Raw genomic sequence first — 143,250 nt, forward strand, 5'->3', positions numbered from 1 at the left:
ATACAGCGCAACTAGGGAACTGAGAACTAACCACTGTCTGGAAAGGATCTACCCCTTGAACACCCATTATAAATACCCTTAGATAATAGTTTGCTAAAAATTCATCATACACACCAGAATCAATCACAAACTAGTTGCATGCATAAAGTAAGTGTATCCAGACTCTGTGAACTTCACAGTGGAAGCCAAACTCATGCTTGATCACACTGAACGCTTCCTCTTTTACAAGGCTTCTATTTCGCTCCTTGCACAGTGACATCCATGGCTCAAACGTTTGTCTCTCCAGTGTGAGCAATGAAATAGGGAGCCCTTCAGCAGCATTAAACTGTCTGCCCTCCAGTCATTGCTGCAAATTACCTCCTTCACAGAATTAAACACAGGCAGACCCAGATGAGTTTTTCCCCCTTTCCCTGGAGAAATTCCTCCAACTAGATTGGTGCCATAGTCCAATGCCTGCTGGCTGTGAAAGGTGCCCTATGAGAGAAAAAATAAGTTAAAAGGCATGTAATAGCCAATTGAATGAACCAAAAAAAAATTATCTATAATTCTGAAGGCAATTTATGTCACGTAAATTTACAATGAGAAGGGAAATTTTCACTACATATATACAATCAGTTACTTTGAAGAGCACATCAACATATTTTAAGTGGATTCATCATATGCTATGCTTTTTATTTTAAATCAGAGCACTGTGGTTGCACACTAAAGTATATTTTGTTGTGTGTTGCTAATACACCTGCAGACATGGCAGCCACATTTTATTTTCCACATCAAATCTGGCAGATGACAAACACTATAATGAAATAGAAGACATTAGCATTCTCATCCATGACTAGCTGATAGTTTTAGCAAAAGCAGTCTTCTCTCCTTCCAAATGTGTAAAAGAGTGAATGTGAGAAAATTATTAAGTATCCTGAAATAAAAACAGAAATTTAATTCATAGGCATTGACATTCAAAGGCATTTGTGAAAGACGTACTTTAAAACGGTACGGTTTTTGTATTTTTTTGCAATTTTCCCTTTACAAAGAAACCCTTTCAGTTGTATACAATAACAAGGCTTAAGACCAAAATCAACAAAAGAAATCAAGAGTAATATAATAGAGATGACTCAAACCCAAGTTTTAAGCTTATGTACAAATAGGAAAAAAAAAAAATCTAGTCTACTGAATTTAAGGAAAAAAAAAAGTCTATTTGGACCAAAGAAAGTAAACTACAGTGCTGAAGGGACATTCCTGATCATGAAGTCCAGCAAAGCCAGTATATAATCCCTTTTTATAGGTTATTATGGTTTTTTTGGCCAACTAACTCTCTGAACTGAAAGGGTGATAGAAGGAACAGTTCATATACATACCTGTTTGCCTGTAAAACCCTGACAGATAACCTTTGTATTTTTGTTAACATACAGATTTTTCCTTGATGCTGAGTAGGAACAGTGTCGTACTCCATTCTGTTGCACTAGATAAAGAAAGAAGAGAGAGCAATCCATTAATCCACTGCTTTGTTACACTCTAAGTCACAAAACGTTCTATCAAATAAGCATATACATAGAATCATAGGGTTGGAAGGGACCTCTGGAGATCATCTAGTCCAACCCCCCTGCCAGAGCAGGGTCACCTACAGCAGGTTACACAGGAACGCATCCAGGTGGGTTTTGAATGTCTCCAGAGATGGAGACTCCACCACCTCTCTGGGCAGCCTGTTCCAGTGCTCTGCCACCCTCAAAGTAAAGAGGTTCCTCCTCATGTTTAGGTGGAACTTCCTATGCTCAAGTTTGTGCCCATTACCTCTTGTCCTGTTGCTGGGCACCACTGAAAAGAGCCTGGCCCCATCCTCCTGACACCCACCCTTTAAGTATTTATAAGCGTTGATAAGGTCCCCCCTCAGCAGTCTTTTTTTCCAGACTGAAGAGAACCAAATCCCTCAGCCTTTCTTCAAGGGAGAGATGTTCCAGTCCCCTAATCATCTTGGTAGCCCTTTGCTGCACCCTCTCCAGCAGTTCCCTGTCCCTCTTGAACCGGGGAGCCCAGGACTGGACACAGTAATATTAACACATATTAATGCTTACATCAAAACATTAATTGATCCAGTAGTTAATGTTTCAAAAGTAGCTCTGAAGGTTTTAAGTATTTAAGATTGTTTAATCTAAGCTATTAAACACCCGTAGTTCACTCTACCTATCACTGCAATTACTGGGGTTTGCTAGGAATCAAGTTATGCATTTCTCATAGCGAGTACTTTAATGTCAGAACTCCAGTCACAACAAACAGCAAATCTTAACCACTATTTTCATTTGCAAATGAATACGTCTCTGTCCTCTAAGAACTTTTGCAAAGCGACAAAGCCAAACAAAAATCCCAATATCCCAGAGGCTGTTACAACATAGGTACATCACACCTTCTGCGAACATTGCACATACTAGACACAGTAGCCATATTGTCCACATTAGACAATGAGAGATACTGAAGAGGTCAAGGGTCCCTCAGCCCAGGTGAAACCTAATGCCAAGACATACAGCAAGGGACCTTTTTCCAACAGATGCCCAGCTACGGGAGCTTAGACATCACTGCTTGAAATGCACTTGGGCTTGTAGGGAAATGTAACTCTCCAGAAACTCCACTAGAACCATTTTCAATTTAGTTCTCACCACTCTGGTTCTTAAAAAGACAAAACAACACAGCTACAGAAAAACAGCACAGTGAATGTTGGCATAAAAAGAGACAAGGAGAATGACTGCATCTCTGCTGAAGGGAAAGGTACGTTGACATAAAATGATTAAAAAAAATAAAAAATGCACAGAACGTTACCATGCAAGAAAGCTTGAGATGAGGAGGAAAAAGAGGTCTTTAGTAAAAGAAGGATGCAAGCATTGCCTATATTATTCATTGCTATACGCTTTTTCAAACACCATAGTTTTGAGGAGATCAGAACCAATTTAATCCCTGCAAGTGCTTTAGATAAAAAGCTTACTTTGTGCCTAGAATGAACATTGGAGGGTGCAATCCTAATACAGAAAATTACACCAGTATGTTACTATATATACCTCCTTAGCTCTTTTAAAGCTTTACCACATAAGATATGAGGAAGTAAAAAGTGAAATTAAAATAAAATTAAAAGATTCTGTATCATTGTCCCTGGACTGTTCATGCCTGAACAAGGGAGGGATTTTTTTTTTTCCTATTTCTAGGAAGGAAGCAAAAGCTATTAAGTTGGAAAAAAGAAAAAGATATTCTTCAATATAAACTGCTAACGTACAGAATTTACTAAGATGCATTATTAACATCTTGTAATAACACAATTTCTATGTGGTAGAAAAAAAGCCCAGAAAATTTAAGATCCATGTATATATACATTTCTATCCCAGAGCTACACAAGACTCTTCCACAAGTATTTTTGCCAACTAAATTTTAATGATACACTGCTTTTATGCTTTATTTCTATTCAATAAAAGTGAGAAGAAAAATAAAACCATGCCAGAAGCAGCCTACAGACATCAGTGATACTGGTAAATCTAAAGTCCTTACTATGTTCTTAAAAAGTGCTGACAGGAACACAGGACTTTAAGCACCTCCTGCCATTCTCTAAGGAGCAGTGGCAGCACCACCACAAAGTAAAATTCAGCTAGATTTTGAAGAGAAACGTAGACTAGCATGAAGCAAACTTGTAAGAAAAGTTGTAAAAGTGCATGTCAGCTTACTGACCTGCAGGGTTTTAACCTAAATCACATCTTTATCAACACGCACCATTACAGAACTTGTTACACTAAGGAGAAATACAAGGCAGTAATGGACAAAATACATCTGAAGCTAAGATTTAATGAACAGGGTTACAAGGCTGTCTGTGGAAGGATAGAGAAAGAGTCTTGCTGTTCAGTGCCACAGCTACAGAAGACAGCACAATATGGCCTTTGCACCTGGCCAACAGCTTGGCCTTCCGAGGCAAGGCTGCAACGCCCTGCAGGCTGCACCTGCGCTGCTGCAACACCACATCACTCACACGCACAACTGGCAAACAGCAGCCTGTCTCCAGCAAAGGAGAGACAAAATAAGCAAAGAAAGAGCTGGCCTGCTGGTTAGGAGAGTGAGGCATCGGCCTACCTGATCTCAGACATTTGGGCAATCCCTCACGGGCATGGGATACGACTGGGTGAAACCCAACCCTGAGAAAAGCAGAGGATGACCCTCCCTGTGAAGAAGCTGTTACAGGCAGGACCTACCACTAGCGATGCCTTGCGGAGAATGCTCAGGGCTGTGATAAGTACAGGAGCGCAAGTTTTGAAAGCCCTCTGATGGGCCTGCAAGGGTAAAGAATAAACAGGCAACACTAAACTAATTCAAATCTAAGTTTTACACCTATTGTTTGTGCTACAACACTGACAAATCCACCTGCAAAATAAGAGAGGGCTGCTTGGCAGGCACACAGTGCGCACTCAGTAATTTCAGTATTTTGGAAAAAAAAAAAAAAAGAGATAAATAGTCACTCCTTTCTCTATATCATGAAAGCAATTCTACAGTCCCAGTTCAGCTGTCTGTTCGATACCTATTTTCACATATTTATCACCTTGCACAAAAACGTTTTTGAAAGCTTAAGTTTGTCAATTCTCTGTTTTGAGAAGACTATATAGATATATTTTTCAAGGATAAGAAGCTTTTGAGCATTTTCCAACCTATCAAAGTACCAAAAAAACAAGTTTTGGGCACTGGTAACTTAAGAGACAGCTTCAACTCCAAGCTTTGTATGGATTTACGCTTGAAAACTGCATGTGCTTCTTACATTACTGAAGAGCCCTGGTTCAGAGAAAATACGTCTGGTTCAAAAAAGCCTGGCTATAGGCTTGAGCCATTTGCTGTCTTCAGAGAGGCAGCTTAGCATGGGCACATGTCTAGGGAATGATAAGTTTTGGATGAAATAAATAAATAAATGATCACCTTGCACTTTCTGGGCTGGATGTTTATGGGTTTTGGGGGGTTTTAAAACTGACACGATAGAGCTTCGTATTTCTCCCCATGGCTTTGTCTAAAGCAGAAAATTTTGCCCCCGCTTTCCAGCACAATAGAAGCAGCAGGACATCGATCAAGATGAGGTTCTGCTATACGTGGCACAAACAGCAAGTCCCGGGTGCAAACAGCTGGCAATTTAAATAGATATTGATATAGATAGATTGAAATAGCTGATATAAGATGAGAAGGAAACAGGTGGAAAATCGAAATGGCACGCCTAAGTTCACAGCAGGTAAGAGTCAGAAATAGAATCGAAGTCTCAGTTTCCACCCAGGACCTTCACTCACTAGCTCACACTGCTTCACAACTTACAATGCCTGTTCAGCCAATTGCTTTTACTAGCACAAATCAGGGTGCCAGAGTGTAAATGCATGTTCCTTCAAGACGACAGGGAGGGGGGCGAGGGTAAGAAAAAAAAATTTGCTCTTCCCATTACCGGGATACAGCTGCGAACCAGTAAAAGCTGGACTCATTGGTGATGCTATTTTAATGCACATGGCTAAATTACAGGCCAAGTTACAAAGGTGCAGGCTTCAGATGAAGACCTAGAGCATAAGAACAAGCCTTACCAAATCCAAATCTTGCAAAAGCACAGCAGAAATGCTGTATTTTGCCAAATCAGAGTTCTAGCATAACATTACTGTTTCCAACAAAGGCCTGTAATAGACCCTTAGAAAAGAGTATTAAAAATAATAACAAACCGGATAGTCTTTCCCAGGCAATCCCTTTCACTTCTGCCCCATCTCTGTTCTGTTTCGCATAGTTTGTGGTTTAAAAAAAGGTTATGCAAATAACAACATGCATTTATTTTGGCTTTCCAGTAGTTTAGCTTCTACATAGCTGAAAAGAGACGTACTGTGGCAAAAAGCTATTTTAGTCCATTGTACAAGACAATCAAGTAGCTATGAAAAGTAATCAAATACCAAAACCCTGCTGTCCCAGGATAGATTTGAAAAGGAAGATCTAAATTTTAGCAGAGGGGTATAAGCCTGTATGTAAAACAGCAGTAAAGAAATATTCATAGAAACTAAGGGACAGAATTACCTCCAACATAGATACTGCTGGTAGTTCCCGTAGGAAGAAGACCCCAGCCAAGCCCAGAACTCACTGCAGTCCAAGTTAACAGGAAAATCCATCTACACTTACTTCTTAAAAGAAAACTTACAATTTGTAGCCTTGATCAGGGCTTTAAGCTCACTTGTGTATTACAACTAAAAAGCCTTTCTAGAAGAATACACTATTATTTATCATTAAGTCACATAGTAAAAAGAAAACGGAATCCTTTGCATGGTATTTTAAAGCCCACATCAAATATAAGTATCATTTACACTGAGCTTTCAGGCAGTCAAAGAGAACACTCCCAGCACACTGGGACACACCAGGACACTCCCAAGCACAAATCTCATTTAAAATGATAAAACCCAAGCTACATTTGTCCAGCTTAATCGTGTTGTGTGAACCAGCCCAGCTGAGAGTACAGATACTATGGGCTAAATCTCTTCCTCACTCAAACTTTAGAAAGCTGAATACTTGTTATTTTCAGGACTTCTTGCAAGACTCCCTTGCTACGGACAAGAATCTAAGTCAGTATGCCACTGTCTTGCCCACATTTATCCTAGATAAAAGAAAAGAAAGCTTGGAAGCTGAGGCAGCACTCAGGCTGCTCACAAAATGAGTACAGTACAAGAACATGGTAAAACAGCAGAGATTCCTTTCTAGAAGAACGCAAGCAGATATCTATATTGCCAGAAGACTGGTAAGTAATAAATTAAGTTCTCCCTCTGAACAGCCAGAGAACATGGAAATGAAGGAAGATATTTCTTTTCCTTTCTATCATCTAAATAAGGAAAGAGGAAAGCCTTAGAAATCACACGGGCTCCAATACGAATGAGCAAATTGGAGGTCAGTACAAGGGGAAGAAGTGAGGTGCAAGAAAACATCAGGGAAGGACTGAGGTACAAAGAGGACTAGTCAAAATACTAAAAAGTTGGGTTTTTTCTTTCTCTCTCACACACACACTCTTACTTTCAATCAGTTACAGTATTTCATTTTGTTACTGAGAAATCCTTCCAATATTCTGTACATGTTGTTTAATTTGTATTTTTATGACCATCTCCCTTCTCTCTTCTCTGCCTACAAATGCATGGCCTGAAGAGAACAGGTCAGAAACAGTTCTGGACAGCTTCTTACATTACCGAAGAGTATAGACACTAAAAAAAGTGGCAAAGACTAGTATTGCAGCAAATTTCAGAGTTTACTGACTAGAAGCTTGATATTAACAAGAATATTCCACATGCAGTTTCCCATCACAGTCCTTTGTTAGGTTTTAGTCTTCATTATCAGGCCATATGTATATATTCACACTATTACATTTGGACAATTCTCTCCTCTTCCCAAACCCATCTACAAAATTCACCCTTAAAGGTATCAGTTGCATTAGAAGATAATCCTTATTGACAGAGAAGTTTTCATGCTATTGAAGGACTGCTCAAAATATCTTACCCCCAGTTTTAAAGAGGATTATGTGCTCAGAGACAGATTTGTAGGTATCGCTTCCCAGCCTCTTTTGTCTCACTCTTCCTTTGCTAAATTCCTGTTAATTATGGAAACCCCAATCTATGAACATGGCACAGGACTTGAGGAATTAAATAAACTAATCAGCCTGTAAAGGACAGATGCAATGACTATGCTATACTTACCACATTAAAACAAAACTAGGACTAATGAGGAAGTGACATTCAGAAAATTTCAATCCTTTCAACACACCTCTTTCCTAATCAAAAATCCCCACTCATTGCAACAGACATTACTGGCTACAGGGGGTCACGGGAGATGTGATGGCATTTGAAAGAAAAGGTTTCTCCTGAATTTATGAATCTGAAACAGAGTGAAGCATCTCAGTGAATCTGCAAGCCTGCGGGGAAACAAGCATGATGTTCTCAGCACAAATCAACTTTCTTGGAAGGCACAAACTGTTTTACCCCATGTATACTCCATTAAGAACATTGTTTGTGAGGTTTCCTCCCCCCACAGTGCTTACACAAAAACAACTAGCAAATTCTTCAGTTTGGATTGTTATTTCTGCAACAGTTCTTTGCCAGGGTTATTCACATTATTTACTGTAATCCTCTAATCTAAGAGCTCGACAAAGCCTTATAACATGCCCCGCACATAAAATCCCTTACCCTGATTCGCAGTTAAGGTGCCTACAAAGACTTTCTTCAAAGTGTGGTAAAGGCCAGCACAGGTGGTTCTCAGTGTTCTCAGCCAACCTTTGAGCAAGCACTTACCATTCATTGACATATTTCATACTATGTTTTCACAGCTTCCTAACCGCACCTCACAGATACACACCTTGCATGTTACTTCAGCAATACACCAACAAATATAGATATTGCATCTCTTTTGCAACAGAACACACTAGCAACTTATGATTTTAAATCACCAAGAGAAGCAGATGTTAATTATTTCTTAGTGAAAATGTACGTACAAAGTCCAAATTTAAAGTTTCACCAGTCTCTTAACATTCTGTAAAGAGTATCTAACCAAACAAAGAAAGGTTGCCGATGAAGGACCACTTCATCTTGCAGGAGGTTTTTTTTTTTGTTTTTTTTTTTTTGTTTTTTTTTTTTTTTTACAAAGCCTTCATGGATTGTTGCAAACAGAACACTTCTTAAGCTTCTTAGACCACTTCTTCCCATCTACCCCCCAAAAAAATCATTCTAGGCATTCTTCCCCAAATCTCTTACTGCTATTTGTAAAGAGAAGAACGCAAGGTTTTAACACATAAAACTGCACTCAAGAGTAGCTTTTCTGGGAGTATAAATTAAGCTAAATTCGAGGTGCTACATTCCCATCTGTTCCACTCCATCAGAACCAATTCTCATCAGACTCAGGGGAGCCAAATCAAAGAGCTGAACTGACAAAAATTAACAGTACAGTAAGAAAATACAGTTTTCTGCTTCTGCTCATGGAGGACAAGGAGTAGGAATGGATAATTGAGAGGGTGGTAGGTGTGCCACAGGAACAACTCAGACCAGCTTAAAATGTTGTGGCATCATGTCATGAGACCCTAACCTGCAAGTTACCACCTCACCAAGACAAAATACTTTGCGTGCAGTGAAAGAAGGTCGGTTTAAGTCTGTCCATTTATTTTTCAGCTGCAAGAGCTAAGATTAACGCACCGATTCCTTAGTCTAGATTCCAAGAAACAGGTCTTATGCCTAGGCATACCCATACTGATTTCAGTAGAGGATGTAGCATTAACCACACAAAAAAAACATACTGAAAAGAAAAAAAAGGCACTTTATTTTTTATTGTGATCTTCAGAACAACACATATAAAAACTTTCAAGCTGAAGCATTAGTCTCAGACTGCTCATGTTCTCCATAATTAAAGGCTAATGTTCTTACTCTTGACAATAAAGAACAACTTTGCTAACTCGTGTTGAAATCACAGGACAATCTGGGGACCTCAAGAGGTCTCTAGTCCAAACCACCAGTAGAAGTGACTAAATCCAACTCCACCAGCTTCCTCAAGGCCTTGTCGAGTTTTTAGTATGTCTGGAAAGAACAGAGAGAACAACCTTTTTGGGTCCCCATACCTGCGGCTGACATCCCTCAATGCAAAAACTTTTCCTAACTTTTAAAAATAGCTTTCCTTGGAGCCACGTGTGCCCGCTGCCCTATACTACTGAGCACCCCCGAGAAGAGCCAGCCTCTGCCTTCCCTCCACCTAATGCTCTGGAAGAGCGACAGACGGCTCTGGAGAACAGCCCTCAGACCCCACCTCGGGCCTCCCTCCCTGAGGATGAGGAGGCCCAACTCCGCCAACAGACCGATGCCCGGGAAAGAGGGTTGTTGGCCGCCCCCCGGCGCCCACAGGCCTAGCGACGCCCCGGTGGACAGACAGGACGCTACCCTTCCGCCGGGTGACCTTGCCCCGCCGCAGGCCCGGCCCCTTCTTCCCCTCCCGCGGCGGGCGGAGGCTGCCGGGCCGCGCCGGGGGCTGCCCCACGCTCGCCCCCGCCTCAGGCCCCGCGGCCTAGCGCGGAGGGGCGCCGCGGGGGGAGCAGGCCGCGGCAGAGAGCGGTTGCCAGGCAGCGAGGAGGGCCCCGCGGCCCGGTGCGGCGGTGCAGGGGGCGGTTGTGCCGGCGGCTCGGTACTCACGGCGGAGGAAGCGGCCCAGGAGGCGGGCGGCGGCGCGGCTGCAGTGAGACATCGTCCCCTTCGGCAATGACACCGGCCCGGCGGATCGCGGCGGGCGGGCGGCCCTGCGCGGCGCCTGAGCACTGCTTTCCCCGGCGCGGCAGCGGGCAGCCCCGCGCGCGGATTGGCTCAGCACAGATGGCCCCCCCAGCGGCAGCAGCCAATCAAGGACTAGCTAGCGGGGCGGGGCCGGAAGCGGCCCCGCGGAGCATTGTGGGTGTGGTAGTCCGCGGAGGACTCGGGGGAAAGGCGGGGTGACAGGGCCGCGCTGACAGACCTGGTGCCACCGCCGCAGGGCGGTGATAGCCAGCCCTCATCGCTCCTAACTTGAGCGAGATTCAGGCCAAAACCAGTTTTTGATGGGTGCGCGCTGGGAGTGCTCCTTAAAAGCCACCCTGGTAGGTGAATAGGTGGTCAGTGAAGGTGAGGAGAAGCATTTGCAAACAAGCCAAAGGGGGTTTGCAAATGGGGAGGCCTCAGCGCGTGCTGTGGCTGTGGCTGTGGGGGCATGCAGATGCCAAAAACAGTCACCTTTTTTCAGGGAAAGGTGGTATCTTCTAATTGAGCAACTGATCTATAAACCCACAAACAAGTTAATTGGTCGATCAAATATTACTTCTCTCTAAATACCTGCCCTTGTTTGTTAGTAATTTGCTTGAAGCACTGCAGAAGGAGAGCAAAACCCCTGTCCTGTGTGTGTGCCCGGCACACATTAAATAAACACTGCGAGACACAAGGACGAGACAAGGAGGACACAGGCGATGGTCCTGGGAAGAGCGACTCAGCTGTAAGGGTCAGTCCGATAAGCGGCAGTCCTGAGCGCCCACCTCTTTCTTGGGGCTACATGGTTTGAGAGCAAATAATTTTTAAAAACAGAGGAGAACTGACGATCCCCTTTCTTATTCACCAGAGACAGTTTACTCATCTGGCTGATCCTGGGGCAGGAAAAAGAGCATATTTGAATAAATCGAACAACACAGTTCTGAAACAATAGTGTTTTATTTCCTCCCTACAGTGATTCTTAACAACAGCATTTTCCTTCTGCTAAACTTCAGGGGGCATTTGTTCCGGAAGAGAAAATGGTTAATGAAGCACAAGAAAGGCTCAGCTTCTATTTTTTGATGAGCGAGTTTAGGCAAACATTCACAAGAAAAGCATGTGTCAGGCACAGTGTTTATGGGAGAGGCATTTCCAGGGCAAACACAGGATATGTCTGTACTTGGGACTTGTTGGAAAGTTAGAAAAATCAGGGAAAGCTGTGAAGTCATCTCGTTTATTTAAAAAACGTGCAGTTCTTGCAGCCACAAGTGATCGATGTCAGAAGAAACCACTGAACTCTACCACGAGGCTTCCCACAAAGGGGTTTGAAAGTGCTTTAACTTATACACAGCGGAGTGAGACAAAGTATTCCTTTAGGACAAAAGTAAACATACAAAGTCATACTATGATTTCATCCTGATAATTTAATTCACTTCATGACCATAAAAGTGAGGCCACAATAAATAAATGAAGCATCCAAATGTTCAGCATCCTATGAGATACATGTGGTCCCCTTAGGAGGACATACACACTGATTTTATAAGGAACACACTCACTGCTAAAAGATTTATACCAGGATCTATTTCCAAATCAATTTTTCCTTGACTTGAGGCTTTCACTAGGACTCTTCTGGGGTTAATAGAATTTGAGTTAGATGCCACTGTATTATCATTCTGTATACATTAAGATTTTGGGTTTAGCAGTTTCTCTACAAAACCCTATTTTCAGGAGGGGGAGAGGGAGAAGCTGATCTAGAAAATAACACACAAAAGAAATGAGTGAGACTGGATAGCAGAAAACCAAAGGGAACAATAAGAACCCCAGCTGTTTCTAAGTGATCCCCCTCGGCTTGGTTCATAGGTGGCAGCCACAGGCAGGATTATGCCTCTGCCAAGGGTCAGAGAAGAGTCCCAGTCCTGTCAACGGGGGGATCTGGAACTTTTGACCCCAGCTAAATCGTACAGTGCGTTATTCTTTCTCTCCTTTTTATGTTGAGCTATGCAGTATCAGAAGTCCCTCTGTTGGAGTTCAAATGCACTGAAAATAACTCAGGCATGAAGTCAACCAACATGACAAAATAAGGACAACTGTAATTTTTTAGTGTTTTTAATAGCATTGTGTAAGATGGGGGTTTGGTTTGTTGATGGGGTTTTTTTTCAAATCTCAGTAACAGAAATATCTCTTTAGTCATTTGCATTCAAAACCTGAATGCATATGGAGTCTTTTGAATCTTAATTAATGATGCAAGTCATTAACACCCTAACGGTAAAAGTTTCAGGGTATAGAAACCAGCTGTACAATACATAATTGGCCAGGCATACATGGAATTGATCAGCAATAAGCCTATTTTCATTTGTTTTAGCACAGTGGTTTGGTTCTTGTCAGAGAACACTCTGTCCCACCAACATTAATTTAGTTGATTTAATCAACTGCCTAGAAAGAAACCATTCAGCCCAGGGAGGGACAATACAGCAATTAGCAATGTTCAGGTACTCATGACAGAGTCTGCCTTACAAAGTTCAAGGCAGAGCCAGTTCTAATGAGATAGCCAAAGGATTAAGAAAGATTTGGGGATTTAATCTAAGAACAATACTTTTCAACCACTGCAGAAAGCCCAAAGGTCAGATAAGGGGTGGAGTCTCTCCCTAATGCATTTTTAAATAAGCGCCTTCGTTTTAAGAGCAACACAGGTCCAGGAGCTGAACCTTATGAAAATCACACAGCTAGGGACAAACTGAATTCTAGTGAAAACATTTTTCTTGCTTGCTTACTTGCAGTTGGGCTTTAATCCTGTTGGAAAGCGGATCTTCCTGATATTAAACATAGGACTTTCTGCTTAGTATCCCTCTGCGGAGGACTCGACCTTCAGCTAGTAAAAAGCCCGAAGGAACATGATGTTAATGTTTACCTACCCGGGAGTTCCAGCCACAGAAGAAGACAAAAACACCCTGTCTGCTAATATTTTCCCTTTTCTAGACCTTTAGATGAAGCAGAGGTGTGCTGCATGCACAAAATTCAACTTCTTTTGGTACTTCCTTAAAACTTTCTTGTCTTCTTTTAGATACTGGTGGGGCACTTGATGGACCCGGGTGTGGTGCTTGGCCAGCTCCACGCTTTCTCTGGGTCATCACTGAAATCACTCAATCTCTCCCAGCCTTGTTTTCTTCTCCGTAAGAGAAGTCATTGCTAACGTTTTGTTTACTTGCATCATCAGCCAAAAATGCGCAGTGCAGATAAATCACCAGCCCCTTAACTGTCTGGATTTACTACCACTAAGAGCAGCAAAAACACTTTAGACATCCAGGTTTTTTGGAGTGTCCTGTTTAAACCCCGGACCCCAGGTTTGATATTATACCGCAGAACAAAAACTGATTGTGCTCCAGGCACTGGCAAATAGAAACACCAAGGCATAGTTGTCACCTGCACGAACCCCCTGTGCCTCTCTTCTGCATGAGGCCTTGATGGATACAGCAGGTACCTGCCAGTCTCGGTCTTCTTCATCCACACAAGGAACTCACCCCGTAACTCACACAGCATCCTCTTTTCCATATGCACATTTCCAAGTATGAATCCATGTATCTCCACTTCTGGGTTTCATAGTGACCTTGGTCTTGCTGCAGATAACATAGGAGACACGTTTGAACTGCAGCTCAATTCACTTCACTTGCATGTCAACTGGCATCTAGTGCAGCATGAGCCGCCTGACTCAAGCTTTGAGCAGCACTTTGTCCTTCTGCCTTTCCAGGAAAGCCTGGGTTTCCTGTAAGTCCTGTATCCCATTAGCCAGCCCTCCGCAGAGGTCTCAGATGCCCTAGGGCATGCCACATGGCACTAGACACCTGTATTTAGACACCCAATATTTGCTGTCTGAACAGTATGCAGCTAAGGCTGAAATTCAAGTCCAGATTCAACCACCTGAAGGTGCCTCATGGCAGGTGTATACGTGCCATCCCTGTTGTGCCAATGCAAACCGACTCAGAGCAGTCGGCGAAGATGAGAAAGCAGTTCACGTGATGTCTACAGGTGTCTGCTGCAAGGAGAAGGCTGAATTACTCTCTTGGTGCAATGATGTTGGATGTCCCCACTGGTTACAACAAGGGCTTAGAAACTCACCCCCGTGGAGGCAGCCCACAGTGGGTATGTCTGCAGGAGGTGTTGGAAGCTGGACCTGACTCCCACCCAAAAGTGTTTGGAACCCAGTGAAATGTGTTGCTAAAAAAGGGAGGCAGGGTCAGGCAGGTTAATTCGGTGGCTGGGGAAAGGTTCAGTTCCAAGCTTGTGAAATAATGGTACCTGCAGCCCACGCGGAGCGGTCTGTTATAGCATGAGACTGAAAATATGGTTGCCTTGCTTGAAAAAAGGCCTTTAATGCTTTTTTCTACTCAGAGTCATGACAAATGACTTGGAGCCCTGTTACTGCTTTGCCAGAGAGTGACAATGTGAAATGATTGCAAGGGGGATCCCACTGCCAGCATGTATCAAAGGGTATTTGCTGTTCGCTATTGTATTTGCACAGCCACGGGTTAAATGCTGCCACCAGTCTCTTAGGGATTTGAGCCTTGCGTTTGACTGACAGCTTCAGTAGACGCTGTTTCCGTACCTGGCCCATCCATACATTCACGTCTCCATTAAACGTTATCATAAGAGAGCATTAGAAAGCAGGATGCCTTCTTTGGAGCGGTCCAGTAGTTCCTCCTGCCATCTTTTCCTGTAACATAGATTTGTGTGGGTGCTTGTGGGACTCCGTCGACTTCTTGACACTTCCCGAAAAGGAAGCTCAAAACTGAAACAAGCTTCTTGCACCCCAAGGTCTTCAGCATTCACTACAGCACATCTTCCCGGGAGTATGAAGTGCCTGGACTGGCAGCACTTACCTCTGAGGTGAAGAAAGTGCAGGTTGGGAACACCATGCTCCCGCAGACCTCTCCGTAACAGGACACCCACCCTGATCATGGCATAAAGACAGCAAACCTCAAAGTTTTCCAAATAGTGATTGGATATTAAATGGGAAATAAGAAGTGGCATTTGCTTTCTGTGTAGCCAGGATCAAAGGTCTGTTTGGGGCTCTGTTTAAGAGCATTTTGGTGCGAGCAAGAGACCTGCTCCATCGTTTCCCTCACAGCTGCTCACTGCCCTAGGACTGCAGCCCCTTACACCACAAGCTTTGTGGTGAACTTAACACCAGGCAGAAATCCTTTGGGGTGATGGCAGGAGTCATGCACTTGATCCATATAGTAAACTCAGACACATTAAAGAATGTACGGTTGTATTCATCCTAGCAGCTGTACAAACAACACAGTTGCTAGGGCCACAAAATGGACTTTGTGGGCAGATATTTAATGGCATAAAATACGCCCCAGACTTCCTACTCAGAATCAGAAACAAGTTTGTCTCCTGGTGCTGGCCAGAGCTAGAAGACATCCCTTTGACAAACACAGGTTCCAGCAGGAAGGGTTTAGCAGGAAGGCCACCCTTTGAGGGAAAGCCCGTATTTAGGGGATTGCTAAACCAGGGTTCAAGCTCTTCAGACAGTTTAGCCCTTGCTCACATCAGCGATGACTCCAGCGATGACTACACTTCTTGCAGCAGCTGATGTTTGGTCACTGTCTCCCATCCCCTTGACAAAACAGCCCCGCAGTCTGAAATCCTTATGCATCTCATTAGCTGTGGCAGCAGCATCACGTCCTATGACTGGAAGTTAAGAATGTGCAAACAAATTGGTCCGTCCTCCCATCGATCGAGGGCAGGGCCCCAAGCATGAAGCCTGTATCCAGCCTCCATCAACTAAGGGTGCTGACCCTTCTAAAAACAGAGTCACCTGTGGTTTTCTGTATTTCAATTTACAGGTTGCAAGCAAAAAATAGTCCCAGCATCTCAGCCCTGGGAGAGTCACCAAGAAGAGCTGGACCACTGCTCTCCTTTTCTTTGCAAAGAGCACAGAGAAAATTAGAGGTGAGGATTCCATCTGAAGGGATTAGCCACACTTGTGCTTTAACCCGCTTTATTTTTTCCCTGCAGCTTGTGATTTTGCAGTAACAGAGCTATGGCTGAGAGCATCTGCTAAGGAATTAGTTACAAATGGGCTTATTGGGACTTCTGGTGTAACTACAGATAGCAAAGATAAAGACCAGTTGAGGGTTTACAGCAGGGAGGGAAAGGCGAGTGTTGGTGGTGTTGCCTCACTTGCTCCTTTTCCGTGCAATCCCGACACTGCTTTCAGCAAATAAATTTTATATTCTGTTCTCTGCTTCTGAAACATCATGCAAACTTTTGTGGTATTGCTATTAGTATAGTTATTTTAAATATTTTTCTTCACTATTAGTAGTACCAAATGAAAATAAATAAGCACACAAACACTACCCTCTTCTTCCCTAAGCAGTGCCATGGCTTGATATTTCTAAAGAGCCTGACATTTCTATGGTGCTTCACAAACAGGGGGTCACATTTCAGCTTGGCACCAATCAGGGTCACAACATCAACATCAGAAGCACTTTAGGGGGAAGTCCCCAAGGATGGACACCAAACCCATACCCGCAGCCCGCCAGCCCCAGACTGACCCTTTCAGGTCCATCAGGGCTTGGATTTCTCCAGGAAGGAAGATGCTGCTGGAAACCTGTGGTCATCTTCATCTAAATACCTTTTTCCCCCCTTTGCTGTGTGATCGGAAGCAAGTCTGGCTCTGTCATGTATCAGAGGCTTATCAGAGCGTACGCATTTTATTCAGTAAATTTTGCCAGAAATGCTTCTGCAATTTTGGGTCTTAAAGAAAAGCTTGACATTTGATGGGCTTTGGTAGCAGTTCACTGGGCTGCAGCCAGAGCAGCCGTACACGTCCCACTGCCTTTCTCCCTCCTGGAGACAGGGCAGCCGAGCACAACGTTCCGGTTTATTAGAAGCACAGGTGTCAGACCCGGGGCTGCCCCGTGGTTCTGGGAAATGTTCACGTCTTGGAGACCTGCCTTTCCAGATGATCAGGCTGCCCTGCTGGTCACGAGGAATGGAGCAGATCTGAAGATGGGAGGGGTTCACAAAAGGAAAACGGCAGTTTGGGGCAAATTCTGCTTTCAGCAACTCTGCGTGGGGTTGTCCTGGTGTTGGAGCAGGATAACTCTCCTTCCCTGGAGGCCAAGCTGGTATTTAAGACTTCAGGATCATGGGGACGCAACCCTGATGTCTAAGAGCCAGAGCTGCAGAGGTTGAAACCGGCACCTCCCCTTTGACCTCAGCAGCCCTGAAACACTTTGGTTCTTCTGTCTCAGCATAATTAGGCATGGAGCAATTTGATGTGAGGTTTTAGAAAGCCGGACTTCTGAAAATCAGCATCAGAAAACAAGAGAGTGGTAAGGAGTGGGAACAACCTCCCTCTGCACACCCAAAAGCCACATCAAAGAAGCAGGTCTCAACCTAGTTAAATCTATCACAGCCTGTAACAGAACGGGTCTGGTCCTGTGTCCCCAGAGGCTGCAAGACACATGGAACAAGCTTCTTCACCATGCAAAGCAGCAGATCCAGCTACTTCCGTCTTCTCTTGTTGCTCCGTCATTTTCATCATCTGGTATTTCATGGGGAAATTGCTGGGACACCTTCAGTGTGACCACTTGGTGGGGCTGGGCTGTGTGGTCCTGGAGCAGGAACTGGTGGCTTTTATTACCCCAGCTGATAAACCTCTCCTGCTGCCAGTCTCATGGGGATATTCCCTACCTACCTTCCCTAGGGACGCACATATGAAAGCACAAAGCAAAGCTCAGTTGCAACTCTTATTTAATTCTGAATATAAGTTGAAGCCTTAAGAAATGCTGAGCTGACAAATTACATCTTTTTACTATCTTTTATTGGATGCCATCTGTTGAACTTTTTTGTACTAATGGAAAAAATTAATATAACTATGAATTGCGGTGGGAGTCTTTTTAAATACTAAAAGGAAACAATTTTGTACTAAAATTGCTTTTGTTTTCAGGCATTGTGGAATAGATGAAGAATAGAAGTTCTGTCCACCATTTTTCTGGAGGCTTAAGAACCCCGGAATAAAATACAAATACAGATTTATCCCATAGCAGGATTTGTTTTGCACCTAAAGAAAAACGTATTTTGCTCAAACTGGAAGTTTTTTGTGTGTCACCTTTGTCCTTGCAAAAAAATAACTGACAACATAAAAAGTACCCAGCTTCTTTGTAAAGTAGAGATTTTTCTTTGAGTTTTTTTTCCTTTGCTGAAATCTTGCTGACTTGGTAATGTCGCTGTGCAGGACCAAGTTAATGTTCCACTGAAATTCTTTGCTTCAGGATTAGTTCTTAAAATTGAGTATCTAAAAAACGTAGACCAATGTCTAAACTAAATACACAGGGGCTAATCCCCGTTTCACATACTTGCAGTTAAATTTAGGGCACCAGCAGTGAAGTTACTCCAGTTGCAGCATTTGAGACCCTGTGGTCTCTGTGGGATCCCCCCGGCTCTGTATCCTTAAAAGCTGCTGTCACATCTTCATCTATTATATCACACACACAAACACACACGCTCAGCTTTTGCTAAATATACCAATTCTTACATTTTTAACACTGTTTATTATGTGTTTTTCTGTTCATCCCTAAAGTTGCCTTGGCACTGGTGAAAACCCACAGAATTAATGACATTCAAATCTCTCTTTTAAAACAATTCCTTCTATTCTTAGATTCTGGGAAACCTTTCAAACTCTGTTGCAGCAGAGAAAAGCCATAGATGGCTGACCATGCCTACTTCTCCGTGGGAAGTATGGTCACCACATGACTAAAATGATGAAAATTTTTTTTCCTGCAGCCCCATCATACAGGAAAAGTGCAGGTCATGAAGGCTTCTCCTTTTGGTGATAGGGTGGTCATGTATACGTGGTTGTAGTGTATCTTTTTCTCTGTTCTGAAATAACCGCAAGTACCACTAGATGTCACGACTGCTTCGCTGTTTGACTTTTCTCCCAGCACTGTTGGACTGAAAGCCTTGGCTGGAAGGATCTTTACAGCTTTAGCTTAAGAGCAAAAGCAAGGACCATGCCACTAAGCAAAACCAGGTTTTTGTCCTCAGGAAGAGAAAGATGCTTCAGGATAAACCTTTCCTGAGCAAAGAATTCATACACCTCTGCAATCCTCCAGCCGGACCAGGCAGGCACAAAAAGACTCTGCAGCTGTTCAGCCTGAAGGAAACTATCAAACCTGCAGGGCCTCCCCGGCTCTGAAGCTACAGCAGAAAGTCAGGGAGGAGAAGAGGTTTGAAGAGGGACACAAAAAACTTGTGGCAGGAAAGAAAAGCAACTACAAGGATATTATTTTCTCCTCTGTTGTGATAATTTTGGTGTTGGAAGTAACTTTTCTATCTCTTTCTCTGGAGTAAACATGGCATTTCTGTTGTTGTGGTTATTGATGCTTGCTGGTCGCGGAACTCATGAACGCCCGCCTCCTCCTACTGAAATAGTTAAGAAATAGCAAAAACATCAAGCAAACATAATTAGGCCAAACTCAGGCATTTTCTGTCAAGAGGAGCTAATTATAGTGCCAAACTGCTACAGAGTTTGGCTGTATCTCCGCCCTATTTTAGCAACTTGTGGCAGAGAAGCAAATAATTGCAATGCAAAGTAGCGAGCACGTGAAGGTCGGGAGAAGAATATTTTTCTCAGGATATCCTGATTTCTGTCTTCTCTGGTGTCATCCGTAGGAACCTGTTCATCCTCAGGACTTAGCACTAAGGTTACCACATTAGAAAAATACGCCTTTTTCAGACGGAGATTCAAACTAATTGTCTCCCACAGGCCTTCAGAGAATTTTTCCTCCTCCTCTAAAGATACTGTAGTCAGTGCACCAGCTTGTGTCATCATTATGCACATGAAAATAATAACAAAGCTGGAGATAATTAATTCATTTATTCACTCTGTCGTGACCAGTAATTGCTCCTGCAGATTCCTTTTTCACTCCGATGACAACATTTATCACAAACAAAACCAAAACTGAATTCCTGTGAAATTGCTATTAAAGCATTCCCTGAAGGGGAAAAAAAAAAGACTAAAAACAATTTAAAAAGTTAAAAGAAAAAAAAAAGAAGACAAAAGGGATCATCAGAACAGATCTCAAGCCCTCCAACATAAGAAGGACATGGACCTGTTGGAGCGGGTCCAGAGGAGGGCCACCAAGATGATCAGAGGGCTGGAGCACCTCTCCTATGAAGACAAGCTGAGAGAGTTGGGGTTGTTCAGCCTGGAGAAGAGAAGGCTCCAGGGAGACTTTATAGCAGCTTTCCAGTATCTGAAAGGTGCCTACAAGAAAGCTGGAGAGGGACTTTTTACAAGGGCATGTAGGGATAGGACAAGGGATAATGGCTTCAAACTGGAAGAGGGTCGATTTAGATTAGATATCAGGAAGACATTTTTCTCTATGAGGGTGGTGAGACACTGGAACAGGTTGCCCAGAGAAGTTGTGGCTGGCCATCCCTGGAAGTGTTCAAGGCCAGGCTGGATGGGGCTTTGAGCAGCCTGGTCTAGTGGGAGGTGTCCCTGCCCATGGCAGGGGGGTTGGAACCGGATGATCTTTAAGGTCCCTTCCAACCCGAACCGTTCTATGAACAAACTGCACCTTACAAAAAGCAGTGGACATGTTTGGTGGGGGTGTTCTCGCTGTGCTGAATTTGTACAACATACACCAGCCCTGTACAGCTTCAACTTCCCGTCATTCCCACAGCATCACATCTGCATTCTTGACAAATGCCAACCGGAGCCTCGCATCCCTGCCCAGCACTGGTGCACATGTTCCTTCCAGCACCAACCAGCTGCTTTTTCTTGAGTTCATTTTAGACAACCTGTGGCTGAGGAGTGTTAATTCCCCTTGCTGTTTCCACACAGAGCAGGGAGACTATCCACTGGGATAACTTGCAGGCATCTTCTCGCAGCCCGGTGCTGGTGAATTTTCGTGCAAACCAGACGTGCAGAGCTGGCACCTGCACAGTGCCACACTGCCACCCATATAGACCTGCTATGAGCTTTCCATGTTGCTTCTCACACATCATCTGTCAGCATCCAGCCTAGTTTACACACCAGAATGGTCTTTCAGGCTTGACTCGTCTGGCTGCTCCTACTCTGCATCCAAGACAAGGATTAAACCAAGGAAAAAAACGGTTTAACTTCATCCCTAAAATGGACATGAAAGGGAAAAGTCCAGGAACTTTGTGTCCCACTACTTAAATTCTTCAGCTAAATTCATTCATTTCCTAAGCATCCTTTCCTAAAAGCTGAGTGCATTTAACAAGAAAAAGATTTAAAAGCCCCAAAAAATAAATGGCACTTTTACCTTCAATGAGCTTTGGATCAGACCTCCAGTGGGTAACAGAGGAAACCCGGTGGAGACTCTCCCACCCACGGCTCTCCCACCTCCCTGGGAGATGACCCACCATTGGAAGCACGCAGGCACAGAGTGTTTTTCCTGGGCAAGGATCATTTTTCGGTTCAGTGGAGTTTCTGCTTGGTTCCACCACTTCAGTGCAAACCGCAGAGGATTATTAGCTGTCTGCTCTCACACTCCACTGAAACACCCAGGGACATTTACCGTCAAACAGAAATATTTGCAATATTGAAAACCACTGGGATTATTCACAGGTTTAGAATTAGACAAGCCCAAATCCTGAAGAATGCCACAGCAAAACACTGCTCGTCATACATCTGCAGGTGACAAAATATGATTTTGATTGGATATACTTGTGCAGTAATAAGAAAATCATACCTTCTGCGGTAATACACACAAAGACATTCAGAAGATAAGTTTTAAAGTGGCCAATTTCTTAGTTATTTACATCAACCTTATGACCAAACAAATTAGGGAAATATTGTATAAAGGTGAGCTAGGGTTCTAATCTGATCTCACTCATCATCTTAGAAGTCTTAATGAGTCAAAGAAAGATGACAAGTAAATTATAACATGTGAAAAGGCATGTGTAGCCATGGAAGAAACCTTGAATGCATCATCTGAGAGTGCAGGAGGGCAAAGACACCAAGGGTCCTAGCTGCAGGGACCAAGTCGTCTGCTCACTAGATATCCATCCAACACCTTTATTCCCTGGATATTATTGCTGGACCAATGCCCTTATATCCCCTTTGTCTCTAGTTCCCCATGTCCATCTCCTGTGCACTTGCCTGTTGCCTTTGAGGTCACCCTGGTGTCCCCTTCTTATCCACACTGGTCTTCCACACTGGCCTTCTGCCATGCTGGCTCTGCTTCCTCCATGTTGGGGTGGATTGCAGAGGAGAAGGTGGACCACAGAGGAGGAGGTGGACCACGGGTTAGGAGATGGATCATGGGGGAGGAGGTGGGCCATGTCTCTCCACTGATGGATGGTAACATGAACCCGGAGTGGCATGAAAGTGTCTGAACTGCCTCACCCATCTCAAAGCTTGGCCAGGTGGTTCCCATCCTGTTTGTCTACATCCACCTGATTTGCACAATTTGCCTGTCACGAGATTATTTGTTACAGCGGTTTTAGTCAAATTCCTCTTCTGCACTTTAAAGCAACACTTTTTTTGTCTGTCTGACTTCAGATGCACACTAAAACCAACTGAGGCCAATAGATCTACTCATGCTTACACACTTTGCTAAATGAGCATTTTTGTTAGGCTCAGTGACACTTTCCTTTGAGGTAATACCAAATCGCAGCTCACCCACGCCTGGTGCCAGCTGCCCTTCGTGTCCAGAGGGAAAAGAAACTCAGCCCATAATTTATCCCAGCTGGGATATATAAAAAACAGCCAACCTTTTTTTTTCCTTCGTGTCCTCAATATATAACCCAGCTCTTCCTAAGTCAATCTAACAATTCCTAGAGGAAAACACTAATACTCATAGCTATAGATACCTCCTGCCTCATGTCAACCTGGAGACGCATTGTGTGAGACCCAGGCAAGCTTCTCCCCTTCCTTGTACACCCCAAGCCGTGCCACTTGGACCAGCTCCTCCTCAGGACATGAAGGGATGGAGCTGTATCAGAGATGCCCTAGGTGACCATCTTCAAGACACGCAAGGTGTATTGTGTATTTTTCCTCCACTGTGTGGACTGACCTCTCCAAGCATTGCATATATTTGTCTGGAGAGTCCTTGCCCATTTCTAGAAAACCAGGATGGTTTCAAACCATCTGTTTATCAACAGGGGTGACAACTAGTATTGCCAGGTGAAAATTGAGAGCTCTTGACTCTTTCATCTTCTTGGAACTATATCGCAAAAAACAAACCCTATGTCCGGCCAGGTTTGGTCGCAACCCAGAAATGCTCTTTAGCAACCTGGCTGCTGGCATCTGAGTGCATTAAATCAGACCTTCACGGCTGGTGAAGGCAATGGCAGAACTGATACAGTGGCTAGTGCTGGATGCAGGGAGTGACCGGCTGCCTGGCAAGCACCGCCTCCCCAGCGCAGCCACGTTCACCATCCGACAGGGAAGTAAACAACGTAAATTTGAGTGCATTGCTCTCCGTCTTACTCTGCAAAAATCAGCTGTTGCATTTCTGCCATGCCGGCTGATTCCCAGAAAGCATCGCCCACTCCCACCCAGGTTTTGTGGGACCTTTTCAGCTCATGAAATTCCACCTCCTCCCCTTGAGCACACCTCACTGTAGAATAAGCCCAGTAAATGTGTCGTGTCAGGGGTTTTTCTGTGAATCACCTAGGTTTTTAAAAACCACATCTCACTCAAAATTTTGAAGCATCTTCCTTCTCCATCTTTGTATCCATCTGCAGCTAACACTGATTTCTTGTTCGTTAGCTTCACCCGTCTAACTGGAGTTGTTCCTGCTGTGTGTGGAGGTGAGGAACTGTGGGTCATCACCCTCTGATCAGTATAAGCTTTTTACTAGATCACATTTTCCTAGCAAGTAAGCAACATCTTGGACTGACATGAAGTACTCTGTATATTCTCTGGAGTAGATCTGAAAAAAATCTTTCTGCAACCTCCATTGAATATTCTGAATTTGGGAAAAAGTTTGTATCCATCCTTTTCCCTTTGACCCATCTCTACTAAAATTGCATTTTCTGTGTTAAGTAATGCAATACTCTGCTACAGCGTTATCAGGGTTCTCTGACGTTGAGAGATTGGGAGGCAGGAGGGGATGCGGATTGCGTTTATCTCCCAGGAGGTAACGGGTCCTGCCTAAAATGGATGGGTTGAATCCATTTAGCTCTTTCCGTAGGGCTCCGCATTTGCTCAAGCTAACTGCTCACGCAGCTTTTGAGCGGGAAGTTATGTGAGACAAATCCTATTACTGGTGCAGTAAAACTAGGAATAAGATGCTCCTGGTCCTGCTATAGCTGTCTGTTTGATCAGCAAAATGGCTGCAGAGATCGATCGATAGGTGGATAAATGTATTATAGCAGACAATATTTGTCCGTGCTTGGCCAGCCGTCTGGCTAAATAGCAATATTGATCCTGTAAATAATGACATCCCTAAAATATCTAACTTACTCCTCAAGCAGTAAATACAGGCCTTGGGGCATGAATTTCTCCACTGAATGTTTCTTGGGAAACGCAGCCATCCACCGCAGAGTAACTGCATAATGTGCACTCTCTCTCTCTCACACTGGTTCTATCTTATGTATTTCTCTTAAATTAGTGAAATGAAAACTAGAAACGTATCAGGTTTCTTTTCCCTCTCATTTGCTGAATATTCAGTTTGGAGCTTCGAGTGTTATTTAATCCAGAAGTGTTCAAGTTTTCTAAGTGGTCATTGACCCAATGAAGCTTACTTGTTGCTTTATAACCAAAATGTTCCCAGTCTGGAACAAGAGCTCACATTATGCACTTAGTGACTGCACCACTTCTATGAAGCCGAGTGTAAGAGCTGTGTTAAAACACAGAATGCATATAGAAATGGCATTTGATCCCTCACGTGAACTGCTGCCTGCCTGGGAGCTTAAAAACTTGTCCATCTGACTTCCAGAAAAGAAAAGTCATATCAGCAAAGACACGCAGTGCAGACCTCAAAACCCTGGCAGGCGTCAAAACGGGTCGCTTGAGCTCTCAAACAAGGATGGAATAAACTTCCTCATAAATGATAAACCACAACCACGGTCATACAGTGGATCGTATCCTGAAGCCACCTGACTATCTCAGTAGAGAGAAATGATAAATAGCCGTTTGCCCTCCAATTATACAAGATTTTTGTACGTTAGTTGCGAGCTGTTGGATTTGACTCCTCGCTGGTCTGGTCCAGCCCTCACTAAACTATATATAAAAGTAAGGAAGAGAATGATAATCTCCTCTTCAAAAAACAACTCACGTAAGGATTAAAGGAAGGCAAGACTGTCTTTTTTTCAGCAAGGGGCTAAGGTAGTGAGAAAAGCATGACAGTGTACCGTCTAGATTTACAGCGGAGTTTTTCAATATGATTTGTCATTGCCAAATCCATTACATTGGGATTAAATTGTACAGGTTATTAAATACTGATTACAAGAAGACAGTTCACCGTGGCAGGCAAATAACTTACAAGTTACTGAAATTAAGGCTTTGAAAACGTTTTAAGGGAATTAACGTTTAATTAATGATTTTGATCTATAAGGCATTCCAGTAATAGCTTCAGTAAGAGATTACACAAACCTGTGAGACATTCGTAAGTATAAAGGATATTTGATGTTAGCAGTTTTTTAAATTAACCCTGCATTGGAAGGCCACCACGAGGGATTTGGTGTACAATTAAAGGACCATTCCAGTTAGCAGGCCCTTCACCTTCTGTGATTTTTTTTGCATCATCAAATTTATGTGCACATATTTTTAACAATACAGCATGAGATGAACGTGATTTAGAATATTCCTAATTCAACACCCCAGGTTAACTTGGATATTAAACTGCAGGGAGATTTATGGATATGAGGTGGTTGGCTTAATAGTCACTTTTTTTCTTCCACTGAATTTCATCTTTCTGATATTGACTTCCAGAAACAGCATAAATCACCAGCAGCATTTAACTTTCCAACATGATTGATGATCTATGTTAGAAAACTTATCTTACACTAAGACATTCTTGTAAAATGTCTTCTCTTTTTTCATTAAAAAAAGTTTATGTGATTTCTTATAGTCAAAGCCAAGTCGCTGATCCGTCTCTGTTTTGCTCACTAAATTTACCTCAATGATCTGACATTATTTTCAGAAGGCTGTAAGTGTAATTAAGGGGGTTTAAAAGATGTTTGTGTCAGTAGCTGTAAAAATACAAACAGGGAAGTCTACTGAACTGGAAACAATAAATAGCTGGTATCAGTTTTCCTACAGATATGATGTTACAAAGACTCTTCTACAGGAAAATTTTCATTAGGGAATTTCATGGTAATTTATAGTGCCCTGTCAGGAGATAAATCCCACACGAGATTCAAGACATCTAAATAGCTGATCTGTCGAGTTCTGTAATTATATAGGTGCTTTTTAACAGTTCAAATCCTGATGAGATACAGGGATGACACAACTCTCATTAAAGTTGAAATTAATAAACTTTAGAAGTTCTAGTACAAAAAAAAATGGCAGTTTAGTCATCTTTAACTTCATCTTCAAGCTGAAATGCGTAATCTTTTTGATAACGTACTGAGGAAAATAAAATTGCGAAGAAGTTTTGGAGGCTTCACAAGGCTTGATAAATTTGAAAGACCACTTTGAAAATGAGGACTTCTTTCCTTTTCCTCCTGTTTTCCTGGTGCAGCTGGACCAAAGCCAATGTCACTACGCGATTTTTTGGTTAAAACCACCTGAATTAAAAGTTTGTCCAGACTTAACTAACTTTATCTGGAAAAGTAATGGGAAGGTTTTTCCCTGGTTACAAGATAGATCTGGCTTTATATCTAAAAGATATTAATACTTGTTACAGCTTACTAATATTCATTACAGCTAATTTTTCTCACTGGTTATAATGTGCTCATTTTCTCCCTATCACTGGTTATAATTGTTTAGTTTGGTCTATGCTGCCCGCTTAATTATTTTCTTTTTTTTTATGTCACATTTCTCAGAATAATAATTATGTCAGATCATAAATCCCATCCTACAGTGACAATAACAAAAACCTGATAGACAGTAATACTTGCTTTATAAGGTGGAACAAGGTGATTCAGTTTAACTAAACACTTAATTTCTTTCTACTTAGTTTAATTAATTCAGCTTAATTATTTAACCTATTAACCAAAGATTAATTAAATTGAATCTGAAGCACTCTCGTTATATTTATATTGCTTATTTTTTTCGGAATGGGACTAGCGTTTCATTACCTCACTTGATCATTAATTTTAGTGCTGCTGTTGCTCTTTCTTGAAACGTTCCGTTTTCTCCAGGGCCGAGTTAATCCATAATTCAGCACTAATGGTAAATCAGTTGTGCGTTACCCGCGGCACGCAGTCCACCAGGCGACGCCAGGGTTTGGGTGCAGGGGCTGGCCTGCATCGTTTCACGGTGGTTCACAGCGGGGAACAGGACCACTGCGGGAACACACCCTGAATAGCCACAACCATCCTGCCTTGGGCTTTAAAAGGACACCTCCTTCCACTCGCTGTTGGTATTTTATCTTTTTTCTGTAATGCCATCTTCTAAAAATATCTCCCTGCTGTTCTTCAGTGCTGCAAGGGAGCAGGGTGGGATGGAGGTGGCAGCCCCGTTTCTAAAGGCTTCTTAAGGCTCTTTTGAAGAGCACCTTGAAAAATGGAACTCCAAAGCAAATGCCACAGTGCAAACCAGACAAGGTGTTAAAATCAAAGTCAACAAACTCAAGCCCAAGAGCTGTTGGGAGCCATCCACCAGTGTGGGCACAGCTGAACTGCCCCTATCCAGGAAAGTCGTGGGTGCCTGTAGTGCCTGCCCTTATCTGAAGGTCTACCATGGTGTATTGGGTTTGCGTAGCAAAGTTCTGGTAGCAGGGGCGATGGGAGGAGGGGATTACAGGGGTGGCTTCTGTGAGAAGCTGCTAGAAGCTTCCCGCATGTCCAATGCAGCCAATGCCAGCCAGCTCTAAGAGGGACTCGCTGCTGGCCAAGACTGAGCCCATCAGTGACAGTGGTGGCATCTCTTTAACAACATATTTAAGAAGGGGAAAAAAACCCTGTGCAACAGCATATTGCAGCGGGAGAGGGGAGTGAGAATATGAGAGCAACAACTCTGCAGACACTGAGGTCAGTGAAGAAGGAGGGGGAGGAGGTGCTCCAGGAGCTGGAGCAGATTCCCCATGGTGAAGACCATGGTGAGGCAGACCATCTCCGTGCAGACCATGGAGGTCCACGGTGGAGCAGACATCCACCTGCAGCCTGCGGACAACCCCACACCAGAGCAGAAGACTGTGATCCCATGGGAAGCCCACACTGGAGCAGGCTCCTGGCAAGATCTGTGGAGCCATGGAGAGAGGAGCCCACGCTGGAGCAGGTTTTCTGGCAGGACTTGTGAGCCCACAGGGGACACACGCTGGAGCAGTCTGTTTCCGAAAGACTGCACACTGTGGAAGGGACCCACGCTGGAGCAGTTTGTGAAGAACTGCAGCCTGTGGGAAGGGACACACATTGGAGAAGTTCATGGAGAACTGTTTCCCATGGCAGAGACCCCACTCTGGAGCAGGGGAAGAGTGTGAGGAGTCCTCCACCTGAGGATAAGGAGCGGCAGAGACAACATGTGATGAACTGACGGGAACCCCCATTCCCCATCCCCCTGTGACAGAGGAGGTAGAGAAATTGGGAGTGAAGTTGAGCCTGGGAGGAAGGGGCCGGGGGGGAGAAGGCATTTTAAGATTTGGGTTTATTTCTCGTTATCCTACTCTGATTTGATTGGTAATAAATTAAAGTTGTTTTTTTTCCCCCCAAGTCGAGCCTGTTTTGCCCATGACGGTAATTGGTGAGTAATCTCAACGCATGAGCCTTCCATTATATTTTCTCTTCCCCTGTCCTGCTGAGGAAGGGGAGTGATAGAGCAGCTTTGGTGGGCACCTGGCGTCCACCCAGGGTCAACCCACCACATATGACATGCTCACCTATAAATCATTATCTCTCCAAAAAACCATACATAATGATAATGGTGATAGTCTGGAAAAACAAGGACCAGGGACTAGAAATACCTCTGGTGCCTGCACGCTTCATTTTCATCAAACATGCTCATGGCCAGGCAGCTACACAGCAGTGTAGGCAGGCTGTGTTGTCGGTGACAGAGCAGAACCATGGTCCACCAAAGCCACGCCAGGAGGGGACAGACTCCTTGTACTAAATGTGCCCCACACATGCTGGCAGATGAAGATGTGGATGGTCACGACAGGTCAGGGAGCATGGCAACCTCTGAGGGAAAGGACCAGACCTTTCTTAAGAGACCCTTAACTCAAAAATCCATCTACTCACTCTGAAAATAGGAGCTGGGGGAGTATGCACAAAGGAAATCTGCACAAAGCCTCCAGAACTGGTCAGATGCCAATTTTTTTCCAGAACTTCAGAGATTTTAATTCCATTTCTGTAGTAAACTCTGCACCCACAGCCCAAGACCCACTCAAAGTCCCACCCCAAGCAGGAACATCTATTGCAAAAGCACCCGCCAGTGCTACCTGCACCCCAAGCACCCGGAGATACTTAAAGAGTCAGACCCGCCACCTTCACGCTTAGATTTAACAAGCCCCTGCTAAGCACAAAGCTGAATGAGATCACGTCTGGTCCAGGGCCAGAAAGTAATGGTGCGGTAATGGTTTTATTGGCTTTTTGAGAAGGAGCTGTTTGATTTCAGAGAGAGAGGAGAGTCAACAGCAACACTCGCTCCTGCTAATCTCATTTCCAGAAGCATGCTGAGTGAGAAGGCGCTTGGGCACAAAGCTTTGCTCGATTGCTCTCTGTTTATCTAGGATTACATTAGGAGCCCAAGACGCATCTGAAAACAGCCCGTGGCAAGAGCGAGGGTTTTTGCAAAGGGCTTCTGCAGCATCAGGTTTGGGGGAAGGGATATTCCAGTGTTTCCAACAAGTTGTTGGCTGGATGGCAGCCAGTACAAAATGTTTCAAAACTAACAGAATAGATGTGCAGGAAGGGGAAGATTTAGAGACATAAAAATAGCTCCTTTTTGTTGAAAATTAAAAAAAAAAAAAAAAAGCTGTATTTAGATGCACAGGTTTTAGACATGCAAATTTAAGACAGTCTCAAGGCAAGTACTGTAGCTAACAAGTGTTGATTAGATAGTCTGGTTAATTTAAAATAATATAATGCATTTACCTTAAGCAAAAACAAATCAAATGCAGAAGAGGGAATTAGGGCCCTTGTAAGGGGAGAACTACAGCACAAGTTAGTCTGACAGTGATCTGCCCCATTGTCCATGAAATAGTTACTTTAAAAACCAAATTACCACCAAATCTGGTATAACAACTCTTTATTTCAGTGTCTACAACACAGAGAGGGCTTGCATTTTGAAACCAGAACCATGCAAAGCACCTATACACCAAGAACAAGAAACTGAACAAGTGTCTCTCTCCTGCTACATGTGGAAAATTTAGGCAGGAAGACTCAGTTTTCCTGTGCGTTCTGCTCTATCCTTCCACAAATCAACCAGCTGCGAGGGGTGATAATTAACCTTCATTCCAAATCAAATAATTTGCCACTGAACAGTATTCCACGCTGCCCGAAGCTGCTCAAATATGCTTCTGTAAACTTCAGCAAGGACCCAGTTCTGCTCTCGGTTTACAAGGACAAAGTCCCAAACATCTCCAGCTACAGGAACAGACTTTAATCAGAGGTACTGAATTAACGGAGAGCAGAATTTGGCTCAAAGGATGAGAATCTCCTCCATACAGAGTCCCAGAAAAGGCCCTTATTAACGTCCCAGACAGAGGGATGTAGAGACCACTCTAGGCTCAGAGAATTGCCATGTGCACAGAGGACAACTAGACATCCTGAACTATTAAAAACAGTGGTATAGAAAAATAAAAGGCATAAAATACTGAACCAAAAAGGTTCCAAATAAGGCATCAGCAGGTCCCGACTGGACGTGCTCCCGTTATGTGCTTCACCCTCCCAGCCAGGGTGGTTAGGAACAATGCATTAGGATTGTATTTCTGGCCTCAATCAGTAAGCACTATCAGCAACCAGAAGGGTTCAAGTTCTCTTCAAAAAAAAAAACAAACAAACAAACAAACAAAAAAAGCCCACCCACAAATTAAAGAGTATTCTTTTTGGTAAGTATTTCTTATAAAATAAAATAAAAATGTTAAAGCAATTTGTTTAAATGGTTCTTTAAAAAAAGACAACATTCCTGTAAAGTAAAAATATATATATATAGAAATAGAATATAATTTTTTTGTTTGTTTTTAAAAAAAGACATTCAGTATCACATCAGCGGATTCTGATCAACTTCCCATCCGTCTTCTTTGATAACCGCTGCTCGTTAAGGCAAAACATCAGGTTGGCACCGTTATAACAGCTGAATCAAACCGGCCGAAGGTGAAACAGAGCAGGCAGCATGCTGGCATCAGCGAGGCTGCTTCTCCCGCACGCTGACCGAGCCGTCCTCCATGCCAAAGTACACCACCTCTGCCATGTCGATGAAGAGCCCTGTCTCCACCACACCTGGGGAACAAGAGTTCATGTGGCAGTTAATGCCAGAGTCACCCCATTGCTCAAACCCTCCGCTCTGACCATGTTTTTGTTCGTTAAGAGGCACTAGTGCCTCCATCAGAGGTTTGGAGAGAGGCATCCAACCTGGATGATGTTGCATCAGCTGCACAGGGAGCCTCCGGGAAGCCTTCTTCACGTGGCCACCCAAAGAGAAAGCTCTCTCCAGAGTGAGAAACAACTCTGAAAGCTCCCCCGATGCTCACACCGCCCCAGCCACACCATTACGCTAACACAATCACAAGCATGGCATTTTCAGCCATGACCCACAGGAGCAAGAGGAAGCCACATGCAGCCACAGGCTTAGTCACTTTGCCTTCAAGCACACCTAAAAAGCCTGTCCTGTTAGAGAACACCTCTATAACACTTGTTCAAACGTTAAGACACAGCAGATCTGATCCTACCTCTGCAATTTGTAGCCCGTTTGCAAATGTACTTTTGGTTGCATTTAATTATGGGGTGCTCCTAACTTCACAGCGATCACTGAGCCGGAGGCCAGAAAGGTAGAAAGAAATGAAGGACGAGGGCTACCACAAGCCAGAGCCCTACTGTCCCACTGTATTTAGGCTTTAACAGTGCTGCTTTTCCACTTCTGGGTAGGGAAGATGCTTTTCTACCCATAGCAGGTCCATTTCTGAGCAGCAAACAGCGCTGAGACCATCTCCACACCAACACGATGGAACAGGTCCCATCATTTACCATTCATCTCTCAACCAAAAGAGATGCAAGGAAGAAGTCCTTGCAGAGAGGCTGTTTTGTTTGCAAACAGTGTGACCAGACGCTGTTTCTCTCTTGCACAGAAACAGCTCTAATGATACAGGGATTCGTACGGCCATAGGCAGCAACCACATTAGGATACAGAGCGCTGCACCAGGGACAGCCCAGAACAGCTGTGGTCACCGGTTCTTTTAGAAGTGCTCCTGCTGAAGATCCAAACCTGCCACCTACTGCTGACTGTGAGCAAGTGACAGGTAATTATTCAGACAGCAAAGACACCAAGATAAGCCAAGGCAGAGGTAGCACCCTAGCAGTTTGCTCCTAGAGCAGGAAGGGAAACCTCAGAAGCAGCACTGAAGGAAGCAAAGCCACTGAAAAGAGGCAACTAGAAGTTACTGGCAGCTCTTCACCCAGCCTACACCCATGGCCTCTGCCTGCTCTTGTGTTTTAACTGTGATGCCAGGACAATAGATTGCTGCTTTGTGGGGACACTGAGGTTTGCGCAACAGGATCCCATCCTGTTCCTGCATGCTCTGACAATGCACGAACAGTCAGCGAAGGCAGTTGTGTTACAGACTTCGGGGGCAGGCAGGTATCTGGGACAAACTCAAAGATAAAAGATACAAAATATGTATTCAAAAGCCAACCAGATTCAAGAGCAGACTTTGACAAGGTAACCAGACAAGATATCTAGATGTGGCCAGCCGATCTGCTGCTTTCCTCAAGTCCAGCGAGTGCCACTGCCCCTGGGCAGACCTGGGTTGTCCAGAAGCAGCTCTGGCCTGGGCAGCAGGTCTCATGCAAAGCAGAAGCCCTTGCAGAGAGGCTGCTGCATTTGCAAACAGTGAGACCAGCCACTGCTTCTCTCTTGCACAACAACAGCTGCAGCAACAGCGAGGATACGCTGTGCCCTCACAGCAAGGTGAGCCTGTAGGACCACACAACGGTAAAGGGATGCAGAGCTGTAAGGAGCTTCTGGAAAATACCGTAACTCAGTGCAAACCCTTGCTCCAGAGTCCACCAGTGTTTCCACTAAAAGCCTCTTTCTAACTGGGCACGAGGAGAGTAAGGAAGAGCACAGGACTGGCATGCCTAGTAGAAAACAGTGTCAGAAGTCAACCTGGTATCACCCCACGTTTTCACCACCATACAGGAACGCCACTTGGGTACAGTTGTACTAATTCAGATGATAACTGCCCCTACATTTGTTTCTACTTCAGAGACCTAAGAGAGGCACTAAGCACACACACACTTCCTCTTATCCACAGGAGACCTCCCACAGTCAGGGTTATCTAGCAGGGGCCAAGCCTCAGACAGCTTTTGGATTTTTTTAAATCGCAGACATTACCTGGTATCATTTTTATAGCTGTGTTCACTTCACTCCATTCATGAACCTTGTCAAATTTCCAGTCCAGGATGAAGTTCCCGTTGTCTGTCACCACGGGGCCCTGGGAAGCAAACACATTTGTCAGCACTGTGAGATCCTTGTCTACCAAGCACAGCCAGGGACTGTCACAGCCCTCACCCAGACCAGCCATCCCCACTGCAACGGTTTACAGAGTCATCATTCAAGCAAATCAGGGCAGTCTACAATAAGCCTGTAAGTAAAACCATCGCCCAAGGCAACTGCTTGTTCCTCGTTCTCCTGCGTACTGATAATCATGCAGAAGCTGGAAACAACAGTGTGACTTCATCACTGGAACAGGGGATCTGTTGTCTTAAAATGGCCATTACAGGCAATTCAAGCCAAAAGAAGCACCCCGTCCGCCCAAATAAGAGTGTGCTCCTGGATGCCATGGGGAGGTTTTGGAGTTGAAGAATATCTGGCCTTCAGCGTCCCAGATGTGCTCAGCACTCTCTCAAGCCCAACAAAAGGAGCAATTGGGTCCTTTCACAGCACAGAGACAGCTGGGGCTGAGGACTAGGTGTTTCAGTGGCACTAAGCAAGATGCGCAACCACATGTGCCAGCAGGGACCAGCATCTTTTGGGAAAACGGCTCATGCTGGAGCAGCACCAATGTGCATTCCCTGAGTGAGGCTGGTCTCAACTTCACAGAGAATGACTGGTTTGCTCCTCTCAGGCACCCAAACGCAGTACCTAAAGCCTCTTGGGATTAGACACATTAAAAACAAGTATTCAGCCTTCAGGCATTAACTCCCACCATTACCGCAGAAGGCTCTCCTTCTCCCCTGTCAGACAACACAGGCTGGCAAAGCCCCGCTCTCCAAGTCAGGATATGACAGTGGCAGTGGAGACAAAGTGTCTCCAGTTTTAATTCAGTCCAGCTCTGGCTCCCTGTGGCACAGAGAAGCCTGGAATGGAGCATGAGCTGCCCACCCGACTCGAGACCTCCTTTGAGAGCCCAGACTGCCCTCCGGCCCCCAAACGTCCCCACAGAGCAGCAGGTCAGACCCGGGCTGGCAATCCCTCCTTCTCCCTGCCCAGGGATGCTTGCTTTAGGAGACATAAACCAGAGAGGCTTTCCACGAGCAGCACCGACCCTGAAACACACAGTTCATTAACCAAAGTATAATTAGTGGGAATTACACAAGATATCACTCGTGGGAGTGAAAGCCCAGATTTAATTAGATGAAAGGCCAGACCTCAGGTCCTCTGTTTGCCCACATTGAAGTGGCTCCTCTGGGGGAGCAGGGCCGATCAGCGACACGTACCGCTTTGCTAACAGCCATCCGCAGCTCTGCAGCACCTCCGAAGTTTTTGGTCAGGGCTCTGGTGACAGGGACGTAAGCCATGGGGATGACTTCAATAGGAATTCCCTTCTTCCACTGCTCACCGAGGCTCTCCGATTTTTTCCTGAGGGCACAGTTTGAGGTGGGATTAGCATCAGATGTTGCATTGCTAACACCATTAACATAACACACCTATCACATTACCTCTTGCTAACCCCTCAGGCATAAGGCCCTGGAGGGCACAGCGGTCAGTTCACATGTGCACGCATGTAGGAAGAACCAGTTTAATGCATGATGCTCCATTCACTCATAAGCCTTGTTTTGACACGTTTTGGACAAGCAGGACACGAGTTGTTTTTTTCCATAGCCCTGAGGCTGTATGTACAGAAGGGGAAATTTATTCTGTGCTGACAATCACTGAGCTCAAAGAGCAGGGCAGCCATTTCCCCAAAAGCTCTGCTGACTCCTAAGCAGGCCTGCTGAGTTGAAAATTAAGAAAAAAGCTAAACTGAATTGCTGAAGCACTGGGAGTCAGGCTCATTTCCACCTATTCCTGCTCACTTCCCTGACCCACTGGAAGGGCAATATGGGCCTAACACAGGACCATCCAAATCCTCCCACTGGACACAGAGGTATCATGAATAGTACTATTTTTACCTGTAATCAGCAATAACGATGAAGCATTTTGCATATCCTGCAACTATCTTTTCCTGCGTCAAGCAACCACTGCAAGGGGGAAAAAAATAACATAAATATCAGAAAACAGACTGCTCCTCAGGCCTGATGGTCTTAAAGTCCAGTCCCCTCCATCATATTCTTGCTGGTTTTGGTGCTGCCTTTGTCCTACATCAGGGCTCTTTCCCCTGTCCCATCAGTTGATCCTCCTTGTCCCTTGCACACACTCTCAGTCAGGAGCTATGTCCCACTGCAGGTATACGCACAGCCCTGCACAGGATCCCATCAGCCTCTCCAGCCCACCCCAGAGACATCCACAGCCAGAAAAGGATGCTCAGAGGCCACTGCCACCAGCGTCGCACACAGAGAGATGGACAGCAAGGCTCACCCGCCACCTTTGATAAGGTTGAGATGAGAGTCCACTTCATCTGCTCCATCGATGGCAACGTCAAGCTGTAGGAAGAGGAGAAACTTGGTGTGGTAACTTCTCCCATGCAGCATCCAGGAGCTGCTCTTGGTGCAGCTTGGGAGGGTGTCAGGTCCCAAGCGGCCAGATGCCAGCCTGACCAGAGACGAGCATCTGATCAGCCACCCAAGGATACCAGCCCCTGCCAAACCACAGGCATGTGAGAGCAGGAGAAAGAAAAACCAAAACCAGCTGCTGGTCTGCAAGACACATCACTTTAGCACACAAGCAGGGAGCTCCCAGGGAAAATTTCAGTGACACTTCAGCAACACAACATCCCTGCCTCAGGCCAGCAAGTCTCAGCCTGGAAGAGGTGCCAAACACCTGGAGGAAACACAACTCTGCAGGCTACTTGCCATCTAAAGGGACAAGCACCAAGACAAGAATAAGGCTTGGGGGAAAAAGAATAAACTAAGCTAATTCCCGCTCATGTTGTACAGCATGGCTGCCTAAACTCATCCTCAGGGGAGGATAAAGGAGCCTGATGCTTTATGAAGAACCAGGTTAAAGGAAGGTCAGGTGAGGTCTTACCTCTGCAGTCCCACTTACCTCTGGATGTCGGTCCAAGTCACTTAGTGTTAAGCCGTTCTGCAGGATCAGCTGACGGGCCTGTGCACCAAGAACACAGCAAACACCATTTACTGGTGGCAGGAAAGGAAGACAGACTCGTGGTGGCATTCCACTGGCTGCAGCAAGGATGGAATCTCCCTGGGAGAGCTCCACTGCCCCACTCTGAGCTGGCAGAGAGGCTGCAGCCAGCAGCAAGAGCACATGGCAAGGAGAAAATGGTGCCTCCAGACCAGATTGTTTTAACCAAAAGAAAACCCTGCTGCTGATTTGAGCTAAAATGCTCAGATGGTGCAACAGGACTCCTGGGTTCAGGTCTCTCCATACTAAATAGCCAAAAGCCCCATCAGCTTGGTGGGAATCACTTGTATCTAAGCGTTAGAGGAGATATGGGATTTTTGAGTCCTGTGTTGTTTCAGCTTGGACATCATTCTCCCTCGCACCCTTCCAGCCCCTCTGATTTCCTTCAGCTGAAAAACAGGAGCAAGAAAATGAAATATTTACACCATAGCAATGCGGGACTAACAATGAAGATATTTTTCATATTGGAAAGAAACAAACTAACAAAAAAAGAAAAGGCAAAAAAAGAAAAGCACAACTCATGGAGAAAGTGTGGGAAGCCTCCTGAAACAGCTGTTTGGTGGCTCCGATCTACTTTTACTGAAGTGGCTGTGTATTTCCCTCTAGTGGCAATACAACACAGAACACCCAGAGTTACCCTCCACTCGGTCTGTCAGTTTAAACAGGAGTTCAAACTTAGAGAACCATGAACTGGTTGAATTTTCTGGGTTACAAATCATTGTCTGAGTGAGACTCCCTCCTTGCACACACTCTGCTCGAGTCTGAAACCTCCTACCATGCTGTAGCTAGACCAACAAGCCCCAGTGCTATAGCCCAGATCAACTGATTCCCCTGAATTTTACCCACTAATGCTAACACAGTGCATAAGTCGCATGTATTGGCAACCCAGAAACATTAAAAAGAGTTAGCAAGTGGTACTCCTGGCAATGAGATATGATTTGAATCATTTATCGTGGCATTTCATAGCATGCAGTTTTAACACCCATGGGCTGTGGGCTCTTGATCTGTGCACTAAGATTGCCCTAAGGACTCACAAAATAAAAAGAATAAAAATCAGTGGGTTTACATTCATTACATGGTGTCCACATAAAGAGATTTCAGGGATCTGGGAACTGAAAGCATTGAAAAACACTGTGCTGCACATGCAGGCCAGATCCTGGACAGGCTTAGAGGCAGCAGCGTGGAAACGAGGTGTCTCTCTCGAGGCTCTCCGCTTGCAAGGCGATGGGAGCAGACCAACAGGAATCAAAAGCAGAGCTCCCACAACCGGGGGAAAAGTGGCAGTAACTGCGCGGCACTTGCCAAGAACGGTCTCACTCTGTGCTGTCAGTACACGTCCAGGTGAAAAGAAGGAACAACGCAAAAGCCAAGGGACAGATACTTACCCTGGCTCTAGCTTTACTGATGGTGATGGAATAACCCAACCTGACAAAAGGGAAGGGAGGAGAATAAAAGCCCACTGAAACCAACTCTTCCTTGCCAGTAATCTCAGGCGGCCATTTACACCTGTACGTAGTGAAAATAAGATGCTGGTTTGCTGACCTGGGAATGCTTCACTCGGAACTGGTTGAATTCTAAGAGACTGCAAAAGATACAAGGCAGCCTCATGTCTGGGGGATTTGGGCTCCTGCAGGTGTACGATCTATCTCTTCCCTTTAACAGCAACCTTTTTGTTTTACTGGTAAGAAACTGTGTAGCGTTACACAAACTATCCCAATATTTCAAGGCAGGACAGGCTCCAGCTCACCTTCACCATAACAGCTTTATCAATGTTTTCCGTAAGACCTAACAAGTCAACCCAGAGCACCTCTCCTAGGTTGAAATGGGACACGGTATCTCAGGATGGGGATCATTTTAGACAGATCCAAGACAGACTCTCACCACAGAAGTACTGATAGAGGTTTAAAAAAAAAAAAAAAAAAAAAAAAAGACAAAAAAGAAGAAGAAAAATCTAGTTTTTCCTTTTTGCCCTTTGCAGTAGTTTGTATTATATCCCAGATGGCCACTGGTTGTTTGCAACAGCTGGGAAAAGAGAGCTGTTGCATCACCCCATCACCCCACACTCACACTTTAAGAACATCTGCAGGGTAAGAGGATAAGTTTTCATAAGATTTCAGGATAATTCAGGTTGGTCTCTATCAACCTCCAGGTCAAAGCAGGGTAAGCTACCAGGTTGCTCAGGGTTTTACCCCATTCCGGTCTTAAAAACCCCAACGGACAATTGCTGCACAGCCTGCCTCACTGCTTGGCTGTCCTCACGGTGAAAAAGTTGTGACAAAAGTACAATCCCGAGGTCTACAACAGGACTTTGAGGACACATGCCCAATTCCTAGACTGGAGCATTGCCACACAGCCTCAAAAACCCCATGGGTGATCCCCATCATGTCACCTCTCCCTGCCCAAAGGGGACAAGGTGTCAGCTGCTCCTCTGCAGGGCATTCCCACCTCAAGGAACAGAGGCAGAGAGAACAAAGCCAGTTGCCTGAAGGCATGGAAGCTGAGAAGCTTCCCCAGCAGCTCTGTGTTTCACCACCAAGCCACTTCTCCCTCTCCCTGCAAACCTCTCAGTGCTAGCTTGGTGTGAACCGATCCCTGCAAAAGCTGCACAGCAAAGGAAAGATTAAGCCAATTTCTATTCTGCAATTTCTTATAAAAGCCAGTTGGTGCATTTCAAGTTCCTCCTAAGCTTGCTATTATTGCTTGCAGCGTGATTTTTACAGCTTAAGAGCTTGATACAGAATCAAAGGAGACTAAAGTGTCTCCCAAGAGTTTTGCATTATGAGTCTGGTTCACCACTCTCAACAGCATTTTCTGTAAGTGGGATCCAGAGCAAGCCACACACCAACAGACATAACCAGCGTTACCACACTGGTTCAAAACACACCTCCTAGCACTACGGCATCCCTGCAGTTCATGTCAGGGTAACACAGCACCATCACCGCCAGCTTCATGAGGTCCATCTGCAGGCTGCATCTCGGCTGCTCTCACCAGTGCTTTCAGCTAACTCACACGGCAAGGAGACAGTCCAGAGAGCAGGGTGGTTGCCTCCCACAGCCAAAGGGAAGATGCCCTTCGTGAGTGTTTGGACTAGCAGAAAGCAAAGGAGTAAAGTGCTTACCTGAAAAGATGTAGGGATGCAGACAATTGTTAGGTTCTCCTCTTTAACCCGCTCAGCTGTAGGATAAAAAGCAGAAGCCTCGGTTTGTTCGTTGCAGTAGGGAAAAAACACATTAACTTTCACTTTAAGAAATCTCAGTTCAGAGCAGTCCCTTTGAATCACTGCAATTACTTGCTTGGCTTGCAAATAACTCAGTCACGCTCAAACGCAAACAGGTGCCACCCTGCATAGGCTACGGCTCAGTTTCTACAGTCAGAGAGGTTTGAACACCCACCCTGGCTCAGACCGAGACACCATGAGCCATTAACCTTTGTGTCTCCAGCAGCAGAAGAGCCTCGTCAGCAAATAGTCACCTGGGAAATTAGCCCCACTTCCCTCTCTCACTCCATTAGACAGGTTTTGCTTGTAAACAGAAAGCCTCGGCAGCTGTCTGAAAGGTTTTCTGGCTTGTTGCCTCGGGGACGTCACATTCATTTATTATAGAACATTTAAATATATGGCAGGGAAAGGACTAATAAAATTCAGTATTCCATTAAATGGAAGGAAGTATTTCCTCCCACAGGTTAACCTCAAATGACTAAAATCTATTACTAAGATGTCGTTATGGACAAAATGTTATTTTAGTAATTACAATACTTAAGCGTAAGCCAACAGCCTGAGAGTCAGTAACAGCTCTTGCACCAGAGCAAGCACACGGGCTACATGCTTCAAGGAAACCCACATCCCAGTGCAAATGTATTCAGTAGACATGAAAACTTGGACTTTGCAGCCTGGAACAGGCAATGCACTTTAAGTAGTATACCTATTTATTTAGAGACTGATTCTGTCTTAGAGTCAGGAGTAGCTGCAATACTGAGCCAAGCCCAGAAAGCTGACCCGCAGGTCCCAGACCATCTCCCAGACAATTAAGTGTATTGCACACAGCATGGGGTGAGGTGGGTGCCAAGAGGCAGGCACAGCACCATCTCTGATGTTCCTCTGGGAAGCAAAGCACTGCGCCGTGCTCAGACTTCAGACCCGCTTGCCCATGGTGGGCTGGGGGACAGCTAGTCACAAGGGGACTTCCCAGCCACGCAGAGCCACCCAGGTGGGACACACCGAACTCTGCTTCCGAACAAGAGTCCCCCTCTGGGTCGAGCAAGACCCCCATGAACGACAGGGCTGATGCTGCACTCCTGACCCGTCACACATGGCTGCTCTGTTTTGCATCCCAGGACAGCAAAGCAGGACGAGGCACAGCACCTCCACAAGCAGATCTGCCCTAGGGCTTACTGCAAGCCAATCTCTGCACCCTCTGTAAGGAGGCACGATGATAATTACCCTCACATTCACTTTGCAAAAATGCCTTTGCCTCACTTGAATGCTTGGCTGAAATTTTCTGAATCACACCTTGAGTAAACTTGCACCTGGGGCAAGCAGATAAACCTAGCTGTAGGGTATATGAAAAAGGGCAGCAGGATTTCACATTCCTCATTTTCATTACGCCTCAGCAGGACCCTCAATGTGAATAAAGTGGATGTGAGCGAGCAGCATCAGCCGCATACAAATGGGTTAACGGAAGCAAAGCAGCTGCATGGCCCAAAGCCACAAAGCAAGTCAGGACTGGGCAGAGCTGGAACGCAACGGAGGGGTTTAGATCCGGTTTGTGGTGGGTGCCACTAAAGCACTTTTTCTGGCTGTACGGGGAGAACAGGTGGCAAAATCATTACTTCCTCAGGACTCTATGCAATAACTTCGGAGCACAAGACCCAGTTTTAACCTTCAGCTTCAAGGAGGACACAGCAGTCGGTGATCAGACCCAACGCATTAGCTCTAAGTCAGCATCCAGAAGATTTAGCATGTTTTTCAAGTAGTTGGGGCGGCCGGACAAGGGTACTTTCTGCAGCGGGAGGAACACGAAGGGGAGCGTCCTACCTAATCGATGCACCGCATGGACAATTGTAGAACCGCTGCCAATCCCAAGAACTTGATTGTTCTGCAAATTAAGAGAGACAGAGGAGATCTGTTACTGGGGCCTTGACACAAGGGCTGTCTGCTTTTCCTGGTAGATTCAACATTATAAACACATGCAAGAGGAACCTTGCCCAGAGATGCACTGCCAATACACAACGTCTCAGCTCGCTGCAGGCAAGGAAGGAAACACACTGTGCCAGCGAGGGCACGAGCACTGTCTGTGGCTAAGGGATTTTAAGCAACTGGCCTTCTCATTAAAGGACATGGGCTTGCTAAATACCACCACGGTCTGAATCTCAGGGTGTTCAATGCACACTCACTGCTAGTTGCTGGCACACCGTGCACCCTCTCCTGCCGGAAAGCTGGGAGTTTCAGACAATACCACAGAGGAAGAAGCTGAAACAACCTCAAGATAACATCTCCCAAGGAAGCCGCACAGTAAAAGCATGGGTTTGCTGCCAACGGTATTGTTAGTAAACAGTACGGATGCACCAGCGGCCAAAGCAAAGAGCACAGCAGCAGTTCCTAGAGTATAATAAAAACCACCCTCCAAAACAGAGCATACAACTGCCTATTACAGAGTCCAGCAACACACCTGAAAGACAGATGAGCCTGGCAGCGTATGCTGAAGAGGATCACACTTTAACCACAGCTCAGCCCTGGACTTCCTCTGATTATGGTCTGGTTTAAGAAGGATCTCTACCATCTCATCCATAACACAGATATGCCTCTAACAGGTGCTGCAGGCTGAGGGTGGATGGGTGCAATTGTGTTACCTCCGCAAGAGAATGCTCTGTGATGTAAGTCTCTGTTTATTATCAGAACAATCTCCCTCCCACCCACTGAGAGCTACCTGTGGCCTCTTGCACACTTCCAATTTTCAATGTACTTCCCCTTCTTTGGATGGGATCCAAAGTCTAAATTGACTTGAGGAGGCCCAATATCACCACAGAGACTCCAGATGAGAAAGACTTCAAGCCAGCCAGAGATGCAGGCACAGAGCTGTTGTGCATTATCTCTTGGACATTATACAGGTCTGGAGCTCTTTCTCCATGTGCAACAAATCCAGAGTTCAGCAGGTGTGGAAAAGCCACACCTGCAGCATTTCAACCAGCTAAAGTCTTACTGGCATGCAAGCTTGCGTTGGAGAGGTGGAGGTCAAGGCAGGTCACATTCCCCTAGGATTAATGATTTCCCTTGCTTAAAAAGCTTAAGAAAACCAAAAGTTTTCCAAAACCCAGCACAAAACCAGAGACTCGGCTTATATCCCAGCCCTCACTAATCACCGTGACTCTGCAAAACACACAGAAAGCAACAGATCGCAGCTGCACGCCTGCAACGTTGCCAGCAGAAACCCAATAGCTCCCGAGGTTTCCCAGTTTCTCCTGCCCAGCAGGCAGAGCCAAGCGTGGCCAGCCAAGGAAGGGGCAAGCAAAGCTGCACGGAGGCCGGCAGGACACAGGCAGTACCAGTGCTCCCAAGAGACTTGTTTTGACCTGGGAAGAGGCAGTTTCTTCTCTTTGCCCTCATTTCTATAGGGTGGGACAGCTTCTTGGAGCAGCTGGATGCCCTAAAGGGGTGGGGAAAGCCTCAGCATCAGCCACTCCACTGTAATGCGGTGGGAAGGGCTCGCAAGGATCCCAGCCCATCGCTGGCAACAAACCTGAAGGAATTTATCAGTGAGGAGGGGAGAAGCATCCTCCCTTAGGTGGTGGCAAGACCTTGGGCTAAGTGGTTTTCCCAGAAAGACAGTTTAAGCCAGCCTAAACTGGTGCTGTCACAACCCCCGCCTTACCGCAGCTCCCACCTCTCCCTCCTCAGCTCCCACCCCAGCCAGACCAGGGGCAAACCAGCCAAAAAACAGGGGCAGGGTGAATGTCAGCAAGAAGCAGAGCACAAGGTCGGTGTGCAAGGTCCTGCTCACAGCACCAAAGAGCAGCACCTCATGCAAAAAAATGACATTTCAGGTTGTTTACTAAAACCCCAGCAAACGAAACCAAAGCACTGAGCCACAGCACAGTTGAGGATCCACGTAGGGACTCCATGAGTGGAGTTAGCAGGGATCACAGCATTTTCTCAGGTAACCCAAGGGCCTAGAGATGCTGCCCTAGAATACAGATGCTGATAAGGCAACGCACATCGAGTGGGTATCAGCAGCACCACACTGGCTGGCCGGTCCAACATAATTTTCTAAGACTAGGATTTATACAGCCAAAGATCAGGAGATAAATACATTGCAAAGCCCAAAGTTTCCCCTTAATAATGCTCAGCTCTCTGGGGCAGCAGGACCTACGGCTCTCGCCTGTCTTTTCATTTCTAATGGAGACTCCATCAGGGCCAACAGAGAGGTGTTGTATAAACGCAAAGCCAGCCCTCCCCAAGCAGCTTACAGCTCTAAAGCCCCAAGCCCCGTGCCAGCCCCATTCCTCCGAGCGGTCACAACACCACAGCCTGCAGCTTCTGAGGCTGGTCATCTCTGTGTCTACTCCGGTACTGGGGGGGTCTGCTCCTATAGCTGCCTGAGGACAAGCACTGTGGGTAAACACACCAATCTGTCTTTAATTAAAAAAAAGAAAAAAAAAGAGAGAGAGAGAAGAAAGTTCTTCTCTCCTAATCCCCCCACCCACAGGTTTTATATCTGCTACAGGCAGCACGAGGAGCTGCTGTGCTGGCACAGATAGGGATGGGTGTGAAGCAGGATGCCAAGCGAGGGCCCTGATCTAGTACCGGTACCAAACCCCCCGGTGCCACGGATTTATGGCACAGTTAAATGGGAGAGATTTGTCCAGCATAACTGAACCGTGAAGTCAGTGGTGTCTCCCACGCGTCCCTGCCATGCAAGGAAGGAAGTCTGCAGCTTTGCTTTCAGAGATTACTTTGCTCCCTCCGTTAACAGCAATAGCTCTAACAGTCAAACACAAAGTTATCAGTTACAAACAGCAGCTGCACCCTGACAGTGCAAACTGAAGGGGAGACAGGTTTTATTTGACAGCTAAGATCATCTAACTCCATGGTGGTGACTCTACCCTGCTTCTCCATCATCGCTTCAAACCAGCTTGCACAGCAAGCATTGCAATATTACTCCGGACGCTGCCTATTTTACTTCTTCAGTATCGCTAGCTGGGCGCTGAACTTTAATCAGCTGGGACACAGCCAGAAACATCGTCCTAAGTTCGCTTGACCATAAAACAACACAAAGGCCAGCTATTTCACTAGGAAAAGTCCAAAATTAAGAGTCACGTTTTAGCCCAAACCAAAGGCAGACCCAGCTCGCGATCACCCACAGCAGCCATCATGCCTTGGCTCCACACTTTGCTACACAAAGTCCTTCCTCCAGCAACCCCTCAGTGTGCAACTTTAAGGCTTGCTTTGGGTAAGAAAGGCGGGTTTTATGCAACTGCCAGTCCATCCCCCACCCCACAGACAGCTTTTGAACACATTGGCCTGGCAGGGCGTAGGTCTCAGATGGCATGCAGGTGTGCTCTCTGCAGGCAGGTACAGACTGCTCAGAGCAAGGAGAGGCTGTAAAACAAGTGAAACATTTACAGGACACCAGGGAAGCCACTGGCAAGTGAACCTCAAAATGCCAACCCAGTGGCGAGGAGCAGGAAGGAAAAGGGAAATTCCCCCCCCACCAAGTTCTAACATCTACCTCTTTGGCAGTGACTCTATGCCCGTTTCATCACTGCTGTTGCAAAAGGACTTGTACAGCAAACATTGCGATAAACCACTGCGTGACTTTAACCGTTGATCTCCAAGTGTTCACAATCAGCCCGTGCCAAACCTCAAGCAGCTCCAGTCCTATTTAACCTTCAAGGGGTCGATGAAAGCCCCTTGCTGCAGTTCCCTCCCTGCAGCGGACAGGACATGACCCCCTGGCTAGGGGCTGTTGCTCCTTTCTCGGGTGCTCGGGCACAGGGCACAACAGCAGAGCACCCTGGACTCGGAGAAAGAAGCAGGACTCGGCGTGAGCCTGAACTCCCACCACAGCCCACCTTGCAGGCAGGTGCACGGTGAAAGTTTGGAGGTGCAAGACGTTACCCCAAACTCGGGGTGTACCCTGCTGCGCCAAGCAAGGCACTGAGCTGCTGCCGGGAGGCGTGCGTTGAGCGCAGAGACAGGAGGGGAAGAGTAGCTTTCTCCCTTCTCCAGGCTAAAGCAGCACAGCCCAAAGCAAAGGAGGAAGAGGATCAGCAGGGCCCACCCGTGCAGCCCAAGGTCCCTCATTGCACCCCAGGACCATCCATGCTTTGTGGGGAGCGAGGGGTCCCTGCACCCCAGGCTTCCCCGTGCACTGGAGGGGCGCGGGCAACCCAGAGACCCTCCGTCCACTGCGAGGCTCCGTGCCCCCCACGGCCACTCCGTGCATTGGGGGTCCCTGACCCGCGGGGACACTCCCGTCCCTGCACCCCGGGGCCGCTCCGTGCACTGGAGGGGTCCGTGCACCCCGGAGAGCCTCCATGCCCTGGGAAGCTCCGTGCACTTCATTGCCACTTTGTGCACTGGGGGCTCCCTGCACCCCGCGGCCACGCCGTGTACTGGGGGGGTCCCTGCACCCCGGAGCACCTCCGTGCACCGGGAGGCTCCGTGCAACCCACGGCCGCCCCGTGCACTGGGAGGTTCCCCGCCTCTCGCGGCCGCTCCGCGCACCGGGGGTCTCCGTGCCGCCGGTACCCCGAACAAGGCAGGGCTCCGGGACGTCTCACCTGGACGTGCTTGTCCACCGCCGCGCAGGCGGCCAGCCTCTTGGCCTCCTCTGCCATGGTGCCGCCGAGCCGCCCGCGGGCGAAGGCGCGCCTCCCCGCCGCCGGCCCCGCTCTGACCCTCCCCGGCGGCCGGGCAGCCAGGGGCGTGCTGCGGAACGGGCCGGGCCGGCCGAGGAGCCGCATGCCGCCGCGGCCCGCCCCCGGGGGGCTCTCCCGCACGGGCTGGAGGCCTGGGCCGAGCCGGTTCCCTTCCTCCTCCTCCTCCTCCTTCTCCTCCTCCTGCTCCGGGAGGCTGGGACTTGTAGTGCTGCCAGCCGCGAACTACAGCTCCCACAATGCACGACAAGGCTCGGGGTGGCCGCTCCGCCCGCCCGAGCCGCAATCCCGGAGGAACTTGTTTCATCGATGTACATACATGTATATATCGGGTTTTCCAGGGACAGAGGGGTTGAGGCTTTCCCGTACAGTGCAGAGGAATGGGCAGTGCTGGGGGAGGAGAGCGGGTGGCGGGGGGAGCCCCGCACGGCGCCAGGCAATGCAACGAGCTCAGGGCGTTACTTTACCCGGGCTTCCAGAGGTGCTAAGGCAGAGCCTCTCTTGGGCTTTTACTCAAAGTTTGTAGCATGATCTCGCTGGGAAGTTCTTCTGTATGGCAGGGGGTGAAGGACTGGCGAGCCATGGCCTGCCCCAGCTGGGAGCGTGTCGCAGGACTCACAAGGAGGAACACGGATGTGACAGAAAACACTGGTCCTCTGACCACGCCGGCACTTAGTCGTCCTCATCCCACCCTGCATGAAGGTCAGGATAAAACTCGATGGAGGTGTTTCTGTCAGGGAGCACACAGAGCCTCTTTTTTTTGACATATTTTTTTCCCCTCTATTCTGGGTTGGCATCTGCTGAAACCCTTTGTGAAGAATACCAAGAGAGGCAGACGAACCTCCAAGTACCTGTGCACCTGGGGGACACGTTAGGACCACGCAGAGGCATCTCAGTTTCTCTCCAGGTTGCAGTCCCACCAAGATGAATAAGCATTACAAGTATTTATCACTCACTATTCACTCCAAGGCCAGACCACAATGTGTAGAGAATAATACATATTTCATTATTATTATTTGCACAACAGAAGAGCTGCTGTTGGCTTTTTTCTTTTTTTAAATTCTGTGCATGACCGACTTGTTCTGTTGCCAACCTCTGCGATTCTGATGTGATTTTTAAGGGCTAGAAACGTTTCCTTTTGTTTTCCCTGGGCCGGCACAGCAGTCTTTGAACAATGGGGTGGTATTTCAACAAAGACTCCATTATTGCTGCCCAGGCTTATCTCAGCGCGGTATGGCCTCACCTTTCTGTGCAGAGCAGGTGACTTGCTATTAAGAGCAGCGCGTGATTGCTGTACAGTCGTTCGGTGTTTTCTGATAGCTGGCAACGATCTTTCCTGCAAGTTACACATCTTAGAGTGTAAATACGGCCATCCAGTGGGATATATACTTCAGAAAGAATCAGACCTAAGTACTGTGTTCTTCCACAATGCATTAATGGTAAAACTGAAGGAGCAGCTGACTGGGTTTGGGGTTTCTCCTTTCAGTATCCTGAATGTTTGACTGCTGCCTGAAATGAAAAACAGTCACGAGGGTTTTACACCGATTCAGGAAGCCCATCCTTACATGCGGGCATCTCTCAAATCCCACCAGAATGGGGAGTGTTAGCCCAGAAGTTAAGTGTGGGGCGATAAACCTGTTTGTACTCTAACAGCAACGGCTGATGGCTTTGGCTTGAAACACATTGTGCAGTGCACATGCCTGGAGGAAAGCAAACATTTCCACTTACAGATAATGGGTCTTTCTGTGGGCAATTTATCTGAATCTGCTGGTGAGTTACAGTTCCAGCAAATGCAGGAAAATCTCTCATTTACGGTGTGCTGAGCCTTGCCTATGCACAAAAAGAAGGCGTTGGACATTTTAGAAATGGATTTTCTTTCAAGATTCAGCAACAACCAGCACCGTTTGCAAACAGCTCAAAGTCCTTTTGTACAAGCCTGGTTTTGCCCCGTGTCAAAGCCTCTCTAGGAGCCAACTCTCATTCTCTCTGCTTCAGTACGGAGGGAGTTGTTTGAATCTGCTTTGTTTGAATGGACATTTTGCTTGTCGAACAGAGTGGTAACTGCGAGGTGTTAACCCTAGCGAAATGCCTCGCTGATGAAGGGAGTAGCTTGGACCATCAGGGTGGCAAAGGGTGGCTGCATGATTCTGGGTGCTGAATTCTGTGTCTGAGCCTGGAATTACATGTTAGGAAATTACACAGTAGCTGAGATAACAGCTTGCTGTTGACAAAATGGGAAGATCCCGCTCTTTACTCCCTTCACCCACCATCCACTCTCAACGTGGGTGCAGAGTTTATGTTGGCTCTGGCATTCCTCTGACCCTGTGCTGACTCACCTTGCCACACAGGCAGAAAGAACAGTTTCTTCTTGCCAGGTAAGTGAGGATGAACTGGGTCTGCCCAACTTAACATGTATCTCTGAAGGGGAGTTTTGTAACTGGCTTAAGCTGCTCTGGTCTAAGACAGCTGTGTCCCCAAAAAGGAGCATTCCCACCCTCCAGTCCATCACTTGCCAAGTTTTCCTGCTGCTTCCATGTGTTGGCAGAGAGCTGTTTTTTCTGAAAGGTAATGCAACCTACAAAATCAGTTTTCCTTGACCTTTCCGGAGGAAGGCAGCGAGATCAACCAGTTGGGACCATCTTCTGCAGCAGACATAGCCCAGCTTAAACCTGTTGCAAAAGTGCATGATAACCTGGGTGAAATCCTAGCAAAGGCACAGCAGTCTCTGGGTGTCAGACGTGTTTATTCGATTAACAGTATATCTCACTTCATAAGACATGAAAGAGATAAAAAACAACCAAATCTACGAAGGTAAAACTTCACAAACTCACTGGAGAAACCAAGTGGAAGATCGAGCATTTCTAACTCATCTTTCCAGATAAGCTCCCTTTCTGGTTGGCAGTGGGTCTCCAAGCCTGTCATGTCCCAGCAATTGCATTCTTGCTACTTTATTTTTTATCCTGCAAACTGCAGTTCAGTGACATTTCCTCTGAATAACACCAACTTCACCGCTTGTCTCCGGTTTGATCTGTTGGATGAAGAATTGCTTGGTTTTATTCTGCTTGTGAAAAGACATCAGCAGGGGCGCTGCTACACTAATTAAAACATATGCAGCTTTTTGACAGTCTGAATTTTCCTGAGGGAAAAGGCAGGCTATAAATTGTAATTTTGCAGGGGACTACGAATGGCCCTTGGTACAGGGCAGCCACGAGGTGGCATGCTGGGCTTTCGCTGCTGCACCTCGCTAGTCTGAGAGCAAGTTATTCAAGAAAATCGGGCAGATCTTTAGTGGAGTTACGTAAAACACCATTCCTATTAACATCCATCCCTCCTGCAAGAACAAGCTTTGATTTCCACATAAATGGCTGGTCAGATTTAAAGTTATTGTCATATGATTGAAATAGATCTCTTATGTCAGTCAGTCAAAACAGAATGGAGAATGTGAGTCATGCTTTGCAAAAAAGCAGGAAGTTTGTTTTTGTTGGCACAAATTTTTAATACAGAGAGAAAATTATATGGCTGTATTGCAGTGTTTTTCTAAGGAATTTGTGAATAACACTGCCCATGCCTTAGAGAAATGTTTCCAAAAGAGAAAAGCAAGGACTTGTAGATTACAATTGTTAATTCCTTACGCCTCAGTGGTAAGGAATCTAGGAGGAGTCTAGAAGAAAACACGGACTCCCTTGAAAACTGTTAGAGCCCTCGTAAGATCAAAGGCTGCAATGGGAAGACTGCTGATCTGGGACAGGGAGGTGGGAGGAAGTACAAGAGAATGAGGTAATACTCATGGGTGTGATAGGGACACTTGCACAAGGCTGTTATTGTTTTGCCTTAAGCATAATAAACCTTCATGAACCAGCACAAAGGTAGAAGTGCAAGTCTATTTGTAAAGTACTCTGATATTCTGAAACTCGCTGGGGTCTGTGGTTACTGCGTATCTGTCTCTAAGCCCCTTGAATAACTAGTAGGAAAATAGATAAGTTACTGTAGAGGGCACGGCACAGAACTAGTTTTTCTGCACAATCTATAAATATAATGGAGTTTAAAATTTAAATATATTAGTTACCCTTCAATGTGACTGTTCAAAACACCACTATGCAAGAAAGATTAATTTAAATGGGAGCAGGTGCAGGGGAGGGCTAGTGAGATGAAGGGGGGAGCAGAGAGCCAAAAGTGTAAGGGAAGAATAAAAGCCCTTTGGCTTGGTTTGCATAGCAAAACAGAAGGAATTTAATTACTCTTTATAAACATACGAACGGGTAGACAGTCGAGAGAGGAGTTATCTAGATAAAGAAAATAATAGCACAAGACCATATGGGTACAATAATAAAATGTCATTTAAGTTACTAAAAATGGCATGAGCAGTTTGGCATGCGGCACAAGGTAAACTCTTTTGGACTTCGTTATAATGAAGTAAGTAAAAAAAAAAAAAATCTCTGGATTGCAGTTCAGTGGTTGTCTGGGGAGCAGTGTTCATGAGCTGACTTTGCATACATCTGGTGTTTTAAAAGAGCTGTATTTCCAACTCATCAGAAAGTACGAGTGCAAGCAGAAAGAAAAATTTAGGTAGAAGGACAATTTAGGACAATTACAAGCTCTTCAAAAAGAGTTCACTGAGCATTCAAAGAGACACAATTTCAAAATCAAGAGAGAAAGTACATTGACAATTTGTGTTTTATTAGTGGACTGGAGAGAGTGATTAAAAATGAAAAATAAATAGCCAAAAATGGGGAAAGCAGGAAATAAACACATGTTGGTATAAATGACCACATAAGTTATGAGAAGCAGATTAGTTATTGAAAGTGAAGCACATAAAAGGAAATCCATAGCTGGTAAGGCTAAATCCCAGAAAACCTTAGTACAGGCCCATTACTACATGGACATGATTAAAATGTCAATAATGAGGCAGATGTGTTCATTGAACATTTATGATCTATGTTTGTAAAGAAGCAGGAAGATATGCGGGTGGATTACTTAACAGTGATGTGATAAATATGAGTCCATTAGTAACCAATGAAGCTCTTGCCTTCTAGGGATAACTGTGGTCCAGTAGCTCTGAAACAGCTGTCTGCGGAGACCCCTTTTCTGTTGATGTTCATCTTTGGTAAACCTTGATATGCTAGGGAAATTCTGGAAAGCTAAAAGCATACCAGGTTGGTATCTGTCTTCAGAAAGGACAGGTGTATGATCTGTAGTAAATGTAGATGTAAGAACAGTTCCTGGCTAAATACCAAAATAAGACGGTATGTGACTCAGATTAAAAAATTAGTAATGCCAGTCAAAGGTCTAATAGAAATCTCATTTCATGCTTCAAGAAGACAACAAAAAATTAAATTTTCTCTGGAAGCTGTAATAAACTCTTTAAAGGATTTTTACTTAGAACTGCACAATATTTTAATGAAAAATAAAGGGTAATAAAGCATCAGTTAAGCATATATTAAACACTGGCCACATAGAATTATTTTTTCTAGAACTGATTATAACTCAATAATGTAACGGTATCCCTCCGGGATCATGTATACTGTACTACACATGTAAGCAATATTTTCATTAGTCATTTGGAAGTTAATACAAAATCACTCCTAATACAATTTGCAGATGACAACCGCATCAGCAGGGTGGTACCATCAGGATGACAAGGGCCGTTGTTCAAAACACAGTCTGGATAAAGGGACTGCCTCATAAGACAATCAAATGGAAAGCCACGCATCTCAGGTAAGCACATGTACACACCCACAGGGACCAGCTGGGTGAGACATGGGGGTTAGAGGCATTGTGCTGTGTGCTCACGTACGGCCTACAGTCAGCCTTTGCCCCTCTGCAAAGGAGAGGCACACCTAGGGATATACTAGAGCTTTTTCTACCCGTGGATACAGATAAAGACAGCACCCTCATCTCCATATTCTGAAATGCAATGCTGAAAAAACTGGAAAAGGGGAGGGACAGAAAACTGTAATAAGGGCTAGAGGAAATGTCTTACGGTGAGAACAGAGGAGTTTGTAACTAATTTGGTTTGTAACAAAGAAGATAAAGGTGTGGCTTAATACACTACATACCTATCTCTACAGGGATGAACACTGACACAAAAAAACCTCACGGTAGCAGCACTAGGCATGGCATGATCCATTGCAGGCCACAGGCATTCTGTTGGTGTGGGCAACAGCCAGCCTCGGTGATGGGAACTGCTCCCCAGGAGCAGGAGATAAGGCAAAGGACATAATGATTCATTAACTGCTAGAAGGGGGAAAAACGGTCCCCGAAGAATGCAGAGGTGTTACCTGCTTGATAAAGGAAACCAAAATCTGTGAATACATGGAGCAACCATGAGTTGAATTTACCACATATGGCTTCCAAGGCTGCCATGATGCTTAGCTAAGACACTGAGGCAGCCATTCATGGGCCCGTTGGTCATCGTGCTGTGCCACATTACGTACCTACCCAGCTAACCTCGTCCACTGGCGTGTCCGTTAACTGGGGAATGATCTCCTGAGGGAAGCAGTCGATGCCACCGTGCCCTTTCCTGAAGGAGACGAGGCGTTTGGCTGGAGAAGGTGCCTAAAGCAACATAAACCACCGGCCTCAGGAGGGGAACGGCCGCTACGAGCACCTCAGCAGAGCCTGTACGTGTCGGTGTGAGTATAGACCTACCTACGCGCGCCCTCGCCCCGCCCGGCCGTTGCCTCACACCGCCCGGGGGAACATGGCGGTCCCCGAGGCCGGCGCGCGGCGCCCCCCGCCGTTCCCGCCCGACGCGTCCATTTCGCCCCGGAGGGGCCCGTTACCCGTCCCCTCACCCCCGTCCCCGCGCGCCGGATGGTGCGCGCCGCTGTCCCCGCCCTGCCGGCACGGAGGAAGAGCCACGTCTCCAGCCCGGCCGAGGGCCGGCCGGGAAGGGGCGGTGCCGCGCCACCCGGCGCGCCAGTCAGCGGCACGTGTGGCGAGGCGGCTCCGCCAATCCCTGAGCGGGTCGGTGAATCATGCGCTTTCGATTGGTCGGAGCAGCGACGGAGGGAGGGGAAGAGAGCGGCGTGACTCCAATTGGCCCCGCGGCTCTGTTGACAAACACCGCTTCTTCCCGCCCTCTCCGCTGGCCTCCCCCAATCAAGAGGCAGCGGCGGGCGGAGCGGCGTGGCGCCGGACCAATGGGCTGCTTCCCCGCCGCAGAGGGGCGGGCGGCGGTGCCGGGGGCGGTTGCGCGCGGAGTGCCGGTACGTGGCGGCGGGCGGGGTGGGGCGGGGCAGCGCGGGGAGGGCTGCGGCGCGCGGCGGGCGCCCATTCTGTGGCGGCGGCGTTGGCGGCAGCGTTCATGTCCTAACGGCCGGTGGCGGCGGGCGAGGCGGGGCCCCTCCATGCGGGGGCCGCGGTGCCGCAGCGCTCTGGCCGCCTTCACCTTGCTGTTGTTGCTGTTGGGGGTGGCGGCAGGCGGCCCGGAGCCGCCGCCGCCGCCGTTGGCGGGCGATGCCGCGGCTGTGGAGGCCGCTTTTGGGTTGGGGGCGTCCGCCGCTCCCGCCGCGCTGCCGGCCGGTCCCGCTGATGTGACGGTGGAGGACGATGAGGCCGGTGTGGCCCCCGCGGCGCCCGGCGAGCAGGAGCCTGAGGAGAGCGCAGAGGCCCGTACCGGCGGCAGGTGGGCGACGGGGTGGGGGGTTTGTCGGTGACTGGGATGAGGGTCAGTGCCTGGGCCGGGGTAGGAGCCCGCCCCGGTGGGCGGGGGGTCAATGCCTGAGGCTGCTGAGGGGTTGTCGGCCGTCTGGGCGGGGGGGTCAGTGCGTGGAGGTGCTGGGGAGGGGTTTGTCGCCCAGTTTGGGGTGCTTGGCGGGGGTCAGTGCCTCGGGGGAGAGGGGGGACGGCGTCTATAGTCGGTGTCTGGGGGTGCTGGGGAAGCGGGGGGCTGTCTCCAGGTTGGGAATCAGCAGCTGGGGGTGCTGGGGAGGGGGGCGGTGGGCGGCAAAGGAGCTGCAGGGTCCCGGGGGTCGTGCGTGGGGAAGGGGGGGGGTGCAGAGGCGGGCTCGGAGGGGTGCGCCGCGGGGAATAGCGCTGAGCAGGGTCAGTAGTTCGGGAAGAGTGGAGAAGGCAGGCGGGAGAGTTGGGCTGTGGGTTGTTTATAGAGGGAGCGGTGTGTTGGGAAGGGGGTGCGTGGAGAAACAAGGGTGCCGCAAGCTGGTGCGTGGGTTTGAGCTGTGGGGACAGGCAGGGAAGTATCTGAAGGTGGGAGGTGAGGCAAAGGGGTGGAAGAGACGAGTCCCGCCATGGCACTGGAATGGGCCCTGCAGTAGTGGACAGGCTGGGGCGAGGGGGGGACTGGCAGTAAGGAGAGGGTACTTCAGGACCTCACCATCGCTAAGGTACTTGCTCTTTTCTATGGTTGTTAGCAGGGAGAATGGGTGCCTTAATTCTTAGACAAATACGCTGCCGGATGTCATGCTAAGTGACATCTGGCCGGTCTACTTACCCTGATAATACCAAGTCTCGATCCCTTCCTTGACTCGTTACCGCAAGGCAGTGCTGTGCCCGCGGGAAGGAGACCCACAAGCGCTGCATCTGTAGTCTAAACTCTTTCCAACACCTGCAACTCACAGTTGTTCAGAGCGTTGTATGCCTTTCTGCCATCTTTTTCTTTTAAAGAAAATACGGTTCTCCTGTTTACTTAATTGTCTTGTTAGACACAGACCCTGGTGTATGCTTGAAGGGAAGCCAAACATGCAAGACAAATTGCTGAACAAGTTTCAGAATGTAACAAGAGGAAATAAAATCCTTAATAACTGCATGTGGCAAGAAGCTCTGGCAAAAGAAAGATTTTAATGAATGACTCAAGTGCAGAAATGTTACTGAGCTGTTTCTAGTCTGCTTCTGAATTGGCTGAGAAAGATGAGGTGATAAGCCACAGCCAGAGTTTAACGGAAGAAGAGCATGACTAAATGCCTGCTATATTTGAGAACCTGTTCTAGAAACGAAAAGCTGTAAGCTGTTTGTTAGTGTAGCTGAGCATTCACTTAGAGTAAGAAACTGGCTGATAACTTGGGACGTTGTTTTCTTTGAGGAAAATCTATTGACTTTTTTGGTGATAATCATTCTTTTGTGTATCAGCTCATCAAAATCCTACCTAGTTTATTACAATTCCACTATATTCAATTTTTAGTAAGACCTTCATTTATTTAGCCCTGAAAATATTTAAAAAGGGATTTCAGTTTGACTAGTAGAGCTAAGTAAAATACACTAAAGATTGTTCAATTTAGTAGTTTAAGACTGAGATGAAATGTCGCTGTTCTCTAATTGATCGATGTATAGGAATAGATTTGCTGTCATCAAATAAAAATAGCATGGTTGCCTGGCCACAGTATTTGCCTGCATTTCTTTATTTTTTTCATCTGTGAGAACTCTACTCACCTCAGCTAATTATTCTTCAGGAATCAAATATCTATGTAATATAGCAGGCCAGTATAATCTGAAAAAAAACCCCAAACAAACAACCACGACAAAACTAAAATCCCAAAAACAAACCCCAGCTGTTTTTGCTGTACGTGAATGAATATAATCATCTTGGGTTTGAGGATTTTTTAATTTCCTAGAAGAAAATGTATGGGTTAGTGAATTACTGTGCTCTTAACATCCAAATATGCAGGTTTTGAAATTGGAATAGCTGCTTAAGAGTTCAAGTTTGACAAACAGTCCTATTTGCAATGTCCCTACTGGCTTTTGAGGGTGGCCTTTTTATTAGAGTTGTGGGGTGTTTTTTTAAACTGAAACAGGAATAGTGATAAATGTTGTACCAAAGCAATGACAAATTCTGCCATGTTTTTCTAACAAAACCAGCTAATTTGAATACATATTTTTTTTTGCACAGTGAAAGGGTGTAGATGAGCTAAATAAGTGTTCCTTCTCTATCCTGTTTACATCTTCCCTTGCAATCTTAGGCCTTTTCTTCTGTTTGTAGGTAAAGCAGATACCTTCACTTCTGTAATGTAGAACAGAGCTGTGTTCAGGCCACCTGATCTCAAAATATGTGCTGTGTTCATGACGAAATATAAACAATGGTTTTAAGGCCCAGGTCTGGCCTTTTGTCAATGTATGTGGAAGTTTGTGGTAGATATTTTGCATAGTTTCAAGGAGGAACATTATAACTGCGCTTCAATAACAAGCTTATGTCTGTGAGCGAAAAAGGATAGGAAATGGTAAGAAAACATTTTCATTTAACCATAGAGGCTGTTTGTAGATGATCGGCTTGGGGGAAGTATGTCCAGATGTGTTTTCATGTTGACAAAGTGCAAATAAAATCTGACTATATAGAGTTAGCTTAGTCTCTGTCAGCTGCTGTGATTACAGAAACCTTGGTATGTGCCATACTCTGCTGGCCCCATGGTTTAGTCTTTCTGCTAGCCATCTGTAAGGGCCCAGAAGGGATTTTCTTCTCCTTCATTACTTGGTTCATAATATGTTCTGGAGCATCAGCTGGAGGCAAGGTGATGTACGTAAGCATCTTCATCATTTTACTGATGTTCGTTTTTCAGGTTCCTGGTTGATGGGTCTTGGGATTTAAGTTACTGCCTAGTTTGGAGTGATTTCTGTATCTTTTTGTTCTGTACAAGGCTTGCGGAGACTACTGCAATTCTGGTTTTCTCTTGGTGTTTGAGGTTTTTTTTCCTTCTCTAGTATGTGTGTGATGTTATTCACTCACTAGTATACTCTGTGACTGGGTTGTATTAAGTGTTTTGTGTGGCATGGTGTGCATAATTGAGGTCTAGTTTGATAGTGTTCGTAGAAAACTTGTATGATGTTGGAAGTTGTCTCCTTTGGTCAAGGTAGTCCTTAAGCTTTACCCCAGTCAGGAGGTGGTGTTGATATAGCCAGTGATAAGATATTGTTTTGCAGAGAATAACAGAGTTTCTCAGGCTTAACCAAAAGAGAAGCGAACATGGGAATTCCTTTTTCTTGCAACTTGTTGTTTACGTGTCCCAAAGATGCATCCAGAGTGTCACTGTTTCAGTTCAGTGTAATGGAATTGCAGGTACAGTCCTAACCTCTTCAGCCAGCAAAGGCTTGCAAAGAGATGGCTAAAAGGATGGCTCTTTATTCTTCAATCATGGCCATATTCTACCGGTGTTTGTAAGAATTTGCTGTAAGAATTTGGCATAATATGCTACAGTAAACTCACAACTGTGTGGTGACAAAAAGCAAGTTGCCTGCCTGTTTTTAAGCTCTGAAACAGTTTCTTGAAGTAGTTGCCCAAATTGCTTTTATCAGGCTGTGTTAATCTAGTGCTTGATTAGATTACCTGAAAGATGGGAAGATCTCTTGGCACCACTTCATACTCTCAGTACGCAAAGCTGCAAGCAGTGGATTCTCACATAGAAAGGGGGAAAACATGAAAAAAGGAGAATCTGATAGTGAGAAAGTATAACACTAGCATGGGTCTAGGGCATGTGTAGACAAATTGCAGATTTTATACCAATTAGAGTTCGAGTGACAGGATTTTAACTTACTGGATTCAGTCAGAGATGGGGAGAACAGGTATTAAGATCTTAATTTATAGAAAAATAAAGTAAGTAACGAAGGTTTTTATACCAGAGTAAGGATTTTTAGCAGTTAGTTTCTGTCACATGGGATTATTGATGAAGAGCAAGATGAAAATGGGACCAGAAACATGACTATTTAGTTCAAAACAAATCAGTCATTAAAAAAACAGAGACAAATGAATGTTTTTCTTGCACCTAGTTCTAATTCCAAAGGTAGCCGTGTGGAAGATCTAGGTATAGCTGAGCCGGTCCTCTTCCCATGTCTTATTGAAGAGTTTGCTCAGTAGGTGGAGTTTGTGAAACAAAGTCCACTGTAGAGCTGGTGGCCAAGGGGACTCATGAAGAGTACCAGGAGAAGTTAGGTTTTTTCTGGTATGCAGAAACGGTTCGATAAACCAGTTTTTCAAAGTGTGTGCTATTGGTACAAAGATTTCATCTGAAGGCATGATTATTCTCCCAATCCCACCACCTTTCCTTATCAGCTAAACTTAAAACTTAAGTGCGGTTACACCACAATTTGAGTGGCTGGAGATCACAATGCAAGTACAGATTCCAAAACTGCTGTCTTGGGTGGTGGTGGTGAGGGTTAAATAATGAGATAACTCTCGGGGAAGGTTGAGGTTTGCATCTGGTGGGGGAAGATAGTAAGGAAAGGTAAGATAGAAGGGCATAAAACATTTGTTACTTGAGGGAGAAGTCAAGCAGGAAGAAATACACAAAAGGAAAATAACAGGAGTAGATGGGAAGGATTTCACAGTCTTGACTTCAGTGATAATGCCAAAACTCCCTCCATTCTATCTACACCACCTTTTTTATAACCTAGTTGCTAGCTGGATCAACATAAAATTTAAATAGACCCACTTGGAATAATATTTTTATGCAATACTGGAGGGCTTCAGATAAATTGTTTTACCATAAAGCAAACAGATTCTGTTACAAGTGTGTCCAAGGCCCTTAGTGTGTGCGCACTTGTTTATGGTGCTTGAGAATAGATAGTCTCCTGCAATCTGGTTTATCATTAACCCAGTCTAGGTTTCTGTACAGTTTGAATAATTGTATGTACTCAGCTTATAAAAACTCATGTGTTCTACTGTTCAAATATTTGCACAATTGGTGTTTTTCTAACAGTTTCTTAAACTAAGCTTTTGGAGGAATGGGATGCTTGGCTGCCTTCAAAAGTGTAGGAGCTGCTATGTTATTTTTGGTAAAGGTTAAAGATGTATTTAATTTTATATTTGTTAACAATATAGTGCTATAGTACTGTATAAGGTCCTATAAAATGTGTGGCTTACTTTTATATGTAAAGCTGCAATGTTTTGCATGACCTTTGTTGTAGGTGAGGCAATAAGCTGCTATCCCTGAACATGTTTTTAAGATCATGACTTTTGTTTTTCCCTCTTTAAACGATAGCCCCCATTATTTCTTCTCTAAACTTCAGCTTACTGCTCTGGTAACTTTGGACAAGTAAATATATTTGGCTTCAGTTCTACACGGTAATTTAGTGTCCCTTATTGTTTAAAGTAATGATTCATATATATGTCTGTGTGTGCGTTGCCTCCCACCTGCCCTTTCACCCCACCCAAAAATAGTTAATCTATCCATCAGGTTTATTTGCACAGTTCCTTATTGTCATTGAAATCAATGTCTATAAAGGTCTTTCTGGGTCACTACATCCAGCCCCCCTCAGTGCAAGCAGTCTGTAAAGTGATCAAGCTCTACTCACTCCTACAGCCTTTGAAGATTGGTGAGCCTGCTGCAAGCCAAAACTGGCAACACATCCCAGCTTTTTCAGGTCAGAGTGAAACAATCTTCAAGGGGAAAAAAGGCCCTTCAAAAATGCCTTGTCAGTGTGTTACCTCTGATGCGTTGTTTAGTGGTTTTGGTTTGGTTTGTTTGGGTTTTTTATTTTAATGCTTGAATTCTATCCCAATCAAAAGTGCTGATTCTAATTGTACTGCTGTGCAAGCAACAATATTTACTAAAATGGATGAGCTTCAGGTGCTGTAGAAATTGACAGCTAGCCTGCCATTGCCATGTATCCCCAGACAGACAGGCTACTTAAAGCCTAAGCTGCATGAGGCGGTTTGCTTGCGTTGTTATCTGCAGACGCTGGAGGTGGTTTCTGGTGTCCCGTGTAAACCTTAGGCAAGACTTGTTTTACTTGTTTTATTCTAAGACCTGACAAATCTCCAGGATTGCAGTGTTTCATCCAGAGGTATTGAAAGCTTAGTTGCGTCTTAGTATTTCTTACGTACTGATGTGCGGGGTTAATAGTTTCAGTCTAGGCTGTTTTGAAAGGACCAATTGAAGATCAGTGTGGAGGGACTGGGAAAAAATAGGGTCTATATTGTTTGTATAAATATCTCAAAGATCTCATTCAGTTGTGGTAACGCCTGCACGCGGGAGCAAAAAGTCAACTATCTTCCCCTGAAACTGAACTCTGAATGTCTTAATAGCATGTACATCTATGACATCCAGCAAGTGGCTTCAACTTTTCTACTTTCCCATGTTGGTTTAGGTAGGGCTACCAAGTTAAATTGCTGTTTTGCGGAATAGATAGACTTAACTTTAAAGTTGGAGTTGCACTGTGTTAAGTATAGAAAACAGCTAACAGATAAACTTCGTACTGCTGTAGTTTTGACTGAATGCTTCCAACTTGCAGATCTCTAGTAATTATCAGCACTTTGGATGGACGAATTGCTGCACTGGATCCAGAAAACAGTGGGAGAAAACAGTGGGATCTGGATGTGGGATCGGGTTCTCTTGTGTCATCCAGCCTCAGTAAACCAGAGGTAAGGCTCAATCTCTTTCCTGACTAAATCTTTAAAAATAGAATTTTCTATAATAAAACAAATGCAACTTCCTCTGTAGTTGATAGATGTTAAATAATGCAGCAAACTTAATATGGATAAAGTTTGATAGCTGTTCTCAAACTTTTTTTGGAGTGCTTACATCATGTTGCCATTTCAAACTACAGTGTGTCAGCATTTTAGTCTTGCGATTGACATATGTGATAACTTTCAAACCAGATGATGTAACTGAGTTTGGGAATTGTATGCAATTGCTGATTCAAAACGAGTTTCTTGTAATTTGAAGCAAATTAAAGGATCATCTGCTTTGTATTACTACAGTATTTTTGGCAAGTACTGGCTTTTTTTTCCCCTTAAGAAAAGCAAAAGTCCTTATGACTTAATAAATGAACAAAGGGTTGCTTTTTAATTTTTTACGTATACACTAGATAAATGGACTGCCTATAAAATAGAATGTTTGCAATGAAATAGAGCAGGAAAGGTCACCATGAACTACTGAGTGGTAAAGGGTTGCATCACTTTTGCTGATAAACTGTAAGATGGAAATCTAAGGGGTTGAATTTCTTGTTTGGTGCTATTTCCACCATCAGTTTGAATAAACTTAGGCTAGAAATTAGAAGAAAGTTTTTTGCTGATTTCCACCCCCCACCCCCCCCCCGCCCCTGCACTGGAGAAGTAAGATCCGTGTGTCATTCTCTCCTAGAATGAGGAGGAATAAATATACCAAGTAAGACGTAGTTTGTGGTGATGACAAAGTGCACAGTCCTTCACTGTCATGGATGGTTGGATTCGATGATCAGTCCCATATTGCGCTTCTGCATGATAAGCATCAGAGAATGAAAGTTGAATTCAGTGGTATTCAGACTGTATGAGCTTCTTGCATGTAGTTCTTTGTTGCTGTCTAGTTTATGTGACCTCTGTTTTGGTATAAAGAAGTCTAAGGCAAGATTTGGTCTGTTGCTGTGGTAGTGTTAATATGAGAGCTAGTAATAAGCGTCTTGGATTGCAAAGTAATGTGTATGTTAACTTGTGTTCCTTTGTTTCTGAGAGAGAATTTTATTTACGGATGCACTTTTTTCAGTCTTGTTCAGATGTATTTTTGTGTTTAAGAAAAAGCACTGTGGGGAAAAAACTTCTAGAGCATAATTTAAAAGAATCGAAAACTGTAAAAAGAACTGTAAAGAGCTCTGTTAAGAGGAAGGTGCCAGTTGTAAACTGCGGTCCTTTACAAATGTTTTTAATACTTAAAATATTGCTCTGCTATCTGTTGTTGCTGTGAATAGTTTCTGATGACCACTGTGAATATAGAACAACTGGTTATAAAACACGCATTTGAAATATGTGCAAATATGAACTTCATTTTTCAGTACAAATTAAGACACAGGCCCAGGTTTTTAAAGATTTCAAGAATGCAAGCATTTAATACTGTAGAGGTGTTTTTGCAAATCTAGATTTTGTTGTTCAACTGATCTGTCCAGAGTTTTGATCTTTTCCAGTGTGGTATGACTGTAGAAACTGAAGGTTGATGCATATACACCAAAAATTGTAGTTTGTCCATGCCATATTTAATTCTCTTCTGTGGCTACAAGTTAATAAGTTGTGGGAATCATAAAAATACAATTGTAAAGAGCGTTTGTTATGCATATAGGAAATTTCAGAGGGGCTTTCGAATTGTTGCATTTCTACAACTGCAGCCAAAAACACTGATGGATTTTGGCAGTTAAGATGCAGGGCCTGGAAGAGAACTAATTTTGGAAGTAAAACGTCTTTCTGGCCTTTTAGAAGCCGTTAAGTGTTATGAATATAGGCCTTTTTAGACTTACTGTCATGTAAACGGATGCTGTTAAGATAAGACAGAATTTAACAAGAAACAAAAGTGATGAATACCCCAAATAAACTATTTAAAGTTTAATCTGCTGTCAGTATCAGCTGAAAGACTTCATGCAGTGAATCTCACTACTTGAGTGAGTAATTGGCCTTATTAAAGTTGTTGTGACAATTCTGTTATGGGTCAAAATACTAAATTCACTAAAGTCTCAGTGTCTGTCATCTCCCCACTCTAAAGTATTTCCTTTCTGATTTGGGCATGTGGCATGTTTAAGGTTTACTCTCTCAAACTAACTATTAAGGCTTTTTCTTCCTCTTCCAACATTTTTGAGGTAAAAAAGGCCTCTGTGTCTGCAACCACAATATTATTATCTTAATCATAAATCTGTATGATTATGTAAGCTGTTAACCTACATCTTCTTGTAAGAAATGGCAGATGAGAAACTCTTTTTGCATTACACTTGCAGTGCTAAAGACTTGTGTTCTTTCAGGATGCGGAAAGTCTGTGCTGCTGTGTCTGAATTGTTTTGATGAGTTTTTCTTTTTTTAACTGTCTTGGGTGAGGATGCAGTGAGCTGTAGTTTCAGGTCCTGGTGTGAAAGCATCAATTTAATTTCCAAGTGGCTTTTAAGAAAAGACATTAGATCTTCAAACTTACAGTGTTTAATAGAATAGTAGTTACTTCCTTTGCCTAACTGTAAAATGTCAACTTGGCTGTCTGGAGCTCATGTGTTAATTAGGAAAGTGAGGTAGTAAAATTTCAAATGTTCCAGCAGCTCTGTCAAACACTTCAGATTTTGAAACTGCTGCTTATGACACTGACAAGTGAGGTGTTCATCATTTGTCATGTGAACAGATCAATTAGACAGGAAAGGCTGCTGAATTGTGTGTCTGGATAACTAAAACAGTAAAATTCATTCCTTGGCTCTAAGCTCCAACATAAAGAGTCATGGTCAGGGTGCCAAAGCTGAAAAGGTATTTCAGGTATCTGTGGTATCTGTGTTTCAGTCTTGTGCAAAAAAAATTTAAAAACTTTGTTTCCCTATCCATTGTGTTAAAATGAAGAGCCCTTTTCTATAAAAGCTGTAAGTTTACAAGTCCAAGATTTCTTGTTACTTGCACATAAATATTGCTTGTTGAAGTTCAGGGTAAAGTCATTGAATCTCAACTTTTCTGAAAGGGAGCTTACTTTTAAGGAAAACACTTTAATTTACTCTTTAAAATTTAGCTTTGTAATGAATACATCATCTGTAGTTAGACAGAAGAGAATACTTCTGGGAGAATCAGCCTGTTAAAATAATGATGCTTGATCATAGTGAAAACAGAGAAGTTCCTCCCCAGAAGTGGAAATAATTCATAGCACATCATTGCGAGACTGTTGTCGTTTACTAATGAGGGTGATACGTTCTCTTACCTGCATAGCTTTATATGAAATTACTTAATGGGCTTCTGTCTCTTTCTTTTATGAGGAGAAATTAAAGTGTGATTATGGCCGTACATTAAAATGACTGGCCGATAGTGGGTAGCATGACTGATGGGACGGGGGAGGCTGGAGAAGAGATGGAGACATAAAGAAAGACTACTCTGGGCTGGATAAATGGTAGAGATACTCCTGTGAAAAAGCTGGTATCTGATGTTTGATGTGAAAAGGGGAAAATAAGTGGGATGCTTGATGGTGATGATGTGAGAGTAACAGCTGAAAAATACATTCACGACTGTGACATGATTTTTCTTTGCACTGTCAGGAACACTGCAGGGAGTCCAACCTGACAGGGCAGCTCCAGTCATAGTAGTTTCAGTCCTCTGAACAGAAGCTGCACTGGGATGTACTCGATAAAAGTAGCTGCATTGGCTCATGATTTGGCTGTTACAGACTAATCCCTAAGTAAGCATCTTATTTCCGTATTTGAGAGATTGGAGATCATGAGACAAAACGAGTTTCAGTCCACAAGGCCGACATTTATGGCAGTCATAGTACCACCAACATACTACCATATCCTGGAAAAATTAAATAATTGGGTTATGTCATGTCACAAGATCTGTCAACATCCTTATCCCTCTAAGGGCTCTCAGTATCTTTGAGTTGCATTGTGTATATATATAAAATTATTGACATTTTTATTGTGACACGATAAATTAAACTTTTCTACAAACTTAGACATCTGTGTGGTCTTTTTTGGACATAAAAGTGGCATGGTTTTGTGGAATAGCCCAGTGTTATATTTTTTTTTTCCCCAGAGAAATGTGGAGATGCAAGGAAGTTTTATACTGAAGTCAGCTGAAAACTAATTGCTTTGTAGGCAAAGTGAACCCATAGATATCTTTAGCAGATTGCTCCTTTTTTGCCCTTTGGAGAGGACAGACTGAAGCTTATAGCAGTGAGTTGGGAAAGGATTTTGAAATCTCCACAGCTCCACTAGTGACATGACTTAATGTACGGTATGAATGTGTCTATGTATCATTTTTACTTTTTTTCTTCCCTTTATCAGCATCATAAATAATTTCAAATTTTCAATGCTTTGATTCCCCAAAAGTTCTGCTGTGAAGTGTCCAAGCATGTGGGAATCACTAAGGTACCGACTGCACTTCCTTGCACGTTAGATAAGGCAATCTCTGTACCCAGTCAAACTAGAGAAGAGCCAAAAGGTGTCCTAGGTCACTTTGGGAATGTGGGGAGAAATTCAGCAACTGTCATCCTTTGGCCTCTTACACTTTGGTGCAGAAGAAGTTGCAAAACCCACACTGAATCGCATCAGGGCAAGACAAGAGGTCAAAATGCCTCTGAGGGGCTTGAATTGTGATGTCTGGATTCTTTTATGTGCCCTCCTGGAGGTTGGGGGAGGGTAAATAATTTAACTGTCTCTTTGAAAGAGAAATCTTGTGACATCAATTTTAGGAAGGTCACACCCACCACTTAGGGCACGCCTGCATCAGCATTTTATTAGCCTGAATAAAAATGAGGAGTTTGTTTGGTCCATAGCTTTCTACTTTAGTTATTTTCAGTTAAGTCACTGCCTGTAAATATCATCCTACTAAATGCTAAGATATGTTTGTTTTGGGCATGGGTGAGGAATACTTAAGACTGTCAGAGTTGTTTGAGTATTTTCACTTAAAAGGTTATTATATAGCAGCTGTTGAATACAGTGCTGAGTATTATGAAATTCTGTTATCCTGTATAAATCTGTTCTGACACTGCTAACAGTCACTGGACAAAACAAAAGGAGGTTAGTTTCAAACTGCACAAACATTCTGAGACAATGGTTTTCTCTCTGTATTCTACTTAAAAATGAATGGCTCTGTCTAGCTCACTGGCGTTAATCTTAACTTTTAATGTATTTGTGCATGTTCAAACATCTGTCATGGGACACATCAGCAACAGAAGCAATCTTTCCTGCGTAGCAGTTGGAAGAGTCTCTGTGCACCGTACAGGCTGCTTGCAGGGGCAAATGCTGTGCAATGCGGTCAGACTTCCTGATACAGGGAAGAACTAAGTTGGTTCTCTTAAGCCTTTGAGTGTGTGCAAAACTTTCTAAAGCAAAGTTTTACTCAAGGAAGTGAAGAATAAAATTTAAAACATTTCTATTAGTGCTGTAACATTACAGCTGGAAAGTTATTTATGTTGTGAACAGATGGAAAGCCCCCAGTTGCCATTCTGTTCAAGCAGGCCAGATGTAAATCAATGGATTTGGTTTTGAGGTGACTAATCTGGGGAAAATCTGTTTCCTTGCAGGTAAGGTGGTATGATCTCAGTTTTCTGGAAGAGTATGCTAGGACAGTTCTTTGTGTCCTGTAGCTGATCCTTATTTTTGTGTGCTACTGAGACAGATGTAGGACCACCAGATACTCTGATAGCTGAGGTATCATTCCTATGGAGGAACACTGGGGCGTCATCAAGTTCTCTATTGTATAGGTTTTCTATATCAGAAATGAAATTAAACTGTACTAAATGAAATAGAAGATGTGGGAATTGATAACAACAAATTTGTTGAAGGTTGGAGGGGATCTGTTTAAAACTGAGAATACTGTGTACTAAGAGATCCTGTGACAGGTTATCATTTTAGTTCCTCTGCAGGGGAAGGAAATGTGATCCTGTGCTGCCTGCGGGTAGAGAGAGAGATACAAGTGTCGTAAATGGTCCTGGAAAAGCTCATAATGAATAAGAAGTGAGTGTCCAGAATTGTACTTCAAAGGAAGATAAATTCTAATTGCAATTGAGGCAGAGAAGGTTTATTAGGGCTATCAAAGGGAGTGGAGCCTGTGTTTGCAAGAAGAGAATAGATGTGACTGCTTTTTAACTACATAGACGTATTACGATTCCTGATGGCACAAGTGGTTCTTTTCATTTCTCTTGCTGGAAACATGCACAGTATGCATAGCCATGAAGAGGTGACAGGCTTGGGAAACTTGCTGGAGAAATCTGCAGATTTCTGAGTACAAATCTTGGCTGCTTTCTTGGTGAAACAAAAGCGTATAATTTAGAATTATAAATTATTATCGACTTCTGTAACGCCTTTGACACAGTCTCTCACAACATCCTCCTCTCTAAATTGGAGAGATATGGATTTGAAGGTTGGACTGTTTGGTGGGTGAAGAATTGGATGGAGGGCCCCATCCAGAGCGTAGCAGTCAACAGCTCAATGTCCAGATGGAGATTGATGACGAGTGGTGTCCCTCAGGGGTCCGTGTTGGGACCAGTACTGTTTAACATCTTCATCAATGACACAGACAGTGGGATCAAGCGTACCCTCAGCAAGTTTGTGGATGACACCAAACTGAGTGGTCCAGTTGACACACCTGAGGGACAGGGTGCCATCCAGAGGGACCTGGACGGGCTTCAGAATTGGGCCAGTGTGAACCTCATGACATTAAACAAGGCCAAGTGCAAGGTCCTGCACCTGGGTCAGGGCAACCCCTGGTATCAATCCAGGCTGGGGGATGAAGGGATTGAGCGCAGCCCTGTTGAGAAGGACTTGGGGGTGCTGGTGGATGAAAAGCTGGACATAAACTGTCAATGTGTGCTCACAGTCCAGAAGGCCAACTGTATTCTCGGCTGCATCAAAAGACGAGTGGCCAGCAGGTGGAGGAAGGTGATTCTGCCCCTCTTCTCCTCTCTGGTGAGACCCCACCTGGAATACTGTATCCAGCTCTGGAGTCCTCAGCATAGGAAAGACATGGACCTCTTGGAATGAGTCCAGAGGAGGGCCACGAAGACAATCGGAGGGCTGGAGCACTTCTATGAGGACAGGCTGAGAGAGTTGAGGTTGTTCATCCTGGAGAAGGCTCCAGGGAGATCTTATTGCAGCCTTTCAGTACTTAAAGGGACCTTATAAGAAAGATGGGGACAAACTTTTTAGCAGGGCTGTAGTGGCAGGACATGGGGTAACAGTTTTTTAACTAAAAGAGGGAAGATTTAGACTAGATATAAGGAAGAAATATTTTACAATGAAGGTGATGAAACCCTGACACAGGTTGCCCAGAGAGATGGTAGATACCACATCCCTGGAAACGTTCAAGCTCAGGTTGGGTGGGACTCTGAGCAACCTGATATAGTCAAAGATGGCCCTGCTCATTGCAGGGGAGTTTGGACTAGATGACATTTAAAGGTCCCTTTCAACCCAAGCTATTCTATGATTCTCCTGAAAATAAACTTCTAATGATGTTCAGTCAACAAAAAAAATCATTGGTAAAAAAACTAATTGTTTTAAAAGATTTGGATAGCTAGAAGTTGTACTGGGAAATGCAATCAAACTTCTTAATGTCAACTGGTAAACCTGTCGAGATGAGGAATTGGTGACAGATGCCTCAGCTGAGTTAGTGGTTAGTATGATGCGGCATCATGATTTTTGTTGGGGTGACAAGTAGGGCTATTGCTTAGACAAGTGGTCTTATGTATTTATCGAAACTGCACATCTTCAAAGACAGTCATCTTAGTTCAATGTCTTGTTCAATTAAAAAAACAAAGACTTCCTATAACTGCATCGTGGTGGCTTTCTTGCTGACACTTGATATAGTTAGCACTGATGAAGCGCTGATAAAGTGTTGACATGTATCCTCTAACTCGTACTGTAAGGATGTTTGGGGGGATGACAACATCCGTTATGAGACACGTGGGAGGCTACAGAACAGAATCTTGTGTCTTGTATGATACTGGCACTCTCAACCCCAATCCTCACAGGTGATGCTGTGCCTTGAACAAAGCCGGGAAAGTTTCTCAGAGTTACTCTGGGCTAATGTTTATCACCAACTTTCATCTGTCACACTTACAGACATGGTCAAAATGCATTGCTGCGAATCTTGGAAAGGGAGTTTACCATCAGCTTGCTGTCTCTGTTGTTTAGTTATCGTTATAGTGGCTTGTAATTTAATTACATATGGTACACTGCACGTTTTGTATTGGCTGTTAAGCAGTTCTGGTGTTTACAGATACTAAAATGGATCAACTCTAGTCATGCCTAGACAAATACCTGTTTCAGCACAGGGAATGGAAAACTTAAATATTTGGAGCTCAGCTGCCTAAAACACAACAAAGTGATTTATTCTGCCCTAAAGCCTTTTTTGAACTTTCAGCCTGTATCTTTATCTGTAAAAGAAAGTGGCTGTTTCAAGCGCTAAGCATTTTAGACAGTTTAGCAAATCATTCCTTTTGCAGCACAGTCACTGACATCTCATTTCCGAATTTCTTCTGGACTTTGTCCTCTGTACACAGGTAACTATTAATCTTCCTATCACAGTCACTGCATGTTTTGTGCTCTCTACTTTCTTCACATCCTTGAAAAAGACGACTGTGCATTTGCTGTGTTATGATCTTCTCCTGTACTGGGCTCTCCTTTTCCATAGGAGTTGCTCTGTGACTTAATTTTTCAAGACACACGGAGTCTGTGTCCTTACCTTAAAAAACACCTTGTCCAGGCAAGTCCAAGAGAAGAGCATACAAGGTCTGACAGAGATCAGCTTAAATCCTGGATCCCTGAAGTGACATGGGCTTCTGCTATTGCTCATTCTCTTTGTCTCTGAAGAGAAGCATCGTGCTTCTCTTAGCTCCCAGGTGTTGCTACAGCAGCCCAGGTAGTCTGCAAGAGAGCTTTGGTGGGGTAGAGTTACAACATCATCTTAAAACATCCCAATACTGGAACAGTACCAACTTTGACACAGTGGCTAATGAGCTTCTCTATGGGGCTTGTTTCTGTAGAGGCAAGGTTTTGGGTAATTTTCATTTTCTTCACTAATGTTCTCCCTTATGTGCTATTAGTTTTAAGGAGCTCAGTGATGGGCTCAGTAGCAGGAGCTACAGTTTGTCTCAGAAAAGACTGCTTTTAAGTTCCAGAAGACTGTTGCAGTCTTTCCTTATTAATAAAACTTGCCATGTTAAGGAGGGGGATGGAATAATGTCAAAATAAAGTCTTTCTTAAAGCACCATGTGGTTTTTTTTATTATTAAGGAGAACAGTTTTTAAAAGTCTGTTACCATGGCAGCAAAGCAGGCTGGCATGTCTATAGTCAAAACCCCAAGTCTTGTTTGACTGTGATTAAAGTAACGGTGTTATTTTAGTTTGCTAGTCTTCAGAAGAAGGGTCTGTTTGATTGCACAGCAAACAGTACTGGGGACCTGAGCTCTTTTGAAGCCAGGGCAGTCTAGTTAACGCACTGTGGTTCCTCCATTTCCCTGCATGGCTGCTCAAGGGAGGGCAGAGGATGGAGTAGGACTAATTCTTTTAATGGCAAACTCAAGATGAACAAGATGCTGTGCCCCTGGCGCTGGAAAGGAGAATATAATTCTCAAGCTGCTGTGCTGCTGTCATGTGTTGCTTTTTGCACTGTTTGTGTAAAAGACAGTTTTGTCAGGGCCCGGTAGCTTAAACCTGATCAGATTTTAAGATTTGAAGTGTAGAATCACAGCAGAGATACCAAATGTAGCCATTTAATAAAGTTGTTGGAAGGTCGTTGTAGGTGTTGCTTTGAGGAGAGAGAAAAAAAGTTTTCAAACGAGTCCTCTAGTATTCATCCAGGCACAGGATTACAGCATCACTTCATGTGCTCAAAATACAGGGCTGTGAAAGTTATGCTTATGACTTGTCTTCTCTAGCCAGTGAAAAATGAAATAGAAACTACCAGCTTGTGGATTATGAGGGATGGTGGAAGGAAAAGAAAGACCATAATAAATGTAAACTTCTGTCATAAGGATCTTACTGTGGGTGGGAGCAGGGGACTACGTTCTGTTTCTTGGCAGATCCCATGAACTGTTGCTGGGTGAGCTGCACAACCTGATGGCAAAAATCATCTTGAGGTTTGAGAAACATCTACACTCACTGTTGCTGTGCAGAGCTGGTGTGTCCTTCCAGTGTGTCACACCCCAGCTGAGATGAAACCTATTTCCATGGCTTCTCTGACCTGCTGCTCTGGCACGGGCTGGCTCTTACCTCCTCAGAGCAGGAAGGGCACGTAATCCTGGCTCCATAAACTGCTCCATAACATACTGTGATTCATCAGGTGTCCATGTGCAGCCTTTCTCACGGTCCTGGTCTTGAAGATGGTCTGGGCACGTATGCTGGTTAACAGAAGGAGGAGGTAGTCAGGAACAGGTATGTACTTTGTAAACAAGTGTAATGCTGAGATCAGAAGTAATGGCATTCACAAGAAGGAAAGTGTTTCTAGACAAAACAACCACCTGTCTGTTGGTGTTTCCTGTTTCAGCTTCCTCATTGCCCTTGAACCCATTTCAGAAGGTCGTTTTGCTGATGTAAATCATGGACTCCCCTTTGCAGTCAATTTTCTTCTTCCTTGGCTGGGTAAACAGCCCTGTATGCTCTGCAGAATACTTTGCTCTTTTACCAGTGCTTTAGGCAGTGGAATAGCTTAACTTGACAGCTTTTGTTTTTCAAAAGATTGTACTAGTGCCTGGGTCTTTGTTCTCTCCTTAAGGAAGCAGTGATGTTGTGGGCCTTGCAGAAAGTTTGAAGAAAAATACTTCCTTAGACTTTAGCTGGCCCCTTCATCCCAGTATGCTCCTGTTTGATGAGGGTCTGCCTGTTAGTAATAGGATGCTGTCATCTTTTTAGTACCCTGTGCTTCAGGATTTCTGCAGATAGCTGAAGGGAAAACAGGTGAATCAAGATCCTGAAATCCAAGGTGAAGAGGAGAAATAACCTCTTATATTAGAAAGAAATCATAAACCAGTGTGTCTGCAGATACCTCCCTGCGTGTGTATCAAAAAAGGGCAGATGATGAATCAGTTCCAGACCAACCTGAACGAGGGGCATCTCAAGACCATGCCCAGTGTGTGTACATATATAATCTCACCTGAAAAAAATCTGTAAACATTTATAGTAGGGATACCTGTATTACTGTATGCATATACGTTTCTTCAAGAAATGTGAAACATAAAATGATTGCTTTCTCTTTCCCAGATTTGTTGTGCAGACTTTTGTTTCTACCCTTTAGAATGAAGCTGCTGTACGTGGCTTTTAACGTGTTGTCTAGATTAATTCTAAAGGGGCTTAAAAGACATAGTTCTCACTGAGAAGTAGCTTTCTTAAGAACATGCCTGATGTTGGCTTTGATCCTGTTTGTTAAAGTGACGCTATTGTAGAGATAATCACAGAGGGGGGAAAAAATTGGTACCCTTATCATTTAAGATCATATAGGTTAGTCTTGGTTAATTAGTAACTGGAAAGAAGCTCTCTTAGTTTATCGTAAGAGTCAGGTTTGAAAACCACAAGCTGAAGTGTTAGAAAAACATAAAGACTTAACACTTCCTATTCTAAGGAAAATATTTTACTTGTGCTTAGTTATTTCCTTGGAGTCACTGGAGGGTACAGCCCATCTGAAAACGATAATATTGACTGTTTTGGCACCAGACTTGTCTCAGATGTGCCTGCACGTGAGCAGGCTTGATTTTTGCTTCATATGATAAAGAGTGTTAGGCATGGGAAATGAATGTCACACTGTTAAACAGCTTGTGGAAGCTGTAGTACTTCAGTTTGTTTTGATCTCTGTTTACACTTTTTTCTTTTTTTCTTTCTTTTTTTTTTCTTTTTTTCCTGCTATAAATCAGCAGCTTTCTTCCTCTACCTATCAACCTACCATGGAACCTCGCGTGCGGTGCCCTCCTTTCCAGTAAAGAGTCTAGACAGCAAATTCCCTGGTAGCGTATGCCATTTCGGATCGTTATGCCTTTTTGCTTTTTTGTGAAGGCTTTTTAGAAACTGCATTACCTCACCCGTCGGCCTGGAGATTGAGCAGCCAGCGCCGCTGATAGGGCTGCGGCACCCCGCGCCGAGCCAATGGAGAACTTCAGCTTCAAACTCTTAATGAGCAAAAGAGCAGCGTCTCATTTAGGGCTCGATAGTTAATGTGGGGGGGAGTTGTTTTAGTGTTACTTCTGAAAGACAAGCCACTTAACAATTATGTGCCATATTGCTGACCAGTGAAGCTGAACAAATAGCTATTTACATTGACAGATCAGAGGAATGTGTAAGTGCATCGTGGTAACCTACATTTTCTGTGCCAAGAGATTTGCAGCTGACTGCCTGGGTGACTCACTCCTTGGATTAGGAGATGAGGTAATGCTTCAGAGATACAGGGTGATGTCATTCCTTTACCTGAGCCGCATGCCGATGCTAGTTGCTAGTACTTTCAAGGAAAGTCCCTTTGCTGCTTCTGATGTACTAGAGAATGAGCTGCATAACTTGGATAGGAGTCGTTATTATTAATGTTCTCTGGTTAAGCTGCTCTTTTAAAAGATCTCAGCACAAGTGGCCACAAATGCCTTTTGTTATGTGTGTATGTGGGCACCTGCAAGTATGCACATTTGCATACACGCCCCATTCTTCAAATAAAGCTATTTTAGTAAAAGATGATCTTTGTGGTAATCGGGTGCAGTCCCTTGTCAGCACCATGTCATGTAATCCCATTTATAGATACATTCATCTTAAAAGAAGGTGATTTTTCTTTTTCCTCTGTTCTGTTTCTGTTGTGAAATGCCACGTTTGTGATGGTTAGTAACTGAAATGTGTAGTTTGCACTTACTCATGGTCAGTTTAACCCCATCTGCTCATACTCTGGCATTATCCTTCAGTGCAATAAGCTCTTTCGGCTGCCTGCATTCCTTTTCCTGATGTGCTCGCTGACAGCAGTTGTGTCGTTCCGCAGCCTTTCTTTCCCAATGTCACTCAGGACGTGCTGTTCACGTAGGTGCCCTCACGGTTGGGAGCACTGACAGGTGATCAGCAGAGATGACCGAAACGGTCTCGTCTGTCCTCCCCAGCTTATGGGGACCGAGGTTTTAACAGATGAGCAGGCAGTGACCCACTGTCAGGGAATTTTGGAAGGCATACAAGCCGTGACCTGATTTGACCCATATCTTGGGAGCATACAAGTGCGTGTTGCTGAGTGAGCTTCATGAGTGTTGGGATTTTGGGTGTGTGGTTCCCAGAAATGGCCAGCGTTTCCTTGCTCAGCAGCGATTTCTGGGCGATTCCTGGGCAGTTTGCACCACTGCCTCCCCTCTTCACCACCTGATGGGATGGTCTGCAGCCCTTCGAGCATCTGAAAGGCTGAACTTGCAAGTGACTGTCTTGCTGCCACTGGCACACATCTAGTTTAACAACGCTATATGAATTTAGCTGACTTACGGCCAGTAGAATTTCTTCAGGATCTGACTTTAAGGTCAGTTGATGGCTGGGTTTGCCAGGCTTCGGCTCTGTGTGCTGAAACACTGGTACAGGAGCTGGTTTGGCTTTTGTACATTTGGAAAGCTGCGTATAAAAAGAGCCTTTGCTGTTCGTTCTTATTTATATATGGAATATCTCGTATTGCATGGGCCTCCAAACTACTTGCAGGTATCTGGACCATCTGCAGGAAGAAACCTTACAGAAGATTTACTAATGCAAAGTAACAGCTGCACAGGCTAAAAGTTGTCATCAAAATTATTATGCATTTCTGAAAGAATACATTACAAAAACATTTTATGATATTAATCTTCTGTGTTGAATATTTTAACAAGATACTCCAACATGGTTACAGATGCAACTTTGGCACTGTCATCTTTTGTCTTTAAAAAGGTGTTTTCCAAAATCTGCATGCTTTTGTTTCTCAAGATCACAAGGCTGTTCTTGAATATGAATGCCTATGTAAACCTTATTTGTTTCGTTTATTTTTCCACTGATCGGATGAGTTCTACAGATGACCCCTCCCCACACAAATTTTTGCTTTTTTGCTGGTTTATTTCTGTAAGTGTATCTATAGAGCCGTGTGTGTGTATTTTTCCTCCCCAATGGTGGGCCATAATAAACATTCCTTGTGCATCACAGATTTCATGCACTGTCTCTTCCAGGTTGTTTGGCCTTTATTGCCATAAGGTAAATATCTGGGAGGGGAAGAACATACCTTATTTTGGTTTGTAAAGAACTTCACAGCTACTCTCAGGGGTTTACTGTTATCATCTCTTCAATTACAAATTGTGCTCCTGAGAGGAGTTTTTATTTTAATTCTCAGTTATCATGAGGCTTTTCAAAGCCAGAAAGCATTGGTGTTGGATTCTTTAGGGATCTTAAATACAGTCACCAGCATTGTTGGGTAACTCGCCTAAATTTTCTCTTTGAATGAGGTGTGTCAAACAGTGTAAGAAGAGGTATTAGTCATGACATGCACTCATTTCCAAGATCTGTCTTTCCTTCCCTGTTTAGGTGATTCCCAACTTTGCTTAATGCTGTTTGCTCGTCTGTGACCTAGTTAGAGGAATAAAAAGTCTCATGTTAGAGAGAATTTTAATCATGCTAAAGATGTGGTTTCAGATCCTCACAGTGGTTCCAGAAATAATAACCAGAAACCTTCTGGATCTTTTGTATGGCTGCATAATACACATCTGTGCCTTGGAGGCTGATCAGGAATGTTTTGTTTGAAGTGACTAATACATATATGCCACAAGTAGTCTTTAAATCCTAACATGTAAGGTATCTGAATTTCTTGTAATTATGTTGTAGGATACTGCCCAAATGGACAGAGGTTCTGAAAAAGCATTAAAATCTTCCATGTTAATCCATATCCTCAAAAGCTAAGATTATGTGGATTACAATTTCTCACTGTTTGTGATGGGCACAGCCACTGTGGCTCCACAGTATTAGTTATGGTCTATCGTGCTGATAATGAGTTTCTTAATAAGTCCCTTAGTACTCATTGACAATGACTCATACTTCCGAACTAGGATCTCCTTGAAAATCTCAGTGTAATGGATGAAATGCCATATCCTAGTGAAGATTATTTTTTTTTGACGTGTGTTTAAGAAAGTCAGGCAAGTTTTAAAGGAACAATGTACTTCAACATAAGAGATTCGGGGAGGAGAAGTTAGGTTTAACTGTCTGGAAAGGCAAAGATGAAATGTGAGCTCTGACCTCAATGGTAATTGCTCTTTCTGCTTTACGCAGTAGTCATTAATCGTAAGCGAGCTCACATACAGCCTGAGCTTTCTTTTAAAACTGAATTCAGTCATCTGATCTAGAGAGAATGATACCATGTTTAGCAGTAAACTAGCTCTGGAAAAAAAACATCAGTGAAGTAGAACTTTACCTACAAAGCCACCGTCTTGAAACTATCACAAATAATCTTGCACTTTACCCAGTGACTGTCTCTTCAGGAATGCTTCTCCCCATATCATATTTTCTACAGTTTGGATGAATATTAATCTGTCAACTGATTGAGCTTTAAATTGTTTTGCTTAAAGTGGAAGAAATGTCAGAAGCTGAACTGTTTTTTAACTAAGAATAGTGAAACACAAATTTGATTTGAATGCCTGAAAGTTTTCTGTCTTCAGTATGACTTTGAAAAATAAGACTCTGGGATATGAAACCATAAAATAGGACACGGGACTATTATGCGCTGTACTTGCTTATTCAGCATTTCTGTTCCCGTTTGTGATCTGTGTGTTTTGATAAAATTGTGGTTAAATGGTTGCTAACCTTCAATTCAATTATTTTAGGTATTTGGAAATAAGATGATAATCCCTTCCTTGGATGGGGACCTTTTCCAGTGGGATCGGGATCGAGAGAGCATGGAAGCAGTTCCTTTCACAGTTGAATCTCTTCTCGAGTCATCCTACAAATTTGGCGAGGATGTTGTCCTTGTTGGGGGAAAATCTTTAACAACCTATGGGCTGAGCTCATACTCAGGGAAGGTAAGATCCTGAAAAGTTGCCTTGTATATGTGTGTTCCTAGCACTGTCTTGCAAATAGGTTGCTCCTGAATTTTAAAATGCAGTACAGCTCAAGTATACAACTGCACGGCACGAAAGAGGGCAATCTGAGCTTCTTGGGCAACAAATGCAGGGGGCTGGAGTGCGGCCAATGGCTGGTGCAGTTAGACGGTATGGCTGAGCCCCTCACTGCAGTCTCCTGCCTGTGAGCTCCTGCTGTATCCCCTGTGAGATAGGTGTGAAAGCCAGCACCCTTTGCTAAGCTGATTCAACTTGCTAACCCAACAGAAAACTGTTCACTTTTTGTTGGATTAGTTTTGTGCTGGGTGAGCTGTAGCCAGCTCAGCAAGGGGTGGGGGAGTGTCAGAGCCAGCACAAGGGAAGGGACGGGGGTTTGTGACGAAAGGTGAGGGAGGGGGAAAAAGAGGGATGACCTCTTTCTACCGAGTTGTGAGAGGAGTTCAGCTTTATCACAGACCTCTGCTTGAAGTAGACTTTGCTGTTCAGCTTACTGCATATGAAAGAAGGCTTTAGGCGACACACTTTTTTCACAACTAATTTCAGATTTTCCACAACTAATGAGGGATAGCTTGTTTAAAACGAGGAAAGCATTCAACATACACAAAAGTTTTAAGACTTGCAGCTGTCGTCAGTGAGTTTACTATCTCTTAGAAGAAGTTCTCCTTATGTTTTAAAGTCATATGCAAAAGTTAAGTTGAAAACTACTAGCTATCTGACTAATTCAGAAGGTATTTTTCTTCTGAAATCCATTGGTTAAAAGTTGTATATTTTGAAAAATCACAGAAGGAAAATGGCTAGAAAAAACACAGGAATTAATTGCATTATTCAGAGTCCTAGAATTGACATCCCCCTCACCTTCTTTAACGTCAGATGTCATTAAATGCTCGTACATACTTTCTGTAGTGAAGAACAGATATTTGCTAAATTGGAAACGTTGGTGCATTTTAAAACAAGTTAAAAAAAAGATTCAGTTTAAAAATTTTAAACTTCCAATGTTTGTTTTCCACAAAATCCATTTTTTCATTTTGACCATACATTTTGATGTAGAACACTTCTATGGCATGGTGTAGAGTGATCACCAGTGATAAAGAGCATAGACCCAAAACAAGAGTTCATGACATCATTTTGATTTCCTCATTGATAGCAGAGGGCACTGTGCACCAACAGACTGCTCCTCCCCCGGTGTTCAGGAAGTGGAAATTTCAGTTTCTGCTTTGATTTCTGACTTATGCTCACAGTAGCAAAGATGCCTTATACAGGAAATTGTGCCTGGCTCTTCATCATTACGAGTTTGAGCAGTCTGCTGTCTTTGGCAGTATGATGTCAATTCAGGCTTCCTGAAATTGTGTTCAGTTCCCTTTTCAAAATACAGTTGCCCATATAATCCAAATTCTGATTGAGACTGAAGCTGTTGCAAAGTCTGTGTGACCGTGAGAGTTAAATAAGGTCTTCTTTCCCCTTTAATAGATGACAAGGCAAATGGGGAAGGCTCTGAGCTATTTTATGTAAGTCAATAATGCTTCATTTGAAGCTAATAGGCTTATGCTGAGACAAATATGTCATGAAAGCACAATTATGCTGTGGGTCTTGCAGGAATGTTCTTTTGATGTCCATAGAAATAGTGGGAAAAGAGAGAGCTCACATTTCTTTCTCTTAAAAGTAGAAATATGTGCAAAATACAGTCAAAAGGTAGTCAAAACAGCCCAAATTGTAGACTTACTACAATCTTTTGAAAATTCTATTTCTGAAAAGCCCTTATCTTTTTAAACCAGGCTTTTCAACATCCTTCAAGTAGAGCATCTAAAATCAAGGAGCTCCAAACCGTCTGCAATCCAAAAATGTGTTGCAGAGATTGTTAGCTTTGAATATTGCTGTTGATTACATTTGAAGTTCTTCAGAACTTCGAAGCATGTGTGACTCCCTTGCTTTGTCCCTTAGGTGAAGTACATCTGCTCAGCCATGGGCTGTCGTCGGTGGGATGACGATGAAACAGAACAGGAAGAGACGCTCCTATTACACCGAACACAAAAAACAGTCCGTGCTGTTGGACCACGCAGTGGCAATGAAAAGTAAGTGTAAAAAATTGTTCAGAAACAATCCAATAGAGATAAGTTCTTAATATGTAATGCTTTAAGGATCTGACCTTCTTTTTACGCTTGTTAGACTAAGGATTGCAAGAGGGAGTTTAGATTGTTAACCAGAGGAATGCACCAGACTGTTGGCTAGGATCTAACCCCTTTGCTCTTCACTGCATTTGAAAAATGTCTTGAATTTCAGTCTTATATATGATTAGACAGAAAATATGTGGACATATCTATTCCCTCTAAATCAAATGAAAATTACTCTTCTTGTCCTTGCGTACCTCAAAAGAGTTTGTCACTGCTCTGCTGCACAAGGCAAGTGTCATTAATGTTTGTTCCAGCTGTTGATTTTTGTACAAAAGGAGGCAGCTTGAGAGTCTTATGACCTACTGATGCACTTTTAAGTTCTTTACCTACTCATGGTAACTGTCACTGTTCTTTTTTTAACCTTGATGTCTTAGCTTTCGTTTTAAGTTGATTTTAAAGTGTTTCCAGTCTTATTTTTTAAAAGTCCCATTCTTAAATCTGCTTACTTTGTTTCATAATGAGGTGGTCTGGTTTTTACTGGTTCAGCGTGTGACTTTCATAATGCTGTCATGTTGAAGTTTTAATACATCAAGATTTCTATAAAAATACTGATATGCATTCCACAAACAAAACAAAAAAAAAAACAACAAACAAACAAACCAAAAACCACTTCACAAAGTGGAGGTTTAAAAGGCTGGTTGCCATACACAGATACAGTAACTGCCCAATGTTTTAGTGGAGAACTAGTCATTCCCTGTTCCCCTGCTCCCTCTTCTGTTTGCAGCAGGATTTGACGGGTTGTGCATCTGTAGTGTATAACAGATAACTTAACTAGGACTCAAACAGATGAGCAGATCAGAAGTCTTAAAAGAGAAATCTTGGATTCCATGGTTCTTGGAGACTGATATTGACAGGGAAAAGTATTTCATAAGAACACTTTTTTTGCCTTTGTATATCTCTTTCAAAAACGTAGCATGACATCTTGTGCACGTAAATCCTCCTGTCTTTGTAGTCAGAGGTGCCTTGCTGGTGGCACAGTATTGCTGCTGTGGAGTTTATAAGATAGCTCTGTATTTTTAATCCAGAGAAAGAAAACCTTTTGATAAATAAACTGAATGTATAAAATACACCAAACTTTTACCATACGGGTGTAAATCCTTTAAGGAGGCAGTTTTAGCTCCTGGTTGATGCCAGACTGGTCGTAAGAAACTTTGGGTACCCAAACATGCTGTTCAAGAAATATCTCCCTCTTCCTTGCTGTCCAAGATACAAAGTTGCCACCTTTCCCCTCTGTATCTTTTCTACACTATTGGGCTGTATCACTGAAATAAGAAAAGAATTATTATTTTTCTTTCTGAAAATAATTTTCAGTTTCTGCCCTAATTTGTTGGTTTACAAAAATTAAAAAGCTTTTGGCTGTGCAAGACAGGTCTGTGTTCCTTATACAGTCGTCGCCTTCAGTGTTAACCTATGGGACGTGAACAGTCCTGGTTTCACGAAATACCTGACAAAGAGATCCTTTGAAAGGTTGTGTGTGGGATTAGAACAAAAAAACCAGCATTGTCTTTCCCCCAGTTTGAAAAGCCTTATGTTTCAAATTAAATCCTCTTTATTAATGCAGAGAAATACGTCTCATGTAGAATGCCGCTTCCTAAATGCATTGTACTCATTGCTTTCATCAGCTATGGAACACTTTCATTCCTAAAGAGACTGAGCTGTACTACCTGATGGTTGTACTTGTCCTCTCCATATGCTAAACCTTTAAGGCCATTGGCCCTACTTCACCAGCTGTTTTCTCAACTCACCCGGCATGTTGGACAAGATTTCTCACCTTGTTTGGTTTGTATTCTGGATTAGTACTCCCCCTCCTGGTACAGTTGTGTTCATTGGACAATCTGAGACTTTACTGTGAAAATATAGGCCAAATATAGATAATTCAGTTTAAGAATCATCTGGATGGAGGATTTGGGACTTCCTTGGAATATATACGTTGTTTCTACAAAGTTTTGCTCTTTTTCTTTAAGGTGGAATTTCAGTGTTGGTCACTTTGAGCTGCGCTATGTCCCAGATATCGAAACTAGAGCAGGATATATTGAGAGCAATTTTAAATCAAATATGAACAAAGAAGAAACAAAAATTATTTCAGATGTGGATGAGCAGGAAGCTATGATGAAAGATACAGTGATAAAGGTCTCAGTAGCTGACTGGAAGGTGATGGCTTTTAACAAACGAGGAGGACATCTGGAGTGGGAATACCAGGTAGGGGAAAAGACAGAATATTAAATGTTACAAAAGTTGAAGTTTTGCAACATCACAGATGATGTCTTTCATCTTGGATTTCAGGTGCTATCTTTCTAAAGAAGCACACATCTGCTTGTAACTTTTTTAACTCAAGTTCTGACTTTGAGCTGCTACATCTGTTACAAAAACTAAAACAAGGAATTTAAGCACGTTGTTTAGCATTATTCTTACATAATATCGAGTTAATACGATGCTAATTTTCCAGTTACCTCTCTCTCCTTTAGTTTTGCACTCCAATTGCTTCTGCATGGCTGGTTAAGGATGGCAAAGTAATTCCAATCAGTCTGTTTGATGACACAAGTTACACTGCGAACAATGAAGTATTGGAAGATGAAGAAGATCTTGTGGAAGCTGCCAGAGGGGCCACAGAATCCAGCGTCTATTTGGGTGAGAGAGCAACTGCAGCATTTTCTGTAGTAAATGCTATTCTTTTCTCAGTTGAGGTTGTAGTAAAGCAGATCTTTATGTACTGGTAGATTACAATTAAGAGGAGCTATAACATGTCCAGTCTGATATTCTGCATAATGAAGGCTGTTAAATTTAACCCACATTGCTTAAAAAGCCCCCAAATTAAAGCTTCACTAACACATTTCTGCCAGAAAGGCACCCTGACTTAATTTAAAGACTTTCGAAAGGTAGAGATGTGTTCTGATGTCTTCCTAGCCTGCTCTGGTAATCTGTGCTATTGCCATTCAAAGTCAGAGTTCTGTGTACCCATCTTAGAAATTCTGACAATTAGAGAAGGTACAGTATACCTTTGGCTATGGTAGAATTAATATCTGTGACTGTTTAGCCTAGACAGTGATAGTTAAAAGGTTGGGTTTTTTCTTTTTTCTTTTTTTCCTTTTTCAAAACCGAAACATTTCAAAACCATAAATCTTTTCCATTTTGATTCCCAAATGTTCGCTGCTTTGTAGCTTCAGTACATTGGAGATGATCAAAAGTCTTGAAATTTTTAAAGATAGGTTTATAGCTAACGAGGCAGTCTTATTGCTCAGTAAGCAATAAGCACTATCTCCCTCCATCCCTCTAATTTGTCACGTTAATTTTTTCCTGTACACCGATTACAGTACCTTACCATGAAGAAATTTCAGTTAAGATTTCATGTGACAAAGTTTTCATCCAGCTGTCAGAATTCATTTGATGTGGTTTATGTCAATTTGAAATAGAGTGGCCCCATGTCCTCCTTCCTCTCAGCTGTCTATCTGTCTCTGGGAGGTAAACATGCTTTGGTTTTCAAAGACTTTGTTTGTCTTAGCCTTTTTCTATAAGTCTTTACACCTTGTAGCTTTCCTGTTAGTGGTTACACAGACAAAGAATAACACTAGGAAGAAGCCAGATTGTTCCAGCTTTCCTGGTAATGGCTGTTGAGGAGTAATCTGTACCAGCATTAACAAGGGTAGGATGTCTAAAAGAAGTCTTACCTATGCAAAGCCCAGGCTGCTTTATAGCTCTTCAAAATTGCTGGCATTTTTCTGTAGCACCAGCTTTGCAACAGTGAAAATGACATGTCCTGATCTCTTGCTTTCTAGAACAGAGGAAACATACTACTTGAATTCGTCCAGTCTAGCAATCCGAGTCAGTATCCCAGATTCTCAGAACATAAAGAAATATTTTCGAAAATGTTTTTAACCATATACTTTGACTGGGCAGTTTTATTCTGGGGGTGAAGAGAACTCAAGACTAATAAGCTCTCTGGTTTATTACTTAGGTATGTACAGGGGCCAGCTGTATCTTCAGTCATCAGTCAGAATTTCTGAGAAATTCCCAACCAACCCAAAGGCTCTGGAATCCAGGAATGATAAGGCAATTATTCCTCTTCCCAAAATCAAATGGAAACCTTTAATCCGTAAGTAACAACTTAGAGTTTCATTTACTGTCTTAGCTCTGAAAAGACAGGACAGCTTTCTGATTTCCCGTATGTTTCAAACTAGTCTAATGTTTCTAGCTGTAAACCAGTTCAGGAACTATCTCTGTGCTTTATTAATTGTTTTGGGTTTTTTCTAATTTGATGTTTAATGTCTGCTTTCTTTTACTATGGATTTGACAGGGTCTTTTTTAGTAATGAAATGTTTGGTCTTCTAAATCAAGTTTTTCAACAGAAAGACAAAGATGTTTTTTGCAGTGATGTGATTATGAGTGAATTGACTTGTCTCAAACTAGTATTTTGGCAAGGGGGAGAGGTGCTAAGTAAATGTTACCTTAAAATACCCTTCTTAATGTTTCATTGCATTAAGTTTGGTTCTCATGGTGTGGTCCAAGAGACATTCTCTAAAAGTATGCAATTGGGGTTCTCATTAATACAAGAACAGAATTTTTGTAGCAGTTCAGCTCAGAAAATTGTGTCTTTTCTATGCTTAGATTCTCCTTCCAGGACTCCAGTGTTGGTGGGGTCTGATGAGTTCGATAAGTGTCTCAGCAATGACAAGTATTCTCATGAAGAGTACAGTAACGGAGCACTTTCGGTTCTGCAGTATCCATATGGTAGGTGGAAGTTCCAAATTTTGAAGTGTTTCAAATAGCCGGCTTTACCCATTTATTATCTGTGAAATTCAATAAATGGCCATTTCTTTGATCTTAAATATGGGTATTTTTTTAACATTTAATGAACTAGGAAATTATTGCCCAAACTAGGATTTCCAAATTGTGGTGTATGTACAATTAGTGCCACACAAAGCACTTTGGAGTGACAGAAATTCCTACTGCAGAGATATTGTATGTACTGCCAGTGCTACTGATAGTTGGTCTGAGTGGAAAAAGCTTCTGAATTATTTTTTTCAGAATTTGCTAACGGTGCTAGAGACTCAGCCTGGCAGTATAAAGTTTTTCATACAGAAAATATTCTGGTTTAAAGCTATCAGTGGTCAGGCCTTCTGAAGTGGTAAACTTTGGGAGACCTAGTTGCCATGGAGTCCTGTATCCTTGATTAACTGAACTTACTATACGCCACTTAAAATCATGGGGCATGCAAACAAAAATACCTTGTGTCTATTGAGGAAACCTGTTAATGAGAAGACAAAATTGTTTTGTAGTTACCCATGTGCCCTCTTTTTGTCTTTTATACGCAGATAATGGTTATTACTTACCCTACTACAAGAGAGAAAGAAATAAACGTAGCACTCAGATTACTGTTAGATTTTTTGATGAGACAAATTATAAGAATGTTCGCAAAAAAGATCCTGTTCTTCTTCTTCACTGGTGGAAAGAGATTGTTGGCACCATTATATTTTGCATCGTGGCCACAACTTTTATCGTTCGCAAACTTTTCCATCCCCATCCTTACAGCAGAGTAAGTATTTTTTCTGAATCATAAAAACAGAAGGTACTATTCTAGCCTTTTCTTTTGGTTTTGAGTCTGCAGTGAGTGGTTATAAGAAGTTAATAACTAATGGGATAATGAAATCAAAAGCCTAAATTTATTGTTTAATCTATCTGTGAAGGCTGTCAGCTGCCATGTACAATTTGCTTAACTGCTTTAGCAAGCAGATTAGAATGCTTCAGCCATATCTGAAGTCTTTGGAGATATTTACACTGAAATTATTTAATGCCATATCTAGGGGTACAGACTGGTCTCAAGTATTTAAGGAGTTGAATTTGTTTGTTTGTTTTTGTTCGTGTTTTGGTAACCCTGGTTAGCTGCGGAAGGAATCTGAAACACAGTGTCAGACTGATAGTAAATATGAGCCCACTTGTGGAGATGTTAAAGACAGCGGCTGGAGTGATGCCAAGAACTCTGGATACGTGTCAAGGTGAGCTCAGTTCAACACAACATGTACAAGGTTTTTAGTCAGTGTGACAACTAACGCTATCTGGAGGAAAGAGTAGGTGTTGCTTGTTCTTACCTACCCCAGTCCCAGTCCTCTGACTTTGCAGGAGAATGGGCAACTGACACAAAGAACCCTGTCACCCCATTACCAATGCAAGATTGCAGTTTTGATTAGTCTAAGCAATCCCAGAGAGTCTGCAGGATACCTGTGATCAGGAATGTTGCTCTCATATTTGCTGCTGATACGTGAAATGGAAGCTTGATTCTTGAAGGTCTGAATTAGTGTTTATTCCCTCTGTTTCTGTGTTTATGGATTAAAGCAGAGAAAGGCAATTGCAGATGGAAGTACGTGATGTTTTATATACTCTGCAGAATAAGTTGGCTATATTTGGAACGAACCTTTGTTGCTGTTCCGAAGGATTGGTTCAGACAGACGGCTGTACAGGGGCATGTCATGATACTCTGGAGAAAACGTGACCGTTTCCTTTACACTTGTAACTCACTGAAAGCAAGAACTGGAGCATTTAAAAGAAAGATAGTGAGACCTAAGAACAGTGATGTTTCAGAAGGGATGCTTAGAAGGACTAGTTGCAGAAATGGTTATTTGGGGTGAGGTTAAAGGCAAATTATGATTTAGAAAATACTTAGCTGTCACAACCTAGTTTGGGTATAGAAACTTAGGCTACATACTCGTGATGATCCAGTAAGCATGCAACCTGATATTCTGGAAAACTTTACTTTGTCATGTGCATGCGTAATGGATCTTGCTGGGTTGTCATAGACACTGAATAAATGCATAATCAGCAACTGTCCATTTCATAACTAGGTAACCATCTGATTGTCTCAGTGGGTGAGCAGGGAAAAAAGGTCAGAAATGCTTCGTCATTCAGCACACTTTATCTGTACAGAAATGTTTCACTCTTAGTCATAAATTATTTCATTTTTTTATCTGTACTAATGCATTTTTCTCCTCTGTCTTCCTTCCATTCTTTTGTCCCTTCCTCACACTTTTCTTTTCCCAGGTATCTGACAGATTTTGAACCAATTCAGTGTCTGGGTCGTGGAGGTTTTGGAGTAGTTTTTGAAGCCAGAAATAAAGTGGATGACTGCAACTATGCTATCAAAAGGATCCGTTTACCTAACAGGTAATGAATGAATTTGTTGAGATACAGAAGTAGTAATGAATGAATGGTGGGATCCCATCCTACACTGAACCATCTGTTCCTGAACTGATTTCCCAGATATTGCATTAGGATGAATGACATACTTTTAAATGGGGGGGGATGACTTAGTTTTGGCATCAAGAGTTGGCATGTGTAATCACAGCAGAAGGGTGACCTGCTTGGCTAAAATACTCGCATAGCAGAACCCTTGTGAGGATGCTGCAGCTACATGGGAACGCCTTTGATTTCCTTGATGAATAGAGCCTTTGATAACAGGACCGGTTATTTGTAGTGCTGTTAATTTGCTTCTCTCCTTCCTCTCCTTACCTTCCCTACTCCACCTTCTCTTTCTTTTCTCTCTTGCTCACCAGCTTTTCTGACTCCATTTGTCCATTTGTTTAATTTTCTGGTCCCACAACCCCTACCTTTTCTTTCAGTCATAGGTGGTCAAGCCATGCTGCTGAATTACCCTACACAGAGCTTGCAGCAGTTCCTTTTAGTGGGAGATGGGAGACACTGCTTCTGGAAATCTCAAGTTAGAACAGCAACAGGCAGGCCAGTAGAGGGAGGGGGTAAAGCTATGAAATCTAGAATTACTATTTTTTTTAATATGTTAAATAAGTGTGACTATTTAAGATTAAAGGTTTTGTTCAGAAGGTAGCCTAAATTCTTTTCTGAGCATATTCGAACCCATTAAATAAAACCATCTGACTTCATTTGATCTAGTTACGGTCTTACGAAGAGAGATTATTTACTTCAGTAAGATAGCAGTCTACCTGCATTCCTGTCCATACAACTGGGATAATCTTTATGCAATCTCTTTATGTTGTGCCAATTAAAAAATAAATACTAAGGTATTACTGTCTGTCTTCTTTTGTGTCAGTGTCTTCTACATCCCTGTAGAATATTGCTGTTTAGTGGTCTCTTTTCTATCCTTGTAAATAGTTCAGAACAAGATAAACCTTTTCTTCTCAGTTTTGGTGCCTGTAATTATTTAAAAAGGGATGACTAAATACTTAGCCATCATGAGCACATACTGCTCCTCCACACTTCTAACCTAAGGAGTTACTCTGAGGAATTTTAGACATATCTGTCTTTTGGTGTGCAGAGCAATACTACTGGCCTGGTTTATACTGGGCTAGCTTTGATTAAATTCCTTTGCAGAAATTTCTGTACTGTGCTGTTCCTTTATGTGATCATGTCTCTGTTGTTCTCACCCCAAATCGTAGGGAGCTGGCTCGTGAAAAGGTGATGCGGGAAGTCAAGGCGTTAGCTAAACTTGAACATCCAGGTATTGTTCGGTATTTCAATGCATGGCTGGAAGCTCCACCTGAGAGATGGCAGGAAAAGATGGATGAACAGTGGTTAAAAGATGAAAGGTAACTTGTGGGGTTTTTTTAACAATTGAATTTGAGATTGTACATTGACAGAACTGGAGAACTGGTAGATGACCCAGGAAGATGGAGAGACTATGTAGGAAAGAGATGGTTATTAATTTAGCCTGTCAACTTTTCAATTGAACAAGGTACCAATATATCACGCTTGTGCATAGTATCTCTCAATTTTGGGGTCCTCTGTTGTGTTAAGGTCCTTTCACCTTAGGAAGCGTCTTGTAGTTCTTAATTTAACTTCTGTAATTGAATCTTTGGGTGGTTGGAAGGTTGGAGCATTGCTACTGTGATTCGATTTTAAACTTGGGCATCTCTGTCCTCTTTGTTCTTTCCACTGCTTTCCTCGTCTTTGTTGTCTTGGTTTAGATGGATCTCATTCAGTACTCTGATGCTTCAGTGAATTTATTTCAGCAGAAATATATGAGGGATAATCAGAGTGACGATTTATAAAGCTTGGTAGAAGTAGGTTAAAAATGGATAATTAGATAAAGGAGTAAGAGGATGTTAAGAGAAAGGAAAAAGTGGGTGTATGTAGCATTTAAAGAATGAAGCCTAATGCAAGACTATTTAGTGGTCTCATAATAACATCTTAACATGCTTAACAATTTTTAGAATATAGTGACCTTTATATTTCAGGCATAAAATTAATGTTTCACAGCTGTAATTCTTCCAAGGCACTTTAAATAGTCATTGCAATGCATGTTCTAAAGGATTGATTTTTTTTCAAGCTGAAGATGAGCCTGATTGCACATTGGGAATCCAGGAAGTAAAGCTTGCTAAATTTTCCTTTATCAACACTCTTGTTGTCTTGATGAGAAAACATTATCCTTGCTAAGAAAAACAAATGCTAAATACTGGTTATTAGTGATTCCCGCACTTGGGTAGTCATTTACAGTTATGGTATGACACCATTCTCAGAGGTAGCAGTTGTTAAAACCTGGGCTTCTGAAGATGCATTTCTGGTGAAATGAAGTTCTGTAGTATTGATATCCCAATTTTGTTCTTCTAGCACTGATTGGCCTCTCAGTTCTCCCAGTCCGATGGACATCCCATCATTTAAGATCAGAACAGAGCCATTTTCTACAAAGGAGCACATTGAAGTTATTGCCACCTCATCGGAGAGGGTGATGTCTGTGGGAATACCCTGTGGTCAGTCCGATTCATCCGGAAGCCAGTTTTCTCCTCTGGAATTTTCTGCTACGGACAACAGGGACTTACACCAGTCAGAAGATCCACTATTAAACCTCCAGGACAGTGTCCTTACAGGCTGTGATGTAGAAGACAGTACTATCAACAATAACGAGCTAGGACACTCCTTGGAAATTTGTTCTTCAGCTGTTCCTGTTGTACACCTGAGGGAAGGGACCTCCTCTTCTATTGTGTTTGAGGATTCTGGTTGTGGAAATGCTTCTAGTAAGGAAGATAAAGTTGATGTTTCCCATGATGAGAGTCTTTCTGAGGATAAGGCAAGAAGTCCAAAGGAATCTGATAACAAGAAATCTGCTTCAGGAAGTCCCCTCTCTGTTTCTCCACCAAGGCCAACAAGTTTAAGCCTGGACCTTTCTAAAAATATTGCAGAAAAAGTCAAGCCCACCTCTCCAAAGGTGTATCTTTACATCCAGATGCAGCTCTGCCGGAAAGAGAACCTTAAAGACTGGATGAACAGAAGATGCATGATAGAGGAGAGGGAAAGGACAGAGTGTCTGCAGATATTTCTGCAGATAGCTGAAGCGGTTGACTTTCTGCATAGCAAAGGGTTAATGCACAGGGATCTCAAGGTTTGTATTCGTAGGTTCCTGTAGGAACTGTTTTGGGGTTGTTTTTTTTTTATTTGTTTATTGGCATGATCATCACTGAATGCCTGAACTTTCCAAATTCTGGTTGTAACTGGTTATCTCACTGGGTGTGTCCTATAGGCAAACATTTTCTGGTTTAGTACTGTGAGATTATCTTTGGAACTATCATATCTTGAATTATCGGTGCCCAAACTATCATACAGAAGTCTCTCTCTGTGAAATTCCTGAAACACATAGACTGACTCAAATGGCATCACAGTGTAACTGCCCCTCCGCTTCATTACAAACTTGAGCATCAGCAATTCCAAATTTGGCTGCTCCTAATACAGCAGTGTCAAGCTGTTTATCTCAGTGTCAAGTTCTGCTTTAAACAGATCATGAGTGTGTGGATACAGGTAAAATTTTTTTGTGGGGGGGAGTAATACTGCATTGGAGGCAAATCCTGCTGAAATAGTTGACTCTTATCAGTGACCTCAGCATACGTGTTGCAAAAACGGAGTTAGTGTCTGTACAATAATCTGGAGCTGCAGATCTCCAGGAAATAAACATAAATCATTCATTATTGCAATTAAAGTCTTTCTCACAGCAAGATTTCATGTACCTGGCACAGATCACCTGCATTTGTTTTATGGCATTTTTAATTTAGATTCTTTATACAGGGTTGTTCATTGTTGTGCCGTGTGACAAAAAAAGCTATTTTGGATCCTGTTCTACTGTTTCAAGTGAAGCGGATAATTGGCAGTGTTAGGTTTACAGTTGGACTTCATGATCTTATAGATCTTTTCCAACCTAAATGGTTCTATGATTCTAATTCTGGTATTTTCGTTCTTCTTTCTATAACAATAGTGCCTAAGAGCAGCAGTGTCGCTCCTGATTAGAGAAAGTAAAAATTAAGTATTGCTGCTCTAGGATCGAAATGTAAACTGCCCCGGATTTAAATTCAGAGTCAGTGCTGACTATCATAATGCAGCTTTCTTAAGGATTCATGATCTTGTTAATGTCTGATAACATCCAGCCAGTTAATACCAGGAAAGGCGTTTTTTACCTCTGGCATTTAATGTAACTGAAGTCACGAGTAACTTTTTTGTACCTCTTCTTTCATTTTGCTTCTGAACTTGCCTTAGTGCCTAATCTTCCTGGAACTTTTAGCACTGGAAGTGTCAGTATGTGTTACCAAATACCAGAATGTAATTAAAGAGCCCAGCTGAAGTTAGTCTTACTGTTATAAGCTCTGAGAAATGGATTGCTTTTGCCAAATGGTGGAGAGGCAGTTCCTGTTTTTCTTTGCTTACATGAGGAGGCATTAGTACCTACCTCAGTGGAGTAAATACTGAAATGATTATAACCACTGTTGTAGCATCTCAGGTGGTAATCATTTGGTATCAGTAGAAACAAAAGAAAAAAATACCATCTCAGGTGTGACAGCAAAAGGGGATTCAAATGAGGATATGTCAAAGTTAGGAAAAACTCCATCCAAGTATTTTCTTTCCCCATCAGCATTAAGCAATTACCTTGACTCAGTTATCTGAAAAATCCTTAGTGCTTGAGAAACTGATCAGAAAAGTAATTAAATCCCTGTATTAATGTATTGCTAGACTTGTTAGTATTATTAAGAAATGTTATTAATTATCAGTTGTGACTCTCTGAAGTCTTTACTGAAATCACTGTTCACTAAAGCTTATGTAGATCTTCACTGAAAGCTGTATTAGTCTTAATCAGCAGTTGTGGAGTGTTTTGTTGGAACATCTTAAAAGTTCACTATTGGCAGCAATTTGAAGAAGAGATTTTATTTTGTTTACTTGGTATAAGCCTTGGAAAAGCTCTCCCTGAATGAACAACTTCCTGCTTCAGAAAACTTCCCATGTGTGTATAGGTGTTATTCTTGGATCCTGGAAGTTTATTTGTCTGTTATACATTAATTTGGTCAAAAAAACAGCCAGTGTATTTTTTTTTCTATAGTTTTCAGAAGCTCCTAGGAACATCTCTCACCTCATTTTGTAATTTATCCAAGAGATTGATCATGCAACCCTAAGTTTGTGCCAGCGCTAATAAGCAAATAACCTGCAAAGCTGTTTTGTCTTTGCTAGAGGCAGAGCTAGCTGATAGCAGAGGCTAGTTCTTGCTCCCAATGGCACCAACAAAAACTCATTGACCTATGTGAAAGTAGATTCGTATGCATGCATATTAAAAGATTCAAGAAGATCTTTTAAATACTTAAATTAACAGTGCATATTGAGATGCATTAATTAGGCTCCAATTAATCAGAGATACCATAATGACAAGATGGCAAGAGTTTAGGTAGGCAAGCAGATAGGTCACAGTCCAAATTCTTTTGAAGAAAAGGAGGTACAGAAACAGAAGTCTGTCTGTCAAGTGAATTTACTGTTATTCCCAGGATAAGCCGTCTGTCATGCTTGACAGCTCAAAAGAAATTGAGTTTTATAGAACTGCAAGAACAGTCTTAGATACATTTTGTTAGAATTAATTGAATTAAACAGTAGTCTTCCAGATGTGTGAGTAGCTTATTCATATCTGTGGAAAAAAAAATTCTTACTCTGAAGAATCTGGAGAAAAATTTCTTTGTGCAACTGGCAAGATAACCAAACTAGAGGGTGGTTGTATTCTTCTGATTTAAATCAAAATTGCGTGCATCTGCCTTAGTCTTCCTTTTTCCAAATATGGTTTTGATGGCTTATTTTTGCTGACAGTCTTGCAATAACAGAGACTCAACTCTCCTTAATTTGTAGAAATTATATGCCAGCCCATTCACTGACAATCTGTTTTCATCCAGAGAAGTACACGAAACAAAGCTTTCTGTTAAGAAGAGTTTTGCTTCGTGAAGCAAGACAGATCTTGTTGACTTCTCATGTGTTTGTAGGAGGATAATGGAGGTGAAGGCAATGGGATACCAAAAATCCCTAATGGAGGTGTTTGTGCCTTGAGCATTAAAAAATCTGATACAAAGATTTTTGACAAATATGGGTGTGCTGTATAAATGCTCCAGAGAGCCTGGAGACGTATGGGTTTACAGGATAGTAGCTTTTGTGCACTAAATGCTCTGTGACTCCAAAGGACATGACATTTATTACAGGAAAATATAGCAGGAGATAAGACCTGGCTCAGAAGGTAGTTTTAGAGGCAGGATGTGGGCACAGTGGAACTAGCAAGTTACATCTAACTGTTTCTGTAGTGCTTATCTCAGAGCTGTCGGTTGCTTAAAAAAAAAAAATAAATCCAAGAAGCTTTTCTTCTGTGTTGTTTCTCTTGCACGGAGTGGGTTTGTCTTTAACTGAGGAAGTCATATGGACTTTGAAATAGATCAGCTTTGTAGTCCTTTAATCTTGTGGAAAAATATTGCTCTGTATCTCTCTGCTGCCTTCTGTTCCAGGGTTTATGTCAACAAAGCACGGACCATGTTCTCCCAGCTTTGAAGGTCCAGGAGCTCTGAGAGGAGCTTGCCCAGCACCACCTGCCTCTTTACCACACCTTGGCCCTTTCCCTGTACATAATCCTGATGCTTCTTCCCCCCAAAATATGTGTGTCTGTATTTGTAACCAAGGTGGAGCAGTCACGTTTCAAAGAAATAATAATTCATTTAGCATGTGCTATTCTATCAGCCACAACGCAAGTCTCTTGAGAAACCATCTGAGATAATGTACCATTAGCAAGGGGGCATCTCAGTTCCAGTGTCCTTTATCAGTTGGTTAAGCCACAGATGGTGGTACCTGGCAAACACGCTAAAGGAGAGTGAAGCCAGATCATCACTGTTGCTGCTTTGTGAATTGCAAAGTTCTTGAGCTTCTGTCAAAAATAATATTTTATTATTATTATTCTGTTTTGCAAACAGCTGTTCCCACAGTTAAACTGCACAGTACCAACTGAAAAGCAGACCTTGTTCCCAGACTTCCAGTGTATCTGTAATTTAACATTTAGATGATGTGCTACGTGCTGGTTAATAATATTGTGAACAAGCTTAACACTTGGAGATTAGATTAAAAAAGACTAAGAGTCAGAACTCCAGCATGTGGTGTGAATTTGCCATGTGATGGAGAGCTGGATAACTCATCTGTGCTGTTCCCCACAGCTGTTGACTTTTGTGTATGTCACTCAGCAGACCTATGTAGTGTTAATAAACCTCTACTGGAAGACAAGAAATGAGCAGTCTGAGTTTCAGGAAGGGAGACTATTTAATGCAGGAGTAATTCCTTTTTCCTGAACAGCTAAGATTCGTAGTTGGTTTTGCTAACGTGATGTTTAATGAACATTTTTGGCATTGACAGCATGCCTTATCAGAATTAGAGCGAAGTGTTGTATCTACTGAAGCACAGAGATTTGTTTATTACTTACATACTTTTTTCTTTTTACCTGCCTGTTTTCTTAGCCTTCCAATATATTTTTCACAATGGATGACATAGTAAAGGTTGGGGATTTTGGACTGGTAACTGCTATGGACCAAGATGAGGAGGAGGAATCGGTACTTACCCCAATGCCAGCTTATGCCAGGCACACAGGACAAGTAGGGACCAAACTCTACATGAGTCCAGAACAGGTTTGTGCTCTCTGCTCTAAAGCTGTTATCTGTCAGTACCTGGAAGACACCTGAATTCAAAGATCAGGCACTCTTTCTAGTAAATTCTTGCAATCAAGTTACTTAAATTCTTTCTCATTGAAATAGAGTTTTAAGCTAAATTGAATTCCAAAATTGGTATTTTAATATACCTGTATTTATTAGAGAAAAAAAGTGGCTAATGATTCATACTTGGATGCATTCGTTGATCTTGTATTTAATGTAGTAGAAAGATAATTGTATAATATTCAAGTTAATTGAGCAAAGACACGGTATTGTATCTGAGTTTTAAGTAAGTTGAAACATTTTACATTACAGTTGGGTCTGCAAAGCGGAGCTGATGAATCAGGACCTTGCTCGCACATGCTTATTTGATGAAGTTTGCCAGTGTGCCTGTCCTGTAGTTTTCAGCTCTGCACAGGGCTAATCACTTCCATATATTGACTTGAAAGGGGGTTGTTTACGTTACACAAAATTACATACAGTGAGTAGCTTGAATGACCTAACCCTATTTTTGAATTTTCAGATCTGTGGAAACACCTATTCGCACAAAGTGGATATCTTTTCTTTGGGACTGATTCTCTTTGAGCTGCTTTACCCTTTCAGCACACAGATGGAGAGGGTCAGGGTATGTATGGTATTGGATTATCCTCAGTTTGATCATTTGTTTAAAATAGCTATTCGCTTGGTGAAACACTTGCAAGAGGTTCTTCTCAGTTTTGAAAAAGCCTTGCAATTAGGAGCACAACTTCTTTATCAGCCTTGTACAGACCCCTGAATCACTGAAAATAAATTGCAGTCTTCCTAATGTGTGCAGTTGAATTGAGGCCTTCATTTCTTCACAAAGCTCCTCTGTTGTCAAGCCAAGTAAGAGAAACTATTGAATTAGGATATCCAAGAACTCAAGCAACAAATATAGCTTGTGACTTTAAGCCTGCCAGCTTCTTCTTCATTCAAGAATTGGAACCATGGTGTGCATTTTTGTTATTTCTTCCTTCGTTTGCATCTGCAGTGCTTTTTCACCCAAAGCACTTGTAAAAAATTGCTGTTCTATACTCCTATAGTAAGTCTTAGCTGTGAGTCTCACACAGTTCCAAGTACAATCTTCCCAATCTTCCCAGTAATTGATGACTTCCATTGCATCAGCTGTGAATTTGGGAGGTTTGATGGCGTATAATAACTCTTCCTTGCTGTTAAAATGCATGTGAGTTCCATGTTGCTCAGGAACAAGTTCATAGAGAACGGGCTACAGCCAGAAAGGTTTTTCCTCTTGTATATGGTGATCAGTGACCTATGCAGGAAAGAAAGAGTCATTATAACCTGTATTTATCATTTATATGTGCTTGGGCTGTTTAAATTCGCAAGTGAAAATGGATTGTTTTTAGCAGAGATGTAAGAAGCAGCTTGAACCACACCATGAATGCAGCCTGACCAAACGCTTGACTTAGGGTGGTGTTGCATTTTCTTGCTTAAAATGCTCTGGCTTTCCATGGTACAAGAGAGTGCAGTCTAGAGGAGGAATGATAGTGCTTAACTCGAACCCCTTGTGCTGGAACCAGTTTCAGTTTCTCTAGGTAAAATCAGTTTTACTGAGACACATACCTGATAAAGAGCCATCCTGGATTCTCAAGATCTCCTGTAGCAATGAGTGCAAGCTTTGCCCTTCCAGTTTCTGTCCTGAGTATAGAAGCAAAGCAAGTAGTCAGGGTGAATCCTAAATTGCATCTAACTCTGATGTTTTACTTTGTAAGAGGGTAAAAAGAGTGCCCTAACTTCCCGTTATTTTGAGTTGTTGTTCCACTCTGATAAAATCAAAAAGAACCCCCCACCCCTTTATTGTCAAGTTCTGGAGTTTAGCTACTTTAGTAGTTTTTTCCAAGTTGTTGCACTAAAGTTTTCCTTGGCATCAGCCAAGCATTAGCACTCCTTGTTGAAGCAAAACGTGCTCTGCCTGACCAGGTAGCCCAGCAAATTCTAGGAATCTGTAACAAAGGGCTGGAAAAATCCCCAGAGGAGGAGCGTGAGACCTGCCTCTGTCTCAAGCTGTTAGCAGTTAGTCTACAGCAATGTATTTACAAATTAGATGTTTGAAGATAGATCACTAAATGCAGACCGAATTGGTAAAGAAAGGGAACAATTATTTGAAGCATTTTATTGTCATAAAACTCAGTTCTCTTGAACGGGAGTTTGACTATTGCCCATCACTATTAACTGGTTTATACTTTCAGTGAAGTAATAAAACAAAATTCAATTCATTAACTTTAAAATTCTTATATTTTGTGCTCAAACTTATGCAAAAGGAGGTCCATCCTAAAAGAAATAAAGTGCTAAATATTGCCCTCCTGTGCTAAAAACATGCTAAAGTGGGTCCTGGGTTGCTGGAAATTACAGAACTTAAATTCATAAGGGAGCCTCCTGCAAATAATTGTGTGCCTGAACATGGGAAAACTACTGTCACTAGATGGAGCCAACGTGTTTGTTACGGAAGAAACACTGAGGGAGACCAGCTACCTTGAAAGGACACAGAAATACACAGCATGAATTGCTTTCGAAACTGCTGATAAATCTGCTCATTAGTCCATAAACATTAAATAAAGGCTAGGGCTTATGTTGTTAAGACAGAGCCTGTCATTTCTAGTGTCTTAATACTGGTGTAGGTGATCTTGGGGATTATGGGTGGTGCACAGATATGTTGAGCCAGAGTGAGAAAATAGAAGTTTATGTGTCTGGCTAATTTAAAACTGCAAAGATCAGAATTCTTGTAACATGATTCCTAGGGAAGCAGCAACTTGCCTATTTAAGTGTCTTGTGATTCTAAACCACTAAAGCAAGACTTAAATCAAGCTTTTTTCCATCAGGCTTCTTTGTTTGCATAGTTTGCATATTTTTGGAGAATTAACAGAGTAATACTATTGAAGAATTGTATTTTGGAAAAGTTACATTTTTTTTCTTAACATTTTTGCAGACTTTAAGTGATGTTAGAAATTTGAAGTTTCCACCGTTGTTCACTCAGAAATATGCACAAGAGGTAAGTATATCTCTTGCTATTAATTATAGCTTTTTCTTTAGTAATTGTAGCTTTTTTTCTTTCCAATTGCCTTGCAAGTGAAAATGAAAAAAAAAAAAAAGCTTTCGTGTTAAGACACATTTCTCTGTCCGTGTACTTTTTTACTACATTTCAAAACTATAGCATTACAGTAACATGGATGCTGATGGTTTTGTCACGCAGTTTACCTCTAGTAACTATACAATATAATCTGTCTTCCCTTTGTCACTTGGTATCATTCATTTCACATGAATCCTGACATCATTTCTTGCAACAAATCCATATTCACAAAGAGAAGGTGCAGAGTTCTAGACAGCTAAAGTGGGGACTGTAGGTAGTATCGTGGCTGTGTGGGATCTCGCGGCAGGAGCTGGATCTCTCAAGTGGGAAGCCATATGAGAAAATTGTGCTGTGTCCTTATTAGTCAGCTCTTTAAAGTGATTTGATTGCAGATAACGAGGAGGTGATGTACAAAAGCTTTCCAATAAAAAGCTGAGATGCTTTCATGTTTTCATGGTAGCTTCAGACCAGCAGCTAATAAGACTAGGCTTTCTTGCTTTTCAGCTGCAGGCAGCCTGGGGGAATGTGATGTGCTGTGGTTAGCTGGAGAAGGAAGCTGTAATTCTGATTAAATTTGAGACAAATATTTAAACTACCTGTATATTTAAAGGAAAACCTCTAATTCACTGTGAAAAATTATTGCCTGGCCTAAACATGAAGCTAAAAATTACTCATAAATTATATGTCATATGTTTTTAAATTCTTTTGATTGCAAATTAATATAAAGATTTTATAGCTCTATTGAGTCTTGGGTCAGATTTGATTTGCCAAATTGATTGTAATCCTTGACAGTAAAGACAGTTTAATGGATGCGGAGTGATACATTTTGAAATGTTTAATGCACTTCTAACTACTGTGCCAAAGCACTAATACCCAAATTACTCAGAAAGCAACTGGGGACATTTTCCACTTGCTCATACAGCCACAACTGAACTCAGCGCATTAAAGAAGAAAGAATTTATGAATTGGTTCATGTAGCACATGTCATGTTTTCTTTTAGTACACCATGGTGAAGGACATGCTCTCTCCAAGTCCCACTGAAAGACCAGAGGCTGCAGCAATCATAGAAAATCCTGTATTTGAAGACTTGGAACTCCCACCAAAGCCAGTGCTTAGGCAGAGGTCACGGACAATGAGTTTATCAGGAAATAAGCATTCAAGACAACCAAGCAAATAATTATCCTCAGGATCACTTCTTCCACTCGGCAGGTTTTACAGGGATTGTTCAGCAGAAGGATCCTATGATGCAGAATGTCTATCTTGGAAGTAGTTTACTTAAACTTTTTTTGCCATGTTTAATGTATAAGACGTGTTGGACAGATTTTCATTTACTTCGACAGCCAACGAAAGCCAGTAACCACACTTCTCACATTCCATTTTTCTTACCTTAACTCTCCTAGGCGGATGGGTCCAGCTACTGTGCTTACCAATGTTGTGCTCCATTATTGGTTTTTTGGGTTTGTTGGGGTTTTTTTTGAAGCTTGTAAACGTCAGCTTGCTGGGTAAGTGAGAGATCTGTAACATGTAAATAGAATTAAAATACTGTATTTTTATAGAGCAAATTACAGTCTCTAAGCCTAGTGAGTATCTATCTGGATCGCTTGCTCTTTGGTGAAATGAAGATGATTTTGAAATGAACTATGACTCCATTTTTGTCCCTGGTGTGTAAACGGGGAATATGCACTATTTTTAAAGCAAAAAAGTACCACGGTTGTACATACTGTCACTCTGCATAGCCAGTCATTAGAGGAAATCATTTCATACTTCTGCACTATAGTAGATCTTAGAGAATGCATTTTATACAGATAAACATGTAGAGAAGGAAAGGAGCTTTTTGCCATTAAAAAAGGGCATTTTATAGGCAGTGGTTGGAAGAGCCATAGTAAAAATTACGTACGAAAATATTGTGTTTCTGAAAATTTAAACCTAATGAGGTCATACGTGTCGTATGTAATCTTGTAGATTTGTACTTTTTAAAAAATCAACTGGTAGGCATTTGTGTAATCTGCTAATTTAACTGCCTAATGCCATGCTTTTATTTCTTATTGTAAATATGTTAATTTTTATTTATAAAATACAGAATCAATCCATTTGGGTTGGTGGTGTACAGAATGCACTTGCTATAATTGTTGAGTGCGTTAATTATTGTGACTTCTTTCAAGTCTAAATGATTTAATAAACTTTTTTTTTTATTTATAAAAGAAAAATAGTAGTTGCTTCTGTTCAGAACCTGCATCAGTGCGTGCTGCAGATGGCAGCCGCGTGCAGCTGGAACAGGAGGACGGCCAACTGCGTTTCTGTAACTTGCTTTGCTTTCCTGCCTCATGCTTGCCACAGCGCACCTGATGACGCAAAGATGCATGTGCTGCTTGGAAGTGAGGTGCTCTCTGAAGAAGGAAGGGAACTCTTCTAAACTGAGCGGATCATGGAGGCAATCTCTCAACCGTTAAGAGAGAGGGAAGTCTTGAAGGGATAATTCTTACACTGTTAGAACTGGTTTTGCATAAATGCATTTTCCTCTTTTACAGGCTTAAATTTTTGAAGTTGTAGGCTCTGAAATCAGTTTCTTGAACAGGTGCTGGATTCAGATCCTTCTGGGGATCACTGTGCTGTGGTGTGATACTACAACTAGCAATGAAATCAGCTGACACTCCAAAGACTTATGATAAAGCAAAAGTGGATTACAAAGATTGTCGCCTGTGTGCTCTTGGATAACTCTCTGAGATACTGGCTTGTCCAGTTGAAGCCAGAATGCTGCAGTGAATATTTGGTCAGAAACAGAACTATTGAGTTTAGCTGGGTTAAAACAGAAGACAGTTAAGTGTGTCCTCTTCCCTGTTAGCATCAGTTAAATGGCTGCGTTTGAAGCCTCTGCAGCTTCCCTGCCAGTTCAGTGATTACAGATGGAGCACAGGAAATGAAGGATAAGGTATTTTTAACTTGCTTTATATCTGTGCTGGTTGTAAGTAGCTGCCTATTCCAAGAGCCCTGCAGCGTTTCAGTACCAGAAATGGCATACGTGTTCACACTATGTGTGTCTGTGTGTTCTGGGATGCTACGCTTGTCCTCAAAGGCACGTACAAAAGCCTACCCTGCGTGGTGCAGGCCCAGCCTCAGAAGCAGCTGGCCGTGCTCAGCTCTTAACTGCCTGTGTCAGTGAGTCTTTGCTGCTCTTACCACTGGATGCTGGAGTGTGTTGTCCCTGTCTTGCTGCTTTTTTACTCCGTGGTTTGACTAAGAAAGTCTTTTCCCTAGCCAGAGAGGTTTTCCTCTGAACTCGGGTCTTGCCTGCAAGCACTCTTTTCCCTGCTTTTGGCAGCTTCACTTGCCCTGCCTCACCCATGGGGGAAGGAGACACTTTTCTCGGCTATGAAATATCCACCTGAGCTTCAACACCCCCATCAGCTGCAGGACCACTTTACCAGCTCTTCGGAACTGGGCAACCCAGAGGGATGCACCTCCACACTTTTCTTCTTTAAGCCAGGTTTTAATTATACTACACTTCCCTGTTCTGTCCCTGTCCTACTGCCGGATGATGTTCTTCAGTCAACACAGACCAAATGGTCAACCATGACTGAAAGACCAAAGGCTTTTGGTCTAATATGCATTTGCTCTATCCCTGCATCCTGGAAGGGAAAGCAACAAAGGCAAGCTTTTCTCAGCTCTGTACAGATGACAGCGGCAGCTTTTTCTACCTTGTCTGTGAGATCCCAGTCTTTACATGACAGCCCTGGTGGCAGGAATATCTATGGGCTCATAAACAAGTTTATTTGCCTTCTTTCAGTTTTTCAACATCTGGAAAGCAGCTATCAGACTGTCTCAGGTCTTCCTGTGGCCATGGAAATTGGTGTGTACCTTCCTGCAGTTGTTTTTTGTAGAGGGACACCTGAACATGGAGGCGAGGACAGCTGCCAGCTTACAGCCCTGCAAAAGGCAGCTCTGGTCTTGGGCTCTGCTGCACCGTGCGGCTCTGCGGTCCTAGCCTGTTCTTGCAGAGGATGTTGCCTACTCCTCGGCTGCCTCCCCCATATAGCTCTTGGGGCTGAAACACAGTTCCTTGTCCTGTTTTGTCAAAATGAGCTGGGTGGCAGAAGCAAGAATCCTGCCCTGTCCACCTTTGTGCCCTCTGGACCTAGATGTTTCCCTCAGAATAAGGGCAGGATTGTGTAGTTATTCTCCTTACCACTTCCATGTTGTTATTGGAGTCGCAGGAGCTGGGAGACCCAACCCACTCCGTGAAGTCATTTGACAGGAGTACCAGCATTGCAACCCCCAGTCAGGGCCGTTTCTTCTGCCAGGATTTTAAAGAGAGGGAAATTCTGACCCTTGTACAAGTGTCTTCAGCAGCTGAGCTGCTCCAGGCGGTAGCTACTTGCTTTTTGCTACATCTCTGAGGACATTCCTCCTCTGCCCCTATGAGCTGGAAGAGCAGGGCTCAGGACTTTTACTGACCCCTCTGGATGCCTCAGTCGAGTAGTTTTAGCATTAAATGTTAGCCTGGCTATCTTTCTCCTGTGTTTGCTCTGCTTCCCAGGCCGCAGAAGCCTTGCCTGTCCCAAGTAGGTGGTTGAGCACTCAGAAAAAGCTATTTTAGAAACCATCCTTGCCATGTTTCATGTCCATAGAAGATCAGTCTAAGAGTAGGCTCCGAGTGCAGTGGTTCTCCCATGCAAACCTGTGTGAGACCCCACCAGAACCATGCTGGGGGAAGCGATGGCTGTTGTCTGAGCAGTCACCAGTCCTCCCGTGAGCCTGCTACAGAAAAGCTGTGATCCTGGGGACTCAGCTCCTGCTTTTACTCACTGTTAAGATGCTGCAGAGTCGTTCGGGAGCAGTCCTGCCTTTTCAGGATAATCCTTCAGTGAGGATGGGTTGCCCCTCCTCCAGGGAGCCGGTGCTCTTGGATGCTGTTTGAAGTCCAGACAAGCACTTGGGAGTAGTAAAAATAATCATTCCCATTTATCATCATTTTTTTTATGGCTGTGTGGTCCAGCAGTACTCTATAGCTACACTCATGGCATCAAGGCATAGACATCACAGTGAAAAACACTCAAGTAGTAATTCCTCTTCACATCCCCTCTTTGGCTGGTCTTGGTCACCTGTTAGTCCGCTTTGAACCCCCTGGGCACTCGGTGTGCTGTTACAGCAAGTCTTTCTCATCTCCTGGGGTCTGACACATAGGATATTCCTTTCCAGAATTAATAAGGAAATTCACAGATAATTCACAGAAAGCTACTGAAAGCTTTGAACCTCTTGATATTTCAGAAGGAAGTGAGTTGAACCCTCACTTTGCCTCTGTAAAGAACTGACCTCTGCTCTTTGACCACATCTAACTCCCACACGCAGACTGACACCTGGAGTTATTAAAACTGCTCAAATTTGTAACGTAAGCTGCAAGATGGAAGCTACATTGGCTTGCTAAGAAAGAAATACCATCCCACCTTATGTTGTAGATCACTAGGATGTACACAAAGACAAGTTCACGTTATCATACTGATTTTTTTCCCCAGCATGAAGATTGAATTTGTCTTAGGAAATGCTCATTAAAAAACTAATTACCCAGGAAGGAATCAGCTCCATTAGTTGTAACAAATTACCCCTAGAATATCAAAGTTCCTTGTTAATAAAACCGTAGAAGATGAAGAAAAGGATCTTTGTCATATACCCCTAGCTGTAATATCCCAGGCCCTCATTGCCCTATTTTGCTATGCATTATTTTTCCATGAGGATGTGCTCTGGCACTTTCCGTACCACCACCTCCAGCAACGTTCTGAGTCCCTATTACTTGGGTTTGCCCTTCGGGGCACCATTGGGCACTGGCACTGGAATACTATATTCTAGGTCTGGAGCAGTCTTGGAAAATGTGGCTATGGAAACCATGTCTTCTCCAATGTCCACCTGAGACCTGTGCCTGCAAATGAGCAGCTTCTTCAGGGCCCGTTGGAAGTCCCGGTTCAGGAAAGCATAGAGCATTGGGTTGATGGTGGAGTTGCAATACCCTAACCAGGTGATGATCTTGAAGGTGTCAACCAAGACCGTGCTGGTGGAGTCGGTGCCTCTGGCAGCGAGCCAGACATTCAGGACAAAGTACGGCAGCCAACACAGCACAAAGACTGAAATGATAATGCTAATGGTCCGCGTGGCCTTGTTCTCCAGCTGCAGATGGTTCTGCCGCTTGCTGTTGGGGTGGTAGTGAATCTCCAGAGTCTGAGACATGATACGAGTGGCCTTGAGCCGTGAAGCTCGGTAGATGAAGAAATACATGCTGCACATGACCATGAAGGGGACGAAAAATGCCAGAGCAGAAGCCACGATGGCAAAAATCCAGTTGGTGACAAAGATGCATTCTCTGCCTGCATCAAAGTCCACCCCGGGGATCTCGTTCCAGCCTTGCATGACAGGAAGGAAGGAAATGAGGGAGGAGTATACCCAGACCATGCAGGTCATCACGATGCATCTGTGAAAGGAAAGAGACAGGGAGGGACGAGAGGGTCTGAGTTATTTTCAGTTGAGAACACCCAGTACGATTCGATCCCCATGGTAACCCGTGTGGGATATCACCGCTCAGCAGTCCCACAGGGCTTGGAGAAGTGACCGAGCAGGGAAAAAGCTGGGGTACAACAAGTCCATATGTGAATATCTCTAACGACTGGGTAATTGGGTCTGTGGCTTATACAGAATTGGTGTGAGTGTGAGGGGTGCTCAGAGCTGACAGAAAAAAGAGGAGGAAAGGTTTCACGGGGGATTTTTACTAATATTTATACAAACAGCATCTAGATTTTTCTGTTTGGTTTCAGCTTTAATACCTGGCCGTTATCCTCAGGAGCAATAGAAGCGCAGCTGGTGGACACTAGATCTGCAGTACCACTGCAGCGCTTGCTCTGCGACAGCCCCCTCCTCATTTCGGCAGCTGCCCGCGCTCTACAAGTTGTACACAGCAAGAGTTGCAGTGGGGAAAACATCCCCGAAAGAGCCTGAACCCCCCCTTGTAAAGCACCCCGCAGCTGCAGCCTCCTCTCTGCCCATCCTCAGACAGCTTTCCCCACCCTGCAGTCCTCATTTCAATGTTTCCCATGAAACCTTGACAGGAGCTTAGAACCTTCACCTGTTTTCTCCCTATTTCCCCCATGAAAATCATGAGTTTAAGAGGGGGAAGACTACTGCTACATGCATTCTTCTGGGTGTCGTTTCCCCTAGTCCTTGGGGAAATTCCCATGAAATGCCTGCAAAGGGCAGAAGTTGTAGGTATGAGTCAGCCCACACCACTGGTTTCTACCCCATTTTGCAGCCTGTCCTTAGCTCCAAAAGTGCTTTCCCAGGAGCACCATCAAACCAGCTCCGCTGCATTCTCCTTTTCTCCTGCTCCACATTAAAATTTTTCTGCAAAGTTTTAAATGGTGCGAAGATCCCTTTGCTGCATCGCTCTGCTTTGGGGCAGCAGCTGTCAATGGCTCATTTGGTCCCTAGTCAATAGAGGCCATGGGCAAGCAAAAATTTGGAGGGACCCCATGTGAGGAGCAACTCCACTCACCTGCCACGGGACATCCTTCTTGAATAGTGGTACGGGGTCACCACGGAGCAGTATCTGTCCAGGCTAATGAAGCACAACGTGACGATGGACGCAGTGCAGAACATGACGTCAAAGGAGATCCAGACTTTGCAGAACAGCTTCCCAAACAACCACATCCCTGTCACCTCGTAAATGATACTGACAGAGAAAACGGGTGGAAACCAAAGTGAGAAGGACTGATTTCAGGCATGCATTCCAGCCTCCACTGAGGTACTGCCGTATCTTAACATGGAGGTACTAAAGGCGGGCGTGCAGCCTAGGGAGGCTCAGTTAGACAGCAGAGATTCATTCTCAAAGTTCCACCCAAGGCAATAACCCACAGGTGGAGTGTGGCTGAAGGAGACCAAACCTACACTCCTTGCCTGCACTCTGTTATATGTGGGTGCCTTGAGAGAGGTGCTTTGCCCTCCCCCCCCGCCCTCAGAGCTCCACAAATTTACATCTGCACAGCCTCATTTATCACCGCTTTTTCCGGTGCCCGATTTCCATGAAATCTTTCCTATTCCAGTGCAGAACAGACTTTTATGAATTCTCTCCAGTTCCCAGGGCATGGAAGATTCTCCCTCCTCCGAGAAACTCACTTCTCATCTGGTCTCATGCTTCAAAACTAGAGGATTTCAAGTCTTGGTTTAGAAAGGAAAAATCCTAGGAGGAAACCTATGCGGTTTGTACGTTACGTAGCTCACAAATGCCTAGCGAGGTAAACACACCCACAAAAAGCAGACATTATGCCAAAATTATTTCTAACAACGTCAAGAGGGACCTGTAAGAAGTGAGCAGCGAAGGAAGGAACATATGGCAGCTGTAGGAAGGCTGATGCCTGCTTCCATAGCATTCAATTAGATGCCATTCGCTTCCCCTTTCTTTCACCGGCTTTCTGCCGCTCCTGGGGGTGCTGCTGAAATAGCCATTGTGTGTGAATTCGATGTGAAAGGCTGAGTAACTACCTAGTCCTGCAAAGCTTTAATTATCCTGTAACTTCACAGCTTGCTGGTCAAATACAGTGAAAGCAGGGCTGCTGCTGCGCTGCAGTGCACTCAGGTGGGCGATGCCGTCGGGCGAGGGCAGAAAGAGTCAACTCGATGTCAGAGGAGTTAGAAACCAACCCCTGCTCTGCACCTAATTGGCAACAAGTCATTAAAAAGACTTTTGGAAGGTTCTTTTAGAGAACGACTAATGTAGTTGGGTACAGCGCTGGCTGAAGGAGCCCCAGCCCTCGGCAGCTTTGTGTTATGCAGGGTGCTACGGAAGAATTCAAGCAAACGTTAATCTACAGCAGAACCCACCCCTACACCGCGGTGGCCGCCGCATGGGCAGCATGGAGGCTCCCACTGCGCACACACGGAAAGGTTTCGTGTCTCTTTTCTACATGGGGAAATGAGACATATAGAAGTTGAAGCATGCGGCCGGTAACAGGCTTGGGAGCCTTGGTGCCACTCCTCAGAAGCCCTCCTCATCTCCAGAGATGCTGCAAAGCCTTTGGTGCTCACACCATGGCCTTCCAGAAGTAGACCATGCTGCTGTCATGAACATCTCTGCACACAGACCCCAGCTAAGCAGGTACCTGGCTCTCATCTGCACACATCTGGTGAGATGCGCCTGATGTGGCCGATGTTCTCACAGCAGAGGGTAGTGGATACCTGCTCCCCTCTTCTCTGATGTAAAAAGTCCCTGCAGCCCAGAAATGATGCTGCTTAAAAAGGAATAATCAAAGCCCAAAGAAACGCACAGTTTTAGCAGAAGTGAAGTCACCTCCCTGTTTCACTTATACTTGCAAAAGAAAAGAGTAGCTGGAAATATTCAGCCTGGAAATGGCTGAGCTGGCTGGAGTACCCAGATGACAAGCTAAGCAAAGCTGAATCACTCCTGCAAGCAAGACAAACCAGGAACAAAACAGAAGTCTTACAAAATTAAGGCACCAGGTGACAACCTTGTTTTTCCTTTCTGTCACAAAACCTTTTTCCTGAGCCAAACTGTCTCCTAAGGTGATTTCTTTTCCTTCTCATTGGCATGTGCTAACATGCCCACCAAGGAGCAAAGTGCAATTCAAAAGAGCAATATAGATATGAAACTGAGACGGTGGGAAAGATGTGGACCAACAGCACCCCATCAGCAAGGCCGAACAACACCTGATGGAGCCAGCAGTGTCCATTCCTCACCATGTGGCCCACCGAGAGCTGGCAAGACTTCATACCAGGCGGCACCAGGGCATTCAGGAGGAGCACAAAGCATTAATCATGCTCTGCTCTTTGCTCCCCTTCATAATTTTTTTTTTTTGTTAAATAAGACATCGCTCTCCTAGGTGGGCTATTTTCTCTCTGGCTGCATAGCGAAGCCATTAGTTTTCCCCACCTTGTAATGCCCTCTACCATCCTTTGATAGGACAAGGGGTAATGGTTTTAAACCGAAAGAGAGTAGATTCAGACTAGATAGAAGGAAGAAATTTTGTACAAAGAAGGTGGTAAAACCCTGGCACGGGTTGCCCAGAGAGATGGTAGATGCTCCATCCCTGGAAACTTTCAAAGTCAGGCTGGATGGGGCTCCGAGAAACCTGATCTAGTTGAGGATGTCCCTGCTCATTGCAGGAGGGTTGGACTCGATGACCTCTAAGGGTACCTTCCACCAAACACTCTTCTATGATTCTCTCGTCTTTCCCCTCCCCTCATATTCTTCACAGCTGTGGTCCCCTCCTCATCCCTGTTGTGCCCTTCTTCTCCTTTCTTGTAGGGTGTGAGAAACCACAGACAGATTTCCCAATGAAACATATTTTCAGCTGTTGCTTCTTATTCCTTCCATGCTTTCCTGGGAGCCTAGGAGTAGGAATTGTCCGATTTCCTTCCTCTTTGCACTCCTGAGTAAAACCTAGTGCCAAATTCCCTCCTTCTCCTTGACAAGGAAGAGGTCTTACTGCAGTTATGGGGGTGCAATCAGTCTTACAGGGGGAAATTACAACTGCTGAGACACCTACCTGCCTTTGCTCTTTGCTACCTCTCCCTCCCATCACCCAGATTGCAAATACCACATCAGCAGGTGGTAGGCAGAAGAAATGAGGATGATGGGTAACTGGAAATGCCCAAACTCCATTGAGAAGAATAAGAAATCAAGGACAGAGATTTCCAAGCATGAGCTGAACGTGGAAATACCAGAGGAGTCATCAGATGGACAACAGGCAACTTCGGAGAGGAAGCAGTTCCAGCAATTATCAGCTGGAACTCGCTCCAAAGCAGGAGTTGTTCAGCTTTTGTCTTCTTTGAGCAAAGAGGGTGCTGCCATTCCTGGGAAAGATGGGGGTAATGGAGAAGGTGATCTTCTGTAGGGATGGCTGGAGTGGGTGGAAGAGCAGGTGATGCTGTGCAGTCCCAGAGGAGCCCTTCAGACACCTGGGCTGGACTGGGATGAAAAGCCCTCATTTCTGGTCTTAACAAGAACATGGAAAAAGAGAGGAAAGATAGCCCAGGGAAACTGGAGGCAGCAGAAAAATTGTTGCTTTAGCTAATCTTTGGTGTCTGACACACTGTTTTTCCCTTTCTAGGATGCTGAAATGGCCTGCCGCATTTTATTGCGGTGACCTCGTCCATGCAGTGGGAAACATCACATCTTCTCTTGGGAAAAAAATAGCATGTGCTACTGCCGACAGGAGCACATGGGTCGTTTCTGCATCCCCTCTGGGCAGGGCGCGGGGAATCATGTCGTTTTGCAGGCAGCCCCAGCTCAGGCCCTGCAGACTCCACCGTTCCCAGTTGCAGCCGAGCTCCAGCCCAGTTTAGCCTGGTAGCTGGAAATGGGGAAGGAAGTGGACAGACAGACTGCTGGAGCCATGTCCGCCAGGTCCTCACCCACACACACGCTGGGAGCTGCTGGCGATCCTCAAGGAACAAGATCAGCCAACTTGGAGACCCCTGTCTGGCAAAAAGCCACTTCTACAACACCATCTTTCTCCAGCGTAGAGTAAACCCCCCCGCTATCAGCAACACAAATCTCCTGGTTAAGTCACTACCCTCATTCCCACCGACTTTAATAGGGCAGGAGAGGTTAGATCATCGTCAACTAAGCTGCAATCCAAGTCCCTCGGGCAGATATTTGTAGCACCAGGTGGAGAGGAGAGACAGGTGAACACAGATGGATGATTTCAGAACCTGAACTTAAAACTTCACCAAGCTTAGAATTGAAGTTTGCAGTAATCGTTTTTAAAAGGCATCATTAACTGGTGGGGTTTTTTTGTTTTGTTTTTTTCAGCTGACGCTATATAATTCTCACTCAGTTTGTAATTGCTTGTTGGGAAAATACCATTCGGTGACAAATTCGAAAGCGTAGGCAGCCCCGTGAGATTTAAGGCACAAAACGTGAAAAGAGTTCAGCTTCTTCACATTGCTCCAAGAACACTAAAAAAGGTTCAGGCCCTAGCTTTACACCAACCTACGGCCATTTTCCAGCACAAGACAGACAGATTCTACAAGTAAACTGATTTATGGATTTGTTTTACTATGTTTTAGCCAGGTAGTGAAGTCCTATAAATATAAACCTCAAGCAGGGAGAACTGCCCTCTGAAGTGCCTCTTTCTCCATTAAATATAGGGGGAGCCTTTTTTTTTTTTAAAAAAAAAAAAAAAAAAAAAAGAATTAATTTCCTTATACTAGTAAGGGACTTCATCACTTTTCCCTCCCACTACCAGAAAATAAAAGTTAAGGTTAAAGAAGTGTAAAATCAAAAGCACAGAATTTAACTCCACTGATGTCAACAGTCATTCTTGACTAAGGAAAATAAGCTAAAAATATACTCTGTGATTTGCTCCACCTCGGATCAACACAGTCATTACAGTTAATGCTGACAGTCCCCATCTCACATTCCCCAAACACTCAGAGCACGAAAAATCATTTAGCATCAGTGCTGACCCCACGGGCAAGGCAGAGCCAGTCGTGGAAGAGGGGACTCATCATGCTGGAGCCATCATAAAAGCAGGATATCTAGTTCAGACCAGCAGCCAGAGTCCCTCTGTAGCCAACAGGAATAATATACCCTTGGGGAGTCTCTCGCCATTCATTATAATGGGAGCCATTATAAAAGGTAGGGAAACTGAGGCACAGAGGCTCATACAATCAGTGGCTCGCAGTTGTGCTCTTTGGAGAGCCCAGCCCCAAGCACAGCACGTGAACTTCCAGCCAGCCCTGCTGGAACAGCGGCCGCTGAGCTGGGAGAAATGAGGTCGAGCACACACACCACCCTCTCATCTTACCTTTAAAAGCACTTCTTACCTAAAGGGCATGACCAGGCAAGCTACGAGGAAATCTGCCGTGGCTAAGGACATGATAAACATATAGGTGACGGTGCGCAGCCTCTTCTCCACCACGGGGCAGATGAAGACTACCGTATTTCCCAGGAGTGTGATCAGGTCAATAAGGGTCAGTATCAGCCCAATGACCACCTCCTGGAGGCCAATCTCTGCCCAGTTGCCACCTCCTTTCACAAAGGAGGAGGCAGCAGAGGAGAAATTAGAGAGCCAAGATTCATTTTTGCCCATCAGCATCTTCCCACTGTTAAAATCTGAAAGAGAGGAAAGGGTGAAAAAAAAAAAAAAATAAACAAGGGCTTTAATGCACATGACTTGTAGGTCTATGAAAGGAAGTACAGGAACAATGTTTATACTTCATTTACTTCAAGAAAAATCCACACACCCTGCTGTGTCTGTGCCATCACTGTCCCATGGCTATCAGTCCGTTAGAAGTGTCTGAAATCCTGAGGGTGACGATAAATATGCAGCACTGGCTGAAGTCCTTCATGGCAATTAAAAGCCCTCCTGTGAACAAAGACGCACCATCAGGTGGAGCGTGATGCAACAACAAAACAAAATAATAATAATTAAAAAAAAAAAAGGCAAAGCACTGAGAGAAGAGGGAGGACAACCAAGAAACCGAAATTCAAAATCAAAGCAGCTCTGCTAAATCCCACGGAACAGCATGCCATGTCCACAAAATATGGGCTTGGAACTAGATGATCTTTAAGGTCCCTTCCAACCCAAACCATTCTATGATTCTATATTTCAATTGTCACCTTTGCCACCCACAGACCAGGCGAGGCTGCTTGCCCAGGCTGGCTGCTTTCGTAACCCCACTATTCAGTACATGCTCTGCCCTGGCTCGTCCTGCTACTTTTTTAGGCTCTGAAGTTGAGCGCTTTACTACCACGGAGGGCAGCTCCATCCTACGGTCTGAGTGGCCGTGCAGAGCTGCCAGCGTCCACACAGGGAGCTTCATGCAAGTAACTGAGACATCTCAGGTGCAGCAGTGACCTCAGACTCGTGTCCCCTTCTGTGCCCAGCTGGGAGAGGACGCTCCCAACTCCGTAATGAGGGACATTTAAGTCGAGGACATTCACATGCTTGTGTCCACAGCTCCGTTCCCAGACATTGACCAAGTGGTGTCACAGGTACCTGGGAAGGTGGGACCCATGTGCTGCAAAAATTCCGGCAGTTCAGGATTCGCTGGTGTGGCTAATGGGAACACAAAGGCAAAACTTGTAGGGAAAAGAAAATTATACAAATATTTCCAGACATCAAATTGTTAACATTTAAACGCCACCGCTTCTCCTGCGACTGGGCTCTGCTTCCACAGTACCCTCATGTCAATCCGACATCCCCAGGGCATCACTACTAAATGCAACATGAGAATGGGTCAGGATAAATGTCCATGTAGTCCAACATGCCTTATCTCACAGTGGCCAGGCTTTGCCTTAGGAGGATTATAAGAACAAGGCAGCATGTATCAAAATTTACCCAATCTCTGGTTTTCCTTCCAGCACCTTATGATCCAGAATTACCTCTAAAGATGGTTTCAAGGACTTCTAAGTCATGAAGTTGTTCTGCTTTCCCTTTGGCTCATGCAAACTTTTAACAGCCGTGACCTCCTATAGCAACAACTTCCACAGCTCAGCTATACACCGTGCAAAGAAACACCTCTTTTTGCTTGTTTTGAGCCTGTCACCAGCTAGTTTCACTTGGTGCCCTTCCTTGTATTGGAAGGGACATCATGCAAGCAATCCCCATCCACTCTCTCAATGCCACTGGTGGGCTCTTTAATCTCTGTCACATCTCCCAGCCACCTCATCATCTCTTGGTCAGGCTGAGGAGCCTTCGCCAGCTTGCTCGTTCCTCATACAGAAGTGATTGCCATCCCCTCGCCATCCCTCCTGCTCTTCCGAGCCTCTGAGATGGACCAAAACTGCAAACAATCTCCACGAGGTAAATGCACTGTGGATTTGTATCAGGCCATAATGATGTTCTGCGTTTTGTCCTGCTTTCCTTTCATAACAAACCCTAACGTGGTTTGCTGCTTTTGATTGGCACTTAGCACCGAGCTGACCTTTCCACAGAACCGCCTATCGCTATCCAAAGATCTCGTTCCCGAGCCGTAACGGTCAGCTCAGAGCCCGCTGCTTCACATAGGAAAACAGGGTGAAATGAGGAAATTAGGTTCTCTCCATCTTCCCCAAACTCCATCACTTCACAGCTCAATTTCTTCTTCTGTTTTAATGCTCGCTGAGCCTCATAAAAGCTTATCTGCAGTTCTTTAAGTCAGGCCTTATCCTTCATGCCTTGATTAAACTTTGCTTCACCTGCAAATATCATCCCTTCACGATTCACAATTTTTCCAGTTAGAGATTTATTGAACCCCACGTATCCCAGCCCCTCTCCCTGTAAAGAGCATTGCTGACCTCTCTTCCGCACAGCAATTCACCATCCACTCCCCCCCTGCATTTTACCTTTTGGACGAGTATTTATTCACACCAGGAACTTCCTTCTTAACTCAGGACTATGAAGTTTCCTTAAAGGCCCCCGCCATGAGGGACCATATGAAAAGCCTTTCCGAAATCCAAGCAGTCTACACCAACTAGATGCTTCCCATCCACACACTTGCTGACTTCTTCCAAGAGCTCCCATGTGATTGTGAGGCTGGCTGCCTTTTGTGAAAGCAACACCGACTTTCTCCTTGGAGGTAGTCATGTATTACACGCACCCACTCATCTTTCAGAAGTCTCAGCTCCCTCCTCTGGCTTCTATTTACTTGTTGGATTTGGTGGTTTCCTTTCTTTCAAGTCAAAAAAATTAAAAATAAAAAATAAAAATTAAGAAATAGCTAAAACTGTCTAGGAAAAAATTAAGAAGGAAAGCTCCTCCTCTGCCTCTCCTCAGCGGGGCTGGGACTTGCTGACTGAGCCCGGAAGCTCTCGTGCTCCAGCGCTGAGAACAAACAGGTTTGTTGAACGTTAAGTTCTGTGGCAGACGCCTGAGCAGGTGCTGCTAAAGTCTACAGGGTGTCTTAAGTACACCGGTCTTAACGGAAATGTTCCTTGGACAGCATTTCACATCCTGATAACACCCCATAAAAAGAAACGAAATAAAAAATCCTGCCTCCAGCTCTCACGTCATTGACAGGAAAGAGGAGAATCTGCACCATTCTCTCTAACAACCCCACTGAGGATGTCGTCAAACTGGATGAGCTCCTGCGGAACAGTTTGATTTCAATGCAACCATACTTCCCAGCAGAAAAATCGTCCATCCCATTCTCCTCCCTGCATGGTCCGCACAGACGGCACAGTGACTGCTGTGCTGGCAAAACCACCAGCTGACAACACATGGCCGCACAGCTGGACAGGTTACAGAACCTGCCACCTCTGTTATGTCACCCGCCTCCATCTCCCAGGTCATCCGCTCATCTGCCACCTCCCACACCTGCTGGGAGACCCTGGTGTCTTCACACCCCCGGGGACACTGTGGGTCTAGAAACAGTCCTCTGATTGCCACCCCAAGTTGACCCCTAACCAATTTAAGCACATCAACACCACCCAGACAGCCCTACGTTCTCCCAGAAGAGGGTGCACCGTTAACATAGACTCCCAAAACATAAATAGCAAAAATCAGGTTTAATGAAAAATCAATGGTTTAGAAAATCAATGTAAAATTTTAAGGTTTAAAAAAATCAGGCCTTAAGGTTTAAAAAAATCAATGTCAATTTTTTGGTCTATGGCCTTGAATAATGGTAGATGAGAATGCTGTATTCGTTGCCTGGGGTTTTTAGATGTAACACTGAAATGAGGAGGCTCAGAAGTCACATCTGCCTTCTCTTACGAACAATGACTGTGCTCACACGGTTGTTAAGTATGTATCAGTGTCAGCACAACTCTAATTAAAGCAGATCATTACTTACACGATGTTGCTCTGGTACTGATGTGCGAACACACACTGCGCTCAAACTTTAAGCAGAAGCAGGACACAGCTATTAGAGCTCATCTTTGCAAGCTCTTCATGCTACTTGAGTACCACCTTAGCCACCAGCCTGGGTTAAAAGGTCTTTTCAAGTGAAAAACTAACAGCACATTGCTTAATGGCAGGATCCATTGCGGAGCATGACACAGCGATGCACAGAGAAGACAAATGTATCCACAGCCATGAAACATTAGAGAGACTCTCTTGCATTGTACTATTTTTTGGTCAACACAAGGACGGACTGTGGGGCTGGCGGTGAGGCTCTACTCATTTGAGCTCCACAATTTCTCCAACAAGAAATATTCAGCAAAAAGAAGGGATGGTGGATGCTTGAAACTTCAGGTTTGGATTCCGGGTGCAAACAACAGGGTCCTGCTGCTTCTGGCTCCTTTTCAAGGATCCCCAGGCAGAGACTCCCTGGAAGGTCATCCACAGCCTCTGCCGCAGCCAAGCACCCAAGCTTGGAGTCTCTCATCCCTTTTGCCTCTGACTGTGCAGCCAGCAACTTATCTCTTGCTGGGAAGTGCTACTCCTCAAGAAAGCAAGGGATGATACAACCTTAACATCTCTGCGGAAATCTCTGGGATAAAGCAGGGTGTGCCATCCTTCCCAGGGATGCACTTCCACAACTTAAATATTGGAGCTTTTAAATGCTCCCATGAGCAGCAGCAGCTCATGGGGTTACGCTGCTGACACAGCACAGTGGCTTTCTTTAACATCAGTCTCTCAGCCTTTCCTGTAGGGAACCCTCTTAAATCCGTGGGGTAAATGCCCAGTTGTACCATGATGTGGGATCATCCCAGGTTTCCTGGGGATTTCAGATGCCTTAGGGGTTTGCATTGTTCTCATTCGCACATTTTTTTCTTCCCTTCAAAAACCGATGGGCTAGATTCTGCCCCCAGTCTGCCTGAGGGAAGCAACTCCATCATTCAAACAGTTTTCCTTTAATATACTGAAAGTTTGACCTAATTTATTCAGCAGACAAATCCCAAGTAAAAGGTTAATTTCATCACTAAACGGTATCTTTTTGTGGTAGGGGAGGAAAAAAAAAACCAGCTCTGCAATCTCAAGGCTGACTGCACTTTAAAATCTTAGAAGGATAATGAAAATTGGAAATATATTTGCTTCCAGACTCTGCTCCTCTGCCAAACCAAGCACAAATCAGCGTATGGCAGCATGCAACTCTACCTGCCCCAGGACCTCAAAACATATTTCCCTCTTCCCTTTGCCGTGAGATGAGGCTGCAGTAATTTGCGGAACAGTGCATTGCTCTGCAAGGCTGGCATGTGGTGGTAAAGAAGGAACATCCCTGGGGATGCTTCCACTTGTAAAACACACATTCAAGGAGGCCACGCAGCGAGCGAGCCTTTGCACTGACTTTCCTTTCCTCTCTCTCTTCCTCCATCCAACTCTCCCATTTGAGGGGCAGTATTTCTCAGGGCACGAATGGTTTCTTTCCACCCCTACATCAGCGCAGAACAACTCCCACAACCCCTCCGACAGCTAGCCAGCCCCGGGTCTGAAAACCAAGCAAAACACATGATCCTTACCTTCAAAACTGGTGGTGGAACGCAGCCAGCCGGCTCGAAGCAGCTCAGCAGTACAGCTGAGCCGGGTGTGCGGTGCTTTTCCCAGCAGCAGGGTACGAGGGATTCATGCCAGCTCACCAGATCCCATCCCACGGAGCTGCTCCCAGCCTGGCTGGGCACAGATGGTAGTTTGTGCCCCAGTGCAGGACGTCGAGCCCGCACCTGTGAGACAGCACAGTGGTTTGCCCTTTGAGATCTCCCCCCCCCCCAGAAGAAGTGCACGCTCTGCCACAGCAAAAGCGAGTCTATTGCAACCACCTCTCCGAGGAGCGAGGAGAGACTGAAGCACGATCGCAGCGGTAAAACTCAAAACAAAGTTAAACCCGAGCTGCAAACGCAGGGGTGCCCACCAGCATTAGGGGAGTGACTGAGCCAGGGTGCCAAACCCCAGTCCTTGGCAGGGGCGGGGGTGGGGGGGGTGTGGCAAGCCCACCAAACCCTGGGCTGCAAAAACTCCAACCCCTAGGGAGCCAAAATCCCACCCACCGGGGGTCAAAAACCCCAACGCTCGGGGGGGCAAAACCCCCTACAATGCTGGAGGGCAAATCCCTCCCTGAACCAGCCCGGAGCAGGGGGAGACTGCCCGGGGAGGGGCTGGGGGTGTCCTGCCCGGGAAGGGGGTCTGTCTTGGAGGGGAGGAAGGAGGAGGCGGGTGTGTGTGTGTGGGGGGGGGTGTGTGCCCGGGGAGGAGGCGGTGTTTGGGCGGTGTCCTTCGGGAGAGGGGGTTACAGGACCTACCTGGGGGGAGCCTGTTGGACGACGGGGTCCCACCCGGAGGGAGGAGCGGGGGCAGCCCTGCCCGGGGAGGGGATTGCAGGACCTGCCCGGGGCGGGGGATGCCGGCGGCGGCACTTACCGGCGGCTGGGCGCCGCTGCAGCCCGCCTCCCGCGGGGGCCGGCAGCCGGGGGAGCCGCCCCGCTCCTCCGCCCCCCTCCGCTCCTCCGCCCGGCTCTGCCCCGCTCCTCTGCCCCTCTCGGCGCCGGCGGGCTTTTCACCCCTCCGGGGGCCGTGGCTCCCCGTGAAAACGGTGCATTTTGCTGCGTTTAAACCTACCCCGCAGCAGCTGCACGGGCACGGCAACGGCACAAACGGATAATTTGTTTTGTTTGTTTTTTTGTTTTTTTGAAAAAAAGAGGCGTGTAATCGGAGTGGCGTCCCTGTTGCTAAAAGCAAAGGGGCGCTTTGTTCATAAACTAAACCAAAATGCTAAAAAATCCCAGACTTTAAGAGGAATCTGTTAGCACTAGCGCTGCTGAGATGTTCCCTGCCCAGCCCCTCTTCGCCTTGCCGGGAAGGCTGCGAGGGGCTCGGTGCCATGCGATGGTGGGCCCTGGGTTTTGGAGCAGAGCTGGCCAGGTGGGAAACTGGGCACTGGGTTGTTCGGGCATGTCCCTGGGGGAAACCTGGCTAACTTGGCTCCTTGGAAAGGAGAGGTCCTCCTCCCAGCTGCAGGTCTGGGCTCGAAGGACTGACTGGCACCTCTTGGACTCCTCAGGCAGCTGACTAGGCTCAACAGTCTGGCAGAAAATGAACTCAGCAAGAAAAGGTATAAAAAATGGGTTCTTTGGGTGCTTGGGTGAGTGTCATACACAAAGCTGGGAATGTGTTAACCTCATCCGTAGCTCCTGTTCTAAAACAACCACTCAGATCACACCCAAATACATCAGCTCTTCACCCTTGCTTGCTGTCACCAGAAACTCCCTTTCCTTTCTCACTTGTTTTCCAAAGACAATCACTAAGATTTTCGACTGACATCACCCATCACCAAAAATGCCCTGGTAGAATTTTGTCAATGAGTCTGGAGAAGAGACCTCTTGAGTAGGCTTGGTGGAAAATTAAGACACCCAGATTTACTGTCCTCTCCCTGGAATAGCTCAGCTCTTGGCTGGCCATTGGACTTTCAGGTTTCAAACTTGCGTTTGACATTAACAATCAAACTGTGACAGATAAGCATGTTTGGAATGTTTTGTGTCATATTTATTGGTTCAGAAATAGCAGGTTACCCTTTGAAAATAATAAAATCTACTTTATTTGATGCTTTTCCACTCCAGGAATGGGAAGGAAGGAAGGAAGGAAGGAAGGAAGGAAGGAAGGAAGGAAGGAAGGAAGGAAGGAAGGAAGGAAGGAAGGAAGGAAGGAAGGAAGGAAGGAAGGAAGGAAGGAAGGAAGGAAGGAAGGAAGGGAGGGAGGAAGGAAGGAAGGAAGGGAGGGAGGGAGGGAAGGAGGACACAATCATCTCTGTATTTTTCACACAATCTCATCTCTGTATTTTTCTTTAATAAGTATAAAATATTTTTTATGAAGGTGGAGAAATAAGTAATGCATGGATCAGAGTATTTTGTGAATCTAGATTGATTTCATTACTTTAGTCAACATAAACTTCTGTGTGTTTCTGAAGAAGTCAGTTTTGCCAACTTGGGTGTAAACTACTTTAACATTGTTGTGTTTAAAGTTATAATTTACATTTCATTTTTTAAAAAAGGCTTTTATAAAACTTGAAATTTGAGCAAAATATTTTATTTCTGATCAAAAATAACAAATTTCAAACCTAAAGAAAGCTTTTTTGTACCATTCACCAGTCCTCTTTGCAGAATGAGCTCTTGAAGCCACTTTCTGACCTCTTTCCTCACGCTTAGTGCCACTGAGCCAAATGAGAGCCCCTGACCAGGGAAGATAAGCAAAGGGGAATATGTTATGATAAAAATAGTTATGGATTGAGGGTTTTATTAAAAAGCTTGTACCAAACTCTATTGTTTCTCCAGTTCTGACAAGCAAACATCAACAAATAGGATGAAATTATATATATAAAATATATATCAATTATATATTATATTATTTTTATATTTTTTATATTTTTTATATATATATATAAATACAAAAACAAGAAAAAACTTTAATTTTAAATAATGGTTAATTTATCTTTTTCTCTTTTTATTGTCAGAACATTCCTAAAGCACGCTTTTTCATGGAATCACAGAATCATAGAATAATTTGGGTTAGAAGGGACCCTTAAAGGTCATCTAGTCCAACCCCCCTGCAATGAGCAGGGACATCCTCAACTGGATCAGGTTGCTCAGAGTCCTGTCCAACCTGGCCTTGAATGTTTTCAGGAATGGGACATCTACCAGCTCTCTGGGAAACCTGTGCCAGGGTTTTACCACCCTCGTTGTAAAAAATTTCTTCCTTATATCTAGTCTAAATCTTCCCTCTTTTAGTTTAAAACCATTACCCTTTATCCTACTGCTACAGGCCCTGCTAAAACATCTGTCTCCATCTTCTTTATATGCCCCCTTAAAAAGTATTGACGGCCCATGACAAGGTCTCCCCAGAGCCTTCTCTTCTCCAGGCTGAACAACCCCAGCTCTCTCAGCCTGTCCTCACAGGAGAGGTGCTCCAGCCCTCTGATCATCTTTGTGGCCCTCCTCTGGACCCACTGCAACAGGTCCATGTCTTTCCTGTGCTGAGGACTCCAAAGCAGGACACAGTATTCCAGGTGGGGTCTCACCAGAGAGGAGTAGAGGGGCAGAATCACCTTTCTCAACCTGCTGGCTGCTCTTCTTTTGATGCAGCCTGGAATACAGTTGGCCTTCCGGGCACATTGACAGCTCACTTCCAGCTTTTCATCCACCAGCGCCCCCAAGTCCTTCTCAGCAGGGCTGCTCTCAATCCCTTCATCCCCCAGCCTGGATTGATACCAGGGGTTGCACCAACCCATGTCCAGGTCCTTGTACTTGACCTTGTCGGACCCTCCTTTTTCTCCACCTCTGTTGCCCTTGAATTCATAGTTCAAAAGCCCCGAAGGAAGTCGCCTCTGTGCCTAAATCAGGGTTAATCGGTCATTACCGGTACCACGGGCCGGAGGTGGCCGCGTGGCAGCCGCTGCCGCTGTCCATGGTACCGGCGGGGCGCGCTGCCCTTCCCGGCGCGGAGGGACTCTGCCTCGCTCAGCCAACACGACCTTCCTCGCTGTGGCTTTCTTTACCTCTGTGTAATCTAGGAAGGCTGTCAGACTCGAATAACAGAGTTTTTACGGAGTAGAGAATAATAATAAAAGCCGGTAGTTCTTCAAGTGTAATGGCACCGATCCCAACAACCTGACAAAAAAAGATAGATAACACAGCAAGATGATGCAAGCAAGTGTTTTGGAAAAAGTGCTGCAAATGCAGTGCCAACCGCTCATATTAATGTCGTCTGTCATCGATATGATCTGTCAGCATGTCACAAACTGTCAAAAAACATGGCGATATTTAATACTTATTGGAATTTCTAGGATATTGCCAGGCATGCTTTTCCAGGATATTGTCTCATGGGTTGCTGGGGTTTTGTTTTTACATTATATGCAATGCTACCTGGAAAGGGAGGAGTGAGAAAATATTGAATTTAATTGAATTTCTGATCTTGGCAACAAGAAGTGTAATAGGAAATGTGCATTCCAGCATCTTTTGCATATCAAAAGCAGGTTGATCTCTGAAAATCTGAACAGTAGTAGAGCTGTATTCATGCAGACACCAAGGTACAGCCAAAGGTAGAATGCAACAAATCTCCTTAAATTGGCAAATAAGAGGGTATGGGGTGTGGAATACTCAGGAATGCTTTGAGGCTTCATTTACCTTTGGTACCCACTTGGAAAACATTGTTTAAATCCCTGGGAAGGGGGGAAGGATCTTGGATGAATGCGTCATGTTGCCAAGTGGAAAGATATAGGGAAACACTTTCCTCGGTGGGTTTTAGACATCAGGTCTTCGGCAGTGGGGATACTGCAATGATATATGATAACCCCATTGCACAAATATATCTGCCAAATGCACAGAGAATAGCAAATATAAAAAGGCCTGTAAATCACATGGATTGGGTAAATAGGCACATAGGAGTGGCAGTTTTGTTTTTGCGTCTTCTCTTTGTCTTTTTAAGGGGACCCTGTCACGATGGTACTGCCCCTTGTTCAGCACCTTCCTCAGGGCAGCTGCATGAAAGGTAGAAGGAAGAAATGAGCATTTGTTTTCCTCTCTGTCTTGATTTAGCCAGGTGTGAAACTGCTCAAACAGTTGTCTCTACCGTTAAATAACTCTTTAATAACTCTGCTGAGTGACAGGGTTTCTGAACAGAAGCCACCAAAGTCACTCGCTAACCACTGCTTTTCTAGCAGCACTATGGATCAGAGGCAGCTGCCTCCGAGATGTGATTTCTGTCAGGTTGCATTGGCATGCTATGCTTGATTTCTGTATAAATGGTATTAGTCATCAGCTCAAGCAATGAAGTTCCTTTGACACACGATACCTGCTGAGCTCCCTGACTGTGCTTTTTTAATATCTTCTGTGCTGTTGTGTCTGAGACATTTCTTGTACTTGATGAATTCTATCTGACAATTTCCCTTTCAATTTTCCCTCATCAGACCCCATATATTTATATTTTCTCTTTCAGGTGGGTTTTGTAATCCTTCTACCTTGATATATTCACTCCTAAAATGAACACCAAGGGATTACTCCTATTGCCTGCTGCAGGCATTCAGCTCAGCTGTTCTATGCTGCTTCCACTTGCCCCTCTGACCCCAAAAGTGGTCTCACTTTTCTCCAATGGCTGTGTAGGGGATATACACTCCTAATTTTTCCTCTCTCAATTGTATCTAATTTATATTCTGGAAGTAAATAGTATGGATACTCCCACTGGCCTTCCGCGTTTGGCTTCTAGTAATGTTTCTGTTGATACACTTCTAACCCTGCAAACACCTCCACGTCTTTGTGCATCCCCTAGCTGAAGTGTAGCCTGTGTCGTTCTGTTGCAAAATCAGGGTCCTCCTGCTTTTCAAGGAAATTAGAAATCCCCAAAACATTCATAGTCAAATCCATGGGAATTACTGGAGCCTGGGATAGAGTTTATCAGGCACTTATTTTCACATCACTCATTAATTCAAGGCAGGAAGATGGATATATAGTTATCGAATTATAGGAAGAATAAAATAAAAACAATCCTTAAAATTTAAACTATCTCAAGACAGTAAGTGTTTTAAGCATCAGTAGGTTTTTATGGAAGTGCTCACTGGTTTTGTGGGCAATTTTGGGTTATTGGATCAATCCCCCTTGGAGAGGAAGAAGAGCAACTGTAATTTAAAAACTTCAGAACTCAAACTCGAAAATGCAGTAGAAGTCTCTCATCCAAGCGCTGATCCAACCCAGTCCTTGGTGTTGAGGATGCAAATGTAACCGCTGACAAAGAGCAGGATTTGACAGCTGCAACAGAGATCAGGGCAAGGAGGAGGGCTATTTTGCAGGGGAACTCCTGAGGTATAGTCTGTGTGACCCACGTTGAGAGGATAGTGTATCCTTGGTAGCTGCTTGTTCATGAAAATGAGTTTCAAAATCCTTATTCTGTTGTTCTACATGAGTTTCTCATTGGTACAAACGAGCAAAGTGCAGTTGCCAGAAGGACCTGTGGTCACTCTCCCCATACCTCTGCTTACAACCCCTCAACTGCAGGGCTGTAGGTACTGAACCAAGTTAATTAATGTATGGAATTATGCATCCAAATTCTGTTCTGTTATGGATTCTCCCTTGAGCTAGAGAATAGTTTGAGGGTTGTAAGCTGTAAAAGCATGTTCAGAAACAGAAATGGCATAGCACTGCCCATGACTTGTAATGGGTACTGTTCCTGAACGCTCTTTAGTGTTTGAATTGTTCCTTGTGGCTTTATTTCAGCCACACTCAGGCGTTACTCCACGCAGCAGTGAGCAGCTCCAGCTGAATCTTCATCACACCTTGAGGAGACCTTGGGCGTTTTATCCCATAGAGGGATAATAGATCTGATGCTGCCAGATCACAATCCTTTCACACTGACTGATAATCCAACAGCCATAGTTATGCCTGAGAGATCCTATAATTCAAATAGAGGTATCTAAGGCTGGCAGGAAAATATCTCTGGGTTTACATGAAAGCAATCATGATTTTTACAGTAGGACCAGCTGTTAAATATCAGGAGACTTTCTGGGAACTTTGGTTAGCTTGCATTGAAGTGTGCGTGTATCTGCTATATATTCTAATGAAATTGCTTGCTCACATCTCTGAAGTGGCTTGTTTATCTCTTTGTAGCTGCTGGGCAGATGCCTTCTATTTGTGTGGGAGATTTCTCCAGAAATTTGATGGTACTTCTAAGCAAAATGGTTTTGCCTGTAAAAGGGCATGTCCCAGTTATCAGATGGTCAGGTTGTCAACATGGGCACACTCCTTTTTCCCTTGTTTACACCACTGCACTTTCACCTGAGGATCACTGTGTTTTGCAAACAAAAGCCCATTGTCGAGAAGGAGCCTTGGTATTTTTACCCTTATGTTAATGAGGAATAAACCGAAACCCAGTGAGTAAGACCAACATTCCCCAAAGCACTCTCTAATTATGGGCACCTCCACTCCTAAGCGTCCAGATTGGGATACCTTGGTTGGGTTTGCAGTGGGGTTGTGTAACTAAGTCTTGTGTGTGCTTTGGGTTCTCAAAGACCTTCAGAAAATTCAAGCCCAAGAGGTATGAAGCTATTCAAACTGAGTCACCAGAAATGAGTGGACATTTTTGTAAGCCTCTGTTGCTTGCCAAAAACTGCATAATGACTCAACGTCATGGTCTAAAACAAAAACTATGAGTTCTGTGAGTTAACTATTAGGTGTTTCTGATGTTAGAGAGGGAGAAAAATATAAATTTAGTCAGAAATTACACTGAGTAAGCACTAGAGATCTGTTACAGAGACCATCTAGGGGAGTTGCAAAGGCATTAGTTGACCTTGGAAGAAAAGACCAAAAGTGGACACAGTGATACACAAAACAGTGTCCTGAGAGGGAGGAGAGCACTGAGTGCTCACAGACAAAACCACCAGTGGAAAAAAGACAGTATATCCTACACACCGTATCAGGATGCAGTATCTATTGAATAGCTTTGGTATTCTCACTTCTTTCCAACAGTTCTGTTTCATGTGTCTATTATGTTTTTCTAGTAACAGCGCTGAAATTATTTTATAACTCATTGGGAAAAAAAAAAGTCACCTGAGAAACTTAACATTGAAACCACTTGTCAGGCTGGAAAAAGTTGCCAAAGAAAAATTTCTTTTCCATTTTTATTGTTTTTCTGACAAGCTGGACAGGGGCTGTTTTCTCTTGTGCTGCAAAATCTAATTATATACATACATAAAAAAATAGACGGCACTAACCATTTGTCTCGCATGACTCACCACTGTCTTTCCAAATGTCATAAATGCTGGCAAGCAACCTACAACCACGAAACACATTAGTGTCTCACAAGGCTGCTTGACTTGATTACAGGCTGGCAAGGATTAGGCTGAGTAATTGGGAGAAGATGGGAGGAAGATTTCACTGGGCATCTGGGATTATTGTGTGCTGCAAACATTGCAGAAGAAAAACCACCAAGAGACAACCTAGTGCCTTCAACAGCAAGCCCCATCGCAGGGTGTTAAGGTTTGTACAACCCAGAAGACATAAAGAAACAGAGCATTGTCCAGGTGGAAAAGGAGACACCTACATTTGGCAACACCTAAAGACAACAATGTCTTGAACACAACCATTCCCTGGGAATGGCTTTCTTCTCATGCACCCTGTTACTGCAGCAGCCACAGAAACCAAAGCCCAGACCTGCTTCTACTGAGTCTCTGCTATCATAACTTTAACTTCTTGCCCTGGATAGACCCTGGGAAGCGTGCTGAATGGGACAAGCTACACTTGTATCACAAACACAACCTGAGCACTTCTCTGGGGTTGCCTTGCCTTAATCAGGCTGTCCGGTTCTAACCCAGGAGGTCAAATTTAGCCTTGCATCTAAAATAAAGGGCTGTGAAACTATAACTTGGGCCTTCTGTTTTAAAACAAAAAGCGGACCCCTCTCTGGATTACATCTTCATGGCCATCTCCTGTGCAGGGGTGAGGCTGATGCCTGAAAGCCCTGCTCTGGACTAGGTAGTAGGGAAGAGGGTTTCTAGTACACCATGGTGAGACCCCAGACATTCTTACCAGGGTGCACCTTCTCACATGGCTGCAGACATTGCTGCACAGTAAATGCATTTTACTTCCTCACAGACCTCACTGGAAGACTGGGGTCCCACTGGGTGGTACAGCACAGCTGATTCTCTGCCCTGGGACTACACGTCGGGGCAGACCAGAGCCAAAGAGAAGTGCATTGGGCTGAATAGAAGATGGGGCCAAAAGAGTAAGTCTCAGTCTCAGCGCACCAGACACAGTGAATCTGCTATAGACAGCTTTAACAAACAAACAAATAAATAAAAAGTCAACGTTGCATCTGAAATGCAGGAGAATTTTGAAGAAACGCATCCCTTCGGAGCAAGGTGGGCAGCGTATTTCTGGAACACAGTGTTTCTTAAATGCTCTTCCCCAACACTCATGGCACTGATTTGCTGGCACAGGTACTGGTGCCAGAACCCTATCTGTTCCAACAAGAGCCGTTCTCATTTCGATTTTACAACCCCATTTGAAAATGCATCCCCTCGCTGTTTAATTTCCCATCCTCAGAGCACAGCGCTCGGTCTCATTCACATGCACAGCATTTCCCTGTGTGGTTCGAGCCAAGGCTGGCTGCTGAGCTGTGAAATGTGTGTGCTTCCACCCCACCGGCTCCTTCCGACGTGCCCAGAGCAAAGACTTTATCTCACTGGGTGATGTCAGGATGGTGATGCCTGATTTTTGGAGAAGATTCGGAATAGAAAATTACAAATCAGGAAGAAATACTCAGGTAGACAGGGAATTTGCGGAAAGTAAAAGAACTAGGCATGACGGATTTTGGCATGTGACTGTTTAAATCTCAGGCCATCCTATGCTGCATTGAGACATTGTGCTGTCTTCTACAAACTGCTGCATTAAGTTTTTGCCATTGGGCAACTATAGCTGTGATTTATTTTTAGCTTTAATTGAGTATCTCCTTTCAAATCTTATCACTGCCCACCCAGATCAAGTGGAATGGACATAAATACAAACGTAATGTAGACTACCTTATGCTGAAGAGCACAGCAACAGCAAATTGATAATTTTTTTTTTTATTTCCCCAGGCATTTCATCTCGAATCCAGGAGAGACTTGTTTACTGATGTGATTCACAGCTGAAGAATAAAATGTTGTCTGGCAATGTTGATACTTCACATTTTAATATAGATTTTTACTTGAAGATCTCAAAATATTTACAAACCTTATAGCCTGATCTATATGGCAAATAACCTTTTTTTTTTCTCAATAAGAACACGATTTTTCCCCCACAGTACCTCTCAATATAATCACAATTACAGTTACAAAATACTTTAGAGCTGCTTTCTATACCGGCAATTCCCTTGCCAGTATAGAAAAAACTTTTACTGACTTCAGTAACATGGTGATGGTAAATCCATAGAGCATTCACATATAAAAAACATACCACCACATGTCTTTTTAAGCTTAATTAATGCTGTAATATGCCTTGCAGCTCCATGGGTGGAAAGTTGAACAGAGCAGTCAAAGCCTTGCTGTTCCACCGGAAAGTGTAGGATAATTGCCCACGGTTGTGCTCAGAATACACGCCCGATATGAATATCTGGGGAAGTGTTTGTAGAAGTGAGGATGTGTTTAAACTAGCAGGATGAGAAACATGATGCTTTGCCGTGATGGGAAATCAAACTCTGGCAGTGGTATTTTGCTCCGAAGGTAAGAAAGCCCTGGGGAGATTAAAGGAGCATGTGTTGGAAATTAGGTGTTGTACTCCAAGGAGCTTTTTTTTTAATACAATGTGTGAATTTTACTCGGTCATAAAACCCGGATGGCAAGAGAAGGGCTAGGATATAAATGCAAGGCCAGTGACGGAAGGTAAAAAATGAAACTGTTTGGGAGCCAGTAAGCATCATTGCACATGTCGGTCAGTATGTTGTTAAGGGTGTGTGTGCAGCGCGGCAGCAGCTCCTGGCACCTCTGCTGGGGATGCCCAGCCGTGCCCTCTGCCGCTAAGCAACTGACTCTGCTGGGTTTCAGCAGGAGCAGGAGAGAGGGGAATGTCATTTTATAGGTTATGATATAAAATCATAGAATCATAGAATAATTTAGGTTGGAAAAGACCCTTAAGATTGTCGAGTCCAACCATTAACCTAACGCTGCAAAATCCACCAGTAAACCATGTCCCTAAGCACAATGTCTACACGTCTTTTAAATACCTCCGGAGATGGTTATTCAACCACTTCCCTGGGCAGCCTGTTCCGATGTTTGACAACACTTTCAGTGAAGAAATTTTTCTTAATATCCAATCTAAACCTCCCCTGGTGCAACTTGAGGCCATCTCCTCTCATCCTGTCTCTTGTTACTTGGGAGAAGAGATCGACCCACCTTGCTACAACCTCCATTCAGGTAGTTTTAGAGTAAGAGGCTGAATAGACATCAGACATCTCATCTGCTAAGAAGACGAACTACTATGAGCTGGAAAACATGGGCTCTTTAGGAACAGGACAAAAATCCATCTTGTCAAAACTCTGTCCTTTCCTGGAACGAATATAAAGAAAGTGAGGAAGGGAATGAAAAACTTGCAGCATCATTGGTGGGTACAATAGAAATTGTGGTGGGATATTGCCCTGCCAGGGGACCAGCAGATGTCTATATCGGCTCCTTGCTTTCTTGTATTCACTTTCTTTTTTCTTTCTCCCTTTTTTCCCGGCTCGGTAATTCTCTCCTAGGTGTTCGCATAAAGCAGTGTACCAGGTGCTGTCTCTGTGTAGATCTATAACACACATTACTTTATCTAGCCAGTAACTAACCCAATAACAAAGCCCAGAAAAGTATTTCTGTTGACACTGTGTTAGACTGAGTCATAATGACTCCCAAAGACCTCCTTTCACAATAATAATCTGTCTGCTTTCCGCTGCCTGATGTGGAATACTAAAACATAGATTTACGTACTTTTTGGTTATTTCTTTTTTCATGGCTGGCTTCAGCTTTGGCAATCTGATCTTAATAGAGTTTGGAAATCCTTAATTCTGATGAATACCTTTGTTGTCTCAATGAGAGAACATCCACTTTTCTTCCATTTCCATTTTATGTGTTTTTGGTGTTTGAGCTTCTATCACTGATATATTGTAGACCAAGTATATGAATACACGATATATATATATGCGTGTGTGTCTGCTGAGAAAACTCTGTTTGCACTTAATAACATAGGTGGGCTGTGTTATATTTTTCAATCAAAGGCTTGCTTTCAGGGGAAATTCGGATATATTGGGATTATAGAGCCAAAGTTACAATTTCTATAATAAAAGGAGAAATATTGCTCTTCTGCTTTCTTCCATAAATTTTACTTTTCCATGAATTTCCATGAATTTACTCCAGAGTACTGGAGTAAAAGTCTGTATGATTTAGTGTCTGTATTGACTCTGTGGTTGCGCTACACTCAAATCCCATTTTCTGCACGCAACAGAAACCTTCCCATCTTCTTGTCCACAAAGGCACATTGCTGGCTCATGTTCAACTTGATGGCCAGCAAGACCTCCGGATCCTTTTCTGCTGACCTGCTTTCCAGCACGATGGGGAATTTGCTTAGTCTTCTCTCAAAATCAAAAGAAAAACAATCACTTTATAGAGAAATAAAGGTTGACAACACCAACAATGCATGCTGTCCTCTGATTTCCTGTCCACATGGTCCGCTGAGGTGGGACATATGTGTAGATAGGCAGGGATGTGTGGTAGTACTGAGACACGGATTCAAATCAGAGATCTGTGGTACCTCTGTCACTGGTGGGGTGTGGGTTCATGCGGAGTGGAAGTTTATTTCTTCTTATTTTTCCAGATGTTCTTCCAAGTGACCTTTTGAGATCAGGGGCTAACTCAGGAGCCCAAGTATATGGCAAAATGTCTGAGGAGCAAGAGAAGCTTTCTTGGTCCCTCTGTTCAGCCAGGAGGGCTGGCTGTCTGGGAAGGTGCAGGAGGACAACACTGTGCAAGGGCTGAAGGAAACCTTCCCATCCCTCCATCCAGCAGGAGAGCAGTTCGCCCAACACTGCTGGCAGAGCATCACCAGGAGCCTTTGGGCACTCTGACATGAACGAGCTGGAATTGGCTGCATTTTGCAGAAACTTATGGTTAATAATTAGTGCTCATCCATCAAAACCACAGCTGAAGCAGAGTCCTTTGGCTCTGAAGGCTGAATCGCACACTATACCAGGAATAAAATAAAGAAAATAAACTGAGCTGAAGCCATCACTACAGACAGTGAAGACTTCACAAGACGAATAACCAGTGATAGAATGCTGACAGCTTCAGCTCTGATGCTCTAAGTGATCAACAGGTCACCAAAGCATCACAAGGAGGATCTGAACACTTCTCATGTCAGAGGTTGAATTTAAATAATTTCAAATTCACTGTTACATTAATGCTGAGTGATAAGTACCTCCGTCTGCATCTTGGGGATGAGTCTACAGTGGAAAAGTTGGCAACGGGTGACTTGTGTTTCTGATGTGCTAAAATCGGACCCAACACGAGGCAGAGCTCCGGCTTTTTAGCTCTAAGTGACTGTGGGGCAGGGTCTCTGCCCGTCATCTCTGGGGCACCTGCCCAAAGGCGGCCATCCCTGTGGTCTGGTCTCTGCTGGGTGGTCACCAAATGTCTGAGGTTTGTGCGGAAAACCCAGCAGAGTCAAGTCCCCAAATCCTGCATTTCCCAAAGCTTCATCCCAGGGAACAGGTCCCTTTGATGGGTCATCAGATCTTAGGCTGTCAGACATTTTTTCTAGATTATTGCAGACTATTAAGAGGGATATGAAGGTGATTTTTCTGATAATTGGATTTTTTTTCTTTTTTTTTTTTTTTACAGCTCATGTTGCAGAGAGCATTAATGGAGAGTACAGTATGCTGTTCCTTTTTTAAAGAAAACACAAGATGTCCTCAAAGGCTGCTCTAATTAGAACAATTCAAGCACTTCCCAGTGAGGTGACTACTCCATTAAAAAGAAGAAAAATATTACAGAAATATAGACACCACACCTCCCCCCCCCGCCCCGGAAAAAAATAGAATATAGAAAAAAACATTGGGGAACAGAGAACAAAACAGAGTTTCCAGCAAAATGAAAAACCGCTGCAATAGGCCAGGGACCTCCCCACTGCCCAGCTGAGACCTGGCTATCCTGCCCGCTGCCCTTCTGGCTGTTTGACAGGTCTTGGTTTTACATTGTGTTGTGTTAAAGCCTTTATTTTTGGCAGAACCAAGTCCTGTTTTTCTGTCTAGTGCTTGTTATAATGGCCTCAAGGGACCTTTAAATGTTCATTTACTTTACCAGAGTTCAGAAATACTCAGTTCAAAGCCAATTAAGTTTTTAATTAAACAAGCATTAGGAGGAGAATCTTGCATATGAAATTTCCCCCCCCTCCCCCCTTTTTTTTTTTTAAGAGACACAGCAATCAGTAAAGTTTGGCAACCCCTGCATTACAACAAGCTAAAGCCCAAGAACATTTTTAACCTTTGCTTGTGAATTGCGTGACTCACAAAATTGAAGATCTCAGAACAGAGCGCTGCAACTCTGCTTCTTTTTTCCCAATGTGTTGATTTATGTATTGACCATATTCCCCAGGTTCCTCTGATAGAAAGGCTGTCATTTAAAAAATAAGCAGCATTTCGTCTGTGGGCACCCTGCCTCTGTGGATTGCAAAGCCAATATATGCAATTCTGCAGCCAGGCTGTTATGGCAAGAGCGCGTTCAGTAATTGATCTGCGTCAGCATCCCTCGCCACTTGAATGATAATACATGTTTTAAACAGATTGGTCTTAAAAACTAGAATGAGCCTGGCAAAAAATAACTGAAGAGATAAAAAAAAAAAAAAGAAGGATACGGTAAAAGAAAGTGTTATAGAGTCTCCTCTGTGCAATGTCTTGAGAGAGCATTTAGGCATTTGGTGCCCAGAAGAGGTGGCTGATGATGTTGATTTAAAAAAAGACTTCAGCCTACTTATTGCTTTGTGCTTACCCAAAACCAACAAAATCACATACCAGTGGGACAGCAGGTTACAGAAAACATTTCCGTTAGAAGGATGAGTTTGAAACCCAGTCTTTCGTGCTTGGTAGCGGGGAAAGGGAAATATTTCTGAATCTTCATAAACTTGATTGTATGTAGGCTGCCAGTGCATCTAGTTAGAAAATGAAAAATCCCACTAAAATGTAAAAATCTTTTGAGTTTGGTTGAAAAATAAGTCATGTACAGTGAAAACCAACCAGCTCTAAAGTGAAGTCAGGAGTATTTTATAAGGATAAATTAATCTCAGGTGAGAGTGCTTTTCTGGAAGACCAAGTCTATACAAAAGCAATACAGGGAAAGTCCAGTGCTTGTATCTTTTCAAAGAAAAAAAAATATCCATCTTTGAAGATTTTCTAAACTTCTTAGGTGGAGGTACCTAGCAGCACCTCTTCACTGGCTTGTGGTGTAACATAAAATAATGAAAATATGTTACTGCAGCGATGTCAAAGTTCATTGCAGAGGCAGAAGTGAGTCATTAGAGGTAGAGAATTAGCAGCAGAGGCAATGCTCACCCAAAACATGGTGCCAAGGTACCCAGGAGTGCCTGCGAACTTCCATCCGTGCAAACTAGTAAACGTATTGATTGGCTTTGAGTATAAGATTAAACAAGCAGCAATTCTCCGTGTATAATTTATAGGTCACTGGAGACAATGTCCCACTTGGCTGTTCCTTCTGAAGTGGCATCCTTCTCCTGTGGTCCACTCTCATCCCTATCAAGGATAAATGTGGTGTAAAAAAACTGTGGCTGGACCCAATCTATACTTTTCATTTCAAACTTTGACACATGAAAAATAGCCTGTTTTGTCTTACAGCTTGGATTTTAAAATTACCCTTCCAGTTCTGTGTTTCAGAAAAAAAAGCCCGTTTGCTTTTTAAAGATTTAGTTATTGTTATTCATATATATATTGTTATTCACCATTCTTTATCCCTTTAAGTAGGGCCTGTTGGTACCTTTTTCAAGTTGGCAAAAGCACCGGGAAATGGGAAATCCAATGAATTTTTGTTTCTAGACTGAGAAACAAATGACAGAATCACAGAATGAGAGGAGTTGGAAGGGACCTTCAGAGATCATCTAGTCCAACCCCCCTGACAAAGCAAGTTCACCTAGAGCAGGTTGGACAGGCATGTGCCCAGGCGGGTTTTGAATATCTCCAGAGAAGTAGAAAATTTGGATAATACTCTAAATTTGAATTATAGATGGACTTAGACCAGCCCTGAAAAGGAATCAGGATCCTTTTTCTTTGTCAGACAAACAACACCCTAAAGAGTCTTCCCACAAAAAACACAGGGACACACGGACTTCCAGTACTGGCTAGACGCAACGAAAGCCATAATTTGGACTTGTGTACTAAATCCCTTTATGGCCTAGCCATTGACCTCTAAGTCACTGGGACACTCTGGGAAGCAACCCACATTTAGAAAACATATTTTCACATTGAAATGAATAAATAAATAGAAGTTTTATTTTCCTTTTTTGCCTGCAGGAATCCTTTAGCAAATGCATCAGACAGTGCCTGCCAAGCGTGGTCAGCTGGGATGTCAGCTGGGGATGAACAAATACGTGGGAGGAATCTGCCGGCGTCTGCAGGGCTCCTGTAGGCACTCGGATATCTGTGCACAAAAACAACACATATCTCCACAGCAGGACTGACCTACAGCTTTCTAAGCCCCCACAGAGGAGTACCCGCTCCTCCACGGCACGTATAGTCTGCCCGTGGCATACATTGCAGTGCCGTATCTAGCACATGCTATTGTCAGCCTCACACGCAATGGCCAACGCACTTACTGCAGCTTCGAAATACCTGGATAAAAACGAGCCATGAGTCTGAGCAGGGATGCATTAAGGATTTAAAACTACTTGCAGCGCTCTTGCCTGTCCTAAAGATGTTCTTCAGATACCTGACATAGGCCAAATGCCCCAGTGAAATCTACGGCCATACTGGTTTTCAAACTGTGCCCCATGAGACTCCAAAAGGTGATCTGCTGCTGCTTTGCCAAATTGTATCACCGCTACAGTATGATCATTTGAATTCAAAATCCCACAGCAGCGAAACACACCTGTGTTGATAGTCATCAGTGGTCCACACTTGGGAGCAAGTTTTTCTGCAGTAAAAAGAAGAATCGGAAGGTCAGAAAAAGACTGAGGATAATATTGTCTGAGCTGCTCTGAAGTTCCTAGCTCAGTGTTAGACCAAACCAATTCTCTTGTTATCCGTTGCCGCGTGGCATCCTCATGAAACAACCCAAAACCCCAGGATTTTAATATTTTATTTGCAACATGAAAAGATGAGGCTTCATCTTGCCCTTGGCACAATAAATAAACTGACTGAAGCAAGTGCCTACTCTCCTTTATAATTGCAAAATGCCTGCTGACCTCTAATAGGCTTCAGCAGCGTACACGTGCTGCATTTCTGGCTACAGAATGGGAGAGAAAATGCAGATTTCATGAGCTGCCAGTGGAGATTTATATTCAGCTGGTTAATATCTCTAAGCTTTCTTCGTAAGAAAAGTGATTTTAGTTGTCACTGCTTGTTGTGCTGTGTGGCCAAGGCTGGCAATGCAATTAGTGCTAACCTGGAGGTGACGGGCGTGCAGGGACCACCGCGATGCTTCTGGCATTAATGGATACCACCACTTACCATTTGTCATCTGGCAGTTAAATACGCTTCCTTCCCATGCTGCGTCAGACATCTAACCATCCGTTTTCAGATCTCTGTAATCTTTGCTGCCAGAAAAACTAAATTATGATGGCATGAGACGCAGGCCAGAAGAGATGAATGTTTATCGTTGTTGCATATCACACTAAATGTCTATAGAGTATCACAAGATGAGCAAAAGTTGGTCAACAGCAAGTGGTACTGTTATGGAGAAAGGTGTGCAGCCAGAAAATATCCAGGTATGGCATTAAAAGCTTGAATTGAACTCCCGAGGTTGATAATTACTGGAGCTTGCCTGGGTGCTTCACAAGACTTGTATTATTGATAAAAGACTTGTATTAATGAACGGTTCGTGACAGATAAATGGCAGATGGTAACCGGGTGCAGGAAGTACGGTATGATGCACAAGAGACTGATTAAGAGGAGCTGTAACTTGGACACTTTGTATGCCGGGCATCTGGAGTGTGGGGTGCACATGCTATATTTCCTGTAAATACGGTATTGTGCCTATAATTGGTTTGAGACACACACGTACATATACACATACATACACACAAATGTATATACATAGTGCAAAATAAAAAATCCTGGGCACAAGGCTGAGCAGCCAGAACTGGCTTTCATCCACACTAATTAAGGCTAATCCTCTGCAGCAGATTTGCCTTGGAGAACCATGGAGTAAGCTACCAATTCACTTACGTGGACCACGGTGGTCCAGTGCTTCAGCTGATTTCCCTGGCCTTCTCATTTAGGAGCGTAGATGTGCCTTCAGGATTCCTTTTAAACCCATTCTCCGTGGTTTGTTTAAATATGGAAACAATAAAAAAAAAACCACAACAGTTTTCAATACCAGTCCCCAGATATGACTATTAATTATTCATACTGATCAAGGTTTTGAGTGATCAAGGGACAGATAAGTGGGTTCCTGCTATCTCCAAGGGGAAAAAAACAGACAGTGCTTGAATAGGAAAAAATCCATTACAGGATGTGCAGTAACTGTGGAAAACCTGAATCCAGGAGCAGCTTTATGAGGGGATGACTCAGACATTGGTCATCCCCAGAAAAGTGGTCAAAACGGTCGGGAATACAGTGACAGGAAGGCACCCGCATTGCAGAGCTGAGGTGATTCACAGGGAGAGCTTGATCTCCAGGCTCTGAGATTTCTGTCCTGTCATGCAAGCCCCAGGAGCATCCCCAGTGCATGCAGTTCTTCCTTCCCCAGCAGCTGCAGGCCTGGCAGTCTGGGGCTCACACTCAGGAACCTTCCCCCTCCTTCCCAGAGATGAAATGTGGGGGGAAATGAAAAACTGTTTTGGCCACAAAGCCATTTAAAAATTCAGATTGGCTTCACCGAACACCACGTGCTAGCATAGCTAGCATGTAGGGACAGCTGACTCTACCCTGGGAAAGGTGGGTGATTGGATTAGGTCAAAAACAAATGGAAAAAGATCATTATAATTTTCCAGAAGATGGACTATTGTCTTCTCTCAAGTTCTTCTGCTTTCCTGCCCTATTCCTTAAAAGCTAGAAATGTGTCAGTGAACAGAGAAGGCCTGATTCCAGTTCAAAGACTATTCACAAACTTCTTTTAACCTATAGCAATTTGCTCCCCAAACCACAAAACACCCCATCCTCAGACTCACCTGACACCCCATGACCTGACCCCAACCAGGATGGGCTGATCTCCATGACCCACAGGAACTCCCGGCTGCCTGGCAATCTCCAAGTTGTTCTCCATCCCAAAGATGTACACCACCACCCTCTTCTAAGCCCTCCAGCCCTTTCTTAGTCAACAGAGGAACTCCATATGGTCTTCCTATAGTCTCTTGCTCCTTCATGTCTCGCCTCCAGAGAGGACTGGAATTAGATAACTTCCAAGGATTGCGTAAATGCTGCTTTGATGTTTTTCCTGCAAACACAATATTGGGTTGAGAAAGACTTGTATGTAAAGCCAAAGCATCAGAGCTGGCATTTCTCAGGCTGGCTGCGCAGCTCCATTTGGAATAAAAACCATTTATTTTGTATTAGACAAACAGGAAACTGATGCAAGGAACACGACTGCTGAATATCTATCATTCCTTGTATGTGCACTGGCTGGGTTTCAAGGCAGCACTGTACAGGCATAAACACGCTGATGTAACTGAGCTTCATCACCACCATCTGACTCAGGCACACGTACCACCATACCAAGTCCTCCATCATCCTCCCTCACATCAAAAGGTCCTTGAAACGTCAGGGTCCCTGGGGCAGGCAGCACGCTCGCTGCTCCGGTGACCCCACAAGGACCTTCATCCCCTGCGATGAGCCCCTCAGCCTCCTGCAAGCTCAAAGTCTCGCTCTTCTGTAAGATGTCCAAGCCTCTATATGCAGCCCTCAGCTATTGACATCTGCCCCAGCCCCTACGTGCTGCACAGACTCAGAGGGCATCTTATTCCCCATCAGCTGCTGCTCAACTATTTTTCCTTTGTTTCACCAATTCTTCATTTCTTTGCTAGACTTGAAGCAGTTTCTTCCGCTCCTCAAAGCTGTACTTCTCCAACAGCCTCAGGGGGTTGTTTGTAGGTTTGAGGGCTCTGGTTTGAGCCAGCGCCCCTATTCTTAAGGGCTCTGCTATTAACCCGTCTTTTATGCCTCATCATACCTGGTACCCAGCACCCGTCTGTGCAGCATGATCACGTAAACAAGCCTAACTCAGCAGTGGCGTCTTGCAAAGCTCGTGTAAGGCACCGTTAGCATAAAACCTGCAGGGTGGCATTAGTAGCAGTACTATTGGTTTTACTGGTTTTATTGCAGGGAGCTGCAACTGCTGCAAGCATCAGGGCAGGGAAAAACAAGAGCTTTCAGCCATGGTACTGCAAGCAAAAAGCCACAGCAGAGGAGGTCCTCTCACAAGTTTTTTTTCAAGTGCTTTAAAGTTGGAGCCTCTTGAAATAAGTGGAAATCTTTCCAGGGAATTCAATAGCCTTTAGATGCGGTTTTCAGGGTATGTGAGCCCACCTGTCCCCGCAAGAAGGCACAAGGGTGAGAAATGCAATCTGATTCTGGGAGACCCTTTGTCACATGTGGTGCAACGCACCTGATCCGGCCCTCCAGGTAGATTAGTTTTTCGCTAGAAGGTGTCACAGATGAATTGAAGAGGGTGTAGGTAATGATACACAGTAGGAAATCTCAGCCCGTATCTTTTCTCCTACATGACACGCAAGACAGCTTGATTGAAATAAAACACTTAAGTGCTTGTTTTCACTTTTCGTATTTATTTATGTCTTTTATATGCACATTCCTTGGCTAAATAGAGTGAAATCTCATACTGTGAACTGAGACTGAAAGCACGAGCAGTTGGCATAACCAGGCTGGAAGACTCTCATGTGTTGAGTCAAGCAGGAGCTTTCTGATGTGACCGCTTGCCTTGTTGACCTATTTAATTAATTGGCTCGTTATCAGCAACTCAGCCAGGAGCCATGTATCATCTGTGGGAATATTTTCCTCAGATATGTGGCCTATAGAGAAACAAAATCTATTTCTTTTTCCTATTGCTTTGGCATCTCATTTTACTGGTGAGTAACACATACAGCTGTAAGTCTCCAGCTGGGCATGGAAGGATGAGAACTGAATTTGCAAATATTAAAGCACGTTCCAATTCGACAATGTTAAAAAAAAAAAAAGGAAATGTTTCATAAAGGCTTAGTTCAATGTAAGATTGGCTCCTCCTCAGGAGGACAGGCCTCACTGGATGGCACCACCGTTCACCGGGACCGTGACAATGCTTAGGTCTTACAAAGGCCATATGATCCCAGCGTACCTGAGCGCTAGGCATGATGTGCAAGGTAAACGGAAGGCTCAGGCCCCCCAAAAGACAATTTTCTCAAAGTCCAATGACTGAGCAGCTAAAGAGGGAAGTAAAACATTGGGGTCAGCCCAGCCCTTGGTTGAAACATTTTGTTTTGATCTCACCAAAGGAGAACTGAAAAATATGGACAAAATTAAAACGTTAGTACTACAGAATATGTCATTTCCAATTTAAAAAAAAAAAAAAGCAACAGTGGAAAATTCCAACAGCTTTACCAGCACAGCTTATATCCGATGGAAGCAAATCCAGCAAGCAACATCCAAGCTGACCACGAAGCATGCAGAAGTGCCAATGTCAAGCCCAACAGCAGGGATGAGTGTTTTCTTCCAAAAGAGGGAGAACTGAGGTAAAGCATTTGGTACCTGCTTGAACCGAGCACAGGCCAAGCAGTTTCAGGTAGAGGACTTGCCATCATCATGTAGTCATTTATAACTGTAGACTCATTTTTATCTTGTGACAACCTTGGAGAGACCTGTACACCATAAATGCAATCATTACATCCAGTAATAAGTTCTCTTTCATTTTCTGCCGGATGATTCATGTCGTTTTTAATCAAACCAAAGAACCTCTCTTCATTTAAGCAAACTCAAATAAAGGAAGTGAAGACTACTTAAGTGCTTATGAATTTCTATGAAGGTAGTGTCCCACATTCAAGCCCAGCAGGTGTGATCCTAAACACTAACAGAACCTGAGCTGCCACAAAAAACAACATGGAAACAGGCATGAGGCCAATTTAGGCTGGGTGGAAAGCAAAAGGTTTGATTTTAGGAAAATTGGGAGGAGTGGCAGACAGTTGCTTTTGTTCTCCACTGCCAAGCCATCAGTTACTTCACAATAAGCCTTTCTTGCTTCTCCTCTCTCTTTCTCTCCATCTGTTTTGAACTCCATCATTAGCCCAAGAAAGTTTCATTAAAAATATACAACTCCCAAGGCTTTGTTTAATCATCAGCCCTTGACAAAAATCATAGTTTGGTGAAATATGGCAATTGACAAGTGCTTTCCTTTTGCTTATAATTTCTGCTCAGGTTGGTGGCTGAGACATGGGCAGGACCTACCAGAGGAGAGCTGGCTGCAGCCCACGGTGGTTTTGCATCTTTAACTCTTGCCACTTCAGCCCCCTCTGAAGAAGGGCACTTCCCACCCTCTCCATGACCGCTACATTATAAAACATTACAAGAAGAACCTGTTCCAACAAAGCTCTTAAACACACACTAGCTTTAAGCACGTGGTTAGTTATCTTGTGATTAAAAGATCAGAGATGCTCCACTGGTGGAGACTTCTTCAGGGAAGCACTTCTCCGTGGTGATCCATGGGTACTCTGCTTTTCCACCCATTGAAGCCATGTCACTATAGATGTGCTTAAAGTTGTTTTGCTCTAACTATAATTGCCAAACATGGTAGTGGGACTATTTACAAGTCTTAATGTTAAGCACATGCTGAATGATTTATTGCATAATTGTGGGTTGGGTGGTGGCCACGGGAAGAATTTTCATCAAAACGGGAAGAAAAGTTGATTTCTCGGTGATGGGGCTGAGGATCAGCTTTTGAAGGCTCTCGCAGCCTTCCAGGAAACAGTGGCTTTCAGTGAGCAATGTTGTTTGCAAAGCAAACAGTATAAGTGTCAGAGCACTGTTACTGCAGGTGGTTTTCTTTTACAAATTTCACATTATACCAATAGGATCCCAAATACCAATGTTTTGACTCTGGTGAGCTAAATTCAGCTTCTGTTTGTACAAACACTTCTGAAATTTTATACCCTTTCTGTCACAAACCACTAGTTATTCCTAACCATGCTCTTCCAAGGAAGCTGTCGCACTGGGATTTCTGCCTGTTCCCATGCAAGCTGCAGACAGCATCAAACACCTTTGAGGGTTCAGTCACTCCATGGTAGAAGTAGATGTTCTGTAGGGGAGGACCAGCATGGCCACAGACATTTTAGGCTGTCTTTCAGCATTGTGCAATTCATTAAGCTATTCAACAAGGAGATTGTACACCTCTAATGTCCAATGAGATAATTTTGCAGCAAGATCTAGAGAGCCTCTAAGTAGAGAAATAGTCATTACTGGATTAACCTCTGATCATTTTGAAAGAATTCTCCCATAAAGGATGCACCAAGTAAGTTCAGCATTCAGTCTGTTCTTACATGCTGAGAAATGTAAAAAACAAAATTAAAGATGGAAAAAGCTACTTGAAAAATCATGGTGATGATATGGGATGAATCCAGAGCATCCTTTTCCCTGAATAGATATGCCATCCCCACCCCACCCCTTTAGGAACATATCCTAAGGAAGACATTTATTTAGCAATATAGCGGGATGAGGTAGAGTGTGGGATCCTGATGTCACACCCGCACACACAGTTGCTAAATGACTGAACCTGCATAGCCAAGGGTGCTCGAACCACACGTTGCACCTCCAAAATGGGAATTTCCCCCTCCACCCAGGAGATGGCACTAAGGCGTTCACACAAAAAGCATCACTTCAACCTTACCAGAAACCTATTTTCCCTGAAGTTGTGTGTTGGGGAGAAAAATCTGCAAAATTTGCCTTCATTTGGTTGTGCATCTTTTGATGGGACCAACTGAGTGTCCTATGAGGGAACATGTTTCTGACTGCTCTGTGGATGCTATCACTTGGATTTCAAATGGATTACCCTTCTCGTGGCTCCAGTGCATTTCCCACCAGGAAACTGGTAGATCAGAGCAGCCTCCATCCAGGGATGTTCCTCCATTTCAGACACAGGGCACCACCAAATGCTTTGGAGAAATATGCCTAGGATCAACTATAGCAATAACGAGGCAACGTGGTCCTGGAAAACACCTCCTAATCTCCACCAGCCACAGTCTGACTCATGTCCAGCTTGTTTCTCTGTGATGGCTTTTTTTTTTTTCCCCTTGGACTTCATGGCTAATGTAAAACCTGGTGTTCTCCATACAAATGTTGCAACCCTTTTTGAATCCTGTTGAGCTCACGGCTGGTGTTATCTGGTGCTGTGACCCCAGGCTGTGCAGAAAAAGGAATGAAAATGGATGGTGTTGAGGTAATGCCAGTATTAGCTAGAGCTTCTCACCTCTTTTTGACCCCAGTGCTCTTCGATTTTATGCCTGTGTCACTCACATGAAGAGCCTCCATCGGCCAGGTAGTGAGAGCATCACTGGGGGCACTGGGGAGGCAGGGAAGCTGTCTCTGTGGCTGCTCCCTTCTGTCATCTGGATGTATTTGCATGCATCCTGAACATCCCCCATTACAACACAGTCGTGACTCCTGGGGCAGTGTGAGAGCTTGCTGAAGCCACCCTGCGCTCTGCTGACTGCTGCCCACCCTTTTGTGTGCTTGAACTGGCTTGGGACCATTTCTGTTTCCATAGCAGGGAGTTGGAGGGGGAAAAAATATCATTAACAGAAATCACTGCCAACATCAGACAGACCAATACTGGGAAGGGGCAATGAGGGCTGGAAAAATAAAGGTATGAAAGAAAATAAATGTAATTCTGGGAAAAGAAATGGCAGGAGATGGGGATGCAACAGGCTGGATCCTGGGCGCGGGGGCTGAAAGATGCGAGCACAGGTTTTGAAAGCCCCATCTCTGAGCCTGGTCTCCAAAGCTGGAAAGCGGCTAAATAAGCGTACTGCCAGAATATCCAGGAAGGACATTTATCTTCAGTATCAGCAGCTTCCTTCCTTCTCCCTGGCACACAGTTAAGTCCATGTTAGCAAATCCAGCATCCATCTGCCTGATTGAATATCTTCATTAGTGCGCCTGACGGGGTGTATCACAACCATATATATTTTGATTTAGCCATTTGTTTCCCCCATGGTTGCCTGTTTCGATTAGCATTTAGCAACATACTTTTTCCTAGTGAGGATGACTTGAAATTACCTTGTACATGTGCCCTAAGCATTCATCTGGACACAAGCCCTGTCAGCATAACTAACTGTTGCAGCAGAGCAATGTTGAAATCAACTTGAGGCGTCCGTCCGCCTCCAGCACAGGGAGGCAGGGTAATGACGTTTTTTCATAAGAGAAACGTATCAGTGAGGCCATGGGATTCATTTTCAATTGTGCAAAAGCACATGTCCCATTAAGAACATCTCTATTCTCGTGGTCTCCTTTCCCAAGGAAATCAAATGTCTGGGTTTCCTCAGCAGCCTCTGATGTGAGTGAGTATTATTTTTCCCTATTTTTAAGTTAAAGGCAGTTTCATTGTTTCTGCCCTCCAAATTCTGCAGCCACTAGTCCACTACACTTAGCTATAGTGGAAGCACCCTCTGCCACCCAAACGCTGCAAGGACCGTGATCAGTAATGTTCCATGCCACAGCAGGCAGAGGGGGAAGCTGTGCAGAAACGCCAGACCCTCGTACCTCCCTGTATCATCTGCTTAGAGCTTGGCCCTGCCAGGCATCATTTCGCTAAATCTCCCAATGCTTCTCTTCCTGCAGGGAAACGAAGCCATGCACGTGGCTGTCCTAAGGTCCTGCAGCAAGTCAATGGTAACATTTGCCATGGGTAAGTGGTGATGGGTTGAAACGCCTGTGGAGTTTAAGGTGCTAGACAGGTGATTCCCTTTGCTGATAAACTCCATGAGACAGGGATAAGTGTGCTACTGTGTATATATAGCCCCTGTCACCTTCAGGTCTAGATACGCTTGACATTGCTGTAAAAGAAACTACTTGTTGACATTATTATTATCTTTTGATATTTTGGCAGTATCCGTTAAGAATCTCTTGCTTAATTGCTAAATACCACAATGATGTCTCATTAAAAGCAATACCTTTCAGGCGCTAGGGAGGGAGGTCTCTACACCATCTACTCCAGGCTAATTGTTGCGTCAATTCAGAAGACCCAGAGTCCCATCACTAAAGCCACAGGGCTCAGCAGAAAGGCTGTAATGGGGGCATCGGTCCTTCCCAGCTCTCGGATCGGCGGCTCTGCATTGCCATCTTCAGGCTGGGAGCAGCCTTGCTCCTGCCAGAAATGCGGGAAATCTCCCCCCACGCAGCAAACTGAATTCTGGCTTACCCAGCATTAGTTGAAATTGGCGGCCAAACCCTGGGAAAAGGTGTTAAATACAAAGGAGGGGAAGGAGCTCCGCAAGGCTGGTACTCAGCTGCCCTGGATAACACGGATATTTCCCTCCCTGTGAGTGCACAAGTCTTTAAAGAGGGTAAATTAACACAGGAAAGGTTTAACGCACACTACTTCTTGTTGTGAGACAAAGTTCGTTGGCAAGTTTTCTTTAAAGTACATGAACTGAAACTGCCCAAGTGATTTTAGCTCTGTACCTGCACTGTCCCCCCCAAAAAAAGCCTTTTTCTGACAATGACAAAAGCTCAGGTTCTTGAGAAATTTTAATGATAATATGTGTTTAAAAAGGTCTATGCCAAACGCTTCACAGGTATTTGATAAATGCAGTGGTGGGTTTGGAAGAGAGGACGTTTCTAGGCTTACAGGGTGATGGAACACACATTGTGATGGACAATATCACATAGACGGCTTGGAGGGCCAAGGAGCTGCAATCACAGAACAACATAGGTAACACAGCCTAAAATAAATCAGAAAATCATGGAATAATGTAGGTGTCCTGGCCCAGCAGGGCCAGCTTAGATGAGGTTGCTCAGAGCTTGTCTCGTCACCTCATGAATACCTCCCTGTGATTCCCCCACCTCTCTGGTCTCCAGAGAGTTTTTGACCACCCTCGTGGTAAAAAATATTCTCCTAATAAGATCTAGTTGGAAAATCTCTTTCTAGGAGCCCACAAACTTATAGAATTATAGAATGGTTTGGGTTGGAAGGGACCTTCAAAGGTCATCTAGTCCAACACCCCTGCAATGAGCAAATGCTGCTACTCAGAAGAATATTCCAGCAGTAAAGCTTTTA

At 43.9% G+C, this 143,250-nt stretch overlaps 4 protein-coding genes and 1 long non-coding RNA gene across 6 annotated transcripts in view; 1 reads left to right on the plus strand and 4 right to left on the minus strand.

The window, feature by feature from the left end:
• The window catches only part of SUCLG1 (succinate-CoA ligase GDP/ADP-forming subunit alpha), a 17,961-nt gene extending 7,636 nt beyond the window's left edge, over positions 1 to 10,325 (minus strand). Inside the window, exons 1-3 of the mRNA XM_063336045.1 lie at positions 10,167 to 10,325; positions 1,353 to 1,456; positions 358 to 474 (exon numbers count right to left, since the gene is read on the minus strand). Of these exons, the coding sequence (XP_063192115.1) occupies positions 358 to 474; positions 1,353 to 1,456; positions 10,167 to 10,218 (273 nt within the window). The 5' untranslated portion in view covers positions 10,219 to 10,325. The remainder of the gene's footprint in view (positions 1 to 357; positions 475 to 1,352; positions 1,457 to 10,166) is intronic.
• Positions 10,326 to 30,565: 20,240 nt separating this feature from the next.
• RPIA (ribose 5-phosphate isomerase A) lies at positions 30,566 to 47,080 on the minus strand. The gene is made up of 9 exons (XM_063336147.1): positions 46,795 to 47,080; positions 42,050 to 42,110; positions 40,136 to 40,191; positions 36,919 to 36,978; positions 36,292 to 36,356; positions 35,886 to 35,954; positions 35,211 to 35,352; positions 33,886 to 33,985; positions 30,566 to 31,775 (listed from the first exon to the last, which is right to left on the minus strand). Exons 1-9 carry the CDS (start codon positions 46,975 to 46,977, stop codon positions 31,678 to 31,680), a joined length of 834 nt encoding a protein of 277 aa, XP_063192217.1. The 5' UTR covers positions 46,978 to 47,080; the 3' UTR covers positions 30,566 to 31,677.
• A 2,577-nt stretch (positions 47,081 to 49,657) lies between these two features.
• LOC134516512 (uncharacterized) lies at positions 49,658 to 53,646 on the minus strand. The gene is made up of 3 exons (XR_010071344.1): positions 53,539 to 53,646; positions 53,325 to 53,445; positions 49,658 to 49,918 (listed from the first exon to the last, which is right to left on the minus strand). It is a non-coding gene; the product is annotated as an uncharacterized LOC134516512 (long non-coding RNA).
• Positions 53,647 to 54,063: 417 nt separating this feature from the next.
• Positions 54,064 to 99,587, plus strand: EIF2AK3 (eukaryotic translation initiation factor 2 alpha kinase 3). Of its 2 annotated transcripts, none has more exons than XM_063336037.1 (17): positions 54,064 to 54,098; positions 61,066 to 61,195; positions 77,012 to 77,206; positions 79,184 to 79,314; positions 81,378 to 81,612; positions 81,879 to 82,041; positions 83,366 to 83,503; positions 84,016 to 84,138; positions 84,723 to 84,943; positions 85,291 to 85,403; positions 86,443 to 86,565; positions 87,813 to 87,962; positions 88,984 to 89,752; positions 94,152 to 94,319; positions 94,864 to 94,965; positions 97,303 to 97,365; positions 98,444 to 99,587. In XM_063336037.1, the coding sequence occupies exons 3-17, from the start codon at positions 77,027 to 77,029 to the stop codon at positions 98,618 to 98,620; spliced, it is 2,856 nt and encodes a 951-aa protein (XP_063192107.1). In that variant the 5' UTR covers positions 54,064 to 54,098; positions 61,066 to 61,195; positions 77,012 to 77,026; the 3' UTR covers positions 98,621 to 99,587. The 2 variants fall into 2 exon arrangements, with proteins under 2 accessions (XP_063192107.1, XP_063192106.1); XM_063336036.1 differs by lacking the exon at positions 54,064 to 54,098 and adding an exon at positions 54,116 to 54,517.
• Positions 99,588 to 102,126: 2,539 nt separating this feature from the next.
• Positions 102,127 to 110,782, minus strand: LOC134516263 (octopamine receptor-like). Its single transcript, XM_063336245.1, has 4 exons — positions 110,686 to 110,782; positions 110,266 to 110,554; positions 104,975 to 105,151; positions 102,127 to 103,900 (listed from the first exon to the last, which is right to left on the minus strand). The coding sequence occupies exons 1-4, from the start codon at positions 110,702 to 110,704 to the stop codon at positions 103,225 to 103,227; spliced, it is 1,161 nt and encodes a 386-aa protein (XP_063192315.1). The 5' UTR covers positions 110,705 to 110,782; the 3' UTR covers positions 102,127 to 103,224.
• Positions 110,783 to 143,250: the final 32,468 nt, after the last annotated feature.

This window comes from Chroicocephalus ridibundus, chromosome 5 (assembly GCF_963924245.1).
Source record: "Chroicocephalus ridibundus chromosome 5, bChrRid1.1, whole genome shotgun sequence".
NCBI classification, from domain to species: Eukaryota; Metazoa; Chordata; class Aves; order Charadriiformes; family Laridae; genus Chroicocephalus; species Chroicocephalus ridibundus.

Excerpts from the sequence above, each read along its gene's own strand:
- LOC134516263 (XM_063336245.1), bottom strand. Across the intron at positions 105,152-110,265 it reads TGCCTGGTCATGCCCTTTAG|TATCATTTACGAGGTGACAG; the intron begins GTAAGAAGTGCT and ends TTTCTCTGTCAG. Across the intron at positions 103,901-104,974 it reads AGAAGGATGTCCCGTGGCAG|ATGCATCGTGATGACCTGCA; the intron begins GTGAGTGGAGTT and ends TTCCTTTCACAG.
- RPIA (XM_063336147.1), bottom strand. The coding sequence starts at position 46,977 with ATGCGGCTCCTCGGCCGGCCCGGCCCGTTCCGCAGCACGCCCCTGGCT. Across the intron at positions 36,979-40,135 it reads GCATCCCTACATCTTTTCAG|GCCCGTCAGCTGATCCTGCA; the intron begins GTAAGCACTTTA and ends CTTGGTGCACAG. Across the intron at positions 36,357-36,918 it reads ACTTGGACCGACATCCAGAG|CTTGACGTTGCCATCGATGG; the intron begins GTAAGTGGGACT and ends CTCTTCCTACAG.
- EIF2AK3 (XM_063336036.1), top strand. The coding sequence starts at position 54,240 with ATGCGGGGGCCGCGGTGCCGCAGCGCTCTGGCCGCCTTCACCTTGCTG. Across the intron at positions 61,196-77,011 it reads CCAGCCTCAGTAAACCAGAG|GTATTTGGAAATAAGATGAT; the intron begins GTAAGGCTCAAT and ends CAATTATTTTAG. Across the intron at positions 94,966-97,302 it reads CACAGATGGAGAGGGTCAGG|ACTTTAAGTGATGTTAGAAA; the intron begins GTATGTATGGTA and ends ACATTTTTGCAG.